Here is a 112,575-nt window from a genome sequence, read left to right as displayed (position 1 = left end):
TTCCCTTGACCACCATCTCGAGGAGTTGATTTAATTTCTTAATTTAAGTTTTCTGCGGCCAGTTTAGTAAACTCTGCACAGTGTGTCAGTTCAAATTGGATTTGGCTGATGTAAGTCTGCTGGTTGTCTACTGTGTAAATTTAGGACTACAAGGCTTTCTCTTGTTAGTAAGTTGCACTTTTTGTAACAAACATGTGACAGGGTGTCCTGTTCAAGCTGTGGCATGTCTGATGGCTAAAAAAAGAAACACTTTGTGGAATGATAGCAGTCCAAGAGGCTTTTTTTCCTCTGTAAACATAGTCTAGTACTTCATTTTGCTTTGCATAGAGAATGTGTGCAAGTCTGTGATATTTTTTTGTTATCGAGTGTTTTCCCTCTTATCTCTTCATTTTCTCCCCCTTTTCAGTTTTCTCCTCCACAAAGAGCAGGTCATGTTCATCCCATCAGACCAGCTGCTCTCAGTATTGGTTTTCTTATGTTTCTTGTAAACAGGCTTGGCTGCGCTTCAAAGGGAATGATTCATGTCCCCAAAATGAATGAATGAAAAGCTGTGTCTATCCTTAAGATTCGGTCTACTTAGAATGGTAGTTGTAAATTGTGTTTCATTATTTTAGTTATAATGATAATATAATTTTGTTGCCATTACCACAAATCCATGTGAATTTGATCGTGAGTGTAAAACATATAGTTTTAACACTATTTCAAGCATTTATTTTTCCCGGCAATTGAAATATCGGACAGAGTGGCTGTATTCCAGACACACCCTGCTTCACATTCACACAGGAGCTGCCTAGTACAACCACAGATTTCCTCTGTTGGCTACCAACCAACTCTACTCTAGTGGTTAGGGCTTGAGTGGCTTCCTCCACAGCACATCAGCTGAATTTATAGGGAGTAGAGTGTGTTATATTTGAAGCTCTCCAGCCTCTTGTTGTCACTGACTCCCTACATTTCCTTCATCTTGCAGGGATTAGGGTTAGGGTAGGGTTGGCTGCAACCATTTTTACTGTTAAATATTAGTCATCAATGAACACTGAGTTTAAAAGAAGGAGCGCAATGGGCCCTTTGATGGACTGGCAACCTGTCCAGGCTGTACCCTGCCTCTCAGTCAATGACAGCTGGGATAGGCTCCAGCCCCCCCGCGACCCTAAATTGGATTAAGTGGGTACAAAAAATGGATGGATGGATGGATGGAGAGCAATGGGATCAGTTTGTTTCCTAAAATGTGTTCATATCTGTATTATTTGAAAGCTGTGAGCTGGTTAAAGAGAGTAAGTTGAGGTTACAGGTTGCAGACAGACAGAGATGTCGTGTTTATCTCCTTCTTATCAGTCACCGGCTCCTATTAGGAGATTGCATGTGGTTCCAGGACATTACCCATTTCCTTTTCTGTATTTCAAAGCCTCCGTGTCCCCCTCCCTTCTAGTGCCCTAATTCACTCCAGATGAGCACAATGGGACATTTGATTTAGTGTGCAAAGACACATGTATACAGCTGTGTCAGCCTGCTTCAAACAGCTGGTGTAGAGCTTCAGTAAAACTTTTAATCATGCATTGTTTATGTAATTAAGCTTAGAAAATAGCACTGAGCACTGTGTTGTACTGTCCTCAGCTGTAGTTTGATCAGAAATTTCAGTATGATGTGGGTCCTGTCTTTGTTATAGTTCACATTTCTAGCATATGCTCATGCTTTAATGACATGCAGGTGATACAAATCATGTGCAAACTGCTGAAGGTCTTCCAAGTGTGTTTCAACCCACGTGACAGCTCTCCTGGTAAAAATATTTCTGTTGAATATGTGTTTTGGACCTCAGTCAAGAGGCTCAAATGACCTATTGCAAAAGACCCAAAGTCTGATGTTGTAACTAACACACAGTTGATTTTTTTTTTTGTAAGCTTTTATGAAGATGTTTTAAACTTGACAGAAACAGACACACAGAAAATGCCTTGTATTCTCTGTTCCTATTTTTGCTTTACAGCCTTTAAGTATTAAAGCTCGCTTGTGTTTGCAGCTTGGCACTCATCTTCCTGTGTAAGCTCCAAGCAGCACTGAGCATGAAGAGGTGCTGCATATTTACAGCACGTTCGCTTGGGAATGTTGATCTGAAAACCATAAGGCCTTGTCTCTGTGCAGTCTCTTTTCACTGTTACAGGTCTGCATTGTGGCTTCATGCAAGCTATAACCATGTTTTTTGTTCTTTGGCAGGCTCAATGGTGCACTACAACACGAATGCCTGTAATTTCACAACCACAAGATAATGTATTCTTACCAACAGAGAATGGTCTCAGAGTGCTCAGACAGTTGCACTAGCAGCTAATTTGGGATAGATGCAGAAAATCCTTTGAAGTTCTGCTTTCGTGCTATCACTCTAAAATATCCCCCTAGAAAATAGAACATTACAGCTTCTCTGTAGAACTCCGTTTTAGGGGAGGGGAAGATGATGATACATTTGATTAAGTATAAGGTTTATTAATTTACAAAGCAGGGCATGCATGAGGAAGCACAAAGTATAGCCAGAAAGTAGGCTGGGTTACCCTGTGCATTCCATTTGAAAGAACAGCGTTATTTTCTCCTCTGAGAGGTTCAACTATGTGTATCCTTCTCAGTTTTATTCATAGGGTGATTTGTGCTTTCAGTGAGGGGTGAAAATATTGGCCAGCACAGAGACAGAAAAAAACCCAGTCAGTGTCTTTTCCGCTGCACCACTGCAGAGTTTTTGAGATGGCAGAGATTATGGGAGGATAACACTGCACAACATGGCCGCCCCAAACGAGATCAAAGCAAAGACAATCAAAGCCAGAGTGAAAGCTACAGCAATAAGCTCTTTTAAATGTCTGCCTCCCCCCGCCCTCATGAAGCAAGAGCGTTACCCTAAACTCAACTCAACTGTTTCCATCCTCAGTCTTTCCACGTCTGGGACCAACATAAGCCCTTTTTGCCTGAAAACTGGACAGCAAGCAAGCTAGACATAAATCCTTCAAAGCAATGCAAACAGCACACTAAATGACCTATGATGATATTAAACCTGAGCCGTTGTGGTGCAAAGCCTGTGTAATGCCAGTACTGATAAGACATGACACTGGTCATAATCATTTAGGGGAGCAGATTTAGGCCATATAATGTTGTCACGACAAACAATTTATCTTGACTCATGTATCATTTTACAAAGAGTTAGAGCATGGGACCTTTGCACTGCAGCTTAAGGTAGGATACAGTGGTGTTTGGAAGTTGTCAAACCCTTTAGAACTGCCTGTATTTCTGCTAAAATATTATCTAAAACACCAGCAGACTATCCTTCAAATCCAAGGAGCCTATAGAGAACCCATGGGAACTGAGGAAAACAAGCCAATATCAAACATCTGCAAGCAGCAAGTGAGTGTGAAGAATACTTTTTTACAAGCAATCGACAGAATTAGATAAGATTACAGTCCGATGGTTTTAATGAATCTGTTCCCTGTTTTGTTTCAAGAACAGGGATCTATGAAAGTCTGATCTTCACAGCTCATTCATAAAAGTGTATCGCATCATGAACCAAAGAGAATTCTTGGAACCTCAAAAAAGAAGTTTCTCTTGCCCATCAAGTTAGAAAAGGTTACAAGCCAAGTTTCTAAAAGGTTTGGACTCCACAAACTTGCAGTCAGAAAGATATAGTACAAAAGGAGGTACTTCAAGAGCATTGTTACTTTCTACATGAGTGGTCTTGCAATTAAGTTCAAAACAAAGAGATGAAATGGGCCTTAAAGAACATTGCTGCCTCTTTGATGTTTCAAAACATCTCTTGGACAAGCCATAAGGATGTTGGAAAAAAATGTTTTGTGAATTGATTAGGCCAAAATGAAACCTTTCAGCATTATGATCATAGAAAGGGAAATACTTCAGTCCACTATCAAAACCTTATCCAATCTGTAAAAAATTGGTGGTGGTGGTGTCAGGTTTTAAGCTTGTTTTGCTGTATTTGGGCCAAGACAGCTTTCAACCATTGATGGAACAATGAATTCTGAGTTATATATGGAAATTCAAGAGGAAAATATCAGCATATGTGTCTGAACAGGACAGGACATTTTCTCACAAGAAAAAGTTGGTACTGCAGAAGGCTGACAAGCTCAAGCACACAAGGAATGCTGTTAATGTTTTTGGCCAAGTCAAAGTCCTGACCTTAATCTAAAAGAAATGTTGTAGATGGATGTAAAACAAGTAGTTTATCTGAAAAAAAACCACCTGTTAAATCACCCTTCTATAGAGGTCCATTGATACCTTAACAAACGTTTCAGCTTTTTTTTACCCCCCTCCTGGACAGCTACTTCTTTTGGTTTATGTTAGTATGGCATGAAAATCATCAGCAGACACTTGAACCTTTCAAAGGAAAAGTAATTATCAAAATGGAAATGTACTGTTGGCCAGCATTACATTGATAGAAATGCACTTGATATGGCTGAGGTTTTTGTTGAAATGCTTAGAAAAGTGCAGATAGGAAGTTCTTCTTACAAAGAGAAGCTTTCAAGCTCTTGTATGTACTTGTATGTAACATCAAAACTTGAAAGTCCCCCCTCTGCTTTCCATGATATCGAAACTACACCAATATTCAATTCACAAATTATGTCTTAGAGTATATATTATGATAGATATATTTTCAGAGGCAAGTTGCAAATATCAAGTTCATTTTCAAATTGAACAGACATTAAAGAGTAAACAGTGGCTCCCTAGAAGGAATAAAAACACTTTGATCAATCTATAAAGCTGCTGTATACTTTGGGAAATAGTTGGCAGCGGCATTAAATATGCACAGTATATCGTAAATGGGCAAACCCTGATGTTTCCATGTAGAAATATCTATAGGCTCTGCATCTGAACTTGCCTTCATAAATGTTTGATTTTGCCTTAGGGAAAGAGGTGAATGGTACATTTTTTTGTCTGGGAAAAGTTTATCTCCGGGAGCATGGATCAAATGTTTCACCTGGGCCTGCAGCAGCAGAGGACAAACAAATGTGAATTAAAAGCATCGTAATGATCATGACTGAGATCAAACACCTGACCTGGTCCCACTTGTCAATTTCACAGACAGACATCTTTTGGAGTGTGTGTGATGTCAGTGAGAGCGGGGATGAGGAACTCTCATTTTGATGATGTTTCATCAATCTGTTTGAAGTCTTTTTCGTCCTCTTTTCCCTTTTTAGCTCCACTCTGGCTTGGTTTGCAACAGCTTTCAGTCTTGCAGGCAACATTTTACTTTCCTGTGTGCTCTATAACATTTCTTACAAATGTGGAGAAATATGAATAAAGACTACATGAAAAGTTTTCAAAATGTAAATAGGAATTCGATGTATACAATTTAATAAGGTGAAGCTATGGGTTAATAGGTTTATTGGCTGGTTTGCGTTGAAATTTCCAAAGGAAGGTCAAACAGAGAATGACTGAATAGATATCCTCAAGTACACCTTGAGCAGTTTTCTTTTACTTGACCTTAATTTTGTATTCACTCTCAGTATTGCATGAGTTACCCTGTGAGTCAGCAAAATCTTTTCTTATCTTGAGTATGGCCATGTAATGTTTTTTACCAACAGTCTTATCAATACAGCTTCAACAATTGTGTCAGTTCACTTAATACCCTCTGCATTGTTCTACTTTCTCACTCCTCAGTTTTCCGAGGACTGAATAAATTACGTTTTTGGCAGCAGCTCAAAAGACTGCAGTTGAGAATTCCAAGCCAATAAAATGTCACTGCCTCTGCTCTAAATATTTACCCATTACAAACATGCACTCCCTGCATTGTGTCTACTTTAATAGGATATGACTCTTTTTGGATTTAAACTCCATTCACATTACTGCTGTTTTCAAATTGCTCTAAATTTTGCCTCGGACATGGGAGACAGTTTTGGCCTAAGGCACCAGTGTTCAGCAGGGAAAGAGTTGTCAAATATCTCCAAATTCAGAGCTCAGAAGTCTGCACAGGCTCCTCAAACACGCTGCTCAAGACATAGCTGATTCGAGGAGGGCTTTCTGATCTTTCGGTATTCAACTTGACTCTAACTTTCCCTTTATAAATCAGAAATGTAGGAGTGGTATTCTTAGCTCATCTCAGTCTTTTTCTAACTCTCTTGATAGCTCTGCTTCCTGTTTTCAACATCTTTGTCTGGGCTCTGTCTGCCTGCTACCACTGTAATTAAGACCACAAATTATCAGACCAGAATCAAATGAAAGGCTCATAAAGCACTGCTGAATTCAGTCCTATGCCAGGGGCCAGATCAGTTACAGACTTAATTCATATTCCCTTTGTTCCTTTCCAATCTCACATAGAGCTTGAGGCGACTGAATGACTGGTGGGTGTAGTGACAATATAACAGGTATTAAATGGACCATTTCCAGTGCCACCATGTGGTAACCCAAGGCTTCAAAGCGCTGGCAATTTGCTATGAAATTAAGCCAGGAATACTGTATCTCTTCAGAGATGCACTATGAAATGTTATGATGAAGATATTTTGCATGTCCACAATAGAGATCTCAAAACAACATTATTTTCTTGTAGATATTCGTCCACTGTAGCATTGATCTGAAGGAGTTGTTTTCATTCATATTGCATGGGAATCATGATGTGTTTCTCGAAGATGCTGCTTGAAATGAAGAGTGCTGCATCATGCTTTTTTCTTTCCATATTGGCTTGAAACCTGCTGACAGGATATTTCAGTTCTATTTCTGTAAACATGGCAGAAATTACATTATCCAAACACTGAGTCAAATGATGTTGTTTGTAAAATCTGTTTGGTATTCCAGTCATTCCCAATCAAACCATCTGTTGGCGGCCTTTGCACTCTCCCAGTGGAACATTACTCATAGTAATCTTGTTGCCCTATCACTTGCTACCTCATTAAAATGACTGATAATAATAAATCCCACGGGACACGTGAAACGAAGTCTTATTGATTTGCAAACACATATTCTTCCCCGTCATATGCATAAATATCAGCCTGACAAACAAGCTCCAGCAGAAGCAGTTCAAATCACTTCACTATTAAAATATTTAATTTCAAATCCCTTTTCACAGTCCAGCACCTTTGTAGGTACTCAGTACCAACACACTATAGAGACATAGTGAAGGCTGGGTTTTCAAAATACAGACCAGAGAGGAATATTTAATCAGCCAAGGTCACTGTGTGCATTTCCAAGCACTGTTGTTGAAGGGAGGCTCTGGGAGAATAGAAGGACCGTTGCTCATCTGTATTCTCTTCAGATGGCTTGCGTTGGTAGGATCATGCAGATATGGGATTTTTTCTCACAGAATTAAAACCCAGTTGTCATGCTAACACACACACACACACACACACACACACACACACCCTTACCACAGTAAAATATTATCTATGGCTCGGCAGTCAGCATAACTAATGCTCACACTCGGCATTCACTCACTGTGAACAATGCAAAAATAGTCTTCAATTTGAACTTGCTGACAATAATCCAGTTCTACTCTTGTACCAGAAATGATCTGTCTTTCTAACTCTGATCATACATATTTACACTTCAATGTTAAACAATAATAATGCAGTTTCAGTGATTTCAATCTCACTTTGGTTATTTCTGGATGTTCTTTTACTGCACACTGTTAGGCTGTGTCTTTGACAAATCCTTTAAAGATCATATGATCCTTTATGGTCAAGTTGATTGAATAGAGAACACACTGCCTTTCACAATTGAAATTGTTACGCAGTATATGAGAAGTGTGAATAATAAATGCAGTCCATCAATAATTTCATACTGAGGTGAAAAATTAAATCCTGGATTCTCATGAATTGTACAATATCAAATTGTCTTTTCAATATCCAGAAACATGCACACACACTGGCTGGTAATATACTGTATTAGAGGCTTTTCTCACAAAGATATTTTTAATGCCTTTATTTTCATTTAATGTAATATAATTAATTCATGTTTACAGAGCATCACTGTCTCTGAAGATTGATTTTACAATATAGGTTCATACATTTCATTGTGTGTCAGAAATATGTCAGTACTGAAGTGGCAATTTACTGAGCTGCAGATGTGAAACCGTCAAGAGCTTTCTGCTGTTTTACATAGAAGACAGAGGCTTTGATGTTCCCAGATGAATTGTGCTGCAATAACTGTCTCAACAGAGCACATGACATCAACACATCACTCGTGCTAGCAATGCAACAATATAACAACTGTGTTTCATACAATATTTGAATATGCTAATGCACCAAACAAATAAGCACAGGCATGAACAAAGACACCACAGAGCACGTTAACATGTCTGTTCTTTCACTTTAAGACTATCTTCAAGCTACAGTATACATTTGTTGGGATTTGTGCTTTACCAAAATCAACACATGTACAACTTCATACTTTACAGTACAAACATAATTTAAAACCACCACTGCTGGGATATACAGTCCAAGTAAGTTTATGCTCCACAATGACAAAGAGCACTGAAGCAGTAAGACAGAGCAAAAACATTCAAAGTCATTAAGCTGGCTAGCTTTCATTTGAATAAGCTGACAATTTTGTCCAGTTATTTCCATAGAACCAACACAACATCCGTAATGAAGACCCTTTATTATAGCTTTGGTTGGTGTTCACAAGTTGCATTTGGATAATGCAATGCTTGTGTTATTTCAGCCAATTAATTTAAGGAAATAAGCTTAATATTTTTAGCACATGATCCTTGAATGAATAAATCATATGTATATGTACATGGCTACAGCAGTCTTTCCTACTCAAAGAATTGATTTGAATGAACATGTTGACTGTTGCCCACATTATCTTGGCAGTTTTTTTTTTCATTGACAATAATTGATCTGGGTACATTCATACTGTTACTATCATTTAACAAGGATCTCGCAATACCCCTTTTCACTTGTATGAAGATATCCAAGGCACTCTTCTTCTTTGTTAAAAAGCTTTTAATAAACTGAGCTAGTTCATAGTAGAACAGATAAAATTGCCAACATGTTTCGGCCTGCAAAGGCCTTCATCAGGGCTTCAAGCAAATTCAAAATCACCAACCACTTCCCTATAATCATGTAAATGTCATGTTCAGGTGCGCGTCGTCAGGTCTCCAGACCGTGCGCGCCTGTGAACATGCGCGTCCTCTCCAGTCCGTGCTTGCGCAGGTACCCAAATCAAATATAGTGGACACATTACTGCCCATACCACAGTATTCAAGAAACAAATACATCACCACAAATTCCTAAAACAATTACTAGAAATACATACATAATATTAAACCCTTTTTCACTTGTAGCACTGGTGCATGGTCACTGAAATTTTAAGTGAACCAAATAGGGGAGCAAAAATGTTGAGGTACAAATAAATTCACAAATTCACACTTTTTCCATCTTAATTTCATCATTGACAATTATACATAAATATGAAAATGCTTATTTTAAGTGGAAAAATCACATGCCGATAGTGCTTAGAGGACAAACACCTTGTTCTTAGATTTCTTTTAAAAATAGATGCCAAATAAATGAGTTCTGAATTTTGACTAAAAAAAACCCCCAAATTATTGACCAAAACCCAAATATTGCCCAGAAAGACCTCATAAGACCTTAATTCCAATTGGCTAAAGAGGAGATGTCGTAGATTCAGAGCAGGAACAAAATGGAGACAAAGAAGGAGGAAATGTAAACCCTCTTCCCCTTAAACATCGTTGGAAGTATGAGATTACTGACAAATAAAATGGGCCACCTTGGAAGGCAACATTTATTTCACCGAGACCTGGCGGCAGGAACAACTCTAATGCTTTCTCTACTTGGCTGAAATGTCAGTAGGAAGGAGCGTCTCTGCAGCCCAGATGTTGAGCTGCCAAGCGTCAAAAACACCCATATCCACTGATGGTGATCTCTGAAAATTTCTGTCACATCTTTCTCTGCTATCTATCTATAACTATACTGTATCTAATGATAATGTATACTTCAGCAATATAATTCACTTCAGAGATTATTAAAGTATTATTAGATTGAACGGAATTTAATTAAACGGTTGACACTTTTTGTTGTCTGAAGTTACTGTTCAAATTTTTATTGTCACTTTCAGAGAGCAGCACATACAATGGCATTCTTTTTTTTTTTTTTTTATGGGTTGGGGTTAATATGTCTGCCACACAAGCAATATACTATCTGTTGGAAAAAAAGTTATCTCTTCAACACAAGATTACCTACTGATCCCTTCCTTCATAGAAATTTGGGATTGTGCTTGCCCAAGAGACTTTTCTTTTGAAGAAAGAACTGGCAGCTGATAGGGCCAAGAGGGAGTAGATCTTTGGACACAGGTAGATGAAAGCTTTCACAGAATTTCTCCACTCTGAATTGTTATAATGGCGAGAGCCTCTGATAACTTCATCTTTCTTGTCTTACTTACAAGCACTAAATACTCGTATTCACTATATCCATGTAGTCGGTTGACCTCATTCTTTGAGCACATAAAGTTGCTGAACCTAGACGTGACCAACTCCAGCAATCCCAGATCAGCACTGCCCCCACATGCTTGTACGGTAGGCACTAGGCATGATGGGTGTATCACTTTATCCACCCATCGCTCTGGAACAAGGTAAATCTGCACACATCAGACCACACGACCTTCTTCTGTTGCTCCAGAGTCTGACCATTATGCTCCCTAACAAATGGAAGGCTTTTTTCCTCACTGATAGTTGGTTTTCTTAAGGCGACACAGCTGTTTGGTCTCAATCCCTTGAGTTCCCTTCGCATTGTGCGTGTGGAAAAGCTCTTACTTTCACTATTAAACAAAGCCGTAAGTTCTACTGTTCTTTTTTTTTACGATTTGATTTCACCAAACATTTGTGTGATCGCCAATCACGATCATTCAAGATTGTTTTCCAACCATATTTCTTCCTTGATGATGATGGTTCCCCACTATTCTTCCAGTTTTTGATTACGCGTTGGACAGTTCTAATCTAATCTAATCCAATTTTAGTAGTTTCAGCAATCTTCTTAGATGTTTTCTTTGCTTGATGCATGCCAATGATTCGACCCTTCTGAAACAGACTGACATCGTTTCCACGACCACAGGATGTCTTGCGACATGGTTGTTTAAGAAATGAGAAGCTACTCACTGCATCAGTTAGGGTTAAATAACGTGTTGCCAGTCAAAACATAATCACCCATGCAGTAATTTTCCAATGGAAGGCTCTTACCCATTTGCTTAGTTAAATCCAGGTGGAGACTTTTTTTTGGACAGGCAGTATATATATATATATATATATATATATATATACACACACACATATATATATATATATATAAATATATCTAGACGCACATGGCATAATATGTTACATTTTACAGTTTAAAATGAAAATGTTAAAATGTTAAATTTAGATATCAAGACACTGTTTTTCCTTTAGAAAGGGTATATTGTATGTTGGATTGAAATGCTAATCCAATAATAAAGGGTCTATCAATTTATTATTCTTATTTTTTTACTAAACACATAGGTCTTTGAGTCTGGGCCCATATGTATGTCCTTTCAGTGTAATTCCACACATAAGAAAAACAATGTGAGCCAGCACCAGCCACCTGTACTTAAAGCAGAAGTCATCAAATGGAGACATACCTGAAGTGACACAAACTTGGCAGGGCCAAAATAGTTTCCAGATAGTTAATTAATCTCATCAACTGGTGCAGCCATTGTGCATAGCTGGTCAGTCACAACCTGTGCAGGGATAAATACAACCAGTCGTGTTGTCATGTCAGAGTTCATAAATGTCATGTATGAACTGCCAGCCTTTACACTTTATTTGGAGCTGAGTTCACTGAGCATTTTCGTCAAGGAAGGAAAATGGTGCATAGCCGTAATGCTGAGAATTGTGTTTGTGTATCTAGCTCCAATGAAAAAATACATTTACAGTTTACACTTACATGATCTGTTCAATATTAAAAACAGTACTGAAAATATTCTTACCTGTTAGAAAAATATGTTACTTACTGTACTTTGTGACAATATTTATCTGGATCTAATGTACTACTAAGTGTTTAAAGCATCTTTCATCTGGTATCTTTGGGTGTTTGATCGATGATCAGACAAAATAAGGCTCTGATGGATATTTTCCATCCAGCCTTTCAAGTGACATTTTATTTTTTGGAAGCCCAGTGATTTAATGCAATATTGCTTTACTCTGTTGGAGAGCACATTTAATGCAGATAGGTAGTGAGAGCCATTTTTACAGTTTAAACATTAAAGTGGTTTATTGCATGGAGTCCAGATGTCACTCATCTGTGATTTTATGGAGAGAAAATGTCAGATGAGGATGTGGCAGCCCAAGGTAACTATTAAGTCTGCAGTGCGACATAAACATTTATGTGGATCATTCGCTTAGTTTTGAACATTACCATACGGTATTCCTTACCACCATTGCACACATAGTTACATTTTAGCTTGGTCTTGAAAAGCTATGTCCAAATCAAAACATCTGAACTGAGCATGAAACATCTGGCAGGTAACACCTCACAGCTTCTGGAGAGAGAAAAAAGTCATTGCATTTGTTGAAAGAGATTGCTTGTGTCAGGAAAATTGATAGAAAGTTGGTGGAATGAGCCTCGAACTGAAATGAGGCAATGATGACACATGCATGGCTGTGATTACACAAAAGAATAGAAAACAGGTGGAATCCTCATGCACCCACCAGAGACAGTTTTCTGAGTTTGAATTTTTTTCAGGCTTTTTCTCAGCAATCTTTCTTTTGATTCACATCTACAGTCTTAGCCACGGAACCTCCATTTAGCCTCCCCAAGTGCAGGAAATGTTCTCCTATCGGGCTCATCTTTGTTCATATGTTGAGTTTTTAAACCTCTCTATCCAAACTTGGAGAAAGTCTACTTATTTTACTGTAAGGTTCAGCTTACAACTGCCGAAATTCTTTTATCCAGACATACAAAATCAATTGCTTTGCAGCTCTTGGCTGAGCACACCTATTCAAGAATATTTCCAAGCATGATGTCTTTGCAAAAGAATCATAGCTGACATAGAATCATCATAGTTGACATGTAGAATATCCCAACTTCTTTCCTTTCATAGCTCCAGAAATGCCTTTTGCATGCATCTTTTGCCTGATGTGTCAAATTGTACCCTGATATTTTGTCTTAACTGAGCTGAGGTGATTTAAGAAACCCTAACAGAAGAAGACATGCGGTTTGCATTCTCATGGCAGTCTCAGCTTAACTGTCTCCAGACTTTTTTATGGAATGGATTGTAGGGGGTGATTTGCTGACGTTATTTACATGGAAGAGGTTTTGTAGCCTCCCTTTTGGCCAGAACATCAGGATTTTGGAATTTCTTGGCAGTGACCTACATCTGGATTTCTGCACTAGAGGGTGCCCCACCCCCTGACAGCCTCTAACTGAGCCACAAACCAGATTTCTCTCTCTTTCTCCGAGATACACTGAAAGCCACACAATTGTGATTGCAACCCTTCAGTGGTCTCTGTCACACCTATCACACACCGGCATTGTTCTAAAGCAACACTTCCTGACTGCATTTTTGCTACAAATGTGAAGAGAATAGGAGACAGAAAAATCTTGGCGTTTTATTCCTTGTACTGTGTGAGAAACAGTATGTGGAGCACTCAGTCTGGTTTTCATCTTTTGTGCCCCACCCTGGCTGAAATACAATGGATGGCAAGCAGGCCTGTGACTTCTAACTTATTCTGCAGATTCTGTGCTCTGCCGCCAGCCTGGTCAATCTGCAGCCCAGAAAAATCCCTTGATGTGTCGGCCAAAGCAGCTTTGAATTTAATCACAAGGCCATAAGTTCCCTTGTTATAGTGGATCCATGTTCCTTCACTTAGTCTCAGGGGAATTGCATCTATACAAAACAATGTGGAAAAACAGATTAATTTTAGTCATGAATCTCAGCTCCAAAAGTGATGAATTATAAGACAGTGACAGTTTTGTAAACGTTTTCACTAGTTAATCAGTGAAATTCCCTGTGTACCTCCCACTGGAAAGTGCTTGAATAATTCTCACGGCTTCGGCAGTTGTTGAAAATTCACCATTATTTTAACTTAAAAGTCAAATATGCCCAACAGTGGGCATATTGCCCAGGGTGTGTAATCAAATCTATATTTGTCTTTGTTACTTCCAGCCTGTTATTGAAGTATGGCTTTCCATGAGAGAACAAGAATGGGCACTTTAATTAAAGAAAGCTGGGATGAATGAGTGAATGTCAGTCTTTGAAAGCCCAGTTATTCATTCGTCAAACTTTGAACCGCCGCTCTACAGAATTCAGTGTCTCCGCAGTGGGTTTTGAATGATTTTCTTGTTGTAGCCACCGTACAAACAAAGGCACCCCTGTAGATTTATGTCTCATCCCTCTCTCTCATATTGGACTCTGAGGGCTTTAAGGCTGTAATTAAATTCCAATCCCTACTCTCACTTCTCCACTGACTGTCCCTGTCTCTGTGGGAGGCTGAGAAGCTGGGCTTTACTGCCTGTTGTGGTTTGTTTGAAAGATCCAGAGATCTCTAAAAACCTCAGCCATTGCGATAGAATTCACACATGTGGTGCAGACAGAGAAAGAAAAGGCCTGTACTCATGCACAGACACTGGACTGGTGTGACATCCGGTCTGGTCCAACAATTGATACACTGAAGCATGTGTGCATGTTTTACCCACATCGCCACCTCTTCCTGTGAACTGCAGGACTTGAGCATTCTTATGTCAAAGTCAGGAATTGTCATTCCAACATGTGGATATTTCATGCACATGGTAGTACTTTTCGGGCGTTTAGATGCCCATATGAGTAACTCCATCATTGTACCTATCAAAGCTTTGTCTTACCAGACGACCACCCACTGCCAAAGTCCAGATTGCTGCCATCAGCCCATAGCAGGGCCAACAAACTGGAATCAGCTGGAGCAGCAAGCTGTCAATTTGGATTCCTGACAGTGATATGAGGGGCTACACTGTGCAACTCCAGTCCAACGGGAAGCAGTGGGAGAGGAAGGATGAGCGCTGCACCACTGAGCCAGAGTGACAGTGATGGACAGGTTCAGAGAGGGGAGCTGATGGTCAAGGTTTTTCTCCTGTCTGGACAGTGTTTGTAAAGATGGACATGACGGTCGCACGGCTTCTAAGTCCAACAGGGCGTGCATTTGCATGAATACCTGTTCCAGAGCGTTGATGTGGATGCACATGAGTGATGAAGTGTCAAGCAGAGCAATAAATGTGAAAGTGACACTGAATATATAAGATGAAGAATTTGAGTATATTTTTGATGGTCTCTGATTACTTTTGTGTTAATAGCTAATCTAATTTTTCTCAGCATGGAAGAGTAACAATTATGAAAGAACAGAACATTTATTCATTCCCTCATTCATATGGCCCAGCATACACTGGAACAACTGTTACTATGATCAGCAAATGCAAAAGATCACCTGAATTCTTTGTAATGCTCAGAATCAACTCTGTCTTGTTAAAAATCTGAATTATTGCTTGTTATAACAGTTGCTTATGTTTTGATGGGAGTCAGAGCTCCCTCTGACAAGTCATCACGTCATGAACAAATGTTCCCAAAGGCAGCAATTAATGCTGAACTCATAACACAGAATGATACCCCTGAGCCCCAGATCGAATATGAAAGGTGGCACCTCTTATTGTGCGTTCACCCAAAAGTGTACTTCAGTGACTCACATACTTACGGGTCTTCCTATTAAACTTTGTGCATGTGTGTATCATTCACTTACTCAGTATTTCTTCTATGTCCTCAATTTAATAGGCAAATGACCTGGCATCTAGATTATATGTGCTATTATACTCAAGGACAAGTAAAATAAATCCTTTTTTTCCCCAAAGTGATATAAATTTTTTTCCCACACAAACAGCACAATTTAAGGATGTAGCCGGACTATATATTCTCTTTATGATGAAATTAATCCTTTTTGACTATGACTTCCCTTCAAAATTTGCAGTTCCTTTAGAAAATATATGCTCAGTACATCCAAGATATACACCCGCCCCCTTGAAATAAACTAAAACAGAAGCCCTGTCCTCCCCATTTCTCTTGCATGACTTCAAGGTCTCCACTATATCTCATCCAACCACATTCAAATTTGAGATATGTTAATACAATTCATCCACAGCCAGAAGATGCTTTCACAATTAATAGTTTGTAGGCCCGGTCAGAAAAATTTAAATGAAGTGAGCACTGCCTCTGTATGATGAGCGAGATTGACATGCGGCATTTGGTGTCTGGCGATTTAAAGGACGGCTCCCTCTTTTGCGTGAGGTGCTCAGAGGCAGCTCTGGGTTTAGGCTTTGGGGGCTTTGTGAGGTTGTTAAAAATGTTCCTGTTCACTTTTCCAGCTGCAGCCTTTTAACGGTGCATTAAACGACAGTTAACCCCCAAAAATCCACAAGGGAAAACAAGAAATGCTGTCTGAAAATCAAGTGAGGGTCAAGAATAATCCTTTGGCACTATGGACATACATAGAGAAAAAAAACAGGAATACTTTTAAGGCCACTTAGATTAAAAAAAAAGAAGAAAAAAAATAACATAATCATGACCCCAAGTCGTAAAAAAAAAACACCCTCTGAAAACAAAATCATTTACTTTTTAAGCTACACAGAATCTGTTGTTAATGTACAGTATGTGTCAACAGTTACAACTTATATAAAGACATATTTACATTAGAACATCTGTACTTGGTTTTCATTCATTATCTGTTTTAGACAGAATGAGTTGTAGTTGGTGAATACATATAACATCTGATCTGTTTGAAGACATCTGATCTGATTACAACTACTTTTTAGTTTGTCTTTAACATCATTTTTACAAAAACACAAACATTTATTGAATCAGTGAAGCCTGCATGTGTCGGTCCTACACAACATACCTTCAACATGATACACCACTCTGTTATGTCATTTTTAGGTTGTGAACATCACAACATGATCTGTTTCTTTGCTTTCTAGATTTCTCACTCACTCACTAAAAATGTCAAAAGTCATAGCCTTTTGCTTCAGTCACTCTTGCATAAGCCATTGCGTAATTTTACCCCAGAGTAAAACAGCTCAAATCTATGTGGTCCATGGCCTCGCTGCAATCCTGCATTAAGATTTATAGAGAATTATTATTTCTTCAAAAAGTAATCATGCCAGAAATATTGTATTTCAAAATATAATTAGTTATGATATATGGGTTGACCCACTGATCATCTGCACCCCAACTATTAATTCTATCTTCACCTTTCCTTCTCGATCTCCCTCATTTGTCTTCCTGCCACATTAAATTTCCTTTCACTGTTTTCAACGCACAGTTAAGGAAAGGGATTCAGAACAGCTCTAGCTGGGCGCATACTATGAAAAACAGACAAAACTGGGGCATCTGGTCACCCTAGTTCAATATTAACATCTTTGGTTTGCGTGCCAGCAAGCATTAGTCAGTTGCACTTGCATGAAATACATCTCAATGCACTGTTTGTGTTATACAAACTGAAATAAACTGAAAATTCATTTAAATGATTTTATTTGTTATTTGTTTCTCTTTATATTCTTTTATGTATTTTTAATGCTTCTTGCACTCCCTGCTGCAATGCTTTTATTTTATGTAAAGCACTTTGAACTGTTTGTACATGAAATGTGCTATACAAATAAATTTGATTTGATATCAAGTAAACACAAAACTCCTTGTAAGTACAAGTATAATACACCCATTGTGGTTGTATAGATGTTCTAATAAATCCGTTGTCAGCGTCACGGTGGGGTGGCAAGAAATTCAGATGATCACTAAAACAGAAACTGTTCACCTGCAGCTGATATTGCTCAAGCTTGAACCTGACACATTTACACCAGACACATGAGGCACTATGCAGTGTATTTCTGAGAAATAACTAAAGTCAACGAGAAAATGTGGAGTTTAAACAAAAGTTTAAGATAAATTCAGCCACAAAAAAAAAAAGATGACATGATAACAAATTAAATAGATGTAAAAGACTAACAAGCTAACTGTGGTTATACATTGCCTAAATCAATGTAAATGTTACCAAAATTTGCAATCAGTCTTAGTGTTAGCGTTAAGCATTCTTGACATATCATCCCAAGATGCCAATGCACACCAAAGCAAAATACAAGCCATGAATGAAAAACACTGACTATATGACAGGGGGGATCATTATTTGAGAACCATAATACTTGTGCAAAATTTCATAGCTCTACTGTCAGTAATTGCTGCTAAATTTCAGTCTATACCAAGCAGCAGATGAACTTATGAGAGGTTATTGTTTGCTATATTAGGCAGAAAGCTACATTTTGAGTTGTAAAAGGCAGAACAGCTTCTTTTTAGGCTTTTTCCACACACACACACACACACACACACACACACACACACACACACACACACACACACAGAAAAATACTTTATCTATGTGCCTTTCAACTACACGTAAATACAGTCTGATCACACTGAAATAAAGCTTTTGGGATAAAGATAATCAGAAAACCAGTGTGCAGCAAACACATAATGATTGCTGATAGTCTGACCAGAACAAGACTTTTAAAATGCATGTAAATACGGAGGCCCAACCACCAACCCAAGCCGGTGGGGATCGGGGTTCAAACTACTCCTTCATGTGTTCACTTAACTGGACATAAATGCGCTCAATGTGTGTTACAGTTCCATATTAACACAAATTTTCAATAAAACCGCTCCGATTCATACAGTTTTTTTCCGAATTTGTTGACAAACAGCAAAATCAGAAGCAGAGTGTTTTTAACACAATCCACAGGGTCACAGCGTCAGACATATTTCAGTGCACATATTTCAGAATTCACTCAATTCTACTCCCTTGCATGTAAATTGCTACAGACACAATGATCCAGTTAGGTTTCTCTGGCAAGCTGTACCCGTAGTTTGACTCAACTATGCGTGTAACCAGATGACTGTGTGCACATAAGGCAGTTCCTCTGCTATGGTCAGTCTTGGGGTGTAGCTTGTGATCATCCATCATCGACAGATATTTTCAAGAGTGCTACATGGATTTGTTGATTTATTCATTTATTCATTTTGACAGGAGAAGAAATAAAATTTCAATAGGGAGTGCTGACAGCAGTCTTGAGTCAAGACTTTTCATGGTGTTTAAAAAGCAAATTAATAAGGAAAGGAGCAGAGGAGTTTTCTTTGTACATTTACAGACACGTTTTGTCCGTGTTGCTCTGCCAAAGTAGAGTTCATGCAGTTCATCATTTAAAATGCAGCTTCTAAGTAAATACTTATGGGAGTAAAATAGATCTGCCCAAGGAAGGAACGAGTACTGCACTATACTCTCCGTACACTGCAGTTGAAAAAGGTATCAAAGACTAAGATTTCTTAGGATGTCTGGAGATTTTTGAGTCTGATCACTCACAGAGCAGAGAACTATGCTGCAGCTAAAAAACGAGTTTACATTTTGGATTTTTCACCGTCAAGCTTTACATGGCTTCTTTTTCCTACAGTGCACAAATAAATGAAAAGAAAAGAAAGACCAATGAACTCTCTCAAAGAACACAAAAGATACTTACTCTTGTATTTGTTATCTATTTTACGTTATTGTGATGCTTAAATTCTTTAATAATCTCTGTTCAGGAAAACCATTGAGACAGTGAGACCAGAGAGCATGCCTGTTACTAACGCTGCATCCACAAAGTAACACAACTAGGAGACTTTATGGAACTATTTGAGGTGGGGGTGCAGTTGTAACCCTGATGTCGGAGAGTAAATCGCCTGCTAAAATCAAGCTTGCTGCCATATTTTTTCTTTTTTCTATTGGTATTATATAAAATGGACTAATTTGGATTTGAATTGATTTCATTTGATTATGCTTGGATTACAATTACATGGATTATAATTGGCCCTAATTGGACGGTAATTTGAAATTCTATTTGCTGTGATTTGGTGCTATATAAATAATACTGAATTGAATTTAGCTGTTGGCTCATTATTTAATCTATTAATCCATTCTGTTAACCAACAATTTGGATAATTTATCAGTATGCTTAGCCAACAGTTTCTATTGTCACCTCACTATTAGCTAATGATTGCAACAATTTTTCTTTAGTTAGCAAACAAATTGAACCATTAACTGTTATCATAAATATTTAAGATGAGAAGAGAGCATTTTTTTCTCTCTCCAGCTTGTCTGCACTGTAATAAAGCCACACTTATGTCACTACTTTAATCATTTTCTGAGAGTTTAATAGTCCAGCTTACATTGTAATAAATCTTACCACCTGTGAATTTTTCTTAGCTTTTCTTTGAACCATGGAGTAAATGCTGTCTGTATTTTTTGTACATTGCAGTGTCTCTCATTTGTATGATAGACGTTCTCTTTTTCATTCTCCCGCTTTCATCCCACTGAGGGATGATGTCAAAGCTGAGAAGAAACATGTACAGTGAGTGGGAAGAGCTTGAACTGAGAATCTGTTCACAGTGAAATAAACTTATTGTACGATGAGATTAATATCTAACCAGCAAATTCTGACTTCTTCTACTCGCACATGAAAAAAGGATATAAGATTAAACTTCAGTGACTTGAGTGGGTTGGAGGAATACATAATATTAGTTTCATTAATGGGTAACCTTACTATTTCAAACACACTTGGGGCTACCAATAGGTTTTGCTACATAAATGTGTCATGTTGGACATGAATAAAGCAATTCACATGAGCACAAAAGAAATGTTCTCTTATTTTAATTAGGATAAATCTCAGGGGCTGGTTTTCCACTCACTACAGAACCAAATCTAAAATGTTATTTGGAAAAGCCATAAAAAAGAGATGTATTTGAAGTGAATAAACTTTGCTGCATACAGTACTAGAGGGTGGCAGGTGAGGTAATGTTACTAGTGTTTTAATTCAGTAGGAAAACAGCTGCGGTGAGAAGAAAGAAGAAAATGTGGAGACCTCCTCCATGGGGATTTCTTTAATCTCCGGCTATATCTGGGATATGATGTCATATCTGCAAAGATGCCAGTCAGTCACCTGAGTTTATTATTTGTTGGCTCAGACATGCAACAACTGGTGAATCTTGTCATTTTAATCTTTGCCAGGTCAGACTTTTTTCAGTCTTTTTTTAAACAGGCCCATACCCCCTCCAATAAAATAATAAATGTTTTGGGGCATTAGTGAAATAAAATGAAAAACAAAAACAAAAAAACATTTACAAGTAAAAATTAAACCTTTAGAGTTGAAACACAGGCCAAACATTCAGAATAAAAGAAAAATAACAAAAACCTCTAGCTTTGAAATGTTCATGAACAAGTTCATAGATTAATCACACCACCGTGGATACACAATGCTAAACCATTATCCCATCTTTCAGGATTTATGTGCCATTATGTGTCAAACAGTAGCAGCGCCCTAACCCTGCTTTATCATCTACTCCACTCACACAAAATGTCACGTTCTATTAAAAGTTGTGTTAAACTGGCAATTCAGAACATATAAATTCATGAATAAATTATTTACTCACACAAAAAAATCATAAGAAAGCAGGGTAATTTTCCCATGAACCTCTACAGAATCTAACTTGTTGTTTGCAACTACACACGACATAGGATATGATGCAGGATATATGCACACCTGCGTTGACTTCATTTTCAGTGGCCTCCTTTGTCCCTTTGTTTTTCATGCCGTTACAGTCTATGACTGTCATTGACTATTGTCTGAGCCGTTTCCCTCCAAACATTTTAACTGTAAATACACATTCCTTTTGGCTGGCTGTTTTTCATTCTTTTGCACTACATTTTACTGCAATGTTGTTCAAATTTCTGATTTGTAAAATCAGTTTTTTTAATTAGTTTTATTGATCTTTCTACAACCTCCCTGACTGATGTAGATTTACGCACTGCAGTACACGCAAATCACTGTATGTTTGCCGTATAAATGAATTAGAAGTGGCTTCCAATATCCATTACCCTTCCAAAAACCTCTGCTGTGATTTTACTAACAATGTTAGATTTTCTACCCCCTTCTGCTGAGGATAATATAGTCTGTAATGTTAATGTTGTTATAGAAAGACTTAAGATAGTTATATTTGATGAGTAATATTTATGTATACAGTATATAGTTTTCTCTTGTCTTTCTTTTATCTTATCTTATTTATCTATCTGGAAAATATATTAACATGTCTTTTACACACTTTACACACCCGATAATCTTACCCTCTAAATTAACTGTAAAACATCTTGGCCACAACAAAGTATAAAGTAATGCATATCACATATGTGGACACAGTCTGGAATTCACAGAAGTGAGGTACACAGTCGAATACAATTGAGAGATGCCTTCCCTCAGAGAACGTTAATTGTTGGCTAAAATGACTGATGGGCTTCCTTCCCCAGACCATCAGTTTACTGTGTCAAGGAGCTGAGATAAAACAAATATTTTTGCAACAAATGTCACAAAGAAGTTTATTACATGTATTGCCTTTTTGTTTTAAATTTAATTTTATTGGTGGGAGTGTGTGTGTGGGGGGGGGAATTCTGTCTTAGCTCCTACTATGTTATTTGAAAAAAAACAATGAACCTTGCTGATGTACAAGTCATAGATAGTAAAAATCTATCTCTACAAGTAATAAAAAGCGTGTGTGCAGTCAGTTGCATAGTTCATCACTTGACTACAGTTCCAAAACTGTGCCAGAACACTTTTTTTTTTAAACCCGTCAGTTTGATTTTCAAACCAATGGCTCAAGAAAACATTGCTTTAGGCATCTTTTGACTGCAACTTCAAGCATGACATTGATTATCTTAGCTTCATAATTATCTCCACATGTTACTGCACCACTGTATTTCACATTCAGATGAAAGTGAAATACTGTGGTATTTGGATGAATGATTATAGCAACTGTAAGTAAATTAGCTGTGAATAAAAGCCTTTTAAATGAAGGCACCCCACAGTTTAATGCTATAAATCCTTTCAGTGATCCAACAGTGAAGTTGGTAGCAACAAAAGCAGTGCACGCCGAAAATCCATTCATACGTTTTGTCACCAAAGTGTTAGAACACTCAATCTTTAGTTTTAGAAAAATAAAAAAAAGGAAGAAATTAAAAGAACAATAAGAATCAAAAAAGTAGTGCCTCATTTCACATTGTGTCTCATATTGCTACAATTTTATGAAAAATTTGCTCACGGAAAATAGGCACAGATGTGTTTGTTCAGTGGTGGGGTTTTCATATAAATGATGGCTGCACAGTTTAGGAGGTATATGGAAAACATCTGCATGAATAATTTCTAATTATCATCCTGAAACACAACTGATTAAAACAAGAACAAATCAGTTCCATTCTATGCTATGCAATGAGAAAACTTAATTTCAAGCCATTTTTTGACAATGCTGTTTCTCATAATTGTCATATCAAAATGCTCTTTGAATGGGACATAGATATAAAAATGATCATGTTCTATTTTCACGTTATTTACACATCTAAAATGTAGTTAGATACTCGACTGGAGTTTATTCACATGCATACTTTTTTTTTTTTTTTTTTTCCTGCATTTTTCGAAAAAATTACAATCATTACATCTTGTCTCAAATGGCCAAAATCTGTGGGACTAATTGCTTGAATATGGGAAAATTCCTCTCCTGAGCGTTTGGCTAATAGCAGTCATACGTTATATTTGTGTCTCCCGGGAATGTAGTGCTATTATTTTAACAGAGACAACCCAACAAAAACAAGGGCCTCTGTGGAGTGTTTACTGTATAATGGGTGTGACATGCTACCTTAGCCCAATTCTGAGGTCACTGCTGGTGTTTCCTACGAGGTATGACAGCTTTACAGCTGCGGGGCTCAGACTCAGATTGTTTCTGACATGTTAGGCTGCTGCTGCCTCACAATGTATCCCCTTCTTCTTTGCCCACTTTCTCCTCTTCAGCCTCTCTGGGTTTCTGTGTGAAACAATCCGTTTCTGTCTTTCGTTTTCTCTCACACACACACACAGGTAAGGAATGATATCAGGGCTTTCTCAGCCAGACACAAAAAGGACTCTCGAGCATATTTTAAGCCTGAAGTCTTAATTTCTCATAATAGGCTACTTTGTGAAAGCGGAGGAGGAAGCCCATATTTCTTTATAAATGGCAGTCTGTTGAACGGGCTTAGTTTTGGTGATGTCCTAACAAGTTTGAAAACAACAAAGCAGCAATGCAATGAGGCTGAAATGAAAGGATTTTGCGGCCCGATTAACAACAATTGCATTGGGGACTAATGCAACACAGTTTTCAAGACAGCGTTTTGTGATTGCTACTTAGATAGGAGGAGTTCTTTTTCAACATAGCTTCTTACTATTTACATCCATTCAACAAACCCTATAAACCCTATTGCCATAGCTAAAAAAAATGTGGCGGTATTCCTCCTGCTTTGCTTAAAGTTTAAATGCACACAGAGTCCGAGTGCACCTCGGCAGTGCAGTAGTGTTTGGTGGGATGGCAGCACAAGAGCACGATTCAGATGTTCTTTATCTTCATGCTGCAGAAAGAAATATATTGGAATGTAAACTGAGGCCCTCAGGATATATAATACTCCTGCATTTTGGCTGCAGTAATATAATTATGCACAGGTCCTGTACTAGCTGAAGAAAAGATTGCTATCCAAACATATAAACATTTTCTGTGAGACTGCCTCTAATTTTCAATAGTAATGCTATTTCTCTAAAGCAGGACCTTGGTGGAAGGCGTCCAAAGTTGTTATAATTTCAGTTATCTTAGGAAAATTTATGAGGAAAATGTAAATGTGCTTATGTTAAGTGCATACACAGCATGCCAATGTAAGCCACAGCAAAGTGCAGTGAGCATCTCTGGAATGATATTAGTGCCACAAAAAAGAATAAATGTGTTAAAGAAAAACAAAATGATTGAGGAAATATAGAGAAAAGATAGTTCACTAAAAAATGTGATGGTAAGAAAATGTTGAAATGTAAATGAACATAGATGAAAATATTAAAATAAATGTGGAAATATTTTCATTCATAATTTTTGTACCTCCGATCATTCCATAAGCAACCAGGCACACATAAACCACAGTTTGATCCTGGCTCTCTGATCTGATTTTGACCGCAGCGTCTTGTTTGATGTCTTTTTGATGATGAACATGAAATAATGTCCAAATCACCAGAAGCTGGAACATCAAACAGTTCCAAATGAAAACACGGTAATGTCTTCTCTGACCGAGCCTTATTGCGCCTTCATTTGCCACTGCCCCATGGAAGCTGGGCTTTGACTACAGACAGATAAAAGATGAGTTGATAAATGAAGCACTTTCATCTCCAACAAACTTTGGCAACTTTTTCATTTGCAACGCAAATGCTGCGTGGCTAATATGCTGCATCATAATGTAATCAGATAAGAACAGATGGTAATGTCAGCAACTCAATGAAAAGTCAAAGGTGGAAGGAGTGTCTTTGAAGAGGATGAATGGCCAGAAATCATCACAGCAGGAAAAGGAGAGCCCAGGAAATGCTGATCTTTGTGTCTAGAGCCACCCCACTGTCATATTTGGGGAAATTATGGGATCTTCTTTATGTTGTTCAATTTCAGAATCCAATGTTCTTTAAGATAATAAGGTGAGAGAGCTACTACAGAGCACAGGTGACTTAGTGATAATGAACCAATATATATGCATCATGCAAAACTGATCCTTACGCTTGGCAAAAGGAGCTCAGCGCATTCATTCATCACAATTGTGTCTGTTATAAACACAAGCAAAACTCATCACCCAGACAGGGAAACCGTCTTCGCTATGACATCACACACGTCCTGAAGGGTTAGTCTCAAGTGAAGCCTGTTGTGAGCTCCCGTGTTTATATTCAGGAAGCCTTTACCGACATTGCTGGCCCATTCCTGTTGAACCTTGAGCAGGTCATCAGCTTTGCATTTAATTTGATTTATAACTGAAGGCAGGCCAAGTTTCTGTATGATATACAGACGGGTTTGGTGTCTCTCAGGGCTTTTGGAAGAGTCTGTGTAAACCGAGAGCCCGACATTCAAACAACAATGCTGAGAGCCACAGTGGACTCAGAGCTTTGCCTTGGCCTCCTCGTCAGTTTCCTGACAGCAAACTGGCACATGGAGCTTTGAGTTAATAAACTGCACCACCATGCTCCTGCGGTGACTGCTTGGACTGTTTGCCTGCAGAGTGTGTGTGTGGTCAACTTGAGCAGAATACTCCTGTAAACCCACAAATGAAAGACATCTTGAATGGTAAATCTGTTAGATCTATTACGTGAGTCTCACCTACTCTCAGTGAACACTGCAGCTCATTGAGCATTCTTACATTGGCAATCAAGGGCTGTGGCTGATGTTGTTGTTTTCTTTTTATTTTGCTGACAAATCCCATAAAAGGAACAACCAACTGATCCGATAACAAGTTTGACCTCCAAAGCCTAATATTTCTTATTCATCTGTGGCATGGGCCGTCATTGTTGTCCAAAAACTATTAACAGTCAAATGAAAATCACGTGTGTGAAGCTCTGAAATCTACAGTTCATTTCCCACCGCAATTCACCCAGAATGTATAAATATCAAAGTGATGGATTACGTTATAGGATCTGTTTGTCATTATAAATTAAACTGCTCTGTAATGATATCCTCATATGTGTTCACATCAACATACCTAATAGGAAAATGCTCACATGCAACATACTTGAGCCAACCGTCACCGCTTTGTAAACATAAATGTTGGCTTTAAATTACATCCTGTACAGTAAATTTAATCCAAATGCACAGTACATATTTTTGTACTTGTGCTGTACAGTGCGTGCCAATACATACTTGTAGGTACGAGGGAACAAGACATGAAGCCTAGGGAACACGAGGGGAACAATCTTGGAATTGAAACAATGTGCACTGATTTCTAACAATCCCAACAAGAAAATCTGTTCAGTTATTACAGGGTATTGAAGTAAGTCAAAGTCATCTCTCTTGTAACAGTGTCAACTGGGCATTGTAGAATCTAAGGTGCACAGCAATATGAAACAATGCATTTCACTGTATAGTACACAGGACACAGCTAGTAGATCTGTATATGCTTCTACATATTTGAGTGTACTGGAGACTTGTCCGTGGTGCATCCTGCCTCTTGCCTCCTATTTGACAGCTGGGAAGGATGCCTGTGATTCTGACCAGGATAAATCAGGTAAAGAAAATAGAAGGTTGAATGGATATTTACAGATGCTAGAAATGACACACCCCAACAGGATTGCTTTCATTGGTTAACAACACTGGCTCAAGAGGGGAATCAGCCAATATTTCCCCCCACTTTTGTCTAAATGTGAAATGAAAGATAGTTAGCAGACACACCAAGTGCAGGATGAATCATTATTTATCATTTTCCAGCAGCAGATGAAGACTAGCAAATATGTTTACCAACCAAAAATGTATTTAATAACCATTGTTGGTCTGATGCTGGGGAACAAATGACCTATAACACAACACATCTTAAAAATTCACTTCATGAGGAGTTTAATGAATGAAAATATGTGAAAATGTTGTGCAAATATCATATTTGAAATATTTTCACCCTAAAAGGTAAAAGTTTTTTTCCAAGACTCAGCATTCCGCCCTCAAGAATTGGTCCCGGATTGTAAGTAGCGCTCAGCTGATTGAGATCGCAAATACAAGTAGCTAAAAATAATCTTCTTCCAAAAGGGTGGCTGGGCTCACACTTAGGGGTGAGGTGAGAAGCTCAGTCATCTGGAGGGGCCTCAGAGTGGAGTCACTGCTTCTCTGCACAAAGGAGCCTGTTGAGGTGAGATCATCTGGTCATCTGATCGGGGTGCCTGATTGCATGATCAGTGTTTCAATCACGCCCCACATGGAGGAGGCCACGAGCCAACCCCGGGACTCACTGGAGAAAGTATATCTCTGACTTGGCTTGGGAACACATTGGTTTCCACCCAAAAGAGCTTAAGGAAGGGAAGATGGAGGTCTGTGGATCCCTGCTCAGGTTGTTGCCCTCCACAATCTGGTCCTGGATAAGCAGCAGAAAATGGATAGATGGATGGATATCTTATGTTCTGTTTTCACTGTTACCATATAACCTTACACTCTAACTTATCTATGAAGACAGGGATCACAATGAGTAAAATATCTGTTCTGTTTCTTTTTCTTTTTTCATAACTGATCACATTCTGTTAAGTTTAATTTCCATGTGCAACTCTTAAACTGACATTTCTCAAAACACATTTATGCCACAAGGGGAGTTTTACAAAGACACTGCTGTTACATGACATGAAATGGACAAACTTTATAGAGGGACAACAGATGTATCATACAGAAGAGAGGAAGCGAAAGCTCACTGACAGTGGGACAGAACGAGGATAGGGACAAACTGTTGCCGTGAGAACGTCTCAAAAGGAGATTGTTTTTTTGTTGTTGCTAGTTTTAAATGAAAAGATAAATTCAGTCAAAATGCTGTCCGATGATAAATGTTATATTTACAAAAGCAATTAGAAGCAGAGTGAATTTCCATTTTGCCTCTAGTTTTATAAGGTTTCTTAGTTGCATGTATTTAATATATGATTAGTTTTCTACTACATGCAGGATCGCTGCAGATTTATAACACAGAAAAAAAAAAATGATAGGAATAAGCAGGCAAACGTCTGCGAACAAGAAAAATTTTCACATTTATTTGATATCAAACAGGAGATGAATTAAATATCAGCTGATGATGGGCCCTTACAAAAGAAATAAAATGAACCTAATCAGTGCTGCAACAACTTTTCACTCTTCCCAACCATGTTCTTTTTTTTTTTTCTTCCTTTTTTTTCTCTGAACAGTTAATAAATTAATTAGTGTCAGAGGATGAAACATGTCTATAACGTCTGCAAAACTGCATTGACATGAACGTGTCTCAAACCTGACAATTTCTTTCAAGTAAAATAAATTACACAAGAATCCAATTCATTCCAAATCTGTGCATGGCCTGGTGTTAACAAATATACTACTGGCAAAAACTCATTATTCATGAAAGCAAAAAGCACTTCACAAGCAGAGACGTGAGCATGGTTTCATATGGACTCTCAAAACTTTTTGTTTTTTTCATATTCAAACATACTACAACAAGTCAAGTGTGAGAGGAAAAAGCACATTTCCACCATTTTGATTAACCTTGTCTGAAGAATCTTAACATTGAAAGGGCATAACTACTGAATTGTTGCCTTTTCTTTTTTTTTCTTTGTTTTACTTTTTACACTATTGGTACAGCAAAATATATACTTTCTTCAGCTGTTACTTGGACAACAGTTAAATGTGCAATAGAGAAAATATAAGGCCTGAGTCTGAATTAGTGGTTTCTCAACTTTACGGTCCTGGTGGTGTAGTGGAGCCACACTGGTTCTAGTTCTGCACTTCTTGACTAGAAAGACCCTGGTTCAGCAAAGTCTCTCAGGAACATGTCAGGAGTCTCATGGTTCCTTGCTTGGAGTTTTTTTTTCTTCTTCTTCTTTTTTTTCTTACTTATTCTTTGATTTTTCTTTCAGTACAATGGAAATGCCAGACTTATCACTGAAACTGCAGCCCTGTGTTATTCTCTGCACCTCATTAGTCCAACAGCAGAGCTTCCACAGCCCACATTTGTCTGGCCTTAGTTGGATGTGTTTTGTGTGTTAATCAGATCTGTGTGCAAAAGTCAGTCATTCATTCCTTTTCCCACCCAGCAACTTTTCCCTTCCTGTCCTAACAGGAAGAACATGTGCAGAGCAAGGTTCACCAGCTCTCTTGACATCAGCCGAAAGCACCCATCTGTTAAAACCTGTGCAAAGAATGATGGCCTGCTCAGAGGCTGGTAATGAGCTGCATTTGTCCATCACTGGGCGCCTCTCCCTCCTGTGCACAATCTTCATTGTTGGGTGGGATGATGCACCCGTCGCTGGTGCCTCGGTTTATGTGGTAGTAGGACAGCGTCTGTGGCGCATCGCCGAGCTCAGGCATGCTTTTATGATAGGCGTCCTCATTCTCGCTGTGAGATGAGGGGGAGAGCTCCTCCTCTGGCGGGTATGGCGAAGTTGAGGGCGAGGGAGAGTCTCTCAGATTTGGCATGCTGGTATATAGGGAGTCCCTGTTATTGTTCGGTGAGTGAGAGCCCGTGTCCTCCACTGCGGTAACAGTCTCGGAGCCATGGCCGTTCTGTCCCTCCAGGCGCCTGGGGGCCTTCTGGGCGCTGTAGAGCAAAGAGTGAGTCCTCTGGGGCAGGAGGGGAGCCTCCAGCACCTCCTTATGGTGGGGGTGCAAGAGCAGCTCCAGGGTGGTGTGGCCTCCTCTCCCACTTCCTCTTTGTGGGGATGAGGCCTCGGTGTGATCTGCCACAATGGCATCGTCCTCGCTGCCACTCCCACCCCCGCCTTGGTCCACTGTCACCCTGGTCTGGAGAGGCAGGGCTCTGTCCCTCTCCCTTGGGGTGTCGCGTACTTTGGGAGCCCCACGGGGCCTTAGGTTGTTGTGGACAATCTCAGATATGATCATTTTCTCAAATGCGGCATCGTCCAGGTTGAGGCCCCCCAAGTCCCCTGGGGCTCGAACGCCCACGGCCTCATAGTCGTCGTCGCGCAGGGAGTAGCTGTTGTTGAAATTGCCGTTGAGGGGGAGGGTGTCCATGGCGCTGATGTCCCTGCTGTTGCTGAGAGAGTGCTGTCCTGAAAAAAAGGCAAAATGAGCAGATGAGATATCATTTTTCAATTTTTGAAAGAACAAAACACACTCCACTATTCCACATGTACTTGATACTGCTCAGGACACTTCATTCTTTTGCTCTTTGATCTCTATGTGAATTTCAATTTTATACAAGTACAAAAATATCAAAGTTAAAAGGAGAACCCAATTAGTTTCCTGCCATGTCCGTCCTCATTATCTCACAATATCATTAAAGCCAATGTAAGAGATTATCCTGAACAATATTAAAAAAATGAAAACAACATATGGCATAAAAAAAAAAATTGTACAGCAACATGTTGTAAAGAAGCTCATGACCAGCTAACAACATATCGGCAGGAAAAAATAGCAGAGGGTGTGAGTAAAGCAAAAAAAAAAGATTAATACAAGCTGATGAGTGTGTGTTGTGACATTAACAATGAATAAAACATTCCACCTGTTAAAAGAAGGCAAGACAAAAGGGTAATGTCAAACACAGATGGCCAGCCACCTCTCTGCACTGGGGCCCCACAAGCATGGCAACAACCCCCACAGACCACAACAGACAGGCACCATGCAATGACTCACTTTACCAACACTCACATCAAGTGTGTCTGCTCAGGTTATCTGGCCTAAGAACAGCTGATTTGCAAAAAAAACAAACAAAAAAAACAACAAACAAAAAAAAGAAAGTAAAACAGATGCTTTTTCAATTGCAGCAGAAACAACAAAATCACTGAAATAAGACAAAAGTGGAAGCTTGTAACATCCAGCCTGGATTCAGTTGATCTAACTTGGAAAGTCCTTGCAATTAACTATAATTTAGCCCACGTTTGCTCAAATTGTTGTGGTGAATGGAGGATGAAATTACGTGTTTACAAGTTTGAGATCTGAAAGCTAAATCAAGGACAACTGAATCCAGGACTCTGCAGGTGAAAAGGCTCAGCAGCAAGCACAGTCTTTTTTTTTTTTTTAAACTCTTCTGTAAAAGAAGAAACATTTCCAAATAACACCGCATACACCTTTTTTTCCCCTCTCCACTGTGTTTCGACTTTATGTTGACAAAATACACACACACACGCATACTTAAAACAAATGACTTCATCTCGAGTAGCCCCATAACTAAGCTGGAGTATAGCAGGATAAAAGTGAGGGACTACTTTAATTTGGTGAGGATTTTTGAGTGTGTAAATGAAGGGGTAATATTGCTTAGAGCTAGGCTGGAATTGCTGCAGGTGTTTTTTTTTTTGCCCACACACACAAAAAGGAAAACTATAGTGTTAAGGTTTTAAACAGACATGTCAGAAAATGAATGATAAGCAAAAAAAAAAGCTTAAAATAAACTGGAAAAAAAAACACTTTTAAAGACTAAGAAGGGCAATGGTAGCAAAAGGGCAGTGCATGGTTTGATGGTGCTGGTGAAGGGATTATCAAACACTTCTCTGGATAGAGCCGACTTCCAAATTTGCATTAGTTTATGCGCAGGCTGTGATTTTACTGCCAACAGGTATTGTCTACCGGGAGGAAGGGAAATGATGTGAACAGAATTGAACTGGACATGGCGACAGCTGCACTCTGGGAAACGTTCCAGCAAAGATTCATCCAAGATGTTCCCCCTTCCAATTTTACTGCATCAGATGAACATCTGCAGAGTATTACTTAGTATTAATACACTTATAATAGAAGACAGTCTCATCCTTTTGCAGGAGCTAAATGTAATGACTATAGCAGGCGAACTTTAGAATATGCTTGTGTTAAAGTTGACGGTCTCTTTACACGTATTTCATACTTGGCTGGTGATCTTCACAGCAGGTTTTTGCATTTTGTCTGTCACAATGCTGCTGCTCTATTCAAAAACTACTTTCCACATGTTTAATCCCTGGATTTCTAGTTTTTTTCTATTTGTCACTGCATTTCCATTTGCTTTTTATTAAGTATGTATAGTATTTTCTCTGGTATGCCTGTGTGTGAACATAGCTAACTACAACAGTTCGCCCCAGGGGGAGAAAAAGTGTTTTCACAGGTAAAGGAGAGGTTTAGACTCACACTGAAAAAACACCTGCTAATTAAATATTCCTCTTTTTATCCGTCTCCTGTGCTACAGTGTTAATATGCAATTATTCAACACTGATTAAGCAAATAAACCTTTCAAGGCACTGAGTACACAGTGTTTTCAGTCTGACCGGATCAGCTGTTGCTCAGCTCAACCTAATAAAACTAGATAAATAAATAAAAAAAATCAGAGAACCTCTTTGATTTTCTGTGCAGACACTGTTTTGTTCCAGCCCTGCTTCATTATCTCCAAGTATGAAGTGCTCGCATTGTGCTGTAAGCCAGCTCACAGCACAAAACAACACAGCAATGACTGAAGACGGTTACCCGCTGAATCCGCTGCCATTTTTGTGTATTCCCTTTTATCATCAAATGCCTTTGAATACCTGAAGCCTGCAGCTCTGCTCACTTTACGTCATGTTCTTCTGTTTTTCTCCTTTGACTCGGTTTATTTTGCCATGTGAGCGAGGAACTAGGTCGCAATAAACACAGTAAAGTGCCATTCAGACCTGATTAAGTGTGACGATTTCAACATGTTTTTACTTCATCACGACACTTTATACAAGGGAATGATAAATATTAACATGTAGGGTTTGTATTTAACAGAGAGGAATTCCCATACGGCTGCCAGACTAGACAAGAAAAGCATTTATGATTATCTCTGTTTATGAAACCTTTGTAGATTCCAGCCACTAAAAAAAATACAGAGAAGATAGAAATGAGGAAGAACAAATGTTAAATTTTGTGTTACTATTCTCAAAAGTGTTGTTCATACCATGTCACAGCCACAATCTCAACAGGTTATGTTCATAATAAATCCAATAATGGAATAGTTAAACATTTTGAGACGTATTTTCTTCCTGGCAGAGATGTAGATGAGAAGAAGACTGATATCACTCTCAATATATGTCTGCTTGTTTTGAAGCTTTGAGCCAAGGGTTATCTTAAAACAGCATAAAGACTGGAGGCAGGGATAAGCTGTTAACCTGACTGTGTCAAAAAACAACACAATCCAGCGGCAACCACCTTAATTTATCTGATTTATCATATACACGAGTACTTATGTATAAATATTTAAATTTATTGTTTGTGGTGGAGCCAGTGTAGGAATGTTTCTTGGCCAAGACCGGTAACTCTCTTTTTTTCTGCTGGTTGCCTGGGAACTATTCTGATCCAAGAGGTAGACTTGCAGATATCCTGCCCTAAAATGGCAAGATGTTGTTTTTTTTTTGTGCGGATTATACAAATGAGATGCAAAGTGTTAATTAGTGTGCTTTTAAGGTGCTGATTGGCGGATTTTGTTATTTGCTTGCTATTAAACTCCAAAACCTGTTGTTTTTAACACCATCAAGATAAGAACTGTCAATTATTGAGCTTTAGAAATGCTGGTAGGTGGATTTTGTTACCAGTCAGGCTAGCTATGTTCCTCTGTTTTCACTCTCCATGCTAAGCTAAGCTTTCCCATTGGTAGTAGCAAACTTTTAACAAACTAGATATGAGAGTGGTTACAATCTTTCTCTCCTCTAAAAAGCGAACCTGCATATTTCTCAAAATGATGCACGTGTGCTTTAAAACAACCAGAGATCTGTGCAAGAGAAATGGTGGTGGGTGGAATGTGCACCTGGGGAGTGAAAGGCCGGTGGAGAGGGGGTGTTGCACACCACCGTTTCTGCCAGCAGGTTGTTATAAGGGTTAGTGTCGTGGGTTCGAAGGAGAGGGTTAGTTAGGAGGTAGTTGCCAGTCATCCCTGAAATAACAGGAAGAGAGACAGAAAGGGAGAAAATTAGGAAGTGAAAAACAGTAAAGGATGAGAGCTCAGGGTTCTGTGTGTCACAGTTTGTGGTGGTGCATTGGGCAGCTGTCGACATAAACAAACACTGATGTTCGCTGTCCAGAATTTGACACCCCTAAAGATTTATGACCAATGCTCCGTCTGCCTTCTATTATGGACAAAGCAGGCTTAGAAATGTTGGTCAACGTGTGCCATTATTCAAACAGTCTGCTGATGTCTCTGACAAACAATATCCCAGCGACAAGTGTTGACCAAAGCATAGCAACACAATCAGCTGCAGTGTATATGTGTAACAAATTCATCTAAACAAATTCACCCAGTTGAGACGGTAGACAAAACATGCCTGAGTGGCCTGCCACGAATAACGCAGTATCCCCATCAACCTCAGCATGCTTGTGTAAGCCCTTGAGAACATAATAACTATGCTCAGTTATTTGGACGGATCAGTGAGAAACTCTGCTCATGCATACATATTAAAAGAACTCTAAACAAATCCAAAACTACAGCCAAATCTGTATTGGCACAGTCTGAGCTTCATGATGCTGGGATCATTCCCAAAACCTTCTCTGACCTCTAGCTGACTTTGCTCATCTCCCTCCCCTCCGTCCAACCTGACAGTCACTCTGGGATGAAGATGATTTAGATGGCAGTTGCTCAGTCATTCTCTCCGGTCAGGGTCGTTACAGGAACTCAAGTTTTCATCTACAACATTTTACACGCCACTTATTATTTCAGCTCTAATCTATCTCTGTGTTTCTACTTTTAGATGATCCAAGCAACCAAGAACATCCAGAATGTCACGAGCTTAGTGGCATTTAATGCTATTTTCTTTATTGCTGATCACTGAGAGCAAAATAACATAAAACTCCTCAGCCTCTACGGAGCCATGGAGGCTGCATCCATTGAAGTGTTCATTGTGAATTCAGAGCTTCATCACAAAGAGAATAGAGCATGTGTCTCGTCTCTTGCTGATGGAGGCGATGGCTGCTTACCCTGGTTGAGAGTGGAGGAGCTGTTTATGTCGCCTGAGATGAAGGAGGACTCCGACTGCTTTCTCACTGTGTCGTTCCACATCCGCCTGATGCGGCTCTGTGTTGAGAAAAAAGCAGCCACTGATCAGGACTCAACAAGGTGCTGTTGTTTTTCCAAGGCTTTTGGCCCTCAGGACTGAGTGTCTGTGCAGGTTTGCGATTCAAACCTATGCCTGCATACAAGACTCAACTAACTCGCTGTCTGATGACATGTTTGTGCTACAAAGCCTCACATTTGCTATCAAGCCTTCTGCTACCAGAAATGGATGCGCTGAGAATCTTACAGTTTGTAATTTGAGAGATTGCCATGTACAGCTCTTTTTTTTTCTCTCAACAGAAAGAGCAGAAGCAGCAACCAAATTCCCAGTGGTGCTTCTAAGATAGATCTCACAAAGTCATCTGAGCACATATTAAAAGAGGCATGTACAGCTTGTTCAGTGCAACATTTCACTGCTGTTGGCCACAAACCTTGTATGTCCAAAATAGTTACTTTTCAGGAAATTTCTGGAAACAAAGAAAACTAGGGTCGCAATTAGTGATTACTGACTGGCGCTTATTCTCTCATGTTTTTTTTATGTCCATAGCACTGAGAGATTTCAATTTGTTTCTTGTTAGTAGATGCAGCATTTACACATCGAAAAGCCACAGATATTTGCCAACAAGCTATGAACAGTCTACATTTGTTGACAACAATAAAAAAGTACTTTGTTTTCCTTTGTTTTTTAGATATATTTTGCTAGATTCATTTTTCTAATTATGTAAGCAAATTTATTTCAACTTCCTAATACATGAAAATTGAGCTACAGCCTTTCTCAAGATTAAAATTGGGAGCCTTAAATACAACACCAAACATTGCACATCAGTGTCATTTTTATTTGAAAGTCCAACCTTTGTGTTTATTTGGATAATTTGTGAAGATTGGCTTCATAACGAAAATAAGCACAGAATTTGGCCTCTAAGAATACTAATAATTTTTAAAAAGAGTGAAAAGATAAAGTTGGTGATGTTCTGCTTTTCTTTTTTTTGTGAGCAAAATCAAGGGTGAGTTACTTGGCGTTTCATTGCTTTTAAATATCCGTTGCCTGACAGAGGCTCTTAGCCTGAAGGCCATTTGTACATGAGGTCATAAATCTTTGATAACAAGCGAGAAATAGAAAATCATCTTTGAGAAAATAGGAAAAACACTTGAAAGTTAAACTCTGAGTTGGTTTCCATCTTTTCATCGAGTTTGTTGAGACTGATATCTTCAGACTTTTCAAAGACATAAAAAAGGTTAAGAAAAATGTTGCTTTATTGCAGAGAGCTCTATAAAACTATCAAACAATTAATTAAGATTGACTTGCAGACCCTCCGCCTCCCTCCATTTTCACTTGTAGTTTTCTAAAGCCTAAGCCACGATTTATTGGATTGCTGCTGATGTACCTGTGTAGCAGAGGAGTAGCGGGCCGTGGATCGAGAAGTGGCGGCCTTAGCGGAGCTGTGGGAACCCTCAGGTGGTCGTGCTCCACAACACTGGGACTGACGGAAACATTTGCTGTACTCTTTCCGAACCTGCAAAAGAGCAAAAGGTCAGGACAGACTGAGCACATTGGCACAGACTGTGACACATCAGCTGACTCATGAGAGCTGCAAAACTCAAATCTGTATCAAATGCCAGCGGTTTAAATAACGCAACTGTAAAGACGGAGATAACAGACGATGTATAAGATAATGCAATATCATAGCTAGGATATAATTCGACATGGGTGTTGTCAAATTACAATGAAATCAGTAGTTTTGCAACAGTAGATTTTTATGTTTTTATATAAATGATCCACACCAACAATAAAACTTAGAACGAGAGAAATAGGCATTCTTGGATTTGTTATATTTGTATTCTATCAAAGAAGGGCTGCCAAAAAACAGTTCAAGTGATCAATTATTCTCTTTCCTGTTTTGTCTGGCTTTAGTATCATGTAAGACAATAAAAAAAAAAAAAGCAACAAACTCAACTACATCTGAGTAGCTGGAACAATCAGTATTTGTTCTTATAAGGTAACTTAAAATAAAATCCATATAATAAGACAATATGGTTGAAACCACCACTTTTTCTCAGAGGATGTCTTTCTTTGTCAAACCAACAGTCTTAAAACTAAAGAAAAATCTATGTAAGGACAATTTTAAAAGCTTGGCTTGATAAATGACGTCTGATTGACTTGGTTTTCAGTATGATATGAATCACGCAGGACAATCTTACTTTTTTCTGGAGGAGGCAGTGAAAGATGAAGATGAACATCCCTTGCAGAGTGTTGAAAATGGTAAAGAGGTAAGCCATCACAATGGAGGATTCATTGAGGAAGAAGAAGCCAAAGGACCATGTAAGCCCCATAAGACAAAGCAACGCAAATGCTCCCAACACCCATGACCTGTAAAAGAACACGGAGACTGATGTTAACAAGTAAAAGAGGAAAATGACACTCAGTTGGATCTTTGTTTGGTATTATGTTTCACTACTCCTGGATGGCACAATTAAAAAAAAAGAAAGAAACATCCTCATTACTTTTTCAAGCGTTTGTACAATTTACACCTGTGTATGATTGCTGGAGTTTTGGAATGAATTTGAGTCAAACATTTTTCTTTCTCAGAGTTGCTGGCAGAGAAGACCGCACACACTGAAAGTTTTTCTTCGTGCCTTCCAGGAAAGCCTTGAGGATACAACTTAACAGTCAGGTTAAGTGACAAAGACTGGTCGTTACTGATGCACAAGGGAAAAGTGAGTCATCCCGAGAGAGATGCAGTGAGCCTGGAGAGGAGACTAGAAATGGGCCATGAACATGTCGCTGAGAGAGGAACCAACGAAAAATAATCAAGCCTGATTAGGCTTGCTGTCTTTTTGCTTGTGCTTGTGACAAAAAAACAAACACAGACACACAAAAAAAACCCACAACAAATATAACCAAATACTCATCCTTTTTTTACTTTTTTACAAGTTTCCACCTTTAAAACAGAAACTACACGCATGGTTGATTTGAGATAGACGCTAATTGATGACAGTTAAATGAGTTCTAACTGCTTGCTATAATGTGAAAAAGCTCAAATCCACAAATATGGTATTGCTATGAGCTAAAAACAAAACTGAAAGCCAATTAAATGATGTTCTTTCGTTGTTTTTTTTTATTTATTTAATTTTTTTTTTGTTTGGACTTAAATCAGAGTAGCTGCCTTAAAATCAAACGCCCACATAGCATATGCTGGCATGCCGTCAAACATATTGTTGAACAAGGCTCCAGGCTCTAAAATGGTCAGGGACTTGTTGTTTTATCAACCAAATGCAGCCCACTTAGAGTGAGAAGGATGTGTTTTAAACATCTTCAAAACTACAAGGCTTTGGATTGGATCCACCCTCCAAAGACGCCTATAAAGTATGCTAGCACAGGAGCAGACAAGTCGCCAAAGGTCAGAAAAGCAGTTATGAAGAAATAAAACAGGCAATATGCCCACGTGTAGTGCAAATACTGATATCATAAAATGAGCTAAAAAGGCACCTCCGATAGACTGAAATAAGACCTAAGACGGAAAACTGTTGGTCTGGTTGGGAAATCAAATAAATGTGTAGGTCAAATGCAGCTTTTAAAATTATAGCAGGAGGGCAAAAGCAGTGACAGTACATATTATTTTTCTTTCTCACATATCTGAGTCCCCCACCCCTCTCAGCATGCATGCACACACACAGTCTCACAGCAACTACAGACCGGCCTCTTAATCTCCCAGAGTGACACCCCTCACCTGATACCCCCCAGCCTGGATGAGTCGGGTTTCATGGAGGTGGAATGCTTCACCATCTTGTACATCGTCACCACCAGGAAGATGACATTGACCTGTCAAAACAGATGTGCATCATGGTTAAGAGACTGCACTTAGGAAGGCATCCAGTTCCTTGTGCCAGAAGTGCAGAGGACAGTATTCAGATCCTTTACTTGTGTACCACAACTAGTGACACCCTAAAAATACATAATAACTAAAATTCTTGCATTTAATCATTACCTAATTAAAAGTAGTTGAGCATAAAAAAAAAGATGAAAGAATGTTACATGTGATTATTACACTATTACATAATTAAATCATTATTACAAATGCATTATCTTCTAAGCCTTTCGGATTTTGTGCTGCTTAGTGTTATTGGCTCTACAGTGAGCAACACCACACATACCTTTAGTGAGAGGACTATGAAAATGTAATGTTTCTGTGCTGATCATGAAGCACACTGATTTGCAGAGGAAAAAAAAAACCTGTGAGGTTATCGCTTTAGTCATCCTCTCACACCTCCAAGCTTTAACATAAGCTACCTTCAGCGTTTTTCTCTGTTCTTGTGTTTGTCATTACAGTCGATTCTGAGTGCAATTACACAAGATGAGAATGTACATGCAATAAAACCCAAACAGATTTGCCACGCCACGACCCAAAAGCCCCAGAAACATTCATAGAGGAAAGCATGCCATATTTTAGAGGCAACTTTTACTGAGGCCAGGAAAAACATTTAAGTGATTGAAGCCATACATCCAGAAAGGTTTCCATGCTCTCAGGATGTCTCACTCTAAGCACTGCAGGCCCCATAGCCACAAAGGGGAAGGTGGGAGGCAGGGGGGAGGAGGGGGGGTTCAATTTGGCCAGCTACCATATTTAACCTTTCAAACGTACTTCTGTAAATATTCAATGAAAAACCAAAGTATATGTGGTTTTTATTTGTTGTGCTCATGAAAACTTCAGTTCCATTTGTGCTCCAAGCATGCTTTTTTTTTTAAGGGTTAGGGTAGGAAATTTAATGTACATGAATAAAAATGGAAAGCATGAGTTTGCATGTTAAATGATCATGGTGTAGTGCTCTCAGTTTCTAAAATACTTTGTTTTCAATTTTTCATTCACTTATAGGCAGTGAGATACAGATTATTATCCGACATGGATGCATGTTGTAAAACTACAAGGCAATAGAGAACGGTCTTTAATTGGAAACAAAAGAGTTCAGCACATCTAAACAAGCAATAGCAGGGAGAAAGATGGCAAAAATAAGGAGTGGCTAAGAAGACAGAAGCTTTTAGATCAGAGTTTTGTCTACCAGCCACTGGGGCCAATTTATGTCCGCATGAATCGAGCGGCTGCAGATGCATTTAACACAGCCTTAAGTGATGACACAGATCCAATGATACAGACAGACGGACGGACAGTGAGGTGAGAAGCGAGGAGGCACTCTGCAGAAAAGGATATGCAGAGGCATATGGACTTCCCCCACATGCTGGATCTCTAAGGGACTGTTTTCTACAGTTAAAACGCATAATATAAAGCGCATAAAACCAGTGCTGTCAATGCAGCTCTTCCTCAGGTTTAGTATGTTTTTACAGCTATTGGACAGATTTACATGTGCGAAACCATATGGATATGCTTTGTGCATTCGTTTAGGACTGTGTTCATGCAACTTCTGTGTCTTGTCTATGTGCGTTAAGAACACCCTGCACTCCGCATGAAATATTAAGAGGTGAAGATGGAGATGTCCATTTGCTTGGATTGGCTGCCGATGTGTCATGATCCTCAGCAGGGCTATGAGCTGTGGTAATGGTTGCCGGGCCCACCCACTCATTACTTCCATGTTCACCCCCCACCAATATTTCCCTTGTTTTCCCACTGAGCAAATGACCTTCATGCCTGAAACGATTTCTCCTCTTGATTGCGGGATGGGAGTATTCTCTAGATGTACAGACCAAACAGCTCTAAGTTGTTGATGCTCAACACTTCTGATTTCAGAGGATTTCATAGCTGAGTGGACACTGATGTCCTTGTGTCAGCTATAATGGGACCACTTTTCTTTCATGCAAATTGATCTGAGAAAGCAGAGCTAAGAGGCTGCCAGCACACAGAGAAAAAAAAAAATCTATAAACTGTTTTTAATGCTTCTTCTTGAGTGAAAATGCATATTCATGCACAAATTTAAAACTTACCACTATTATGAAGGTTACAGGTCCAATAAAGCTCCAGATGAAATGGTTATCCACCCTCAACCAGCATCTACAGGATACAGAAGGTAATGTTCAGCTCAATAAATCATCTCGATGCCAAAACAAACTTGCGTCTAATCGATCAGGGCCCTGCAGAGCAAGTTAGATGATAGGTTATGGCAAAATAATAGCGACTCTTCTGACCGCAGAGAAGAAAACCCGACCTTAAGGCAGTGTTGGCTTTGTGCCACGAGAAGCTGCAGTGTAAAAGGGCAGTGGTTATTGGACTCATGACTTCACAGCTTGCAAATGTCTGCAAATGTGAGATGCCCGTGTGTACCTAAGACTGCACAGTAAACAAAGAATATGAGACAGTTCAAGAATGAACTGCACCTCGGTCAGGAAACAGAAATTAAGTGAAGACCTATGCAGCGAAGAAAGAGTTTGAAAAAGGCAGTTTATCCAAGCCCCATAAATTAGTGGATTGCAGTCTTACAAATCATAAAGCTGGCTGCTTGGATATAGACCAGCAGAGAAGTGCATAAACTTTTTACTGACAAGAGCAGCAATTATCCACATGCAAAGAATAAAAAACTGGCAAGTCAATACAGCAGGTCAGCACATTCATTAATGCTGCTGCAATGCTCACAGCCTCCTCTTTTAGCAATGACAAGCTGTAAATTTGCCAAAGGGCAGAGGTGGATTACTCTTTGTGATATATCTGTCATTAGCACGTAACATACTATGCATACTGTGTGGGTGTGTCTCAATGGAGATAGTCATGATTATCATCCCAATCTTTTAAAAGAGGAAAAATGCTACACTTACGCCCGCTCTGTGCCATAGCTTCTGTAGTCGATGGCTGCTGAGATGCCCACCACCACAGCTGGGATGAGATACCCAGAGATGTAGTAATACTTTCTGCGTGAGAACTCGCTCTCAAACACCTCGACCAGCATGAGGTACAGCTGCACGCCCTCCAAACACATCCAGGTGAACGCAGCCAGGAAGCAGAAGTGGAGGACACCCGCAATGACCGAGCACACCAGCTGACCGGAAAACACACACAGAAGTTACACAGAAGGTAACAAGAATGCTAAAAGTATTCACTGAATATTTCAGTAACAGTTTTAAAGTTTAACGTCACAGTGTGGTCAGTAAATGAATCGCTCTGCTTGAAAAACTAATCAAGTAAGAAAATAATTGAATGGCAATGATGACAGATAACACGACCACATGGATGGCTTATATGTTTTATGCAACTTTGTTCTGGCTTCCACATCCATGCAATTACATCAGGAGTTAGTGGAAAATAAATTACAGAAACAAAGGAAAAGGAATACCAAGTCTACATCTATCAAATAGAGATAAATACACCAATCAAATATCCATGTAGGTTTGTGAAATCTATCCAAAAAACAACTATGTAAACTTATAAATTTAAGCCTGTTTCAGTGCCCCCAAGTAGCTAATAATTCTATTTATTCATATTTAAAATGATCAGGATACATTTTAAACAAGATGTAAATGTAAAAATCATGTTTGAATAACATCATTGTCCAGGATCAAATGAGATTACAGCATTTTTGAAAATGCACATCTGGAAAAGTTAAGGCCACATGGATTGCAAACACTCATTTGAGACTAGAGGATGCATCTTCCTGCCATAAATAGTACAGATCCCATGAACCCCATTTTCCACAGATACAAATAATATAGGAGACCCTGATTATTATGATGAATGTACTGCAGTCAATATCTGTGGTTGATAAAATGGTGCAGACATTTCAAGTTGATTTTATTCTAACGTGAATATCTTTTTAGGTGGTTCATCACTTCAAAGGCAAATTGAGGGAGAAATTTCGGCATATAAAGGTTAATCACTTCAGATGTGACTAAGATAGCTAAGAGCCTCTGCGGTATGATTTCCACCGTACCTTTGGTTCTGTCATGTTGATGCCCACGAGAAAAAGAAGCTCGCCAATGAAGAGGTTGAGGCAGATGTTTTTGTGGATGGTGTTGCGGTCACTTTGCAGACCTCTGAAGAAGCAGAAGGTGAAGAGGCTGATGGCCAGGCAAACTAAAGACACAGCTATGCCCATCCTGGTAATGACGGTAAGAAGAACCTCATGCATGCTCCCCTCCCTCTGCAGAGACACACACACAAAAAGCAGGGATTGACCTTCACATTTGCACTCGTCATTATCATGGGTGGCATTTAAGCACATAATGGTTCCAGCTATACTTCTTGAAGTGTAGACCCTGGCCTAATGGAAAACATTCAAGTATATTATAAAAAGAGAGACTCTCAACACTTCTGTTACAGTCTTACTGGAAAAATAGCCAGATGGCCTTTTAAATGCCGATACAATGTTTGCTTCTCACTGGCCATCATGAATACTCACTACGTCCTTATCTGAAGGTAATAGTGTTTTTGTCATGAAATAAAAGAATAAACTGTATTTTACCTTTCAAAAATACTGGAGGAATTGTAACAAAAATGCAGATTTTTTGTTTCTTTTGTAAATGAATTTCAATGTGTTTTTATGTTCAGATGGGCAGCCTTCATAGACTGTGAAGCCCGAATTCAATCTGACTGAACGTCATGTCATTGGGCGCTCATACCGATCGTGTTCAGTCATCATTTTATGCAGCACGTGTTGCAGGGAGTGACATCAGAAGAAAAACTGCCTCAAAGAGCAGGAACCATGTGCGTATTGGTGTTGAATCATGCAGTGTTTCAGAAGATCTAAAGCTGAGTGTGTTTCACGATGGAGACTTGGCCAGATGAAATATCACTGAAAGACATGGTGGCCCGAGACCGAAGCAATTCCTCCCGTGATATTTGTAATTTTATTGAGAGCAGGAGTTACAGCTAAGGTGATGTGTAGGGGGATTGCTGTGGGGTTGAGCCTAGCATCTGGGCTCTGGTTTGAAACTGTGGTTAAGGTTGAGGTTTAGACAGATGACAGGCACAGAGTTCAGGAATTGGAACGTATTATTAAAAAAACCACAAACTTATCCCCTACATTTATTACTGGCATGGTCCTTGCCACACATATTATTTATCTTGTAATTGGATTGTAATTGCATTTTGCGACCAAATGGTTCCAGCACCACTTCAAGACAGTGTAAAAACACAAGTTAAAAACGAGGTTCTGCTGTTTCCAATGAACACATGCATGGAGGAAGAATATTACAAATGGACTACAGGTGAAACATAATTACTTCTGATAATGCTGTGCCACTTCCTATCCCGATCCATTGTCTCGCTCTTTCAAAATGACAGCCCACAGCCTTTTCTCCACCACTGTACCCCTGGCTTACCTTCTCCTCCACCTATAATCTAATTCTCTCCTCTGAAATGCCACTCTTGCTCTTGTTGTATGTGCACAAATCATTCAGTAGGATATGAGAAAGAACAACAAATTGAGAGTTGAAAAATAGCCCATAAAAACCACAGAGTGAGGACCACTTACCACATTTCCCCGATGAGCCATGAGGATAGCAAAGTTTGTCAAGTGACTGCAGGAGCAAGTGGTGTGGCTCTTATTGGTTTCCAGCAGTTTGCAGCCCTGAGTGGACCAGTATCCCATCATGCTTCGCTCTGAGTAATTCCAGAAAGAGCAGTTGGGGTTGTAGTAGTGCTCCTTCTGCAAGTTAAACAAGACAGAAAAAAAGAATCAGTTCTAACTTCCAGCTTCAAACCCTAAACATGCATTGCAGTGTGCCTACATGTACACAAATATCTTGTATATATATTTTTTATCTTCAATAAGTTTAAGGATGTCAGTGCTATGTGCATATTATGTTTACACTCTTTCTGACTGCTTGACATGTTATTATGTGTGCAGTTCAAATCCATTAAATATAACTGACTGCTGGAGATGAAAAAGTTCAAAATAAAAACAAAAAGAAAACGGAATCTTATTATGGGGAAGTGTGAGGTTACTATGGCAATTTTCAAGCTCAAGGCAAAACACAAAACAACAACTCATCTCTACATGTCTGATCAGCGCAAATCACCACCCGTGAAACAATAAAATAGCTATTTCTTTGACATAACAACTTTTTCTCCAACAAAAACACTTTGAAAGTGATGGATTTTCCCCTCACTCTAATAGGCAGTGAAATCACTTCAATATTTTTCACATTCTAGCTCTGCAGTGTGGTCTGGGTGAATCTCAGGAGGAGGCTTACATCCAGGTGCTCCAGTGTGAAGATCACAGGGTCGGCTACAAACACACGGCTGGACTCCTTTGTAATAGAGGCCGACAGGATGTGGGAGTTGACGGTGAGGGAGAGGTTGTGTTTGTTCAGGTCCCCCATTCCCCTCAATGTGGCGTTCTCTGTGCTCAGGAACTGACCCAGGTGTTTGTAGAGCACAAATACCAGCTTGGCCACACCTGCAACCAAAGGTAAGTAAAGTAAGTAAATTCACAATTATGCATGTATTCATTCAGTCAAGTTTTGTGAGTTGCTGTGATGGCAGTGTATGATCCGATCAAAGTATTGTTTGGACCTAAATGTATTCATTTTCATGGTAGATTTCTTTTGTTCAAGTTATTGTATCAATTCATTGATCAAGATCTTTGCATTTTTTCATGTTTTAGATTAATTTCCTGTTTTATTCTTAAACTATTCCATCTTCATGTATTCTGTTTAGTTTTAGCTGCTGGTCCTTGCTTCACTCCAAGTTTCAATTACTGATTGTATATATGTCAGTATTGAACGGCAAGGTTTTCCTTGTTCAGTGCTTTGCTCTCATCTTTGTTATTGTTTCGTGCGTATTATTCCTCATGCAGATTTTTTCCTGACATGATCTGCACTGTGTCGTGGCTTTCTGTCACCTTTAGTTTTGTTAGATAAAAGTCTTTGTTTTTAGCAGCCTGTCTTCTGAGTCTAAATTATTATTACTTTGGACATTTAAAAGTCTCTAACTAAGCCTCCAAAAGAAAAGAAAGTGAAAACTGAAATAAATCTGTTTGAACTGTTATCTCAGAGTTAGATGGTTTTGAATCATCTACTTTGCAAAATTATGAATATAATCTCAGTGGAACATTCATGCCTCTTTTTAATCTTTCTCATAAATTTTCTCTTTTTGAAAGTATTATGTCGTAGCCTTGTCGTAGCCTTAATATATTGTGGTAAAATTGCAATATTGCAACAAAAATATAAAAGACATCTCAGCGAGCTCTGTTTTTGCATTTTGGTTTCTTTTCTACCATGATAAAATACTTTCTTTCCTCATTTTAATAAAGACTAAGAATCTTGATTGGAAATTCTCAGAGTACATCCAAAACAATTCCTAATGTATCCAAGTTAAGGAAGTCTGTGTAGAATTAAACAATCTTTGTTAGGAATGATAGAATAAAGAGCCTACAAAATATTTTTTTTAAGTACTTGATGGCACCATAAGGTTAACATGCCTGATATGTGAAATGATTAGGTCCTATTATAAGGTTCCTTTGTTAACTTTAAAGATGTTGGTTGGCAGGTGCTTGAAGCTTGGATTGAATTAATAATCACCGGCCCTATCTGAGAGCTCTATTTATCCTCTGAAGAGCCAATTATACTTGTCTGCCGATGCCCACAAGGACAACTGCAGGTACAATAGACACACAGTTGTTCTTTTTGTAGTGCCTGCAAGTCCATTCGGGAATCGTGTTTCATATGTACACAGTAGATCAGCATATACACACTACAAACGCTAAAATCAAGTCGAACATCAACATGTTCGCGACAACTTATCATGTAAAACAGTCATTTGAATTAAGTCTTGGCTCACTGTCTCATAACAACATGTAAGCCAGGAAGACTTTACTGAACATGCAAGGTGACACCTTTCTAATAAGCCCACTTCCCAAATGTCTCACTTTTTCTTCTGGCACGGTTAAAACTGTTCTTGATATGTGAAATTACAGTGAGATATCAACACATATTAATCAAATGAAAGATGGAATGGAGGATGTTTCCACAGCTGTTTCTCTTACCATTTTTGCTGTTGACTTTAACAGTGTTGGAGGATAGCTGAAGAGTCGCTCCACCCTTGCTTGTCTGTGGAAATCTGAAATCTTGCACTTGGCCGTCAGTGCTTAATACATACACATCCAACACTGAGACAGAGTAGAAGACAAGGAAAGAGGTAAAAACAGAGATGTTTCACTCACAGGCAACATATTAAATGCTTTACATGGTTTTAAATAGAGCTCTACCGTTGGTGCCCAGTGGCGTGTCTGTAAAGACTCAATGTTCATTGTAACAGTTAGAGTCAAATCATGTTGGCAAGATCCCATAGGGTGTCATTTACTTCATGTCACTGTTGGCTGGCATTGTCAAAGCTTGCGAGGGAAGTGAAAAAGTAACGACAAGTGCTGCAATGGAGGATGAGCGAATGCAAGCACACAACCTACTGCAGCATGAATGTCAAATATTCATAGGATCAAACATATCATTGAGCTTTTACTTTTTCTTTCCCTTGTGGGTTCAGATAACTCAGGGCTCGATGAGCAAATCTCTGAAAATCCTCCGAATTCCTGAAGCCCCTCTCACTGGTATGCCAGCTGCCAGGTGGTGCTCTCTTTGATGTGTGAAATTACTGAGGGGTCAGGAGAACGTACGTATCAGCACACTTCCTCCTCAGAAATGGCCTTACTTCCCCAGATAGATGGGTTCTGACGGATGGAGATGAGGAATTGTTCTCTACTTTCTCTTTCCCTCAGACTAACTTTCAGCTCCCTCTTTGTCTCCCTTTCCCCTATTTTTGTCCTTGATTCTCACCTGGAGAAGCCGTTTGGGTCTCAACAAACTGCTAATTCGAAAAAAACAATAATTTTCAGTTCTTTCAGCTCTGCAAGGGAGTTCAGGTAAACTGCTCTCTGCCGCTGTGTTTTCCACCATGTGGGTGTGTTCATGCTCCTTCACTGAAATATTATCTTTATTGTGCAGATAAGCGAGAGCTCGACAAGCTCATGAGCTGTGTCCAAATGCAGTGATTAAATAGTCAATATACTTAACGTATTAATCAGTGCTTTTTGTAAAGACAGAAGTAGTTGTTATCAGCTTAGCTAACTGCTACTTCATAGGAATGGCTTGGAAAGAGCAGATAGAGTGCAGTGTGAATGACGCAGTGCCAGTCAATTGGTTTCTTTGTTTTCCCCCAGAGGTCTGGACAGTTCATCTCACAGCACAGGCTCAATGAGGTGACTTTACAATGAAAGATTAAAAATCAATGAGATACAAGACAAAAAAGGTGAGTATGGAAGCATAACCATAGCAACAAAGAGCAACGAGTAGAAACATGACAGTTCACGGCACAAAGATGACTGAAATGAATGAAACTGCGACACTAATAGGCTGCCTGTCAGAACTAATTTGCTCTTCTTTTTTTTTGTGCTTGTGTTTTAAGTCAAGTCTTATATGGCGACGTCTCCCTGATCAGATGTGAGTATTTTTAAACTATATTCTCGATCAAAGAAGCTGCCTGTATGTAAAAGAAGAAAAAAGTCACCCCGTAGAGTCCAGCCAAATAGAAAAAAAAAACCATTAGCATCAAGAAACGTGACTGACGGTTAAGCACATGTGGTTATATCTGTTTTACATGAACTTACTGATATTCTCTGCAGGCACTTTTACAATCGCAGGTTCAATCAGGTTTTCTGCAAGGACAAACGCCCCTTCCTCTAGGGTATCCAGGAGCATTGTGGCAGCATGCGTTTGTTCTGTGGAATTCATGTCTTTCCAGGATTTCAGCGCTTCTGTCCTCAGGAGGTTGTCAACAGTGTCCACGATTGCCTGTATCCATGGAGACAAGTGAAATGTCAGATTGCTGTCCCTCCCATCATAACTCAAGTTTAATGACAAAGTGCTGGGGATTGTGAAGCAAATGATAAAAACGACATGAATGGCCAACAGTGACGGTAATAAAAACTGAGACTGATATATCAAGATCGCTCCAACTGAAGATATAAGGCTTCATCCATGCTAGCTAAAATAATAATGACGATCAAAGAGTGGGTATTATTCAATATTCTCTTTTATAAAATAAAATAGCTCAAACCTAAATAATTCTCATGTGAACCAACTTCTTTTATTGAAGACCACATTCTTGAGGGTTAAAAAAGACGTTTTTTCCCCCTACCTGCGTACAAAACTGCCTTCACAATTTTTACTTTTTAAGCGACTATTTTCCAAAAGAAGAACTTCACGAACAATGCAATTTTTTTCCGAGACAATACTCTTGTTTCCATAACAAGATCTCCAGATTCTATTTTCCTGCAGGAAAGGGGGCATTATGATGAAATCCATGTCCAAAGTAGTAGTCTAGGTCAAAATGGGGGGGCAGGGGGTGGGGGAGGATTTCAGCTTGTTTTCAAAGCCAATCCTTTAATTTCCTGCTTTCTGATAAGCTCTAAGTAAGCAAAACATTCCACCAAACCCACACAAGTATCATATGTTGATAAAACAAGAGCTTCCTTTGACCCTGGCTGGGTAAGTTCATGACTCTGGACTGGCAAAATTAAGAAACAACATAACTAACTTCATGAAATCCTACAAAAACAGACGGTTTCACAACAATCTAGAGCAGCCCTTGGTATGAATGACAATTTAACCATAGGTGCCATTAACCACAGCACGACCCACCACAATAATGGTAATTAACCACAACAAACCCTTTTCCATGCACCAATTAGTCACAGCTGTGATTATCCAAAACACTAATTGACCTGTGTAAGGATTATCCATATGGCTGAACCAAAAAGAAAGTGGATCCACCAGGGCCTGATTGATCCACTTTCAATGGATCAACTGTTGCGATGCAGTCAATGCAATAACTGTTGCGGTGTTAACCGCAAGGCTCACGGTAACCACAGCAAAATGACTGTGTCCAGACACAAGACTCGAGGTTGGTCTTTATATCTCAGATTCCAGCACAAAAATCAATCTTGGTGGCCCTGACCTTGCAGATAACTGAAACTTGTGCATTGTGACGGTGACAACAGTAACTGTGTGTTTGCTGTGAATGTGTATAAGAGAGAAGGGGAAAAGGCAGAGGTTATTACAAAGTTAGAGGATGTACAACTGGACAGACACTAAATGTCCCCGTCCCCACATCCACAGGTAAGTCTTCCACAAAAGATCCATCAAATAAAAATAAAAAAAAAAATAAAAAACTCTCACTAATTTGTGTTCATACATGTGTGTTCACATGTTCTGACTGAGTCCGCTTCAGTAATAACTTGCTGTACATCAATGGATACACTTCAAAAAGAAACCTTGAATAGCCAAATCAGCATAATCTTAATGGTGCAGATGCAGGCAGGTGTGCCACTACCCAATTTGAGCTGTTACATGATGTGAGACCTGCCAGCGAGAGCAGTATAGAGGAACTTGGAACAACAAAAACTTGATACTTGTCGTGCCTTGGCATTAAATATAGTTTCAATTGGCATTTCTAATCACCGTTGCACCAAAACAACCTTCTTAAAAGCAACAACTACTTAAGATGAAAATAAAATCTGAGATTTAAAGCATGTTTTGCACAAAGCTCAGAGAAGTGGCTATCTAGTAGGTGCATAAGAACAACTCACAGTAAGTGTATTCAATTTCAAATAGAAATCAGAATGATATCCAATAATTCATGTTTGTAACAAACAGAAACGTTAAGAAAACAGGTTAAGAATTACGCCAGTTACAGTGAATTTTGTACATCAATGTAAAATGGCATCTAAATTTGGTAAGGGATGTTTAGTTCACTATAGGGTATGAGCAAATCTTATCTGAGCATACACGTCTCACACAGGGCAGTGACTCACATCAGGTAGTGACAGGGTGCATGTAGAAAATGCACCGCAGGCACAGTTGTCAATTTCATGTGAGGAGAGGTCGTCATAGCCTGACATATGACATATGGTTTATTACACAGGCCCACCTGGGAGGACGTCGTTGGAAACTCTCAGCAACTTTCAAAAAAATACTTTGTGGGTGATTGGGTTCTACCACTCAGATCGACAATGACTACTGGCAGAACCAGTTGGTAAAATCCGGCAGGGACAGGAGCTAAATATCATTTCCAACAAGAACAGCCCGCACAGTCATTCTGCTTTTCAGAAATACTCCAGCTGTGATATAACTGGTGCTTTAGTGAACATCTTTAGCATCTGCTCTAAGTTGTCATTCCTAAAACCCACTCATTGCTGCCAGTGTAGAACCCCCGTGCCTTGGCAACAAAAAGATCATTTAAAGCCTGACAAGATGGATACTCTGATTAGTGTGATCTTGCGAATATCATCTTGCAAGCTAAATACCCACAATGTTAGACTTTGAAAAACTCTGGGCAAAGAGAAAAGTTAGACCAAATTAACTGGGATAAATTCTCAAGGTACCATGAGGGCACCGCACTTTGTGCCAATCCTTTCAGCAGATGTTGAGTAGGACTAAAGGACCAGTGGACAAACAATCCCATGTGACACTAGTGCTGCACAACACAAGGTTTCTAAATGAGAGCGGGCAAATTCATAACCTTTTTCTCTCAGCACAAAGAGACCTCAAGTAAAAACAACCTCAACTTACACCCCCATGAGCCACTGCGTAATACCCAAAATTTGATCACTTGTATTATTCTGTGGAAGGCGTTCTTTCCTCTGTGTTTATATCATGTTCTTGTCTTTCAGTTGAGCCTACCCGAGAAAATAAACTCTACCACAGCAGTGAAAAAGTAAAAAATACAACTGAAACACAAACATATTAATAGGCTCAGAAATTAATCCCTCAGATGAAACACAACTGCAGCTTGAGAGGAGAATTTTTTTAATTCTTTTTTTTTTTTTTTCTTGCAATGGCGACAGAGAAGACTAGAGATTGTATGTAAGCAAGTGACAATTGAGCACAATGCCACTTTGATCACACTCCTGGCTGACAGGGAGGTGCAATTACGACCGTGGGAAGGCAATTATTCACACAACGTAAAAAAAGAGCCAACGAGAGTGATGGAGAGAGTGAAATAGTGGGGGAGGGAGACAAGGAGGAGAGAGAAAAAAATGACAGAGAGATGTGCAAGGGATTGGACACTGAGGAGGAAAAAAATGGGACAAAAAAATGGAGCGATATTGATGGAGGCATCCACAGATGGACAGAATGACAGGAGAGCAGACAACAGAGACAGATGACGAAGCAGCTATATTTTGTACAGGCAGGTCACCTGACACACAGACAAACCAAAGGCACAGAGACAGACAATGCTGCATGCTGAGAGTCAGACATCAGGGACTGGAGTAAAAAAAAAGCAACATGAAAAGCCTGGCAGTTATACCTTCATGTACGCTCGGCATGTCTTCTCTCTTTTTTGAAGCTTTTCCACACAACAAGAAGATCAAGCATAAAAGACAGATTGTAGAGAGAGGTGGTAAGAGAAAAGGAAAGATTAAATCATGCATCTTAGCATCAATTACAGAATTAATGAAAAGAGGGAAATGCACAGGTCTGTGAACTATAACCTTAAATGATGTGATAGCTCTAAAAGCTTCCAGAGGGAAGTTAACGACATTTGAATCCTAACTACTAATATGGATCACATACTAGTGAGAGGAAGAGATGAGAAAGGCACAGAGTAGGAGGGAAAAATGCTGAGACCAGATTCTGATGCTCCCTATTAGTGATGCTTTAAAATACACCGCAAAGATAAACAACATGAGATGAGGTCATTTGTATTTCATGTCATGGAGAAAAATATTTTTAATGCTAGCTCTTTTTATAACCCTTTGTTCATCTATTGGCATTAACTAAGACACCATCTCCTCCGAACTGAGTCAAGCCGTAGAAAATTATACGCTGCAGCTATGACAGAACTGGAAAAAAAGAGATTAAATGTTCTTTTTATCCAGACCTCCACATCAGAAAACAGCTCAAAAAACATGCAAAACACACCAAAATGTTTCTTCAACAGAATATATATTTCTACCACGGACTCTTCATTTTTATAGGGGAGAAAAGGCTGCATTAAATGTACAGGACTTCTCATGGTTTAGTGAGGACACTTTATGTTTACACATTATATTTACACGGAAATATTTTCAAACCCACCAATTAAGTTGTTCAGATGTGCAGTATTTATCTTCTATTGACTTTTATTCATTTTCGAAAGGCGTTGAAATAAACTGGCAGACCTCTGGAGCCTGCTTAAATTTATCTTAACAAGTGTTAATTGCGTTTAAAAGATGAATGCTTTCTACCGAACAGGAGGAAAAGGCATCCATGATCACACCAGGGGGAATGGGTAAAACCTTATGGTAGCCCTGAGGTGTAAAAGACAAAATTTAAATCACAAAAGTAGAAAACTTAATCAATTTCAGAAAGTGCAACATTAAAACAAAAAAACACCATTTCATAAAACGCAATGACAAAAATGGGGTCTTTTGGAAAATTTCTTAGTCACTTTATGCATTTATACTTTGGGAAATTTGATGTTTCTTGCAAACTTTAGCTTTGAACTGTATATGTATATGGTCTTACTTAGTCTACACATATTATCGCAGGCATTTTGACAAAAGCAGATTTTTCTATGTTTTTGTGACCATCGTCCACAGGCAAACGCAGTTAGCTCCGCAACCCAGAATTCTTGAAGACTTCAGTCAAGGTGAAAATATTTAAAAACCCTAGTTTAGTGTTCTTACATGGACTCTGTATTTAGAGCACTTTGCCCTGCACATTGGAGTGTTATCTCTTTTGCATATGTGCCCATGTCTTATTTGCTAACATGGCAACGATGGTGCCAGCAAAATAATCCCAGAGCTAACCTTGTTGCCAGGACTTTTTACATGTGTTCACATAAATATACAGTTACTCGCTGAATATACTCAGGAACAGAGACATCAGAATATTATACTGAGGACACCCCTGCGTCATTCCACACAGACCAGTTGCCATGACCCAGGCATGATCAGATCTCTAAGGTGAGAAACGACAGAGAATGAAGTGGTTGTTTCTCCAGAAAGGAGAACGAATTTTCTCTGATTTCTTTGAGTGAGCTGCTTCATCTGCAGATTGAAGGGAAGACAACTGTGATGAGATCACCTGTCAGCGCTGTCAGAAAAGTTGCTGCACACTGAAATTATTCAGCAGGTGAGGAGAGATCACATATATATATATATATGTGATCTATATATGTATATATATATCAAGCTGCTGCCCCCGCGACCCGATCCCCGGACCAGCGGAAGATAATGGATGGATGGATGGATGGATATATATATATCGCATTTAAAGGACTCACTACTTTTATTTGTGTATTTTATTTGCATTTTACTGTCCCTGCTTTTGAACCTAATATTTGTCTTTTATCCCACTGTAGCACTTTGAGATTTTATTGTAAATGTAAAGTGCCTTATAAATAAAATTTATTATTATTATTATTATTATTATTATATATGACAGCAAACACCTTTGGATTGTCAATACAATTGGTTAGGACAATAACAACTCAGGAATGTTCCACTTGGACCCATTTTTGTGTGTACTTCATCTTTTACCTTGCTGTTTTTTGCAAAGCCCTTAACAATCTTTTTTGGGGGAGGATTTTGGATCACAGATATACACAACTGGAAGATGATCATCCATCCACCTGAGCCAGCGCTGTTTGTTTCTATTTTTTCTTTCCTGTTGAGCATTTAGAATGCTTTTGTGAAATGGTGCTCCTCTTATTTAATTGTTCTGTTTTGCAAAATATCATCGTTTCAGCAATTGCGTATTACATTTAGTTTTGCTGTTGTGTTTTGCACCTCTGCCATAAAAACCTGATTTCCTGATTGGGCCAAAAGATGACCCATGTATATAGATGTAAAAAAAAAAGTACCATTGTTATAACGATGCGAAAAGTTACAGGAAGGATTATTGAATGATTCGGCTCCTACGTCAAAGTTAGCCTATTTTAAGATTAACTTAATTTCAGACTGAAAGTAGTGTTCACTAGGTACACCTTCAAATCACAGCAGAGGTGTAAATCACTGCAAATCAGTGAGCTTTGAGCCGCAGTTTTTAGTTGTTGTTTCACTGTAGAACTGCACAGTGTTGCAAAAAAAAAAAAAAACAGCTTTACAAGGAGTTGGCTCGCTCTAATCCCCAGTCCCACTTGTGAAGCCATCTGAACATATGGACACAAACTAAGGGCATCACATTGATGAAAATCACCTTGTTTGCGGAGCAGCTACTGTCTCCAAAGTCTAAATAGCAATGTAATATTTCAAACTGTCACTCGTCTCTCCATGGGACTGCTAGCAGCTGAGAGAACTAGGTACGGCTAGGACTCACTCTTTTCTCAAAAGGTGCCTGCAGAAGCTCCAGGAGGGAGCAGTTATGCACTTGTCAGCAATGAAGAATTATTCTCTTTGTTGTTGGGGGGCTTGTGGCCATTAGCTCCGATAAGGTGGAACAGCCAGTTGAGCCTGCTTTTCCAAAAGCCTGTAATTGCCTGGAAGCTGTGGAGGTTCCCCTCAGGGCTGGACCTGCCCCCCTATTCCCCTCACTTGAGACTATGTTTGTGCATGACAGCTTATGTGAGGATGTGAGAGAGTGTGCAGGCATGTCTGTGTTTTCTGTAGGTAACCTGCGAATGAAAGTCTTCAGTAATGCTGACTCTGAATAAGGGGAAAAGGGGGAAAAAGTTTTATCAGGCCAGTTGAGAATTTCAAAGCACCTTGTTGAAGCTGCGTCCAGCTGAGTCCTTCTCATTAGGCCTGAGCTCCTGTAGCTGAGCATCCAGGATGTCCACGAGCTGCTCCATCAGGCGCACCGAGGAGCTGACGTCTCCAGCAAACACCGGGCCCTGTGTGTGCCGAGCCAGCTCGTTGGCTAAATTAGCAGCATTTTCGCCACTCCGAATCTAAAAAACATCAGAAGGGAAAAACAAGGGGGTGTCGGTGAGGTGTCGGTAATGCAGGCTTGAGATGATGGTTATATAACATCCACCTGAATAATTTATTGCACATATATCTCAGAGTGCTAATCCATTGCAACATGGCTTGTTCAAAAAGAAAAAGCTTTAGTGGCCCACAGGTTTAAGAAAAGCACTGAAAAATACACAAGTATGCAACAATCACAAGCTTGCTTCTGTGATCAGTGCAATCGAACACTTATTATTATAACCTTACTCAACTGAGCAATAACCCAGATTTAATTCTGCGATGAGAAATGTGATAGCTCTACTGCAGCATCCCCTATAGCTATACGCTAACAAACAAGTAGCATAATTGAGGCAACCCTACCATTTCTTCTTAGATCTAAAATTTAACATTGGTACTAATACTGTCAATTCTGAGGCAGTATATGTTTGTATATAGTTTGAGTTTTTAATGACCTAATATATATTTTAAAAAAAGATAGCCAAGGCTACTTCTTATACTGTATCATCATCATGTATCTCATACATACACAAACACACACAAATATATATACATATATATACAGTGTATATATATATCTTTCTGTCCTTTTCTAGCAATTTTGCATGGATGCAGCTTTATTTCTCTGTTTATTTATTAATTTTGTCCTCTTTGTTCTTTGTACTTTGCCTTTGGGGATGATATCAAACAGAACCCTCATAGTATGAAATGTATCCACATTAATATGGTGTGCATAATTTTTGAAGTTATCCTAAATTTTGTAGTTTCTAGCATGACAGTTAAAACAGTTTAAAATCGGGTCACGGCTCTTCAAACAGAAATCTCTATGCTTTCCCTGAGACCCTGCCTGAACCTTATGTATTCTGTAGATGTTCTTTTTCCAGTCAAGGGTAACAATAATATTTCACTGAAAATGTGGTTTGTGTTTCTGTTGCATTATTGTGCATTCAGGCTGTTGGCGCGCCTATCTGTATATCTACATTTCTACCTGCACGACTTCAAAGCGCTGAAGCACTGAGGAAAAAAGCCGTGGCTCTTTGATTCTCTGAGGCACACTGCGGCTCTTGCATTTACTCTTGATGTTTTAGATAGCATGTTTTTCTTTTTTGCTGCCACATGGTTTTAGCTACTCTTGAAAAGAAGGATTTTCATGATGACTACACTTGACCTGTGCAGAAAATAAAACAAGCAGGCAAAGGGGTCAACTATTGCACATAACAGTAAATGTTTGATTTCAACCATGGCGCATGCTTGTGCTGATACATATTGCTATTAACAAACTCTCCTTTTACCTTTTGTGCCACCTGAGTCACCCAGTGGGAGGTGCAGTTGCTGAGATCGGGCCCTTTGGAGCACCAGGAACCTGCCACAGTGCAGAGGAATGTGGCAATGCCTGCAATACCACACAAAAACACAACAGTTGGAGGGGAAGCCAAAACTGTGCTCAGATACATTGTCTCCTGTTGTTCTCTCATTTATACAGTCTCTCCTGTGTAGGAAACTAAATGTTCAGCAGGAACAGGGATTTTGATCTGAGAGCGTAGGAGTTGTGTACAATGTCTCTATTTAATAAAAAAAGAGTGGAAAGTTTTACAAAAGCTATGTTTCCATATGTTTTGGACCCAACTGACAGGGAAAATAACGACAGATTAGACAAACTGTGAACTGTTTTCGTTCATAAAATGACACATTTCAAAACTTTAAACGTCTTATATGCTCCCTTACTTTTAAAACACATCATTACTCTAAATATCACCCTGCTTCAATGACAACAGCAGCAGAACGCATATCTAAGATGCCTTCTCTTTTTTTGTCATTGTCTTTTTCTCCTTTATATTTTGACAGTACTGTCGGTGATGGACTGCAAAAGTAATTTCTGAGAGATTGCTCCAGCAGTATCATGTCAGATAAACTCATGGAATTATGCCACAAAAATATTTCCCTAACCACTGACTTCCTACGTTCCCAAAGCCTTTAATATTGCTAAGGAAGCTATGCATTGTATTGTACAAATTTAACTACACTGGATATACATACTTGTGTGTGTATATCTATCTATATATAGATAGATATACATACATACACATATACATATGTATACATAAATGTAAGAAATCCCAGTATGGCAATTTCTGAGGTGGTAGCTTGTGGTGTAGTTGCACTGGGTTGCATCATATTGTGAAATGGGCTGTTGTAGTCAATTGAAGTCTTTATTGGTGTTTTTCTCTGTGAACCTTTTGGGCAAAAAACATTAATGCCAGTGTGACACTGGTGTACAGTTATCAAAATTTAAAGGGAATAAATTGACATTAGAGTGAAAAGACAGAGTTTAATGAGAAAATTGACCCCATTTTCACATTCTCAACTAAACCCTAAACCTGAAGACAGCAAAGGCTAAAATATGCCAAAAACAGTAGCAGCAGAAAACCACCAGCTGAAATGTATGCTTCCAAGCGAAACTATGACAAACACTTTTTTTTTCTGTTGGATTAAAGAGAACAAGATCATTCATGTTAATTAGAGACATTTAGAGGGCAGACTTTTAAGAAGGTGGGTTAAGTTTAAGCTAAGCCAAGAATCTAAGCTAAAAAGGCCTGAGCTCTGTAAGTGAGAGTTTTGTTTATCCACTAAATTCCCTAAATTTCCCAGAATCAAATCAAATCAAAACTATGTGTAGCCATTATGTTTGTATGGTTTCAGTGCACATAATCACACATGACTTTTTCTTTAATTACTACAATGACCCCCAATTCTGCTTTTTGCCACAAGTAAAGCACAGAAGTCTTGCTTTGAATATGCTCTGTGAAAAGGACTTACTTCTAAGACATTGCAAAAAATGGACAATTTAGAAATAACTATATTCAAAGTAAATTTAGATCAATAATAAACACTTACCTCTGGTTCCTTTGGGGCAGGGCCTCTCGACAGTGATCCCAGTGTGGGTCTGGGGCCAGTCGATGGCTCTCCTCCTGGTCGCCTCACAGAAGCGTCTGGGTGTTGGAGGCAGCTCAGGGACTGTGGGTTCAGCTGTTCCTGAGCCACGGCTGTCTTCAAAAGGATCTCTTCCATCTCTTGGATCTGCTCCTGCTACTGTTGTGTCACCTTGCCCCTTCACAGAGGGTACAGTGGTGGTGAACACCGTGGTGGTCTTTGGTAAGGATGAAGAGATGGAAACATCCTCGACGGTTGGCACTGGAGTGAGACAGCAGTAAACTTGTTAGAGCTTTAGCCACAGATTTCTTATCTTGAAGTCGTACTGTTTCAGTCAGTGGGGAAACTGCAATACTTTTGAATCCTGTGGCTTGTTGATGTTGGTTGAGTTACTGCTGCGCATAAGTCTTGAAAATAAAAAGAATCAGCTCCCTCGAAAAACGTAATTTATACAAAGCTGTCAATGTGACGCAATTTTTCTCTTGCTATTTCTAGTTTACTTAAGCCAATAAGTAAGATGAGCAAGAGCAGCAGGCCAATCTTTTTGACTTAGCAGTGATTTCTTCCCAGCCGAGTCAGTATCAGGCTGATTAAATGTCAACAGTGAAGACAAAAGTCTGTCTGTGTTTTACCTTTTTCCCTGCCTTGTTCATCTCTTCCCCTTTGATAATGCTGCTGTGCGGAAGGAGAACTGCACTGCCCCGAGCAAAAACCATACATCAGCGATAATGCGATTCCACTGTATTCAGTCCACGCCTACCAAGCAAATCCATGTGTGAATGCGCACATGCTAGTGTGCAGAGCATTTGTGTGTGCTCTATTACTTAGGTGTGTTCCTGCTTAAAATCACTGCCTGCACACAGATTGATATCTGCAGGAGAGAGCCTGGAGATAACTAGGAAATGAGAGTAGAAATGGGAAATCTATAAATTTAATACAGTATGAATAGCCAATATGGATAAAATAGAAAACACAGTGAGTGTTTGTGTGTATGTGTGCATGTGCCTACATGGATATCAAAGGCTACTTGTCTTCTGCATGAATGACCATAGGTTTTTACCCCCATCCTCCTGATTGTATTTTGAGATAAAAGCAGCTTCCCACAATGAGGTCTGTCATTGTGAAAGGCGCTATAGTGCTGCCCTCAGGTTCCCTGGGTGCTTCTGCGAAAATGCAATATCATTCTATCTGACACTCCATCATCAGACACATATCTCCATTTCTTGAGAAAATGGTGACAAAGCCGACATTTCATGTTTCACCCTAATCATGCCTTGCGTTTTTATGCAGGTAAAATATTCAAGTTTATGACAAAGCTGTTGTCTGTCGATGAGGCCAGGAGGCCACATCAGATGGGATGGTGGAGGGGTGTTCTGTAACGCTGACTATGAAGGGAAGAAAACACCCCAGTGTGTGGCTGTGACCTTCTTTCCCTAGACAGCACCCCTGGCTAATTACCTTACAGTCATTCAGTCATTGTATGCCTGTCACCCACACATTCACATGTTGGCCTGGCCAGCACGGCTGCACAACTAACAACTGATGTGCGGTTAGCAACACCAGATATGTGGCTAATGAGGCTTTTGGTTTCACCCACAGCCATGGCACAATAAAGCATGATAATCCATGGAAAGGACCTAAGTTTGAAGTCTTAATTCTTTTTACTTTTATGGAGGATATCTAAAGAGCACTCCAGTAAATTTGACACTAAATTACTTTTATTTACTCCCAAACAGACTAAAATATCCGAGACAATAATAGTATGACAACACTACATTTAAAAACTAACAAAAAGTTTCAAATATATTATGTAATGCAGGCAAAGTTTTTTCATTGACTCAGGAAAAGTGAGAAGATTCATAAGCTGACTTGGTTGATTCAATAGAAACATATAATGCAATACAAGGGCAAGTGTAATTGGGTTTCACAATATTAAACCTCTCCATACCTGAACACATTTCTGTTTTTCCACAGGCTGATATGAGCCCTAATATGCATCTGTCTGTAACAGCGTGCTTGCATCAGCTGATTAGCCTGCTCCTGAGACCATATTTCTCCAACTCAAGACTCTAAAACATAGCACATATCGGTACATATGATCACACTATCTGCTTTTCACAATTTCTTGTATCTTGGTGATACAGATATTTTTTAATTGCACATGATTTTTAATGGAGGAAAAGAACGCATATTTCTGCTCATGTGCTTATTAAAATTGCATAAGATGATCCATTTATTTACAAACTGATCTGTAAATTATTAATTAATCAGTTTTTAAAAAGCTTGGGTGCCAACTCCAAATAATTAGTTTGACCAACAGTCCAATAAAACAGAGTCTAAATAGAAAATTTAAAAAAATCTATCGATAATAAATGAGGAGTTATTGGTGAACAGGAAGACTGAAGTCCAATTTGTTGAACATTTTTTTTTAGATCATTAAATGTGCTGAATTAAATTAAATCCTCTAAAAAAAAAAAAGAAGCATCTTAGTAAGTCACTTCAAAAGAAATGTATTTGATTGTAAATGTGTGAAGAAAAATGATGATACAGATTATCTGAAAAAAAAAACAACATCAGATAGTTGTCTGAGCTTTTAATCAACTCCCTCTTTCCGGCCCCTGATTATATATTTGGTCAATTAGCTTCCTACTTGGACTGAAGTGTTTCAACTTAAACTTGTTCTCGATTTTCTTCAAAGCTTGGTTTCTTTGGGATTATTAAACTTATTTTATTTGAACTCTTTTCAGTGGAGTGGTTGCAAAAGAAATGCTTCCTTTATATACTCCTCTTCACCAATCTGAGCAGCATGGCAGTCTAACTAAAGCAGATCAGCATCGTTTTGCATGTTAACTTCCATCCATCCATCATCTTCCGCTTGTCTGGGGATCGGGTCGAGCAGAGAAACCCAGACGTCCCTGAATGTTAACTTGTTATTTAATAACCTACAAAGCTATCATTGTTTTATTGACAACGCTGCATTTTAAGTTATTCAAATTCATTGCTGTGATTTGTTCCTGCAGTTCGACTAATTACTGATTTGACTCATCATTTGACCCATCAGTGAAAAGAAAAATTGTAGATAACGGTGCATCTGCTGTTGTTGTTGTTTATTTTTTGGTCTGCAAATAAGTAAATATTGTTCTGTTGACAACTGTTTCAATTAAATATAAGAAAAAAAATCATTCTAAAAAAATCTATCACAGTTTACCAGAGTCTAAGATTAGATTTTACGATATCAAAAACGGGGAAAAAGTAGCAAATCTTCAAATTATAGAAGCTGGAAGCAGGGATTGTTTTAGCTTTGTAACTGCAAAATGTCAGAAAATAATTTCAGTATCAAAAAGAGTAGCTTTTCTCACACACATTTCAAATAATTATTAATCTCCGACAACCCTAAATTACAGCAGCATCTGAACATATTTTTTTACATGCTATTGGATACGTGGTCATTTTCTCTCTCATTTGTGCTTTCATCTCGCTTTAATTAAGATGGGCACTCTTAATCAAAGACATGATACAATCTTCGTGGATATTTGTAGTCACGATGCCTTGAGTTTAAAACCAGAGTGCTGGTAACTTCAAAAGCATCAGACATGCAACACATCTGATCTACACTGTATAAAGAAAAGTGCTCACATGGCAGAGCTTCTGCAGGCTTATTTTGATGCCTCAGAACCATGCTACAATTTTCTTTTGATTGCAAAGAACGAATTCCCCTCCAGTAAGGGCTTCGTGTCCTCTGATAGCACTCTTCCAAGAGAGGCTGCACCAATTAGCGACCATTTCTCTCAAGAGGCAATGAAGTCACTCTTTATGGGAAATGTGACACCAAAGGCATACTGTTACCATATGGCAAATAATACCTCTTGTAAATAATGGGAGAGTTTGAGATTGAGCACTTGAAAAATGACTGTGACCAGTGTCAACACAGAGTGTGTAAATTAACACAGAGCTAAGGGGAAGGAAAATCATCCTGCGAGATCATCAATCGAAACACTGGGAATGAAGCTGAATTAGTTTCATCACTTTATAGCCCCCTTGAGTCATTCATTCATCTGAGAGGAAGATGACAAAACATTAGACCCTAATCAGATGATGAGAGGTCTGCAAATTCTGTTTGTCCTTGCTTTTATAGCTCACACTACTCCACTAATAGATTTTTTTTTAAATTCAAATTACACAGTTACAAATTACGCAAAACTTTCTACCTGTCCCGAATGAATGGATCATAAGCTGCTTAATACTTGCTATTAAGGGAAGAGGAATGACAACTTGCAGTGAAATTAAGCTATTTTAATTGGTTTCAGTTTTGAAGATTAATCACTTACAAGGTTAATCCTCTCAGTTAACTAATAAACAGACCCATGCAGCTGACAGGAAATTATCATTATCAGTTTGAAACCACATGAAATGATGAGAAAACGTCCTGTCGTCTCCCTGCTGTTCCTCCCTCCTTGGACATAACAAAGTAAATACACGGTGTATGGTGTGGTAAATATAAAGCTACCCCCAGCAGTTGCTCTGCTTAGCACAGATGAGTGAGACATGATGCGATTCCATGTAAAGTATGTGTTTGTGGCTCTTCATAAATCCATGTGTGGCTTGATTTAGCTTGACTCAATAACAAGGCTGTCTTAGAGGATAAAAGCTAAGCTACATTTGGTCTTCTGCCTCTTTACCTTACCTCGCTGATAATTAATGAAAGAGCAACAAATCCCACAAGACATGAATTTTACATCAGGCTGTTTATATGAGCTCATGCTGTTCTGCTTGATTCAGGCTTACGTGACAGGAGCTTGGAAGGTAAAGAGCCACAAGACAATTCATGTGTGTTCTTTAATTTGATGTTAAAGAATGTGTCATTATCCCTGAAAAATGAAAAACAGTTGTTATGAAATAGTTGCAGAGCTGACATCTTTATTGACACTTGTTTTTTTTTTAAAGTGCAATAGACAAGAAAAGCTCTGCCCGGCATATCTTGTGTCTGTGTGGCGTAATTTATGAGGCCTGAAACTGAATACTGTGGAGCAGCAGGCACAGCACAGTCGCAACTAGACACGTCTCAAAGAGATGGCAAAGCAGCTCACAATAAAGAAACATCCATGCAGACAGGAAGATATATGTGGAGGCAAAAATATACCCAGAGCAAAAACACTTCCAAAGTCTCTGTCATGTATAGCTTTCAGGTCCACTAAAAAACAGTTCCTTGCCATGATCCAGCAAGCAAAACAATTAGAGCTCTACCAAATCCCCTGACTCCTTTACCTCAGATTTCTGTTGCTAAACATCATGCTTCAGAAAGTGGAACACCAGCTTAGTGCATGATATATCTATGAATGTTGAAGGCTCTCCTGGAGGCGTCGTACAGGGACACAAAAGCATAGGAAAGCACAGTCAGATGCTAAGCTGAGTTTAGACACAAAGTGGCCAAAAAAAACAAAACAAAGCAAGACAAACAAACAACACAACTTTGTGAAGTGTAGAATGCAACATACAAAATAATATATATATATATATATATATATATATATATATATGTATATTTTTTTTTTTTTTTTTACTGTTTAACTCATTTATTGCCCCCAGATTACTCCAAGTGGCTAAGCATTTCAGAGACAAAACCATCACTATTACACCTCTCCTCTTTAAGGTCTCAAATCAATGCTACCTCAAAGACAAATTCATTTTCTCCTTTCTCTCCTGGTTAGTGGGAAATTCACCCGTGCAATTACTGGTATAGAAATCAGTTAATGTCTTTTCGTGTTACAGAGAATAAATTACCGCTGTCCCTCTAAGTTTGGTAACACCAACCACTCAGATGTGAATTTTCTTATTGGCATTTGCTTCTGTTAGGTGGACACCTGAAAAGGTGAACTCTCAGTATCGGTTTGCCTTCACAGTGCATTTGCAAAGCACAGGCGTTTTCGTTAAGTCTTTGTGAAATGTTTTAAACAATAAGCAGAAAGATCAATATGGGGAATGATCCAAGCTAAGCACTCCAAACGGGGCCAGAATTAATCAAGCCAATGTGTTATATACACTCTCTGCGAGGTAAAGGAACAGACAAGTGGCTAAGGTCAATTATTTTCTGCTGTGATCACTTTGCCAAAACTCACTTAATATGAACTCGTAATCCTGTTGCCATTTAGGGCCTCTGTAGTGTGAGCAGACAAGGTTGATGCTTATGACAGAAAAGGACACAGACACCGATTGCTGTTAGTTCTAAAATGGAGAGAAGATGCACTGGGGTTCGCGGTAACTTCCCTCTGTGGTCGATGAATCTTAATGGGCACAATTAATTTCCTTTACGCTTCAAGTGTCCCTCAGTCTCGGAGAGTGAGACATCATTTCAGCACCATTAGATCACCCTAGAGAATAGGTTGTTTAATTCAACAACATACCATGGGCAGCAATAAATCCTAATAGCTACACAGTAAAAAAGTTAAAGGTGTATCTCAGAAAAAACAACTAATAAACAAGAACCAATTATTTTCAAGTGCCATGCACAGAGCCTGGCATGCCGTGGCTGCCACTACTGGCACTGGTTTCTTGAGATCCCTTCTTCTTGAGCACACATTTCAAAAAGCTCTCGTAAAACAGACTTAATGATCCACAGTGACAAGTTGTTCAAGGAAAGATGCATTTCTGATTGGATCCCAATGGCAGAAAAAGTGCTAGGATACCACCTATTAGAGTAATGAGCGAAATCAACAACTATGATCAGCTGCAGCAAGTGGCTAAACCAAGCCAATGTGGCATTTATGATTACTGAGACATTACAGTGGCAGAGAGAGGACATTAAACCCTCCGTTGAAAATGCTCTGTGACGGCTACTTCCCTCCTCTCCCTGAAACTCTCCAAAGACAAGAAAAGTAATTATGATAATTTACTTGTTAATTACATTTACATACATCAGGACATGAGCAGTTGAGCTAGTAGTTTGCATGCATGGCAAACTCAATAGAGTTTTTGTATTTTTGTATCTCCTCTAACATACTCTCAATTGAGGCATTGGTTTTTTGGCTAAACAGACACAAACTCGGCACCCCCCCCCCCGGGTGTCGAGTTATCGTGGTGGGGGAGATTCCAGGGAACAGCAGGAAAACAAACAGAAGTGCTGACAAGAGGCCAGAGTTCAGGAGCACACAGCCTCCATTGAAACATCACCCCCTTCCCATCAAGAGCGCAGGTCAAGAATCAGATTTCCCCCCTTAGAAACCCCTCCTGAATATCTACATGTTAAAAATCATAACCTAGTCTGGACCAATGTTCGGGGGGGCGGGGCGGGGGTTGCAACCTGAGCCTCTAACGTATCATTGAGTCGGGTCAAGATTCTTGTTCCCCCACTTCATACAAGAGACTGATTTGAGCTGTATGGGATAAATTGGCTGCTGTCAGGTAATTAAAACCATTATCAGCCTGATGTAATGTCCCTGTCTGATGACACGTATGCCACCTCTCAGCACTTCACAGATTAATTTAAGCCCGTTAACTGCCTGACATGATTCTTCTCGGTAATAGATGTCTCTTTCCAGCCATTCTCCGGCACAGACGCACCATGTGGTCCATAGCTAACACATTTCAGCCTTTGAAAAATATTAGCCCACAATAGGTTGCAGATTATCTCCTCGTCTGCTACAAAAAAAAAAAAAGGCTTCAGTCAAGTTGAAGAGGTAACCATGGCAACACAACTTGAAAATCCTAAGGTAGGGAGGAGAGGATAACCTCTGTCATACTGTGCACAATACTTCTCAGACATGTTCCCAGCATGAGCGGGAAGTTCAGAAGGGCAGTGTTCATTATGGTTTTGGATAAGGCCTGAGATGGAAGAATTTGATGGGCTCCAAGCATCAGCTGGATTCAATGCCTCAGCTTCCCTAATGGTAATAAAGAGGTTGGGTTTTTTTCAGTGGTGCGACCCTGCAGGGAGCTATTCCTCATTCCAAGGTGAATCTGTCATTTCTGTCGGCAAATGAGGCCTTTAAACGAGAATAACAAAACCCTCTTTTCTTTATCACACCTGAAATGCATCCAAGATTAGAAGGCACCCATCTGTGAAATCCCACGCTGCAGCCAAACAATAGAGGACTTACACAAATACAATGGACAACTACGAACATGAAGAAGCTCTCACCTTCAGCAGGATCTGGCGGCCCAAAGTCCAGGTCGTAGCGCAAGGTGTAAAAGTTATTCCACACGTACAGCTGGTTGTCCCTGGGGTTGTAATCCACAGCCGTGATGTACTGGTACTGGTTGGGGAAGAGGATGTCAGTGTACTCGCCCTGGCTCAGCTTGGTGTTGTAGATGTAATCGATTTGGCTTCGGCTTGTCTCGCTCTCATTCTCCTCATAGGTCGAGCGCACTACGTGCAACACGCCGCACACCATAAAGGCATTGGAAGCCGAGCGCTTGTCGTACGCTGTGTCCCAGGTGGCCTCAAAGCGGAGCGTGTATGGGTTGAGCTGGCTCACGACTATGCGCCCATTGTTCTGCTCTGTGGCATAGATTACCCACAATCCCCTCTCATCTACCGCAAGGTCAATGTCTGTCTTGCCACCCCATCGGTAAGGTGAGGTGTCGTGATAGTTGGCATTGTTTACAATAGCCTCACCACTTTTGATGCGTGTGCGCAGATCAAACTTAACAATGTTGCGGGTGCGTTCCTTGTTAAAGAAGATAGCACCATCATAGGCCACAAAGCCTGTTCCATCCACACGATGCGGCAGTTTATAGGTGGTCGTCTGGCGACCATTTTTGAAGTCTTCCAGCGAGGCGTACTCAATGAGGGTGTCCGTGCGGTAGGGTGTCCAGGGCATGAAGAAAACTTTGTCTCCAGCTTGAAGCGGGTCTTTGCACCACGACCCAGCTTGCTGCTCGGCCTCAAACAGAAAGGTGGCGTCTCCTACTCCCTTCAGAGTCCCGGGACAAATGAAAACTAGTGAAAAAGAGGAGAGCAAAACAAAGTACAACAAGGCAAAATATTAAAAACACACATTACACATTTGAAAGGTATAATTTTCGCTGTTGTGCGATTCAAGTGCAGGACAAAAAAGTCAAGGACTGTGAATTTGGAGGAAGCTTTTGACTAGTGCTTTTGTACTAATGATTAGGGAAAAAATGGAACAAATGTTTGTGTCAGTGATTATTCAGAATGAAAAATATGTGGTTATTTGCATCTCAAAGGTCTGCTGCCTCACCGTAACAGGGACAAAAAAAATAACATGAACAAAAAATTGAGAAATCCTGCAAATGGAAGACATGGGAAATGAACAAAGTAGAGTTCACAGTGTTTTTTATCAAATACCAGCCTGTTTCTAATGTCAAATGCCACATGGACAGCTGGGTATATGGACACATTGCACATGCATACTGACATGACTGAGGTCAGAAAATAAAATGATAAAAGGAAACAGACTTCACATCTTGTGACAAGAGTGAACAACAGGTTGTCAATGGTGGTGGCGGCAGCAAAGCAGAGGTAAAATGAAAGTGGAGGTTGGGGAATAGAACAACAGTGGAAAAGGATTTTCACTACTTCTCTGGTGAAAGACAAGAGTAACCACTGATGGGTGAGGGAGGCCATGGCAAGGTTCCCATTTAAATGAATTAGTTCTGGATAAAAAGGGACACAGTGATTTTTTGTGCTCTTTTAAAGCTTTTTTCTAGTCGGTGCCAAACTCACTCAGCCATCACTGCTATTTCACATCACGTGCTATGAGTGCAGCAGAAGTTGGGCCAAGCAAACTGAGATTAAGCCAAATAGAGTATATACACAACTAGTCTTTATTCAAGGGTTATATTGCTAAGGGAGGGTCCCAGGAATGAATCAAGGCTGAACAGTTGGTGTTTTCTTTCATATTGCACAGAACATCTAACTTTTCTGACCGTGGTTGTCATTTGAAATTCTGTTCTGCAAATCATTTGGATTCCATGGGTGCAAACAATCCTCCTAAGGGTATAGCATTTGACAGGAGAGGCAATCAGGAGGGGAGAGGGGGGTTGTGAAGGGAGCTGTACTCAACACCACAGAACAAGGAGCCGAAGGAGGGGGAGGGAAGGACCAGACCACTCATTTACCTTTTTGCTCCACTTCTATTTCAGGCATTGGAAAAGAAAGCAAAAAAGAGTGCAAAAGGGAGAAAAAGGTTATCATGAGTCAATTAGCAGGTACAAAGAAAGAGAATTAGTAGGAGGGTATGACCATGAAATGAACCGCAGGGATGCTTGGAGGAAGAGCTGGAGGGGGGGAAAAAGGTGTCTGTTAGCAAAACAGCTTCTCATCCTAGGATATAAAAGCAGACAAGTTATGTCAAGAGAAAAGCTATGTGCCATGCTTTCCAGTGCATTAAACTTTCCTTCTTACCATCTTTATCTGGCAACAAAATAATACACTGACCAGTGTAAAAGCAGAATAAATTCCTCTAAGAATGCTTCCCCTAAGTGGCAGGAGGAAAAAAAGATTCAAAGTCCTGGTCATATTTAGATGGATAACATTTTTTAGAAAAAAAGCACAGAAATGATTTTTGGCATGTCTTGAGGTGGAATTTGTTCAAACTTTCTAAACACAAATCAAAACTCAACTCCAAACATGCTGGGCCACACACGTAAAACATGACGTGGTGCTAATGTTACAGACCCGACTCTTAAATGAGCCAACAAGAGCAACGGCACATGAGATGAATGATAGATAGTCGGCCTAATATGGAGTTTCTTTAGTGGACTGATGCAGCTGCATATACAGGGCGGAGGGGGGAGAGGCCAGAGACACGACGTGAAAGATTGGAAGTTAAAAAAAATGAGAGCAAAGAGGTTAGTTCGGGGGGGGGGGGCAGGAGGTGAAAGGGAGGTCTGTTTGAAAGAAGAAGAAAAGAAGAGTGAATATTTCTGAAAATGTTTACAGTTCATCAATTTAAATACTGAGTACTTTCACAGGCAGGAATGAGGTCTTGAGCTGCATTTATAAACTACTCTAAAGCACCCTTTTAAGGTAGATTAACTTTAAAATAGTGCTTAATTTAACTGACTCTGCAGTACATTTAATTAAACCACTGGAAGACTGGAGATGATCTATGACTCTGAGAGTTTTCATTTGAGAAAAGATGCAGAATTATCTTACAATTCTAAGCTATTTACTCTGACTGCTTCCACAGAAAATTAGAGAATGCTCTGCACTAATTTAACAGAAAACATTCGTTTTAATATCATGTTAATGCTATGAGAACCATTTCAAAGGTCAGTTCACAAACACATTTTCCCCTCACGCGTAATGATGTCAAGTAAAATAGATAGATCATTTTTATTTGTCCAGGTGTGGAATAATCTACCTCTGACATTTCTACTAATACACAAATATGAGAGAATGTGTTTTTTTTTTTTTTTTTTAGTCTTTTTGAAGGAGGGCTATTTGTTCAGTAGAAAATGATTGCAATGTAAACTGATCACAGTAAAGTCTGCAGATTGTCGATAAACGATAAACCAAAATTGCATTTACGGCTGTTTATGCAGGAATCTTACATAGACACGGACAGGACACATCAAGAGCAATATGTACTGCATCCAAATCCAGAATGAAATCCTCAAGTACAACTTAAATCATTTGGAATTCCTTTTTGAATCGTATTTGGTTTGGCTTTAGTAATTGAACCTAAAAAAAAAATTACTGGTTTTTATTAAAGATTTTATTTGTCACAAAAACTAAAACTAAACCAAAAAACGGCATATTTTCTGACATATAGTATATGACGTGGCCAGATAATATTCACAACAAGCTGAGAAGACATGAATGTGGACATCACAGAGCTTAAGCTGATGAGTTTGACATGCTGATATATGCTACAGTGTGAAGCTTCCACTGTTGCAGAAAACACATTACACTGACAGCAGCCAAAAGTTTAATCTTGCTGTTGGAAAATCTATTAAGTCAAGCAAATCTCCCATCAGTGATACTCTGCTGCCTAAAGTAGCCGTGCTTCAATCAAGTGAAGTTAATGTGAACTTTTTCAATAAAATGAGATAAAAAAAGATTCAATTAAATGCAAAAATAGGCATGTCTCCATAAATGGCTTGGAACTTATAAAGTAGGCTGTGTGGTGACCTCAGAAGGTTGCAGTATCGGCTACTGTACATTACGCAAGGCTGTAATAGAAAAAGGTCTGCTGCTCGCTAATGAGAAACTAAACATTGAGGAGGACGTCAAAAACAAAACTTGTCACTTTGACCATGTGCAGTTGGTGGGGAGCGGCCTTTAGGAATTTTCCTCAATTTGAAACCATGATTGTTCTTTCATGTCAGCGTAGAGATGGCAAACAGCTGATTGGTCAAACAGAGCTAAGTTGTCACTATGTCAAAATCCCAATTCCATGTTAAGTTGCACTGGAAATACAAAAAAGGGGGCAAAAACCAATAAGTGAATATCAATAATAATTTAATCATTATTTAATTTCCATTAACCATTCTAGTGAAATAATAAAATCTAACTAACTATCATGGACAAAATATGTTAAATATACATACTGGATTGTGAACTAATTTGGGAACCACTTTTGGGTATTGCTATCTTGATAGCTGGTGGATTAGATCAATACCATGGAAAGACATACCCATTAGGCAGCAGTTTGTCAACTACGACAAAGTTTAAAACACTTCCACAACTGGTTCAGTTTTGTAGGTGGTTTACAGTCTCAGAAAGTCTCAGTCTCTGGCCACTGACATTAGGAGAGCATGACTGGCTAAAAATGAGAAGAATATTACCTGAATTTTTTTCTACCTAAGAAGAAGTAGGGATAATAAGTTTAATTAGCCAAGTGTTTGTCTTGGTATCCAACCATTTCAGTTTTTTACCAGCCAGGTTCCAGAATGCTAAATGTAACCCCAGACTAAAGACAAATGTCTCAATATAAAAAACGCAAATGAAATCATTAAACCATGCGCATGACTAGATTCCAGTAGAAGTAATTGAGAAAATATGCTTTTGTAACTGGGGAATTGAACCCTTAAAAGATGGAAAAGATTATCATTTCGCTAATGCAATCTTGTATGAAAAAGAAAAACAAGTTGAATTGTTCACTGCAAACGGTATACTTTCCTACAAAGATAAGCTGCAGTCACATCAGATACTTTAACATCACACAAAAAGATTTCAGTATGAGATTTGGATGGCGATACTTACTATAGGGAACACACTCATACTGGACCTCTAAGTACTTGTAGGTGCCAGGGCATGGATCAGGAAAGACATCAGAGCCAGTGACAACCACACACTGCGTACGGTTGTTGCACCTAGAAAAAAAAAGATTGACCAGAGATTTCATCATGACTACCCACAGCACGGGTTCTCCGCAGAGACAACATTAATAACACAGAGGGAAAAGTTCATTGTTACAGCCACATTGACACTGATGAAATCCCAGGCAGCACTGCCACTTATGCATTATAGTTTAAACCTTGGCAAACAGAGAGAGGAATGAAAGCATTTAAGGTGAATAAATGAAGGTGACGGGATGAATGACAGAGAGAGAGAGAGCAGCAAAGGCATGTTAGGAATTACTGTCTTCATACCGCTATTGAAAAAAAGGACATTCATTAAAACAAACACGACAGGTGGCAGAGACATGCAGTCGACTGGACTGGGTGGCCTCAAGTATAACAGAGCAGCTCCTCTGCATGTCCGCCCCAAACAAGACAAGAATGTGTCATCTCTGTGAAAGGTTATTTGCCTTCCAGTATGATATGGTGTCCCTCAGTGAATTAACAGTCTGATGTGTGAATTGCAAAGACAGCCTGTGTGTGTGCCTTGGCACGTGTTTGTGGGTGCTGAGAAGTTCAAGTTAGGAGGCAGGGGGGGGGCAGCAGTGGACAGAGTTTGTGTAAATACTGGGTAGGGTGAAATTGGCTCCACTCCAATCAAGCTCTCTCGAGGCAGAAGGATTGAGAATGACGTCAGCAGAAAAAAAGGGCACAAAAATAGAAATATTCAACAAATTGAAAGCTTTAGATAAATATTTCAGAAGGTCAGAAGCAGAGATGCAAGTTGGACATAGAAGTTGGACTCTCTTTAGCATTAGAGAGTCAAGACCCCTTGACACTTTCCAGGGCTGCACAAAAACCAGATACAATCATTGTTGTCGCAGGATGCTAAAATAATGAATTAAGAAAAGTCAAATGTACGTGCATTAATGAGCATAAAACTTGAATTACCAGTTCATGTGCATTTGCTAAGCAGCACCCTCCACTTGAAACTAATGAATTATTAAACACTGGGTGTCAATGAAAGGGGAGAAAAGTTTGTTCAACTTAGAGCATCAGTGATGGTTTAAACTTCAGTGATGAACATGATGCCAGCTGCACTTACGAGAAATACTTTTCTGGCTTCATTGCAGCGAATCCTCAGGAGAGAGGTGCTGCGAGGAAGAAGGGTCACTGTCTTGAAACGTGAACTGACTGACAGGAGGTGAGGATGACTGAATCAGCTCAAATGCACCCAGAGATATTCCACCTCATTCAGCATTGAGCGTTTTTAAAGTCTGACTGACAACAGCTCCGAAGGCTGGAAACTACTTTTTCTGTATGTTTTGAAATATATGTGACGTACTGTTTTTCAACTTATCATATGGGTTATAATGAGCAAGTACTATGATGGCTGTCGTTTAAGAAAATACCATAAAGACTATTAGCCCATTTAAAATAAGAAATGCTATCGGTTGAACTATGCAATGCAGAAAAATGAATAAGCAAAGTACTTAACCACTACTAGCAGCAATGCAATCGTGCACACACAGATCAATACAACATACAACATTTAATACAACACTGTCTTAAAGTGTCCATAATGTTATTTTTTTCACTTCCTGCAAAAATTGTGCTTTTAAGGAGGGGGCTCATTTGGAGTCACATTTCTGCAGACTTGATAAGCATTTACTCAACTATTCGCGTTTTTTTTGAGGCTCTACCAACTGCAGTGGGAAACATTAATGTCTATCCATGTGCCCATTGTAGAACAACACGCGTTCAAAAAAGGCTGGGAAGTTGGGTAAAATGTAAATAAAAACAGAATGCATTGATTTGCAAATCATTAAAAAAAAAAAAGCGTCAATTAAAAAAAAAAAATTCAGGTTCTAAAAATGTGTGTACTGCTGCTTCACAGATTGTATACACTTAGTTTGATGTGAGCCGTGAGACCTAATCAAAAGATTCAGGCTTGCTGAAAAACCAAAGCAACGTGTTAAAAGACGATTTTACAACTTGGGAGATAATTCTCAGTGGGTCCACCACTACAAGAGCAAACCTTGCATATTCTACCATTTGGTTATTTGTAAGTGCTAAATATTGATTAGTGTGCAATACCTAATGTAAGGATCTGAATACCTTTTCCACTACTGCTAATTCATTTCAAGTTATAAGAATCCACTGCAGCACTTTGTTCTACTGTAATTTTTCGATGCACCTGTGTTGGAGGGGGGGGTGTTGTTGCTAAGCATTCTGACAGTCTGTTTTTAACGACAGCTAATCACTGCATGTGATCTTTACCGCACTGAGCACAATATCATGGCAGGGAAGTGTTTGAATTCTGCTCACTCTCTATCAGAGAACTGCACCTTTGACTAGATAAAAGATTTATGCTGTTAGTTTTAAAGGGTCAGTGAAGAGGTGGCCATTGAAATAAGGTAATGGGAGGGAGAAATGCAAGCCTATTAGGAATATATTTTTGGTGTGTGAATAGTTTTTATACCTGCACTGGTTGAGAGGTGGAGGGAAAAAAGCAGGCAAGGAGAAAGGTCGAACACACCGTTCATTCACAGTGCATCTCGAAGGGACTGCTCACCTGCATATTAAACAGGGTCCACAAACCTAAGGTTCCATCACTCCCCCTCACACATCTTTTATCTAGACACTTTTTTTGTCACAAACCAAACACTGTTCTTGACAAAATCCTTTGATGTAGCCTTTGTAGAAAATCAAGCCATTTGATTCCTGTCTAGTTGTTTCTGTAGTGAAAAACAGGCTGCTGATTTATACTTTCTGTCGCAATTTCCAAACCAACATAACTGCCACTCGTGCAGCAGACTTCCAACTGTTTTCCATCTCCCAAGTCTTCTTTAATGTGTTTGTTCATCTGTTTGTGGAGCTGTTGCCTTTTGTTAATCTTGACAGCATTGACAGGGTATTGTGATCGAGTTTAAATACCCTTGCTCTTGTTTGCTGGCCATCAACCTAGGACTGATCACGGTCTCAAAAAAAATATGTGAGTGATTTAACATCCCTGGTTATCATGTCAACTTTAATTATGGTCAGTAGCCCATTTCCTCTGAACTGAATGATTACAATAATTCTGGTTATGGGCTTGTGGGGCAGGCTCTTCACAAAGCCTTTGCTGTACACACTGCCTCCTGGGAATCTCCAGTGGAGATAAGTTTAAAGTGCAGGTCCTGTGGGTGTGAGTCTAACTTGTCAACAGATGTGTAGCAGTTTGCAGTTAAACCAAAGGGCACGGACGCTGTCAGCAGCATGTTATTGTATGACTTTTCTAGGACTATGGTATAATTTTAGAAAGACAGCGGGACTTGATGTATTCATGAAACTCCTCAGCAGAGTTGCATCTCATAGGAGTAAATACAGAAGAGAACGAAGCAGGGAAAATCCCACAAGTCTGACATGGTGGGCAATGATGCTCAGAAGCCAGCTCTAAAAGGGGGTGGGTTAAGACAGAGCAGTGCATTAGAAAGTGAACTGAGCTGGTTACTATTTATGAATAGTTCATCTAGTGCCCTTTAAAAATACACACACCTCTAGGGGTTAGCAGCAGTTGTGCTGAAGTGTTGCTGTGATGTCGTTTGACAGCGAGGCAGCATCCTGTGAGAGGGTAACCAGGATAAAAGGCATGATGATGGGCATTGCTCACTACCTGAGGCAAAGCCACTTCAATGAAATACAAGTGTTTGAACAAAGCAAGCGAAGTCTTCTAGATAGGGAATTAAGAGGGTGTTCATGTGACTTGCGGTCTCTTTTTGACCTACACTGATTATGACTCAAACAGAAGCAACAACACGCAGTTGATGAGAATAGCTCTGCTGCATGGATGTCACTTTCTGCTTTCTTTATATTTCAAATGTCACCAACAAAAACTTATGCATTATGGAATAACCAGAATTTGAAAGGTATAAGATGATGCTATTTTGCCAGTACACATTCAACTGTCTATACATATTATACCTTCTTTCAGTTTCTTATATAGTATTTAGTGCATATAAACAATCAAAATGGCTCCGAAGCCCAAACCCCTTACTAGTGGGACTTACTCTCTCATGAGGACAACACTGCTCTTGAATAACATGAAACGCCTCATTTATTGTTCAGGCTTTTCATCTGTTACATGATGACATCATCGTAACATAACAACGTAACATATTTCCATGGTGCCTTTCTAATTGTTAGTTTGGCATGCCTCAAGTGAAGAATGAGTAGTTGTGTTGGTCTATGACATTTGTAATCAGTCAGCTGACCAATCAGTGCAGATGGAGCCTTTAGAAGGTGGAGCCTTAGAGACTGGAGGTAAAACAGTATTTCAGATAAATACAAGGAAAAATAGTGTGTTTCTGAACATCAAGTCATATCCATTTGTGTTTGTATATACCTAAATTAACTCCTAAATGAGCATGTAATGGGCTCTTTTAAACAGTTTTTCTGTGAGCAGTAGTAACATTCGAGAAAAAAGGGAGCACCATACTTTTCCAACACAGCTTCTGTTTATGTTTGTGTGAAATAAGATCCCTCCTCTCCCCAGCACTTTACCTTTGTGATATAATCTTGTAGGCATCAGGGAGGTAGCAGTTGACGTTTTCCATCTGGAATGGGTCAGCATCACAGATCTTGTCGTCAGTCCGGCCATAGTTGGCCGTCTCGATCATAATGACATCACTCCCCGGGCAGCGGAGATCAATTGCATATCCTTCACACGAGAGCTCTCTCCTGACCAGCCCAAAAGGCAAGGCCGCCCGGCTGAACCCTGACAGGGGGGAGACGCACACAAAGACAGAGTATAGTGCATCACAAAATTAATAGGTAGGGGGTTCACTGCTTTAATACAATAAGACCGCACATTACGCTGTAAAAATCTGCTGGCACAAAATAAATAGGCAGCAGTGGTCCAATGTTTACCACAGTTTTAAACAGACGGATCATTACATGCGAACCAGGAATGGGGAAAGACGAAACAATTCATTTCCCCATCCCTCTGTGGTCAGGGCTGTCAAATTTTTTGACTCAATGGAGAACAGTGGTAATCTAATAAATTCCTGAGCAAAAAAAAAAGAAAAAAGAAGGCCGCAGGATGGTCTCCACCTATGTAGAGCATCCAACACCACAGCCAAATCTATTTGGACTGAGAACAGGTTTTTTTACAGTCCCCTCATTTGTTTCTCTTGCTTTATTTGCTCTGCAAAAGAAGGTAGAATCCCAGCAGAATGGAGTGCAATATAATCCATTTTACAGTGCCGACGATCGAATAGGGGACAGTCTGGAGTCCACACAGGAGGAATAATCTATAGATGGAGCAGAGCAGGTGGGAGCGCAGCCAAATAGCTCTACTTTGGAAGAAAATGAGCTATTTCACTTACATCAGTGCCCCCTTTCAGCAAATTACACTGGAACAGGTTAGTATTCCTTATTTTCTTTTTTGCAAGTAATGAAATGTCTTGTTATAAATAAAGTGGAACCACATACAGTATATGATGATTTGCAAAGAGAGGGAAAAAATAAAAAAAAAAGACGGAAGATGGAAAAATCCATTAACTGGGGTTAAAACTATCATAACTAGAAAAAACTAACTGTCTTCAATTCTGAGAAAACAATTACAAAAAATCTAAGTAGAACATGGAAATGTGCTCCATTAAAGAAGAGCAAGCAGAGCTCCGCGTGAACCGTCAATAATGGCCGTTGTTTTCAGCACTGGTGGGCCCCTGGGGGAGCAGCTACCATTTGTATTTTCTGCACTGCTCTCTCCTAATTAGCCCTCCTTTCAGCATGTTACCTTTTCCATGCCCCCATTGGCTTCTGAGCATTGTCATGTACTAACACTTACCACCCCGGGTTCATTTTGCCCCCTCACTCTAATTATCCACACACTTTTGACAGTCAGGGGCTGACGCAATTAGCATTGTTTGAACTGCTCAAAGTTGAAGTGATTCCAGCTTGAAATTCCTACCCTTAAAACCCGACCAATATGTCTGCTAGTCATTTCAGTCTGCTGCGTCCAGCTCGGTTATAATGATATTCCAAGTCTACACATGCCACACCAGGAAATAAGAGCAAAATGACATCTGTAACACATTTACTGTTAAGTACATAATGTTAAAGTCATTGCATATTAGCAGAAACTTCAGCACAGCTTTGTAGAGGTAGCAGCAGAACAAAATATGATACTAATGGTATAAATTCTCTGGCATTTGGCCATTAGACATTTCATTATAAAACCATGATCCATCTAATGGCCAGTGAATTCTGCTTAGCTGGACTGTTTATCACCTCATTAGAAGACGTCAGTTTAGCCTAGCCATAAGTGAGGGGCTGTAGGGTCACTCCATCTTTCCCAATAACCAGGACAATTATCCAAACCTTTCAGAAAACCTGTCCAGAATGGCAGATGATAAAACACAGAGAGAAGTCGACGGGTTTACTGCGAAGACTAATGATTGTCCTGCCTGCCATTCCTCATGGGAGGAGTGACGGGTTTATCACGGCAGCTACGGAGAACAGACAGAAAGAATGCATCTCATGGGGTTTTAAATTTTTGAGCAAAGGTACTGTCTTTCAGCTAAAACCCTTCCATGGACAGACACACCATTGGCCTTTTCTAATTCTATCTCTCTGACTGTCCAGTGGCGGCTCTGCCCATCTATCAGAGCACTATGGGATGATGGCATGCTGTTGTCAACAGAAGCCCAGTAATTGATTAGGCTTGTGTCTTCCTGGCCTCCTCCTACCTTGCCCGTATAGATTTCTCTGGTCATAAGCTAACACTACATCAATTAGGGGAGTATCTAGACTGTGCTGGCGGCTTAAAGAACAAATTACTTCAGCTCCAAATGTGGATAGTCTTGGTCTCATTAATGACTGTCTTGTCAACCTGTCTATAGATTAAAAATATACTAAGTTTAAACAAAATTATTTTAAGCTGAATTCAGGGGAATATATATTTGGCTGCCTAGTTGTTGCTTGAGATCTCTTTTTAAACAGTTATGAAGGAAAAACCTTGAGACAACAAAGGTTTCTGGATGTGTATATTCTTCTGTGTCGATTTCCTTGGTTTAAGTTTCAAGTTTTAAGAGATTTTGAAAAGAAGGAAAGAATGTTTGTGTGTGTAGGGTGTCTTAGGAAGGCATGAAAAACTTTTCATCTCATGCTTCGTGCTTTGTTTGACTGTTCAACTCTGCAGAGGTTGAAGATTGCGACAGAAGGCCCCCAGCTGCAGGGAAAATGGTGTCAAGAAAACTGTAGGACAAAATCCATAACACAAACTCACACAAACATGACGCTCTTGCTGCATCAGTTCCTCAGTTTGACATAAAATTACAAAATCAGTGAAGGAACGTGTAAGCTTAATTTAGACCATCTAGTCAAGTCACCATGGTAACTACTTTAACTTGGCGATAATTGGCTCTGATCCCCATTCCTGCCCTTGTTGACATGAGGCCTTATCATGCATTCTGGTCAGTGAGTGACTGCACGGAAAGTAGCTTTTCAGATTCCTCCCCCTGACCTGCCTGTTAAGCCGTCTATTGAGCTCGAGAGAGCAAAGCAAGGCCAAGACTGCAGCTCAATATGTTGCATTCTGGGAGTTTTTTTTTTTCTCCACTTGACAGCCTATAATTCACTGGCGACAATCCTCCTCATAATACATATTTTGTTTTCTATCAACACCCTTGAAATTGGAAGTGGCACTGTGGCTCAGATGGGTGCATTTAAAACGCTGGAGATTAAACTACGAGATAATGGAGGTTTGGTGCTGAGATAGTGCCATTTGCCATTTGGCGACTGCAAGCTGCAGTTTAGTTTAGGTGTTTAGGTTCATCTTTGCTTCTTTGTATGTCAGCTTTCAAGAGCGCAGTCATGACCAACCTTTAACCCTTCAAACTGCACAGCACGACGTAGGAGGGCGGGAGGAAAAACTGGAGGAATGTCTGATCAAAAAAGCAAAAAAAAAGTGGACCATTTTTTGGAAGTTAGAGAGAGTGACGAGGGCTGGCACAGACAAAGAGCAAAGGCGTTGCTTGATGCTTGTCACCCCCCATTAAGGTTCCTTTGATTGGCTTTTGTGGTCCTGGAAACGGCAAACAGCTGCATGCAAATGGTCCTGTTTCCCCGAGGCTGGCCCCCATTGTTCTGGGTTTCGGTTTGACAGGGATGCTTTCTTCTGAAGCATAAAGGAGAGTGTAGCCTTTAGTCAAATAAGAGGGCCCCCACCGTGGTCACAGCAGGAGTACTTCAAGATTGTTTGTCTTTTTATGTTGTTTTATTCCAAAAACTACTGGTAGCCAACAACTTTGGAAGAAAGAGCAAATCTTAGAGTCAAGCTTTTTCTCCGACAGGGGAAGATGCCTCCATAATCCAATATCCAGAGTGACGTAGTGGTCATACAACAGGTTTCAAAAGCAAAAATGATCTCTTAACATTATGGAACAATACCTCATCAACGTTTTGCTTAATTTTCAAGCCTCTCTGCTCTCAATTGTTGAGTGAAACCTTTTCAGGAGCCAAGGAGACAAAAAAAAAAAAAAGTTTAAAATACGAAAACTCAAGGGACCATTGCACTTAAACTGTTAATCAAAACATGTACTCTTCTCTGTCTATGCAAATGTCTCTAAACTGATAAAGTACATTTAAAGACATTTGACAAACTGACAAAGCAAATTTTATGGAGCTAATACTGCAAAAAATAACAAAAGAAAGTCTGTTTTCACATATTTTAATTGTAAGGCATCCAAGTATGCAGCTCAAAATGTTCAGAGATGCAGAGCATGACCACCCATCAGATGTGAGAAGCACACAGGAGAGAGGTGGGAGATTAGAAAGGAGATTTGGGATTCACAAAGTAACACCTGCTTTTCAAATACAACAATACCCCAAGAAGTCCTCACTAAGCCTCAACAGCTCATATTTCATTTCAACTGTCAAAATGCGGTGAAACACTGAAAATCAAGTTGGACATATGGCACCATTTCCCATGACACTTTAGTCCCCGATCTGGTCCACCTTGCTGGGAATTGTTTCTAAAGACAGTGTCAGACAAGACCACAAACCCCAGAGCTACAACCGTCTTTCCCAGACGACCGCTATCAGACACTCTTGATTCCCATATAAGAATTCTAAAATAGCAACTTGCAATAGAGTACCGAGTACATTTGTGGTTAGATGAAGCACTCTGAGTCATATCACTTTCCTCTTTGGTAAGACATGAATTCAGTGTCACAGGTTCAAACTCTAAAGCCACAATTTGCGTTCAAGAGCACTACCTTTTCTCCAATTCATTCTCTTAATGCTTTCTTAAATAAAAAAAAGTATTGGATGGAATTACATATTCAGTGTTGACATATGATTTGTTGAGAGGGTTTAAAGAGAAGGATTCGTCATACTGCTGAGGTTAAGCATGACGGATCCTGCCACTTGACTCCTTTAGGTGGGTTCATTTATAGAAAGATAGATGTTATCACACCAGATGGAGGCATTTAATATTTTCTCTCTTAGGTGAGCAGTGATATCTTAAACATAAAATTTTGTATTTTACAACCTGGTTATTTATTCTCATTATGTGGTTATTAAGAAGATCCCATTCAAGCTCATTTTAATGATGGAGGAAGCACTGATAAGCCAAAACAACACATGTTGATACTAGATTTCCAGACTAAAAAACTACACATAATTACCATTAGATAAGAGTATTGATACCACCTTCTTGTCTTTCTGGTAAATTTGTGACTTGGCTTTAAATTAAGTTAACTAACTGCTCTAAAATGTTCAGCTATTTAGCTTAATTAACAGAAAGATCGTAATCCTGATAATGCGGGATTTGCTCAGTCCAAAGCTAACAAACTCTGAATAACTCAAAGAATAGAGCAATAAACAGAACAACTCAAAAGTAATTAATTCTAATGTTCAAACTTTTGACTGGTACTATGTATTGTTTGTTTAATCCATACAAGAAAATTACAATTTGAAGATTTAAGGGTTTTAGGACTATTTCCTGTAATCTTGTTATTTCTGTGAGGTTGCAGAGCCAAAAAAAAGACTCCACAAATGGTCAACAAATGAGCCGTGTTCATGCCATGTCGCTGTAATCGTGACTGCAAACAGATGAATGTGAAAAAAACCTTCACATCAGTGTCTGACTTGCAATAGCTGGAGAATGGATTTTCTAGTGATATTGATATTTTGGTAAAAAGAACAAGGATGTCAACAAAAATGTTGGCAGAAGTACTGCAAATTATACCACAGCACTGTCAGCTGTATCAAAAATAATCCAACTCCATAAAAAAAAAATCAATTCACAGAGAAAGTAAACAGCAAGTGAAAATGTCCAGATACAAACCAGAGCAAAGAGACTAAAATAAAGGTCCCACAGAGGTCACAAACTGAGGTTGCCAGCAGCTAAATCCTAGGACTAACTAGGGCTTTGTGGCTCTTTTTGAAAGTGGAAATGCTTACCAATGTTACTTCAGTAACACTGATATGATCATCTCTAATATCTGAGACAAGCAGCCTGTGGTTCTGTTTAGGTTGGAAGACATGTATCTGTTAGACTAAGAGAAATGTGTTTCAGAGATGTCTTTAAAACAGAAGTTTATATGACAAATCCCTTTTCCATCACTGAAAAATACGCACTTCCAACCTTTCAACCTCCTTTATAGAACCTCTAATGACCTTATTCTGATGTTGCAGAGATCATTCTCTGGGATTACACAACAGATAAAAAAATGTTTAGGTTTTGCCGCAAGTGATTCAGAGTGGACATGGTGGATTATTTTGGCCCCAACAGACCGCTCAGCTGCAGAAGACTGGAGATGAAAAATGTCTCCCACGGGATCATAAACTTAAAAAAATATTATCATAAAGTAGAGGCTATAATAACTGTGACTTAATATGGCTGCAAAAATCTATATTTTTTCCCATATCCTTTGATTGATAGTATGATCCCTGACCCTGTGGGCACACATCAAAGAAAACAAGGAAAGGCTGCGTTACTAATACATATAATCCTCTAAATGCAGAGGGGGTCGACGCTTATTATTAGTCATGACAGGCATAATTCTGCTGAAGATGTTACTATCTGGTGATATCTTGCTTTGTTTGGTCCATGGACACATTAGTGGAATTAAGGAGAGCATAAATTGACACCTACTCATAATCTACTGAGAAAACAGCTTTTCATAAAAATACAAACAAGTGTCACAGAGGCTAAACATTTAAAAGAAACAAATGTTTTGCTTGGAAGATGAAAAACCTTTTTACGCTCTCAGGAGAGAGCCACTATGACAGAATTAGTGCATTGATTTTTCAATATCTAACATATTGTTGCATCTCTTCAGAGAAGTTGATGAAACACACGGAAAGAGGAGAGTTAAAGCAACTCTCCCGAGTGCAGCAGGGTTATAGTTTCACAGGTTTGATCTACCCTGAGTGATGCCTAACTCCCCTTGAAGCCCATATTTTACCCTTGTACTTAAACCTCAGCTGGATTTTCCACACAAGAAACATCTCTGAATAAGTCAGGTGCCTCCCTGGGGATAGAGAGGAAGACAGAGGAGGATGAAGCAGAGAAAGGGGAGGAGGATGGGGTTTAGTCTCCATCACGTGTGTTCCTGTTCTTGTTTGCTGGGACAGAGTTCCCCCTCGTCCTTTCACCCAGGCCTGCCTGTACAGAGTACAGACAGGGTGTCAGGAGAAGCTGCAACTGGAACATGGATTACATGAATAATGAGCCACTACAATGACGACTAGAAGGAAAGATCAGGGCCTTGAGATGATAATGAAAAGACAACTCTGATAAGAAACACAGGCCGTAATCTTGACAGCAGATGCAGACACAGACACAGTAAAACTATCATTTCCACTGGTCTAGTTTGGGATTTTTCTGTCTTCAGACAATTGGTAAATGTATTTGTATTTAAGTAAATGAGCTGTGCAATTTTAAAATTCATTCATGAAATTCCGTTTATATGTTTCATCCCAAGGAGTTTTTGTGGCTTATGTTTGTGCAAAAACATTTGTAGTTATTTTGTTATGCTTCTTCTATTTTGGCATGTTTTTAATCGAATGTACATTTCTCTGCACATTAAAATACAGCTCTTAATGCAATCAAGGCAAAGGCTGTTCTGACTCAGATAAACAAGTGATTTTTATCAAAAATGTCTTCAGGACACACCCTGAGCTGCTGCTCACAGTGTTCATCCCGCGGGAGCCCTTTTCCAGACTCTGCAACAACCCAATTTAAAAAATGTGTCATTCACACTAGCGTGTGCTTGCACTTGTGTCCATTTTCAGGACATTTAAGCTGATGTATGCATACTCTCAACAAACAAGAGCGATTACAGTGTTTAGAAAGACACAGAAATATATACAGGTTAATTGTTTGGTAATTTTGTGTTTGGATTTTATATCCAAAAGGGCGACAATGACTCATTTCATTAGGAACACATTGGAGTGAGGTGTTAAAAACACCATGTGGGTACTGATGAGAAGGTTGAGTGTTCAAGCCCCAGCACCGTCATTGAGCAAAACCTTTCACTCCATCTGCTTCAGGGGCATCTTATAAAGTCTTACCCCGTGCTTTGACCTCAGCTTGTTAGAAATCTGGTGACGTAAACATCGGAAACAATCTTTTCTGCTGACATGCTTTTGATCATATGCCCTTTCTCCTGTCATCTTTACATTTTATAGCTGGTGGATCGGCACATAAATACTGCACTGGCCGACACCCTTTGTGCACTTTTCTGCAGTTCTGTTTGGAGTCTTAGAGAGATTTACCACAAAAGTCGATGAAAAAAAAAACACACATTCCTGGGCAATAACCCCCTGCTATCTCTGCAACACTGACCACTTTGATTGACTTGAGCGCGATGACCTTGCTCCATTCCCTTCCACCAGCATTCCGGTCAATGCGAGCAGAAAACAGGAGCACTGATAAGAGATGCCCAGATGGGGAGATCTAGATGACAGACAGCTTCCTGCTTCTCATCTTCGATGAGACCATTGTGCCGTGCACACTCAATGAGGGTATATGCTACAAGAGGTCAATACCGATAGCGTAAGGCAAACAAAAACGTTCTTTGTGCTTGGCTGTTTCGCTGACTTTTTCTCTTGCTCTGTACTTATTCAATTTCCTGCACGGCAGGAGAGGGCTTCCTTATCTGAGACTGTTTATACCTGCAAATCGGCTGGTGGCCTTTTGTTTGCAGGTGACCCGCCCTGAGGTGACATTTAATTCCTTGACAAAAAAATGTGTGGTCATGCTCTGTGGCACAGACTCTCAGCCTGAGGAGATTACTAAAACAGCAAATGCAACAGAGCCACATTCATGGCCTGTAGTGAGAGGTGGCCTGCAGACACAGAGAGAAAGAGACCTAACACACATCATTACTCTGACTCACATCATATATGACCATTAGCTATGCAACAGTAAGCGAAACCTAAACCAGATCATGTTGAACCACAGTAGAACCAGTTTCTTCTCATATTTACTCAATCAGTCCCCCTGTCCGAAAATCTGCAAACACAAAAACAGGCGTTCCTGTCATACCTGTCTTACCGAATCCAACACAATCTATTTTTATATTGACTGCCAACCTTTCCCCACCATCAACATCTGTTTTAACTCCAGCATTTACAGTGTAAATCACGACGATCAGTTGCAGAAATGTGAGCTTTGAGCTGTTGTGACATTTCTGATATGGAGCAGCGAGGACACGCAGACAAATGCATCACTTTGGAGCAATTTTCAAACAGAGTAAATAGAACCGTCGCCTCCCTTTTTTTTATTCTTTTTCTAACTAGGAGCCGCTTTTCGTCCAAGTGGCATTTGTGTTCTCTTACAGACTTTACGTGTCTGCTCTCTTTGACAAATTACTGCATCAAATAAATGTCAGGATTAAAGATGAAACAGCTGAAGAGGCAGTGCTTACATAAACCCTGTTGCAAGTACTGAGAGCAGCAACATGCTTTGACTGCCTGAGCACAAAAATGTTTTAAGTTACCTGCTTTTGTTTTTGCATGTTTGTTTAGCTGTTGTGCCTTCTGTTCAAATGAATTAACTCTGACATGCCTCTGAGCTATTTAGAACTATTGGGAACATTATAACACAATAAACTCCAACAGGTTCTTGTTGCCTCCATAAATACTTTTTATTCTGCTCAAAAGCTTATTTGTACTTCTGGCAAACACCTCCCCAGACACGCTGAAAGGCATAAACTCTGCGGCTTTCTATAATGTAGTCTTGATTTTATTTGAAACCTATCTGCTTCCTTTCAAGATTACAGGCATTGTTTTGTTATGACAGCTGAACCCTCCTGTGAAACAGCGCCTTACTGTGAGCAAATCTGAAAGTTTAGAATCTGAGGCGAGCTACTACGTGGTTGTGAACTGGACTCATCTATTATTTGATTTAGGCTGCCTTGAGAAAAAGGAATAAAAACAAAAAACATATGCAGACAGCACTATAAGTGGTGTGAATTGGGCAGCTCTGAGATGCAGCAAGCAGATTTAAGGCATGTTTAATACATGAAATCAAACTGCCAGACAACTGCAGCTCTTAGCCCATTAAATTAAGTGCTTGTTCATCAGCTCGCCCATGTAACTGCAACTTTTACAATGTTGTCTGGACACAGAATAATGGTCTCTCCTCTGGAGGGGAAAGAGTCATACTCTAACACTCAAGCGCTGGATGGAAACATTTCTTGCTGCTTTTGCTTGACCAAAATCGTACTCAGGAAATCGCTGTTGCAATAAATCTAGGATGACCCCATCGAGGTTGATATTGTATTTCATTTCCTCCAAGTGAAATCCTGATCCTGGAGATTCATGTGGGTCTGGCTCATTTCAAGTTCATGTTCTTTTGTGATTCAAAACTTTCCGGGTTATTATTAAAACAGCATACTGTAGTGCAGTGTCATACAGAAATATACCGAGCGCAGTGAAAGGCTGCAGCAGCATCCAGCGAAAGGGGCAAAACGCTGACAATATTGTATTACCAATTTAGGAAAAAGAGAAGTGAGAAGATTTTTTCCATCTCCATGTGGCTTCATATCTGCAGGAAAGTCCATACAGTCCAAATGATGAACCCCTGCGTTATTTCTTGAAATGTTTCCAGTTGAGAAGAATTTCAATAAAAGACTTGCATATCACATTTTTCCCTTCCTCTGTGCTTGTTCTCACCACACAGATTGACCAGTCATCTGTGAATCTCCCACGGTTTAGCAGATAATTCATGATCGCCCTACCATGGACCCGCAGCATTCGATATGAATTATAAAATGGCAAGCCAAGCATATCAATGCATGACAGACTGGATGTGTATGGCCTGGGGCCAAAGAGGAGTTAGAGCACAATAGCTTCCCCCATTCAGTAAACCCCAGGACTGGAAAAACCAGTGTGGCACGAGGGAGGTTCCTCCATCAGTACAATGTATGGCACTGCTTGAGGCAAATCTTGTGCCGAGACATAGCGTTAACCTTCGCGACCTTTCAGGAGGAAACACAGGCATGCCAGAGTGTTCAACGAAGGAATCTTTAACAGACAACAAATTCTCCCTCAGCGAGAGGCATAAAGTGTGTCATCCAGAGCAGTGGAGCTAGAAACCAGCACAAATACCATGATAAAACATATTTTCAGGACTCTAGTGTTCATTTCTTTACTTTTTTTTTTTTTTAATAAAGGCTTCATCACTCAAAATAAATAAAAAAAAAGGAGATTAAAATCTCCCTACGCTCACTCTGATCATGCTGGAACAGCTTCACAGGACGTTAACAAACACGGTCTGTTTGCCCTGATCTCAATCTCCACAAAGATTTGACGCAGCTATCAAACACGAACCACTTCATCTTTCATATGACACTTTTGTGCACTATTCAGATATGAAGGCTGAGGTGCCAGCTCTCCTTTTGATATCAAAACACAAAAAAAGTGTTGACACTGACTGCATGACATAACCCCCTCCCAAATCTGTCTTTCGTTCCTGTAATGACTTAGATAAGAGCTCTCATTCAGTCACAGCAGATATGCCGTTGTGCACATGCTCCACCTTTGTGACTTCTTCCTTTAAATCTGGTCGTCATCTCTCACATCTTTAGAATGGACGGCAAAACGGTTTGAAAGATCTACAACAAATCCAATACCTGCATGACCTACTTTACTCTGGCAGACGCTTCATTTTATAGATCTGTAATAAAATGGCACTAGGATGTGGAAGTAATGGGGTACACATGACAAAGTCAAGGAAGAGCATACATAATATGAGGAATTTTGTGACTAAATTCTAACCATCAAAAACGAGTTAAAAATAGACAGAATGAAATCGGTCAACATTTTCTGCAATAGTAATTTAATCTATTTACATTTGGTAATTACCTCTCTGCACAGCAGTTTTAATTGTCTGCTGTTCCAGCACAGGATTAAAATTTCTATCCCACACACAGGGGAGCCCAAAAAATGATGCATGCATGTAATCCTGCATTAGTGTTTTTAATTTTATCTCCTCACCTCCTCATCTAAAGAATGAAAATCCAATATCTCTTGTGCTTTTAGTTCTGTTTTTGATTCCAACCAACTCCTGTGGGAAATACTGGCTTCTTGGCTGCTAAGTGCTCCACTATGTTCCCCACATAACCGCTAACTGTGCCTATTTACTGTGTGCTGCTGAACAACAAGTGCAAGGGGCATTTATCTCCACTTGCTGCAGATGAAAATGATGCTATGAAAGCATTGAGAGTGTACTGAAACAGTACAGTTAAAAGTGAAACTGAACAATGAGCTAAAACTTATTGGCAAAACACCTGAGCAGAGCGGCAGGTGATACAGGTGATAATACTGCTTGGGTTTATCATCCGTATCAAAGCTACCCCTTTAGCATACTGATTTTACACTTTATTACCATAAAAATATATAATAGCTATCTAAAAGTCTAACTTTGACTGAGAGGCACTTTGCAGAAAATAGTGAAACAATCTGAGCTTAGATGCGTGCATTTGTAATCACCGTGTCATGCAGAAAAATTCTGTTATTGTGAGTAGTTAAGCGAATAAACTGATCTCACAAATGGCCAAAGATAAAAGTGAAACATTATTTGAAACATTTTAGACAAACAAGGGAAAAAAGTGCTCAGAGGATTTTCCAAGATCTTGTTCCTTAATAAGCTTGTTAGAACGAAGGCTTCCTCACACTCATCATTACAAGGCCCAAGTAATGACAGTTTCAGAGCTTTATTTCTATTCTTCTTAAACCTTGTCCCAGCAATCTGCTTTTAAGCAGCTTCCAAGAACACTGATAATTAAGATAATTGATGCCCACAAAGCAGTAGAAGGCTATGAGATGTCTACAGGTAGCCATTTCCTCATTAAGTAATCTAACTAATGAATGGTAGTTGACAGGAACAGTCCAGGTCAAACTGAGATCTAAAATAAATGGGAGCACTTCTTCCAGGGGAATTTCACATAGGAATTACAAGTAAATGAAATCAAAAGCCGAGTTGGACTGAAGAACATCTTCAGCAAGATCTAACAGACTCTGCAATGACACCAGCAAAAACATGGCAGAGCTTGATAAATTGTGGGGAAAAAAGTCCTGAGTAGTGATGACATTAGAATAGAATATTTTGGTTGCAATCAGCCGAGATGTGTAAAGAAAACTGTCATTCTGGTAAGAATAGGAATGGATCTATCATTTAGGTTGCAGCCAGGTTGGCACAGGTAAAATTTCACAAAAGAGAAGAATGGATCCAAATAAATACCAGCAAATCCTGGCACCAGACACAGCATGTTTGTAAAAATAAAGTTGAAGACGGGATGGCCTTTCCAACAGGATAATGGTCCTAAACATACCAGAAAAATCCACAATGGATTACCTCAGGAAGTGGAATCCAAAAGTCCTACTTTGACCCTCTCAGTCACCAGACCTAAACATTAAAGAAAATCTGTGGGCAGACCTTAAAACAACCATGCATGTAAGCATCCTAAGACTCACAGAGATGAAAGCCTTTTGCAGGAAAAATGCCCCAAAGAGGAACTGAAAAGCTGGTTGCAAAAAAAAGTAATAATTCAAAAGTTGTCAAACAGAGTGTTACTACTGTATTTTTTCCCCCTGTTTTTCATTCTGTCAAAGATGGAAATAAAAAGGTAGTACTTTAGATGTTTGCTTTAGAGATTGAAGATGTGTGTGATCTTCAACTTTATGCCTAGAAAATCGAATTGTTCAACTATCTAAAGGGAATTGAAATGTTGACCCCATTTTTGTATGCCACAGCATATCCCTGGCAGCTGTCAATTCCGTTTGATTTTGCTCAAAGTTTGTCTGAACAAAATCAAAACTGGTGTTCGTTCTTTCCACCGGCCAGGAAAGTCAATAGCAAGTGAGAGAAAAATCACTTTCTTTTCAGGTATGTTGGTAGTGATTCAAAGTGTGAGGAGTGTTTTGGGTGAAAATCATAACCTGATCATATCCTCTCCCGGTGAGGGACAGGGGGCAATTATCAAGCGGAGTTTGCATTGCAGGGACTCTTGATGGAAACTTAGATCACAAGCACCAGGATGCAGGCCCTCAGGGCCGGACAGGCTGAAGGTGAGTGGCATGTGGATAGAATCAGATATTGTTTTCAGATGGACCCCCCCCACACACACACGTTCCTTTATTAACGGATCTGCAAATATGCATTCTTGAGCCTGAGAGCCCTCACTTCAACTGAAACCCAAGACCTGCACTTTCTGCATACCAGAGCAGTATTTCTCTCTAAGAAATTCAACAGGACTATTCAACTCTGTTTCCAAGCCAGACCAAATCAGAGGTCTATTCTTCAAGTACCTCAGCCAGGCTCTCTTCCATATTACCTAGAATTGCTAATCAAAAAAAAAAAAAAGAAAGAAAGAAAAGCATCACTGCTTGCAATCCTTAGGGTGTTGCCTGCTCAGAGTGAGCTGTCTTTGTTAACAAATTGTACAACACACCCAGATCTAAAATAAGATGGAAAAGAGAGAGAGAAAAAAAGGGCAAAATTCAATTTTAAAAGGAAGCCCACAAAATAATGCAGTTCAGCATTTATCTGTAATCAATGCTTGGCACACAAGCATGTGATTTTGGGTTACTTTGTTTCCCCATACAATGGGACTGAAAGGGAAGAAAGGAAATGATCATCATTAACGCAGACATACCAACATCAGTGGTTTTGATGGGCGTATAACTGACGGGAGTGTTTTGTCACAATACTGGTAATTATAGTCAAATGTATTAATCAAAAGCAAGGGAAAGAAGAGGAAACCAAAAAAAAGGAACTCTGAGATGTCATTACAGATTTAAAACAGATCCACATAATTTCAAAGTTCCTGACTCTGGCGTCCTGCTTTTAGGGGTTCCACACATGTCGGCTGCTAAGAATAATCTTATCATGGTGCAAATAAAGAATTCTGTAATTCTTTTTAAAGTCAGTGCCTCAAAGTACACTTAAATAATCTATTGTGAATCTTATGAAGCAGAAAGGGTGTAGTGAAACATTGGGGGAGGGGGGGACTTTGAGAGCTGCTGTGGAAGAAACGGCACGTGTCAGTTAGAGTCCACTACTTTGACAGGAATATTCAGTGAGTTTTGTATCAAGTGTCTGAAACCCCTCTTGGAAAATTCAAGGGGAAAACCACAAAATAAGAACTTGGCAACCTTGCCACATAGCAGCACTTCACTTCTCGAAGGTGGCCATGACAATGTGTGCTAATAAATTCAACACATTCATAAGCTGAATAATAAGTAGCTTCTTGAAAGGTTGACAAGAACTGCATTAATACTACTTTCTGCAGTGCAACTCCATGGTAACTTACCTTGTGAATAGTGAAAGCAGAAGAGAAGGAGCAGGAAGCAGCGAAACACTGCACACCTGCACGGTGCAGAGGCCATTGTGTTACTGTAATCAAACAGTCCAACAGGAATGATGGCTGATAGCTGAGGTTCAATGTGTGGCAGTGGAAGGATGGAGGGCTGGAGCAATTTCAACGATCCGTAGTTCTGGGAGAAGCATCACCACTCATCCTTTCATCTGGGGAAAAAAAAAAAAAGGAAACATTGCATAAAAATGAGGAAATAGGTATTATCATCTGTAACATCATCACTTTGGCTTTGCTGGTTTAATTTTTGTGTCTGTATTCAACATGTGTGCCATGTGAAAGTTTCTAATGACGTGTTGTCAAACAAATTTCACCACGAAAGCAGAAATCCTAACTGTGATTTGATCGAACAAACAAAAGCATTTTCTCAGAGTACAAGTTTCTCACTAATATTAAAACTTTCTCACATGTTTATGAGGAAACCAACAAAAAAAAGCATGTAGCGTGCCTGCTGCTTGGCACTTTTTTAGCACTCTGCAGTGTGTTACAACTGAATGTTTACACTGCCTCATTCTCCCACTCCACAATGTTCCACCTTCCCCATTTACTCCCAGATCCCTGAGGGAAAAGGCTTGTCGCTCTGGCAACACGTTCACACAGGACGCCATTAGAGACATGTCTACTTTGAGAGCTACTTTTGTCTTCTTCCTTATCAAGGGGCGGCAAAAACAGTTCTTTGTCTGCAAAACCGGCAAAAGGTTAGAGCCTAAGACAGACAACACACCAGACAGATAAGTAGCTTACCGAAATCAAACACTGAGGAGGGATGTGTTGTGTGTCATATGTGAAATGGCACACAGACACACACACATATGCATGGCTGCGCGAACATATATTCAAGAGCATGCATGCTCCTTCTAATGTGGATCCACCTTCAGAGACAAATTCCATATCCCCACAAAAGCAGAAACACAGTGTATCTTGTTTAATCTATTGTGGATGCTGTCCAGCATCTCTCCAGTGCACACACACACACACACACACACACACACACATTTATAGCCACACACACAGGATCGGTCACTTGGTTTCTGTCGTTATGCAAAGCAGAGTGAATGTTTCCTGTTTCTGAATGCTGCTCCTTCGGAGTCACCCGTCGACTGCTCTGATTATTTTCTAATGAACCTAAATCTAAGCAGCAGGGCAGTCGGCTCTGATCGCTCTCTGGGCCTCAGCAATACACTTAGATATTTTTGGCAACATGAAAACCAACAAAACATGGGGAGCGTTCACATTAACATACTGAGCCATAATCTAAGGCACTATTAGATTAATTTTATATGTGTCCAGTGCCTGGTAGAGTTGTAAAAAAAAAGCTTGCTAGATCCCGACCCAGTCTGTTGAAGCCGGAGAATATTTATTTTCATTTGAGGTCACAGCAAAAACTGTGCCAAGGAAACACACATACTGCTAACTTATAATTTATCAGCTAAACCTGGGTGGCTTCATAAGAATTATGCTTTTATTTGTCTTGCAGTTGTTTATCTGGCAGTGGCGCCGAAGCAGATCAGATAAGAAAGATGTGGAGGGGGCACTCTCTCCTGCATGGAAATTCTCACACTGCTCTCTACTCAGGCAGCTCATACCAACAAGACTGCCACCAGTTCAACACAGGAGAGCACTAAATCTCCAGAGGCACACGGGACTTCTTCCGCAGTCATTTATCATCCCCCAAGTTTGAGGCCTGGGGCCATGGGGTAACCATAATGGTGGCTGACAGTGGGAGATTGGAAACGGTTGGGGGGGCATGCCCCCTGCTCTCCTGGCCTGTGGGACCTGCTGTGCCACGCAACCCCTCCATACACCAGGGGGCGAGAGCCTGCCTGGCCTTTCTTGCCCTCGCCACCCCAGGATTCTACTCCTGATCAGCAATCGCCCCTGCTGAGTAACATGTATCCTTTCTCCCTTAAGCTGGTGAAGGACACAGCCATGCTCATCTTCCTAAAAACACATTTTTTGTTTGGTGGGATTTCTGCACTGAATCGGTCTGGGCTCAAGATAAACGGATTAGGCGATTAACAAGTAGATGCTTCACACAAGTACTGACAGACGCTTCATAATTCACATCAGGATATTGGGGGGGGGGTAACGGGTAACGGTTATGGGGGGGCTCAATACAATGATCTCAAGCAGAAAATGATTTCAAAACTTAAGTGCGGCTTCGCTAACCCCTTAGATATTGTGTAGAGGAATTAACTACCCTGAAACCAATGATTTCCACATAATGATCATCATGTTCAACTATAGCAGATAAGTTAAAAAAAAGTTACAGTTATAACTCCTACACTATAAAGTACAGCTATATCTAATTCACTCAAATGTGTAATATACACCAGTGTACAGCTGATAAAAGCTATTAATTTTCATCCATGCACTGAGCTCCTCTTCCTAAAAAAAATACATGTGTATATACAGTATGTTCCCAAAGGTTTTCCCTCCACTAACAGTATATCTCTCTGGAAACAGGACAAAAGCCCCACAGATGAAATGAAAAATGATTCACAAACATTCATGACATCTGTTTTTCTTTTGTCTCTCCTGCAGAAACTGTAAAAACCCAAAGAGTAAGATCTATCATCAGTTAAGATAATGGAGAAAATGACAGTCCACAGCAAATTTTTCACATCGGCATGATAGAAATAATAAGCAAGCATTTAAAAAAGGACAGCGAGCAATTAAAATATAATTAAAATTAATGGGCAGAAGGAGACAGCCCACATGTCTTAACATGAAATAGAAAGCTTCGTGCAACAGCCGGCTGAATGAATGTGAGGCTCCTTTGACAAAGCTTGTGTCTGCCTCACTCAAGCTGGAGAGGCGTCCAGTGAAAGAGAGAGTAAGAGAAGGGGGTGAGTTTGGGAGTTTCTAAGCCGGGAGGGACTAAATGGATGGGAGAGGGGGGTGCAGATGAGGAGAAGAAAGGAAGGGGGAGAAAGAAAGGGGTGGTGGGGTCACCAAGGAGGATTGACAGGCTGTGAGTATGGCCTGACCTCCTGGGTTCGCCTCCAAGTTTTCTCCAAAGGCTTAGAGAAGACAAAAATAAAGCCCAGGAATGTTAATTTATTTTCAATTGTCATGATCGAGAAGAGAGCGTTAAAGAGCGCATATATACATATCAAGTAAGACTGGAACAAAACTAATACGCAAGTCCAAGTGTAAGCTGAAAACCTACAAGAGAAATAGAGATGTGGCTCTGTAGAGCTGGATCTTGCCAACACAATGATTCGTCTTCCACTCTTCGAATAACTACTAATTTGGAGAACTTTCTGCCCCACCCCCATGCCCTACATTCAGGACCAAAAAAGACACACATGTGAGTGGGGAATTTCAAACACCAGAAAATAGTTGATGAGCTCGAAGTGGGAGATGGGAACTACAGGAACTAAGAAAAACACAGCCTCAAGACACTTTTTTTTTTCTGTCCTCGGTGCACCACAATATTCCCGGGGAGCTCTTTTGTCATGACAGTCCTGTCAGGGCTTCACTTTCAACTCCTGCAGGGACATGATGTCATTGCCTTGGCTCCACCAGTGATGAAGAGAAGTTGCAACCAGCTGCCAGAAACAGAGATGCACTGACACCAAGCACAGCCTGCCAAGTGTGCTTTATCAACACTTAGCTGATAAGATACACTACTGTTAAGATTAACAAGCTGTAAACTGAGGTTTACAGCTGCTCAGGCTCAGACAATAAAACATACTCAAGATATCCTAACTACATCTTAATCCCTTTTTTTTAAAATGTATTTATTGATAAGTAAACTGATAGGAATTAAGACCATTCTGTAAGCAGAAACACCAAAATGTCAGTGGTTTCAAAATGCTAAAACGTGACAATTTGCAGGTTTCCTGAAATTTCTACCAAATCCCAGACTTTAGATTTTAATTCAACATGAAAAGATGAGAATTTTTACATTTGATCGAAGAATTAGCAAAGACTTTGAAAAGAATAAAATAATAATAATAAGAAGAAGAAATAGAGAGCGTGAGCTACTTATTCAGTCTTAATAACTGCTTGTTTCAGTTTCCATAAATACTTCATATGTTAGCAGGTTGTTTTTAAGATGATAACAACATTTTTAAAAACATTTAAGTCTAGGTCAAAATGAGTTTCTGTCAAATCTAAAAGCCAAAAACTGCAATTCAAGGCAGGTCAAGCTTTTATGTGTTAGAAGGAGACATTGGAAAAATAAAACTTGCTTTCAAGGTGAAATGTCCTTCATCACAGCTCAAATTAAAAAAAAGGCCACACAGAAGCCCCCTGAAAGGTGCAGTCCCTTCTGTATTTCATTTAGACCGCAGAACAGTTGGTGAGTTTAGCAGCTCCTGGCCAAATGATTGAGGCCGGAGATAAGATAGAGTGCCAAAGGGGAAATGGACATGGTGAAACAGAGAGGGTTGAGCAAAGAAGCTTAGTTAAGTAAAAAGAACAAAGAAGACCCAAGCTGAACAACTAGGTTAGTGTCAGGCCAAAAACAAAGAGAGGGTGTGTTCAAAAACAGCGGTGCAGGGAAGCAGACACAAAAAGTGCAGAAGTAGATGTTTCGTTTGATGTTTTATGACTGTCAATGACATAATGAAACTTGCCTAAAATTATTATCATTATGCCTGAGCAGTAGAATTATAAACTAAATCTTATTTACATTGATTCATCGCTCTTGTCTCCAGAGAAAACCTTGAAACAGTTTGGTCCGACAAACTGCTGCAGTGAGAGGCAGCTGCTGATTTGGAGCTGCACTCACAGAGAGAGAGAAAGAAGGGGAGACTTCTGAATGTCTTGAATAGATTTAAGAGCAGTTTTGTGTTTTTTTTTACGGGCAAAACAATGTCCTGAACAAACCATTTTACCATTTATTTATGTGTAATTTCAGGGCATCAAAAACAGATACAGAACATTTTGTTTTGCTCCAGTCTGCATGTATATTGCATGGTTTGTTTGGATGTTTAGAGGATTGTTGTGATTTTCAGGAAAACGCAGCTTTGAAATTGTACATAGGAGACCAATTGTGCTTGTTACTCCATCATAATTAATGCCTTCAAACAATCTGAGAATCTGTAAATGGTGCATGTTTGGCACTTTGCTTTATTACTCATTGAAACAACTAATAAATTATCAGAATCTTTGATTATTTTTCTGCAAATCATCCCAAACTGACTATCATGACCCTGGTGAAACTACTGTTTTATTCAGATTTGCAGCTAAAAAGATTTCAAAAATCGAAATTGATAACATATGTATTTACAGGGGGGAAATCTGACTGAAATGTCAGTATTTCAGACTAAACTTTAAGTAGCTGTTACTTTAATAGATTGAATTGAATTTAATAGATTGACCTCAGAGCAGTTGGTTAAGAAAGGTCACCAAAGATGAGAAGAAAGCAGCAAGACAATAACAAGGAAAAAAAAAAAAAAGATTTCTCCTCTTAATCAGTCTCCTCATACATTTTATGAAAGCCTCACTTCTCACCTCCTCCATACATAATTCTCACACTCCTCTGCCTTCATCCACAAACTAACCCACGTCCGCTCCTCTCATCTACGGCTCTCTCCAGTGTTAAGCTACATTTTTACAAGCAGACATAACGAGCTTGGCAACATCCACCCCACCTGAACACACTCAACAAGAGCGGCACACCAACACACAGCAGATTCATTCACTTTCAACACGTTTTCAGTGAGCGCAATGTTGATGTTAGCACCTTCTGGGGGAGAGGGGGGAAACGTACAGACGTGATGTAAAATTTTTACACACTTTGAACCAATTGAAACTGGATAAGTTGTTCAGGAAAGAGTGCATAAAGCTAATGCATAGCATGTGTGATGTTAATGAACAACATGCAGGCAAGGAGAAATCTGTCTAATCAGTCTCCAACATTACACGGCTCCATTCATGTGGTGCCATCGCACCAAAGCTGTATCATAATAATCAAGCATAATTTCCGCAACTGACGTCAAAAAAAAAAATCTTTTTTGAAAATTGACAAGAGAGATGCTGCATCTGCACTGCAGTGATCTCACTTTTGGGGTGAAAGCCTGAGGAGCCTGCAGAGTCCCTCATTCACAGAAGGAAATGACACGTTCTTTGCAAAATATCACAGACTTGTCATTTTGGATGGAGCTAGCTGAGATTTATCAGTGGATATTTCTGCTGGGAGGTTCCAGAGCTAAAAACACACAAGTTACAGACACGTGTCTATGATCAATTTTTAGACTACGATTCCCCACCTCCACCATTTGAAGACTTCACTAAAAGGGACTTTGTTGCTTAATGACAAACTGTGCTTCATTTATTTAAAAAAAAAAAGTGAAATACGTGTAAATGTAATCAATCATTTTTAAAGGGCAGCAAGTAGGAGAAGCATAGTATTAAAGTTAATTTCCAACATTATAGAATTAATTGCAGCTCTATGTGAGTTTTGCAGTCCAACAAAGCAGATTGAATGAAAATTACGATAATAATTACTTTCAGCTTTACCCCGTACTATGATAGAGTAACTACACCATAACTGAGCATTATCTTCTTATGTCATTTTTGACTGCTAGACAATTCCAGCATCTTTTTTTGAAAATTCTGACTAAAATCTATCAGACATCAATTTTTGGAAATATTTTTTTCCTGCCTCAAACTGTGCATTCTTTCTTTTATTCATTTTCCGTACCCATTTCAACCTATTTAGGGTCGCAGTGGATCTGGAGACTATCCCAGGAGCCTTCAGGGGAGAAGCAGGGTACACCCTGGGCAGGTCTCCAGTCTATTGCAGAGCTAACACAGAGACAAATAAGCATGCACACTCGCATGACTATGATCAATTTAGAATCACCAATAAAACTAAAATGCCTGTTTTCAGACTTTTGGGAGGAAGCAAGAGTACCCAGAGGGAACCCACAATCGATTTTTCTTTTACAGAGTTTGGGAACACTGAAAATATATTTTTTTAAATCTACCAGCAGTGCAGTCACTTCACCTTCACCTTCTTGTATTTCAGCCATACATACAAGCTATGTTGTTTCTCATATAGCCAGGCCTTATTTTCTATCGTAAAACCGTATCTGTTAATCAGACATCTGACATCATTTAGACAAGCTGTTAAACCCCTCCTGACATCCTTGTCAACACTTTGCAACCACTGCATTTTCATAGAGATTTTAGAAGCTATCCAAAGTTAAATTCTTTCAGCTGTCTGGGAACAATTTCATGCAGTAACTGTTTGGCCACAATGACAACTTCATGGCTCGCCTCACACACACTGATACAGTCATCCTCCTGGTTTCATCACATTCCTGGAGTGGATTCACTGTAATGTTTGTCTTAACTCCAGTCTGTTTCACATTACCTCCACACGGTCAGCTTGCATTCTGTAAACGATCCGTGTGGTCTCTATTAATGCTGTGTCCTCACCTCGGTGACTGACATGCACTGATCTACTTTAACTCTCGGCTCCTACTGCCACTTCATAAGCACACACACACACACAAAAAAGCATTAGCAGAAAAACAAAATCACCTTAAAGTTTAGTGTGGCATGCAAAACATGGCACAGTCACAAAGGTACAAATAATTCTACACTAGCGCTATGATAAGTGTACTCTCACAATTCAACAGCAGCACAAACTACTGCCTCTAAAATGACAAAGTAGAGGCAAGCAGAATTTATTTCCCAAACTGTATGCATTTTAGCTTTAGATAAACCAACTTAGTGGCACGGAATAAGTAAATTAGCACATAACATAAGAGTTGAGATGATTAGTCACTTTGCAGAAACTGTTTTGATACATGATTCATGGTTTGTTTTATATCACTGGAAACCCGTATCTTTGGTCAAACAACTGGTCAAATTGTAGAGCTGAAATTTAATTAAATTGATGAATAAAAAAAAATCTCCATATAATGAACTGCCTTAACCAAATCTACACATAAAAAGAACCCACTCTTGATTAAAAAATAGAAGTAGTCTAATCACATCCCAATATGTCATCATACTAAAGTTATTTGTAACAAATAATTTTCAGTTTGTACTCACATAATATAAATCAAACTCCACATGGAATTGTACACAGAAACTGTCAAAAAACCTTTATCGACACCAACTGTACAATAACAATGCGTTAACCTCAGGGAATGTGGACATAAATTTATTCTGAAATATAAAAATGAAGTATAGCTAATCGAGAAAGAGGGGTGTAAAACTGTAGTACTGCAGTGTCTGTAGGGGGATGGAAACTCCCTCTCCAGAATTTTCCATTATGTTAGAGGAAGTTTAGATCTGGTGACGGCGGGAAACCAGACCGGGAATTTGATTTAATTCATAAAACCGCTGCAACAGCTACAGTGCTCCTGTAAAAATGCCTCACACACCTCGGCCATTACAGCACCGTGTGGAGTAATCGTCAGTGCTAATGAGTCCCACGAGAGGACTCCCAATACTATTGCAGACCCACCACCATGTTTAACAGTCGATAGCAGAGATCCACTGACTGTTCTGCAGGTAAACTCATCAGGATGCGAGGAGAATGTTCAACATCGTGTTACTTTTTCAACGTCTTCGTGCTGGGTAACTTAGTGCCTATTTATGACCCGGCATCAGATGAAAGTGTTTTCTGAAGGGCATCATTAATACCTGCAAAGATATTAAGCTGAGTGTGTTTAAAGAGGTGTTAGTTCACATATGACATCAATATAATATCATTTTCCCTATTCCAATGTGTTTACCAGCTTGTAGATCTTTGTGAATCTGTTTTGTGGTGCTTTGATTAACTTCTGCTGTCCCTGCATGAAAATCAAATTAAACAATTAAAGCTGGTGGAAACCAAGTCTCAGTCATTTTTTACAAGGGACACAAGGTATTCAATTCATGGACAAATCCCCAATGTCATGTTTATGACCAAATTTTTTTCCCACCAAACGGAAGAGTCTCAATTCTCCTCTGCAGAGGAATGAACATTTTATTAGCGCAACCATTCACTTGGTTAAATAAGATACCATTGTGGATCTTTACTTTTTGCACCAATTTGCACTTTTTTTTCTTTTTTTAGATTTCCATTATAAAAGCTCCATCCAATAATTTTTATTATCAGTTCAATCTAAGGATCAGAGCCAGCAGAGTAAGCTGTAAACATAGCAATGATATATTATTACCAAGTGTTTTAGACAGTCTTCGCAAACAAGTGCGTAATTATACCTCCAGCAGTTTCAGACCAAAATTATCATTCATTTGGAGACGCATTTCTGGCCAAGATACACTCAATTTTCACCCTGCTGCAGACTTCAAAACTCCCAAGGGAAATATCTGCCTCTTAATCTGCTAAGTGCTGCATTATTAGCTAGTTGCTAAATTTGTCTGTCTGTGGTTTAATGACAGGCAGGTGGTGCACAGATTTGATTAATTTATTTGTTTATTTAATGTGAATTCATACCTATGAGTGGACTCTTTTAAACTGCACGTTCATTTTTATTAGTTGGGATTTTTTATTTTTTATTTCTTATCACAGCTGCTCTAAAAATCAAGACAAATCCAACTCGCGTGTACTGTAGAGGGCACCTGAAAAATCGTTGTTACATTGCTGTGTTGCAGAGTCTTTCCAACATTCGTACATTTTTGGCTTCAATGAATAACGCATGGCCTACCTAATGCCTGACATATACTGTCAACATTTTGAAATGATCTAAAGTTACAACTGTAACTTGCACAATTTCATGATAAAGTGGGATGTCTTCTCAAGTTGATCCAGAGTTGATCACTCAGCAAGATACAGTTAACAACTAAGGACTAAAATTAAGCTAAATATCAATTAAAGCAGGAGCAGGAGAGAAACGTGGACATAACAAATTACATGTTTTGGACCTGAACATTCTTAAAAGTTGTCAACTAATTAAATTTATCTAAAACATCATTTAAATTTTTAGTATTTATGAATTGTTTTGGTCTGTTCAGCCCTAACAAGCTTTATTCAATATTAATTATTCCTAATTATGACCTTATAAGCAAAAATCCATGAAAAAAGATACAGTATTTTACCCAGGTTTACAATAATAAGTTAATATATTTTATCCGAAATCCATTTGGCAATATTAGGTTGGAACTTGGACTTAATGTGGACATACTGTAGGCTTGGACTGTTTTCCTGCTTGTTTTTAACTGTAAGTCTTTTTCTCAATATTGGTTTCTATCAATTTGTCCACCTACTCTTGCAATTCCTTTACAAACCAACGAGCAGGCATCAATCTCTAGCATTTCCATAGAGACTGGTTGGGCTGGATTTTCTTGTTTAGCTGTACATAAGGTTGTACCCTAGCCCTCTCTGATGCAATTACTGACTTACACAGACAGTCTTAAGGTTATTACTAAAGTGTATCTATCTCTGGTGAAAGCTGTGAGCAGATTAACATATTCATTGTGAATTATATCTGCTATTAAAAAGAAGAAAAAAAAGAAAGAGTTGTAAATGCAACACAAGGTTTGACATGTCAGAAAGGTTAAAAACATGACAGAATTTTTCACTTCCAAAAAACTTCCAAAACAGATGCCTTGAATGCACCAAATCTATGATATTTTACCGGAAAAAGGACTGAACGAAACATTTTTGGCTAAAAACTTCTCTGAATAGATGTCAAAACTCAAGGACCACACAGTCGTAAGAGATCTTTGCATGCTAAATTATTCACTTTACCAGAATTTCCAAGAGTTTGCTCTGCTTTGTAATGCAAACACCAAGGCCATCCAAGTGCAGAGAGAGTGAATTGGAACAATGGTGAGAGTGTATGCAATAAGAATCAGGACAGCTGTCAGGGTATGCAGTGCAGAATTAGCAGTTACGGATTTATTTTTCTAAAACTGAGCTACATTTGCAACAAAACAGACTCAGACAAGCGACCTGTGTCCACGGTGTGTTACACAGTCGAGGCAGTGTGCTTTAATACTTCAAGAAATGTTCAAAAGTAGTCTCTATGCTGTCTTGGACCACGTACATAAGAAAACAAAGGGTTTATGTAATCGCACTTATTCACGTCGAAATTGTAAAAGGAGGTATGTGCTTCACTTTGAAAAAGCATTCAACTAAAACCACATGTACTGTGAATGTTCCGCATCATCTCGTCAGTTAATTGTAGCTTGAAGGACTAATGACTTATTTCCTTGCAAATGGGACTCTAGGTCATTTGTATGATTCATTTGTTAATAATTTCTTTGAAAGAAAGTGAGAAACTAGAGAAAAGTGCTTGACATAGAATCCCACAGCCCAGTGTGGCAGCTATTTCTTGTTTGATTTACCCAACCAACAGTTCAAAACCCTAGTGTATCTATGAGTCAATAAGACAAAAACAGCAGAAAAACCAGCCAGAGGCTAGAGAATGAAAATGTTTTTACTTGACTGGAATAAGTATTCTGTTAGCCAGACTGTTGAAGATTAATTCAAATTCGAATCAGTTAATCGATTTATGAACCTCTCGTTTAAGCTCTAATGACCATGAAGTGACCACGAAGTTGATTTGTCCACTCAAACTCCAAAATGCTGTGTTAATTATTGTAGCTAACTTAAATGCGTGTTTCGACACAAGAGAAAGCAGAGCCAGGCTGCTCTGTGTGTACAAGCCAACAAATATAAGCAACACATACACAACCACCAGAGCACTTCTCACTGCTTCAAATAACACAGAAAAGGCTTCTGTAGATGCAAAGCTTTTCTCTGCTGCCAAGTTTTTCTTGTGCTGTGGCTTAGCCCAACAGCAGTGTTAAGGATGCATGCCTCTTATTTTATTTTCAGCCCCCTGCCTCCGTTTGTTTCCTCCTCCAGTACATCATTCCTTTGGGTGTTTGTGCCGTATCCCTTAGTTACAGGATAAGAGACCATGCAGCTGAGAGAGTTAAAAGCCTGCCCTGTCCCACTCTTACGAACAAGCCCATCAATAATTCACCCTCATCGGGAAGCATTATCTAACAGCCTAATAAAAATTTCAAGATTGTGGGTGACAACATGGAACCATGAAGAAAGTGCTTCGTAAGAGGACACTCCAGGTAGCAACATTGTTGGCAACAGATATGTTAAAGTGGAGGCAGAGGAGGACTCGTCTGCACCGGCCGGTTACACATAAAAGAGAGACATTTTGCTGTATTAAAGGAAAGCCAGCAGGAAGACACACCTCCTCTCATCTCCATCAACCTTCTGGTGTGTGTGTGTGTGTGTGTGTGTGTTGGTGTGGCCAAAAGCGAAGCATTTGCTTGGCTGTATTAACGTCCAGGCTCATTCTCATTGACAGTGAAATCCCGTTAAGCCTAGATCAATTACACCCAGGTCTGCTGTAATTAAAATGTCCTAACAAAGGTCTAAGGAGCACGGGACAGAAACCTACCCATTCATAAGAAGCTCAGTCCAATCTATAACAATATCCCAGAGAAAATAGCTCAAGATTATATTTAAGTCTAATTCATTCCATAAGAGGTTGAAAAATGTTTTAGGATGTGTAAAGCACGTGAAACAAAATGATGCTGTGATTAAAATCAGTGTATATAATACCACACTCATTTATCTACATAGTAAAAAACTGTAGCTTGTTTTTGTAGCCCAAACTTCTAAGGAATCTAATTATTTGTTCTTTTAAGTACATCTTGACTACGCTCTACCGAAGAATGACAGAATGCTTATGAGTCTCCTAATTAAAACTCAGCAGTGGAGTGATTAGCAATCACAACTCCACTCTTCAAATATCAAGATCTGATTTGCTTGGCTGATCAACAACAAGCTTCCTTTTCTCGCTGCAACTCACAGGGACCGCAGCCTCTTTCTCTCTGCACTAAAGAGGCTTTTGAAATGGCGGAAATCAGCACAATTCCACAAGAAAGGGCTCAGCTGAGTTCTGAGTTCAATATTGTTTTTTTTCTTTCTTTTTTCTAGCCAGAATGCCATTTACATTGCAACGCTTTGCTGTTGTTTAATGTTGCCAGTGATCACAAAACAGATTACACACTGACACTGATGAACGCTTCAAAGTTTTTGCTTTTACAGGATGATTCATCATAGTATTAGGCTCAAGTATAAAACATCAATAATATTACTTATGGCAACTACCAAAATGAAACTTGAAAGCTGCTCCCTCGTTGCATCGGCAGGAGACTTTTCCAGACACAGAGAGCGCGCAAGATGGCTGACTTCACTGACATATTGTGAAAGCACGCCTATGCCATCCTAGGTAATAAATTCTCTTTGCAGTATGACTCCCACCACTGCTTATCCTCTGTGACAACGCCTGCCAATCAAAGCCCAGGGAATGTTCAAGGGCTTTGACAATATCTCCTCACCTTGAAAATAGATTGGCTTCATCACAAGGCACAGAGTGACACCAAGTACCCACCAAATAGCCCTTAGACATAAGCAGACAAAGACCCTGACGATTACAGGTAACCCCATTGCGATTTTCTCGCCAGTGCACACGACAGTTACCTGAATAACTGGCATTTAAAGAATTCTTTCTATACATAAGGAAACAACAAGAACAAACCCAGCGAAGCCGTGGGAGGTGACATTTAAGCGTTGCATGAGAGCATTTAACGTGGAAGGATTTTATGATCATTTGAAAGAATCTGCAGCAATACCGAGGTGAGTGAAAAGGTCTCAGTGTAGTATTTAATTTAGCCTTTTAATGCTCCAAATCACTAGTTTCTCAATAGCCAGATGTGCCTCTGCGGCTCATGCCAAAGCAATTAATAGACAAATTCTAGCTGTCCATCACATGTGGCAGCCCTGCCGACGATTACTCTTTGGAAAATAAAACATGGGTGTATACCTGCTCCAATTTCTTTCCTTTCAATGTAATGAGAAATAACAGCATTACAACACATAAGCTGACTGATTTACATATTTATATGATTCATGAATGCAGTGAAGGAGGAACTGCAGTGAAGCATGGCCTGAACTTCAATTTCTAGGATAATTATATAGTGCTATTTAGGAATTTGAGGAAGAGAGAAGCACTGAAGACAGATGACCTGTCAGATTTAACTAATACCAACACAAAGACTTCAGCCTTTAATCTACACACTTCCTGTGACCTATACTATGACAGAACCGAATAAAGAACACTATCTTTGTATCCCCCTGAGATAGAGCAGTGTCCTCATATGCTAATACTGGCCAGTGTTGGACAAGAAGCCCAGACAACTCACAGGTCAGTGCTAATCTTCTGATATATGGAGCCTAAACACCCGGGACACATCCATCACACGCCGCCGACGGCTCCCCAACTGGGAGAGATCTGCACACTCCAAAGGGTTGACGCACACCCCAAAGAGACCTCTGATGATCCATCACTCAAGAACTAGCCTTTTTTTGAGCAGAGCATCCTGCAACGACACTGAGGGGGTAGCTTTCCTAGTCGACTGCACACATAGAGCCAGTGTGACTGCTGGACCCTAAGCTCAGAGCCTCTGTTGATCATTAAACATCAATTTTGAACCAGTGGGGGAAAGCTAACTGTCATTTTAAACACAGGAGGTGGTGCTGTGAGGGAGAATTCTTCTCCCTCAGAGGTACTTTCTCAGCAAAAAGGAGCACATGTCTATCTATCTGGTTAAATACCCTAACACACAGTCATTCATTTCACTCATCTGTCTCTTTATCTTTCAGGCAAGCCACAAAATGGGTACAATGGCCAAGAAAATCAACATCAAGGACTTTGTTAAATACTCTAAGAGTCCTTTGCTTTTTTTTAAAAAACCAACACCTTTTGTGTGTGTGTATTTTCTCTTTTGCTTCCAGATGTGGTGAACAAAAGTGAAGCTTTGATGTTGCTTCAAAAAAGTAAAGAAAGAATTTTTTTAAAAATCGGGGGGGGGCCTCTTTAGAGCAAAACCGGTAAACATCAGGTTTTGTGTCATCTCCTCAGATGCAGCCGCTCCTGTCTACACTCAAGACCATTTTGCTCAGAGCAGGAGGAAATCTATCTTAGAGGGAGCACTGCTGCCAATTTCTTCACTGACAGCAGCCTCCACAGAGCAGAATGCGTGTACCTCTCCTCCTCAGCAGCTTTTTAATAATTTGAACGACGAGGCTCAGCTCAGCACCGCAGCATGGTTTCCACTCCACCTTCACTTTTTTCTTGACTCGACAAACTTACCACAGTTTCTCCTGCCTTATCCTCCTCCTACACATATCACACACAATGAAGGAAGTCTGTTCTCAGGGCTTTGTTACAAGAGAGAAACTGAAAAGGAAAATCAGTGACAGAAAAAGAGAATTGCACCATTCACAGGAAAATTTACGTGCGTGGCATCTAAAGAGTATTCTCCTACAAGATCAATCTAATCTAAACTCATCTGCCATTACTCATCATTCCCCGTCTCCCCTCCCTCTGTCCATTTGTTTTTGCAACTTTTCACAGTGGGCGACTTGGAAAAATTGAACAAGACAACTGTCAAACCTGTCTGTCGTGAAGGCAGATGGCAGGTGAAGTCCTGCTTTTACCCCTCTATCCGAGTCTTTGGGCTTCAAACTGGACACTGCCCTTACCCCTCTTCTCGGTTTTGTGATGTAATTTTGTTCAAACCAAGGAAAAAGAGGAAAGATAGAAAGGAGCGAGCTCTCTTCTCCAACCGGCTGGGGAGCAGTTGGCTCATGTTATTACCCAGGAGCAGGACGACCAAGAAGAGGCCACCGACCCCTACTGCGCTACCAATGGCATTTACATTCCCTGTCTCTGTGTAATAACATTTCACACGCTGCACTCTTTTTCACTATTAACCTATACTGATCCTATTTTCAAAGTGAGGGCATGCACAAAGGAAAGAAATCGCTTTTTTGTTTCTCTTTGTGCACACACCGCAAATGTGTCTGAGTGTTTATTTTCATCTATTTAACCCACCGAAAATTGAAGCGAACATTAGGCCATGTATCACGAGACAAAGAGGGAGAAAAAAAAGAATCCATCAAAATAAACACTGTCTTGCTGCATTCTTGCTCTGACAAACAACAGCTGCATACAATTGGAAATAAATATTATCTCTGCCACAGAAAAACAATCAGAAACCACTCAGGGACTCGCACAAAGCATGAATGCTCCGTGTCTTTACATCTTCACTCAATCAATGTCGAATTAAACCATTTGGTTTGCGAGAAGGTACTTGAAAATAAATTCATTTTGGGACATTTTCTATTTCAGACTGCTGCAGCCAAAATAGTTAAAAATAGTAAACAGATTTTCTGCAACTTATTTATGCATTTTTCCCCTCACCATTAAACACATTGTTCCTTGAAATAAAACCAACTCTTTTTGACATTTTCTGCTCATGCTGAGATACTGAGGAAAATATTTCAACGGCGAAAATCTTTTTAACATAACTGCATCTGAGCTGCATCCAGAAATTCCACTAAATACATGGCTTTTGGTGTTAAGATTATGGCCGACAAATTCTCCCAATCCATGCTAAATCTGCTTCCAATACAAACACTTGCTCCTCGCTCACACACACATGCACATAACCAACTGCCGTGTCCAGAAATCCTGTCAGTAGTCTCATCCACCAACGCCACCAGTGGCAGCAGCAGCAGCAGCAGCAGCAATGATCTATCAGAACAAAACTGCTTGGAGGAAGGGGGCTGGTAGCTCAAGTTCTCCCTATTGAAATGCAGACACTTTGATATGGAAATTGGCAGTTACAAAAACCTGCAAGAATTCACACTATAGCATGCACTGAAACCATTTGCGCAAAGTGAGACGAGATGGCACTTCCTCCCAAGACGACACAGACAAATGGACCAAACCAGCACGTCTGGGGTGTGGGTGAGATAGAATGGAGGTAGAGGGGGGGGCAACAGACCATTTGTTCCCACCACCACCACTCCCACCCCAATTTGAATTCCAACCATTCAGTGTCCAGGCACTTGTTTCAAGAAAAAAACCTTCGAGATTTTCCAAAGTGCAACATCTATATTCAACTAGAAAGCCACCCATTATCAGCAGGGAAGGAGGTGACCTTTACATCACTGATGGAAATATCAGCATCAAGCAGGCACTGACCATCATCCCAGCCAAGGAGACTTTTTGTCTAGTCTTCCAAAATGGCTGGCGCAACATAAAAAACTTCTACACCAGTCAGATATGCTTGGATTTGCCTGGTGGCGAAACAGTTTCTCACACTGTGGTTGCTGCTAATATAATGACGGTGTTTTTTCAGGGAAAACTGAACAAAGAAATTTGTTGATTTATGACCAAAAACAGCTGGAACTGTAAAGTCAGCATGAAGCTGTTATATAAACATATGTCAGGGAAGCTCTCAGTTTCCCAAGTTGTCAGTATGGCTTATATAATGTTGCACCGCAATCCTGATTTGGTATAGACAGTAAAGAATATATGCAAATGTTATTTAACCTTGACATTTGAGTCCAGCAAAGCCGTGCCCACCAGTGGTTTCTTGTTGGGATCTACGGCACTATCTCTAAAAGCTTCACGTGGGAAAAAAATATGGTTCCTTCAGCCTATAAAAATTCTATATGTAAGTGTGTTTGTGTGTGTGTGTGTGTGTGTGTGTGTGTGTCCCATCATCACACATGGCTAGCTCAGGTCTGTGAATTATACATGTCCTGTGAAATGATCTTATTTTACAGCCGCAAAATGGAGAAGTAAATAGACACAGTAGCTAACATCCAACTACTTAGCTCAGTGGTGCTCTGGACTGGGTGGAGATGTTTGCTCTATTTTTCCAACGTTTTCTCTTTTTCTCCCAATTATATTTAATGACCGGCATTTAAATCAACTTCCATTTCTTTGTTTTTTTTTCAAAAGGCTTTTTGCTCATATCAAGAGATTTATGTGCCGTATTGTCCATCTTAAATTATAACAATCCCACTTGTTAAATGTAAAATCATGAGAACAGCTTCAGTCAATTTGTCACGGACTAAAAATACATCCCTCCGTGGGCTTTTTATTTGAATTATATGGGGAAAAATGCACTCATATATTCAGTTGTGCTCCTTGATCCATATTAACTTAAAATGATGTTAACTTGAAGTCTGGGTGCTACAGCCGCCGCAAAATAATCTCCTACACCATGAGCTATGTATTGATCTCATTACAGCAGTTTGAAACTGCTGGGGCTGCCCATGGGCCCGATTTCTGACATTTGCCTTATCCTATAAATGAAAGGTTTTGATTCAGCCACCTATAGCCCAGCATCACCCCTGAAAGACTCAAACATATGCTTTTAAAGGCTACTTACAGTGTCGTGCCAAAATATGGATCCCGTCGTGGAGTTTGATCCAGTTCAACACAAGGAGCCCCCCCTCCCCAAACCTTTTCGCTTTTTTTTTTTTTTTTCTTATAAAGAGCCCACAGATACTACACGAAAAGGCCTGGGCTTCTTCACAGTGGATAGGTGATGGGCAGGTATCTGCTGTTCTTCAAGTCCATGTGTTCGGGACCGGACGAGTACCTCCATGGCAAGCGCTCTGTTCAAAAGTAATGATCGTTACTCCCCCTTCCTCCTCCTCCTCTTGTGCGTGTACCCAGACTGGAGCGCTACGGATAGACTGCATAAAAGGATCACTTCAAGGAGACGCGATGTGCCCCAGTCTGGCTACAAAATGAAACTCCGAGCACGCCAAGTCTGTCTGAAAGTCCCCAGCAGTCTGGTTCACACTCAGAGCATATAGTAAGAGGGATAATGTGACTTGTTTTGCCTGTCTTTGGGTGCGCTCGCGGTTGTTCCCTTTGCGCCGCATTCACACGCCGCGCAGACAGTCAGAGCTGCAGCCGGACTGGAAGCAAACAAGGCGAAGAGAAACGGCGCACCGGTCCCCTGCTCTGCAGCAGCTGGCTGTGCAGGGCAGCGCACAAAAGATGGGGCGGATCTGCGGCGAGTTGCGGAACGGATCCGGATACTAATTAAGGATCATTTCCCCTCCGCATCCAATGTGTGCTCTGATTTCACGCAAGTGTTCAAGCATAAACAGGCTGTCTTTTGTTTTCTCCAGGTGATGTTAACAATCCACGGAGTACAATATTTTAATCAGCATTCCCTGATTTAATCAGGGGAAAAAAAGTGCAAGAGCATTAATTACCTTAATCCATGTACCTCAAAGAAGCACTCCATGTAAATAACATACTAATTTTAACCCCATTAAAATTCCAGGAGTGGGTTTCACCTGGATCATTAGTATTAATAAAAACAACACATCAGCACAAAAATAATGAGACTGAAGCAAGATTTGTCCTAATTGGCTGAAGCCAATGAGTATAAGGATAAAACACTGAATGCAAAATGCTCCGAAGGTGACAAGAAAATCACCTTTTGTTAGATGCAACTTGAGCTTTTCAGAAAGAAAAAAAAAATCTTGTTCCCGCACTCTTCTTATAGCTATTCACTGGATTATACTCAGCCGTTATATGCGGTCAACAAAATATGTATGTAAGGAAATGTAAGGAACAAATGACTTATTTAACTATGCCATCAACAATAAAAAAAAGTGCCTAGCAACATAATGTGCAGCATAACAAGCTAGTGGGCATGTACCGTTTAACTGACTGTAAAAATGCATTAAACTTCATAGCACTTTCTGAGTCATTCATTTAAACCTTAGCTCTAGAAGAAATAAATACAGTCGACAAAGAATAAAACAAACACCGAAGCTACCAGTTCACTGACAGCAATGCTCAATCAGTACCTCAGAGCAGATGTTGTGCAAACATTCAGTATCTATCCACCCATATGTTCATGGGAAGAGATTGTAGCGTTCAGTGCCGCCTTTATTCTTGTCAACACTAAGAAACATCTGAAACAGGATTTTTGACTGAGATGTTTCTGTGTTCCACTGAAACCTTGAAGATAATATTACAGTAATGCAGATAATGATGTCATCTTTATGTTTGATCACGAGTCAGTTAATTTACAATCCTCAAACAAGGTGATTGGTGCTTGTTATTTCAAGTCATGTTCTGTTGATTATTCTGGTTTCTAATTGGGAAATGCTAAAAACACGTTTAAAGTTACAAACATGAATCTTGTGTTTAAGATAAACTTTTCCCCACTGTGTGTATTTCTTTTTTTTCCTTATTTTCAGGTTGGGTCCAGATTAAGCCTACTTTTTTGGTTTTTGCGTAGCTTTACAATACACCCTGACACAGATTACACAAAAAGTGGCACAAGAGCCCACTCTCATTTTAGCTGACTTTTATACTATAAACAACTGAA

General features: G+C 39.6%; 1 protein-coding gene across 11 annotated transcripts; it reads right to left on the bottom strand.

Annotated features, from left to right (window-relative positions):
• Positions 1–28,603: 28,603 nt before the first annotated feature.
• adgrl2b.1 (adhesion G protein-coupled receptor L2b, tandem duplicate 1) lies at positions 28,604–111,156 on the bottom strand. 11 transcript variants are annotated; one of them, XM_075483271.1, is made up of 23 exons: positions 110,605–111,156; positions 92,341–92,555; positions 77,072–77,285; positions 72,453–72,562; positions 67,419–68,219; positions 59,249–59,545; positions 57,646–57,746; positions 56,149–56,334; positions 52,771–52,809; positions 49,070–49,253; positions 47,453–47,575; positions 45,660–45,865; positions 44,939–45,112; positions 43,397–43,606; positions 42,288–42,508; positions 41,463–41,529; positions 39,259–39,350; positions 37,730–37,898; positions 36,916–37,044; positions 35,455–35,551; positions 34,292–34,417; positions 31,222–31,260; positions 30,533–30,623 (listed from the first exon to the last, which is right to left on the bottom strand). In XM_075483271.1, exons 2-22 carry the CDS (start codon positions 92,414–92,416, stop codon positions 31,223–31,225), a joined length of 3,660 nt encoding a protein of 1,219 aa, XP_075339386.1. In that variant the 5' UTR covers positions 92,417–92,555; positions 110,605–111,156; the 3' UTR covers positions 30,533–30,623; position 31,222. The 11 variants fall into 11 exon arrangements, with proteins under 11 accessions (XP_075339380.1, XP_075339382.1, XP_075339381.1 ...); XM_075483272.1 differs by having other exon boundaries at positions 30,539–30,618; XM_075483265.1 differs by lacking the exon at positions 31,222–31,260 and having other exon boundaries at positions 28,604–30,623.
• Between the last annotated feature and the right edge of the window lie 1,419 nt (positions 111,157–112,575).

Source organism: Odontesthes bonariensis, chromosome 14 (assembly GCF_027942865.1).
Source record: "Odontesthes bonariensis isolate fOdoBon6 chromosome 14, fOdoBon6.hap1, whole genome shotgun sequence".
Lineage (NCBI taxonomy): Eukaryota > Metazoa > Chordata > Actinopteri > Atheriniformes > Atherinopsidae > Odontesthes > Odontesthes bonariensis.
This window is presented reverse-complemented; position numbering and strand designations above follow the sequence as displayed.

Coding starts and splice junctions, on each gene's coding strand:
- adgrl2b.1 (XM_075483265.1), bottom strand. CDS start 92,416: ATGGCCTCTGCACCGTGCAGGTGTGCAGTGTTTCGCTGCTTCCTGCTC. Junction 45,113..45,659: donor TCACACTGGAGCACCTGGAT/GTAAGCCTCCTC, acceptor TTTAACTTGCAG/AAGGAGCACTACTACAACCC. Junction 39,351..41,462: donor CTGTAACCTTCATAATAGTG/GTAAGTTTTAAA, acceptor CTGTTTTGACAG/GTCAATGTCATCTTCCTGGT.